The sequence below is a fragment of the Stegodyphus dumicola genome, chromosome 1 (assembly GCF_044657685.1).
Source record: "Stegodyphus dumicola isolate Sdum_Otavi_A_Nest chromosome 1, ASM4465768v1".
Lineage (NCBI taxonomy): Eukaryota > Metazoa > Arthropoda > Arachnida > Araneae > Eresidae > Stegodyphus > Stegodyphus dumicola.
The window spans coordinates 280,212,430-280,356,608 of NC_140768.1; the positions used below are offsets into that span (position 1 = coordinate 280,212,430).

At 34.3% G+C, this 144,179-nt stretch overlaps 2 protein-coding genes across 3 annotated transcripts in view; one reads left to right on the forward strand and one right to left on the reverse strand.

Moving 5' to 3' along the window:
* Positions 1-54,314: 54,314 nt before the first annotated feature.
* Positions 54,315-112,231, reverse strand: LOC118197359 (uncharacterized). 2 transcript variants are annotated; one of them, XM_085807655.1, is made up of 4 exons: positions 112,112-112,231; positions 110,368-110,597; positions 70,842-70,983; positions 54,315-54,882 (listed from the first exon to the last, which is right to left on the reverse strand). In XM_085807655.1, exons 1-4 carry the CDS (start codon positions 112,180-112,182, stop codon positions 54,393-54,395), a joined length of 933 nt encoding a protein of 310 aa, XP_085663781.1. In that variant the 5' UTR covers positions 112,183-112,231; the 3' UTR covers positions 54,315-54,392. The 2 variants fall into 2 exon arrangements, with proteins under 2 accessions (XP_085663781.1, XP_035224750.1); XM_035368859.2 differs by lacking the exons at positions 110,368-110,597; positions 112,112-112,231 and adding an exon at positions 78,965-79,296.
* A 31,643-nt stretch (positions 112,232-143,874) lies between these two features.
* Positions 143,875-144,179, forward strand: part of LOC118197360 (U14-lycotoxin-Ls1a-like) — a 10,609-nt gene continuing 10,304 nt past the window's right edge. The window contains exon 1 of the mRNA XM_035368860.2: positions 143,875-144,012. Coding sequence (XP_035224751.1) covers positions 143,970-144,012 — 43 coding nt within the window. The 5' untranslated portion in view covers positions 143,875-143,969. The remainder of the gene's footprint in view (positions 144,013-144,179) is intronic.

The window sequence follows — 144,179 nt, forward strand, 5'->3', positions numbered from 1 at the left end:
CTAAAACTCCACTACAGATCTATAGAGAAAATGTTTTTCCAAACCTAAGAGTCGCACTTCAAATACTACTTACTATTTCATTATCAAATGCTAGCTATGAACGTTCTTCAGCAAATTAAAATACATTTTCACGTATTTATAATCAACGATGTGACAAGATCCCCTAAGCCATCTAGCACTTTTAAGTGTGGAAGGAGAAAAATTTGAAAGAATCGACTTTAATGAAGTAAATGATAAATTTTCTTTTTAAGACTTTGATGAAGTAAATGATAAATCGGTGAAAGGTATGCTTTTCAAGAGGGTTTGTAGTTCTGAATCCCGGTGTTGTTCATCCGCAAGGGCAGCAAAGTTTATTCGCGAAGGAACAGCTTGTTGTTCAATACGAGACAAGGTGTCTGCAACAATATTCTGCGAACCCTCAATATAACGGATATCTTTTGAAAATTGCCCTATGAAGTCTAGGTGTCTCATTTGACGAGGAGAAGCTTTATCCGAACGCTGTTGAAAAGCATAGGTTAAAGGTTTGTGATCTATAAAGATCATGAAAACGCGTTCCTCTAGCATATGTCGAAAATATTTGACAGCTTCATAAATTCCTAATAATTCGCGATCGTGAGTGCTGTATCTGGTTTGTGCTGGTGAGAGTTTTTTTAGAAAAATATGAAAGTGGTCTCCATAATTCTTGATCTTTCTGTTGTAAAACTGCTCCTATAGCTGTTGTTGATGCGTCAACGTGTAGAGACATTAGGTTATTTTTGGGAAGCAGAAGATATAAAAAATATGCAACGCCTTCGCCGGGAATCGAACCGCGGACCTCTGGAGTACGGGCCCAGCGTGCAGAACCACTACACCACGAAGGCACGCTAGGAAAGCGGGAGAAATACCTTATAAACGTAGAGTGATAATAGTTTAGATGCGGAAGGATACTGCAAATTTGTTGCCGAAATTAAATCATTTTTGCATTTTTGGAACGCTTCGCTAGCTTTTGTGGTCCAGGTTATAACACGTTTACCGTTTTTCTTGCTTCCAACCAAAAACGAATTTAGAGGAGCTTGCATGGTCGCTACATGAGGTAAGAAACGTTGATAAAAATTGAGCAAACCAAGATTCTTAAGTCCTTCACTGAAGATGGTACGGGTATATCGCGGATAGCGGTGACTATCTGGAAGGGGTCGAACGCCATCAGCGGAAATTTCATGACCAAGAAAGGATACTTTTGGTTGTCCAAAAACGCATTTGGAAGGATTAAGACCAACACCGTACCTTTGAAAATGTTTTCAAAAACTTTTCTCAAATGTGGTAGGTGTTCTTGCTCTGAAGAGGAGGCGATTAAGACGTCATCAATATAAATTACACAAAAGTCGAGGCTGATTAACACCTGATTCATGAAGCGTTGGAACGTTTGAGCAGCATTGCATAAGCCGAAAGTCATGACCGGAAACTCAAATGGTCCAAAAGGCTTAATAACCGCAGTTTTTGGAATATCAGCTGGGTTAACGGGCAGTTGGTGATACGCCCGCTCAAGATCAAGGGTTGTAAAGATAGCTTTTCCCTCTGAAACTTGCATACAGTGTTGAATGTGAGGGACTGGGTAACGATCAGGAATTGTAGCTGCATTTAACCGACGATAATGGCCACACGGGCGCCAGTTACTATTTCGTTTCCGAATTAGATGGGGCCCATGAACTTTTTGAAGGACGGCAAATTCCCTGTTCCATCATGTATTGAAATTCCTCTTTGGCGGCTTTAAGCTTGTCCGGAGGTAAGCGTCTTGGTTTAGCTGCAATTGGAAGTCCGGTAGTTTCTATATAATGTAGTGCATCGTGCTTGGGTTCGAAAATACCTATAACTGGGCGCATGTTTGTAGGGAATTTTCTGAGGAGTTGATGCCATGGGGAGTTACCCGAAATCAGTTTAATGCTCAAATCTTGACTATTGCGAATTACTCCCGGATAAGTTAAGTTGGTTGTGGAATCTATCAAACGGTGATTCTTAAGATCGACAAGCAGAAAATTTTTGAAAAACTTCAGCGCCACTAATAGGACTTAAAACAGTAGCAATAATGAATGGCCATTGGATGTTGCGGCGCAATCCTAAATCAACAGATATCAGGCGTTCATCAAAAGTTTTAATAGGAGTTCCATTTGCTACATAAAGTTGTAACTTGGTAAGGCGCTTTTGTTCGTGAAAATGTGGTGGAATGACAGAAACATCAGCCCCAGTGTCTACAAGAAACCTTAAGCCCGAATTCTTTTCGATGGCGAAAAGGCGTGCAAAATTCCGGCCGCTGTCGTTCACAACTTCGAGCAACGGCCCTTTTCGTTTTCCTGGTCGTTATAACGACACGATGGGCGGCATTTGTTTGCCTTGTTTCCAAATTTGTGGTGGTAAAAACAAATACCCGGGTTATGAATACCCGGCTTTCATAACGTTTCCTCAGTGGGCTACGATGTGTATTTCGACAACGTGATGAGGAGCGGTTGTGCTGAAAAGGTTCAGCTTGATGGCTACTAACTGAGCATCCATTTGAGCCTGTAACGCCACAATAGGAGGAGCCTGTACTGCGTTTATTTGCGCTGGAATGGCCAGCTCGTGAATTTTATCAGCGATTTCGGGAAGATTTTTAAGTGGCTTCCTACTGGCCGCTAAAATGGTTTGCATGTTAGATGGGAGTCTATTCATCCATATTGTTCTAAGAATGTTATCCGTTAGGTTTCCGGCGGCTAGACATTTTACATTTTAGACATCGATTGAGAAGGTCTCATATCACCCAACCGTAAATCGTGCAACAACTGCTTGATTCTGTCTCGGATTCTTCATAAACAGAAATTAATTTTTTTAAAGATTTGTATTTGTCCGTTGCGGTGAATTCAAAATTATTTCACGAGCTGATTGCAGTACTTCCGATTCTCCGATCGCTGTATAAAATTGAGTTTCGTCGGCAGTAATGTGACTCATCTGCGCATCCAATTGAATGAACCATAACGATGGGTCTCGGCGACCAAAAGGTGGTGGTTTGTCACTCGCGAAAATTGTGAAGCAACATCGTTGTCAACCACTTTAGATCAATCAAATATGCACAATAAATAATATGTATAGAAAAATAATCAATATGTATTGTGTAAAATAATCAATATATAGTGACACAGTTTCTTGGTACTTGAAATCAGAGAAATTGGCGGCTCAAATACAGTAGACGATACATATATCCGCTGAAGTTATGACAGAAATATGTTGACTCACCGGAATGCGGCACAACGCTTGAAATGACAGGTGAAATGTTTTACTTGCATCTCATCACACTGGATAACTTACTGCTGCTCAGAATTTTCACATATAAACTCCATATTCGTGCAACATTGGAGGTTGCTATTCGTAATAAATACGTGTCACCAATTATGGTAGTACAATTTTTTTAGACAGATCGTTAAATAATTATAACAATTGAATAGAATAAATATTATTTTGTTTTTGGTTGCTATGGGTTACCAGACTGGCAGAGTTGAGTTGTAGTAGGCAAGTTGCCACATATCTATTTATCTATAACTTACATTAAACTTTAATTGTTTAAAAACTGTACTTTTTAAAAACACTTATATAAATATGTAAAATAAATAACACCTTTTTAACTAATTCTAGATCATCGTATGTCTGATTTTTCCGCCGACACAGACGCATTTCCGAATCCAAGGCTAGTGCAGTTAGGTAGTGACTAATCTTAATATATTTTTGAGTATTTTGTGGCAGATTCAGCATTTTTTTTATTATTTGCATTATTTTCTTATTACGAATATATTCTATACATTATATTAGTGAAAGTTTTTTCTTGTGTGTGTGGGGGAGGGGCGCCAAAAAGGTATTTTGCCCCGGGCACCAGTTATGCTTGCTACGCCACTGGTGCAATTTTAGAAGCAAGCTATGATTGGTTAATATTAGTTTTAGTTGCGTCTTTCAAGCAGTGTTATGTAACGTCGAAAGATCTCGAATTTGGGAGAATAGATGAATTTAGGGAGAGAGCACCAAATTTAGAATGTTAATTTTGAGATCGACAATTATTTTTTAAAGCAGCCATCCTATTTTGTTATATAGATTTCGCAAGTGAATTTAAGATCATACAACATTTGATATATATATATATATATATACATAAAGAAACATGATAACAGGCTAAAAATTAAAAGCAAAATTTTTATACCCGTCTAGCGCTATAGCTGCAGGATTGAAGTAAAGTAACTTAAAGTATCTAAAGTTAAAAGTAAACTGCAGTCAAAGCAAGGCAATTCATCAACAATATTAATAATTGAAACCGTGTAGGGTTTAGCACAATATCTAAAGAAATCAAAATTAAAATAAGAATCCATACTAATACAAACTCAAAAAATAAAAATGCTTTAACTGCGTGTTGTGAAGCTTTAATGCCTTTTGCTCTGATGAGTTCTGAATTGGAGTTTCAGTAAAAGGAGATTAATTTTTATATTTTTATTATCTTATAGTCTTTCCCTTTTGCAGTTTCCTTTTTTTCCCCTTTCCACCCGTACGATAAACCAACGAAACACTTGATAAATATTAAAAGCGGAAAGCAGAAGAGAAATAAAATTGCATAAAAAGAAAACAAAAATACAGACGGAGGAAAACAGTCCCCAAGAGCTGCTAAATTTAATGTTCTTTTGATGACGTTATTCTTCTTATTTCAGAATATGGAATTAATATTTAGAGATATATTATTTATTCAACAAACCTTTTATGGGCCATAAAATTTTAAGTTTTACTTTATATTATTATGATTACTATAATCAAAAGACCGTAATTACGCAATCTGGAAACTTTACCTCCCTGAAAGTTAGTTTTTTTTACTTTAAATAATATTTTCAGTTATTATTTGAGTGAACTGAACGTCATACTTGTTTTTCATATGAATTACCGTTTTCGGAAGCTCATTGCCGTTTGTGAAGGGCGGATATTAATTACAACTGTAAATTCGAGAACAATCATCCATGAACATGCCATGAATGCGTAAGTTTTATGCATATACTAGTTCTGTTTTATTATTTGTTAAATTAAAGTAAATCAAAACCTGCTGAAAATTTAAAATTTTCCCAAGACTTAAGTAAATTACATTATTAAACTTCATATGGCATCACTGTAATTGACAAGGAATTACTTATAGGTATTATGTTTATTAAGGTACTTTCTGCTTCCTTTGCGCATGTCTTTGGGATGTAACTTGAAGCACAGTCGACGCGGACGGGACGTCCCGAGTTCGAGGGTATTGCATATTTTTCATGTTCCCGCATCGATATAACCTAATGACGTTAAGCCAAAGCTGAAACTGTATTCTCTGAAACTGCCATGCTCAAATTAAATGTCTAGCAGAAGATGTGTATTATAATTTTTTTATCACTCGCATCAAGTACTTTTAATGCTTCTGCCGAAACCATACTCCGGTTAATATATCTTGATAATCGCATTGAAATGTATGTGGCAGTAAGCTTAGTCATCTGACCAATGGGCATTATGAGTCATCTGGGATTTTTAGCTGCGTAAGCGATGATATCGATCAACTACATAACCTTACTCAGTGGACATTACCCGGCATGTGTCCCTAATGGTTATTAGTGGAGTAATTGTATCATCTTCGTGTATCTATTCCGTGAAGCTCGAATGGCAAATGATATATAAAGATGATAACCAAGATAAATGAAAAAAATTACGCAAGTTACAAACTAAAACTAATGGTAAATAAATAAAACACACAAAAGAACGGCAATGAACCAATAATACAAGCGCGGCGTAGCAATAATTAATGCAGCATAACAAATAAAACATTATTGCATTTTTAAAATGATAAAATATTAAATAAAAAATGCAGAATATGAAAAAAGAAAAGAAAATAATACCACAAAATTTCAAGAAGTGTTGTAACCTTTTTATACCTCCTTATACGAAGTAAAGAATTGCAATCACAAAAAATTTTGGGTGTCATACTTCAACGGAAATATACATTTTGACCGTTCCAGAATCCATTTGGACGATTTTTTTTGGCCTGACCTCTGGATGTACGGACCTTTGGATGTACGGTGAATTGAAACGAACTGAACAATTGAAAAAAAAAAAAAAAAAAAAAAAAAAACACCCCGCCGAGAAACTGAAACTGAAAAAAACCCGAAAAAAATACGTCAAGATAAATTTTTGAATTTCTTCGTAAATTTCGCACCAAATTTGACAAGATTTAATATTTAGGCATAATTTGTGTCGTAGAATCGAAATATGGAAAAAACATTGGCATTTCATTTCAGGAAAAGTTCGATTTTGTGTCAAAATACCTATGCTAGAACAATGCTATTTATAAACCTAATATGTATCCTATGTCTCGCTTTCGAGACATGAAAAACACAATTTGAATTTCGTCAATGGGCCCAGTAGAATGGGAGATATAGAAATGCCCCTTTTTTTGCGCAGTGTATAATAATAACTGGTGTAACCATCCAGAAGTTTGAATGCAAGCATGCAAACATGTATGTATGCATTGTGTCGTACGGATGCTGGAAGTTAGTTTGTGGGTTGGAGTTCTATTCCTGTTGCACTTGGTCGGTCAATACAGGACTGTTAATGCTGGTTGTGGATGATGCAGGAGTTGTCGTCCAATGATGTCCACGCTTGCTCGACTGGAGAAAGGTCTGGTGATCTAGTAGCCAAGGCAATACGTCCACAATCTGTAGAGCATGTTGGGTTACAACAGCGGTGTGAGGGCGAACGTTATCCTATTGGAAAACACCTACTGGAATGCTGGCAGCAGAACAGGTTGAATCAATAGACTGACGTACAAATTTGAAGTTTAGGTGCGTGGGATAACCATGAGAGTGCTCCTGCTGTCATATGGCGTTGCTCCCCAAACCATAACTTCAGGTATAGGTCTATTATTGATCCATAACCATGAAAACGCTGATTAAATTCTTCAGCTATCATGATAGTTCATCAAATTCATAGCATCAAATTCACATTTCCTAAAGAGTAGCATCAAATTCACATTTCCTAAAGACCTATAAACTGAAGACTTTTACTCATTTTCTCAGAATTCATAAGAAGGATAATTTTTTACTGACTGATGTCTTTTACGCTGATGATAATTTAATTTAGGACAAGATTGAGAGCTCTTGCATTCCCTGAAATTACGGCCGGCACTGGATGCATAAAGCCGTCTTTTGTTGTCTATTCTGTGAATAGTTGCCTCACCCACAGCGTTTATGATATCTCTCAGAATAATCAAAAGATTTAACTTTTTGATCATAGTTTTGAAAAGGGACATCAGATGAATCTTCTCTCGCAGAATTGTCTGATTCAGTTCTGTTTTTTAAATCATTCAAAATAACATCTTTAAATTCAGCAGAAGTTTTTTCTGTAATCTCATGGTTACAAAATTCAACACTATTTTTACGAAATCTTAAAGGAGGCTTGGTCAAGAATATTCACACCAGTCATTGTCTAAGATCTATAGCTAGGCGGTGGGTACTACATTCTACGTCAAAGAAAACATACATCCGTCTGCTTCCAATTGAAGTTCAAATTGTTTGGAAGTTGAGTGCTTTTTATCCAATCCTAAAAAGGAAACTATATTGCTCCATTTGTTCAAGTAGTATCCTCTGAAATCTGCTGAAGCTAATTCTGGTCATTGATAATTAAATCTCTTTAATTGTTCGAATGTTGTTATCTTCAATTTTGACGTCTACTGTTTCTACGTACGAATCAACCTGTGCGAGTCGCGCCAGGTACCATCTAATGTCTTTTGGAGTGATTCGAAATTTTTCGGCGCTCAAACGTATACCGTATCTACAACAGTTATTTAACATTTTTATGCTTTTCAATTTTATCCTTTGAGCTGCTTTGAGCTTTTTTATAATGAGGCTGGTTCACGAGCGATTAGTTGACTTATTTCATAAGGAAGAAGTCGCAAAAGATAGGTGACTCATTCTTCTTTTGGTAAGGCGATACGATCGGCTTGTCTTTAAAAAAAGAACCAAATACAAATTTATATCCTCATTCACAATTTCTGAGCTAGATTTCTCAATTCTTTGTTAGGGTTTCTAGCATCGTCCATCCGAATCTTCCCATTTTTCTTAGATTCGGCTTCAGCTTTCAGTTTTTGAAGCTCTACTTGCATTTCATCTTTTCTTCTCTGCTCTTCGATTGCGATTGCTTCTTTTCTCCCGCACTCTTGGACTGCAATTTCTCCTTCCTTACAATTTTTTACTGTGTTTTAATAGTTCTTTCTGAAACTCTTCGTCGTAATCTCAGCCACTGAGAATGGCATTCTTGTAATCTACACTGACTACCAATAAGTATTTGGACACCTGTGATAGAAAAGAAAAACTAACTTTTATTCAAAATCAATAGTTGGTAGAGCCTCCACGAGAGATAGTTACAGCGTGGACCCTCCGGGGCATACTTTCCACAAGTCTTTGTATGACAGATAGTGGTATTTATTTCCACTCGGCTTGGAGAAGACATAGAAGTTCCTTCACCGAATTTGCACTTGTAGTGCACCCCTGAATTCGGCGACGCAACTCGTCCCAGATGTTCTCGATAGGGTTCAGGTCTGGACTCTGGGCAGGCCAGCCCATTCGATGAACTCCATTGGCACCATACCAAACCTTGGTTAACGTCGAAACATGACAACTGGCATTGTCGTCCTGAAAGTAACAGGGGTCCAACCCGTAAAACTGCCACAACGTAGAAAGCACATTGTCATCCAAAATAGTGCAGTAGGCATCGGAGTTGAGCTTACCATGAATGGGGACCAAGGGTCACAGCCCATATCAGGAGAAACACCTCCAGACCATAATTCCATTTCCGCCGAACTTGACTGTTGGCACAATGCATTCTGCAGGAGACGTTCTCCAGGTAGACGCCCGACCCAGACCCTGCCATCCGCACGGTAAAGGGTGAACCTTGATTCGTCACTCCAAAGAATCCGTTTCCACTGATCTACGGTCCAATTTCGATGTGCTTTGCACCACATTAACCGAGCAGCGCGGTTGGACTTTGTGATCAAAGGCTTATGGGCAGCAGCACGACCATGAAAACCGAACAGATGTGCTTCCTTACGAATGGTATTTATTGAAACAATACTCCCGGATGCCTGTTGATACTCCTCGCGGATGAGGGCTATCGGTTGGGTGCGGTTCTTCCGAATTTCTCTGAACAGCACTCGTCGGTCTCTATCTATCAGTTTCGTTGGTCTGCCGACTCGGGGCACATTTAGACAATCACGGCTCACCTTCCACTTCTTAATAACATAGGCCACTGTCCATTTTGGGCACTTCAGAGCGCTAGATATGTCCCTTAAGGATCGGCCACATTTGTGATACCCGATAATTATACCTTTCTCGAAATCAGAGAGCTCCGAACTGCGAGGCATCTTGCATGCGACTAAAACCGATGCTGTTTCCTACACGATATATACCGGCGGAGTCCGTGACATACCTTAGGACCGCAGATATCGTCATTTGCATAGGTGTCCAAATACTTATTGGTAGTCAGTGTATAATTCTGAAATGCAGTTGCGTATCTAAATTTAAATCATCAACTAAAAGTTTTTAAATTTTCCTTAGTATCTTTACCATCTTAGCACCACATTTTGTTCCAAAGTAATTTTAAATAAACTAACTTTCAAATCATAACCAAAATATAAACTGACTATCTGGGTAGTGTATAACACAAAATTCAAAATATATCACTGGCTTATATTCATTTTGTATTCGAAAGCAAAATTCAAAACATCTGAATAGTTTACTTTCATTTTCGCATTTCATATTCTAACATAAAATTAAAAAAAAAAAAAAATCCGAATAGCTTATGTTCATTTCATATTCTATCCTGGGCCTAGCGCCAAAAAGCATACGTGGTATGGTTCGGTTAGGCTTATTTTATGTAGTCAGAAACTCTTCTTAATACTAAATTTATTCTTGCTCAAAGAGAAGCATAATTTTAATAATGTTACGAAATATCAAGCCGCGGTAACATTAGCTTCCCCGCAAAGCAGGTTTAGGGTTGCCAGAAAATGGCAAAAAAAGGCAGGGTTGCCACATTTGGCGACAAAATTGGCGATATGCCAATTTGTCCGAGTTGGTCTTTGACTGCACCGAGTCTCTTAGTGTATCGCGGTTAGTGCATCGTCGAGAGGGTGTGTTGAGTTCCGGGAACGACTGAACCGAGGAGTCGGGAGCTGTACTATAGTGTATCGTCGAGTGCATCACGAGTTGTAGCGTGGAGAGTCTCGAGAGTACGTGGGGTTCCGAGAGACCGAGCAGTGTCGGGAGCTTTACTCTGGTGCTTTGCAGTGAAGCTGTCTCCACCGTTACAGCCCGATTGCCTGAAATGCTGTGCCGCTGATTGTTACAGCTTGTTTACAGTAGTTCTTCGACGAATGTCCCCTTCCCCAGTATTTAGTACCCAAGCGAACTTGGTACTCCTTTTACTGACCCACTCAAGGGATGAAAGACTGAGTCAACCTTGCCCAGCTCAGGGATCGAATTCCGAGCCTATGGTGCTGCTGAGCAACGCGCTAGCCAATTATACCATATACTTATCTCTTAAGCAGTAATAGAAATCCTTTCAATTAACGTTTTTTTCATGTTTCTCATTTAATTACAATAATATTTAGATTGGTATAAAATATACACACTTTCTTAGTTGGAACTGTACCCAACCCTTTTTTTCCATAGAAAATTTATTTTGCGAAACCCGATTTTGCCATACCCGCAATGTATTAGTGACGTGCCCTATGGTTCGGCTATGGTTTACTGTATATGCATATGAGATAAAAATTTTGAATCTATTATAGACGATGATTATGACGATGATGACAATGAGGCTAATTGAAAGGTTACGAAGAATATGCAGTGTTATGGCCGTTTGACACTCTTCTTGCCTCTTGCAATAACCTTCTTGAATACGTGTATAGATAAACTGGCAGTATTCCGCAATTATTAGCATACCTTATCATATCATTGCAGAACAACAGGTGATAAAGAGAAGCATTGCATTGTAACAGATGATGGCAAGATGTTAGCTGTACAGAGACAGGCGTGAGAAGGTAGATTTTTCTGTTCACTTTAAATTAATAACGGTGAGATTATGCTTATTTTTCAGTAGATTTACTTTAAATCAATAGTACTGAATGAATAATCCGAATTCTGAAACCAGAACTGAGTTACAAGATTATCTTACCTTTAGCCCACAGCAGCGTTAGCTCAGCAGGGCTATAAGTCTCGGAACAAGATTTTGCGTTGCATCTCTGAAAAAGGCTAAATCACATTTCAAATTGTTGCCACCAAATATTATCGCCCTGTATTATTTTAAAAGAAATCAAATAAAGGAGAATGTGCATGAATGTAGTATGTTTCTCTTACTGTGAAAAAACAAAGCTACCTAGAACCATCAAATTTGGAATAACGTCGTCCTCCAACCGAATATGGGTACCTGGAAGGCCGAATTTTCAATTTCGAATTTATTTTATTATCTAGTTCACATTTTGTAAAACATTAACAAATTTTTAATTAACAAACTCAACGATTTAGAGTGATCAATGGCAACAATGACGGGTAAAAAACATTTTTATTTCTAGCGCGTGAAACTGTGTATTGGAAATTCCAAAGGTATGCTGTTTTTAACTATTTTGTGATACTGATGTTGAATTGAATTTTATGTGGTTTCAGTGCGAAGGACATGATATTTAATAAATAAAGATAACACACAAAACATAAATAAACGCCTCTTTAAGCGTAATTATAAAATCTGAGAGTTTTCAGATTATATATATATAAATTTATTTTGCAAGGTGGAATTGAAATCATAACCATGAATGAATGACTTTGACATCATTAAAAAATTAGAAGCTTTGGAAGCAAAGAAAATAATTTCATATTAATCTTAATTTCATGCAAAGATCAATTTTCGTTTAAAATTTATTACTTTATTACTCTTGGGTTTCCTTCCTTTCATTCTTAAAATGTTGGAATTTTATTAACAAAAAGCAAAACTCGAATTCTGCCATTGTTTTTGTTAATTTTAACAACTTACTATCCCACCATTACATGAATTAAATTAGGTACATGATATGAAATAACATTAATCTTCTTTCTTTAAATTCTTTAAGCTCACCTTACAAACGTTTTTGGATCGATTCTGTCTTTGAACTCATCAAACACGATATGATCATAATAGAAACTTGCTTCTAACGTGTATACTTAAGCGCTTTATGAAGAGCCACGTCAAACAAGTCGGGGAAACAAGACAGGCTCCTGAATACATATTTAATCACCTTTATTTTTCAGATGTATTATGAAAGTATAGGCCATTGACGTCACCGAGTTGGCGTCAGGGATATGCCTTATGAGTCATAAGGGGATTTTCCACATGGATCGATAGAAAATTTCTGTGGCTTCCTTTGTTAAGCTCATATTTCGATTATGTTTTAGAACTCATTTTTTCTTCTCTCTAATTTTAATATTTTATTAGTTAGAACTCTTATTTCCCGCTGATATATATCAATCTTTCACCTGGCAACCACTTTCTAAGATGAACACTTCTGAAAATGATCATTACTACTGACAGCATAATCTAACATCGGTAATTAGTATTACCTCTCTAAGATGACCACTTTCACAGAAGATCAAATCCTCTGGAACTTTAGTTTATTGTCATAGAGACAGTTAACTGTAATATAATGTTCCCATGAATATCTAAATTTCTTTATTTAAAAAAAAAATATTAGCTGAGATTTAATTTAACTGTTGTTCTAATTGAAGAAATCTATCTGTTACTCAAAATTTCGGTGGAACAGAATACTTATGCAAATAAATATTTCATAATTACTAAAGTACATTTACTTTTAGAATTTTATTGCCCATAGTTTATGCAAGTTTCTAAATTGATATATACTATATAAAAATCTAAAATTAGCGAAAAAAAAGCAGTTCTTATTTGCCGTAGATTTTGAATAGAAATGTATCGATTTCAAGCGCGATCAGACACAGATCTCTCTTTTTCAGTAGCAAAATATTTCCTAATTTTTAGACTGGTTTTAATTTCTTTTCTCAAAGCTTAGAGGGAGCTTGTAGAAAATTTATTTTATAGTCATGTCATATGTTGCCAAATTAAAAAAAAATCTGATCTTTAAAATGAATAAAACTATTTATTCATTTATTTTCCAACGGTTACAGTGTATGATTGCGAACTTCTGAGAAACTAAATATAAATTAATAATATACTTGAAGTAATTTGTAGAGACATTAGGATGTTTTTGGAGGCCGGAGAGGTGAAAAATTAGCAATCGCCTTCGCCGGGAATAGAACCACGGACTTTTGAAATACCGGATCATTGTGCTGACCACTACACCACAAACGCACGCTAGGAAGGCGGGAGAAATACCTTATAAAATTATTACGTATTTTTGGCAGTACTATTACTGAAAAAACTAGGCACATAAAACGAGTAATTTTATGCATTTCATTAAAAAACTCAACGATTTCAAAGCGAGCAATGGCAACACTGTACGAAACAAAAAACCATTTTTATGTCCAGCGCTCGAGACTCTGTATCGCGAACGAAAAGATATGCTCATTTTAAAAGTAATTTGCGATGTTGCTGTTGAACTGAATTTTATAGTTCGAGTAACGTAGAACATGATATTTAATAAACAAAGGTAACATACAAAACGTTAAAGAAACGCCTCTTTGGACGTAATTTAAAATCTGAAATTTTTCAGATTTATTTATTTATTTATTTACTTTTTAAACCAGGAGAATATGCATTGTCCCCACCAGGACTCGAACCCTGGACCTCTCGAATACGCGTCAAGTATGTTTCCAATTACAGAACGAAGAGGCAAACAGAAAGGAGAAAGAAAATAACCTAATAATGTGTTCACTCAAAATTTAAGCACATTTCCCTGCGACCCTTTACACTTCCAAGTGCAAAAAAATATACTTCTGTCAAGAAAAATAACAATATCACGAGGATTCAGTACCTCAAGTCAGGGTTCATTCACACGCAATAAACACCTGTGAGTCTGTGGTATTCAGAAATATCAGAAAACATCACCAGATATGTATATGAGAGATTTATGACTGACAGGTCATACAATGTTTTGAGGTTAAACAAACAAAGCTAATGCTTCTTTCGCAGGTATCAACTGTAAAACGGCTATTTGTCTGTTCTTATCTCTCTCTCTAAGTTAGTTTTCTCGAGTATGTATCGTGGGCGCTCCGGCTTTTGTTCTACACTTAAGATGTGGGCATAGAGCTTCTTCGTTGTTACGAAGGGTGAAGATGCGCGCTTTTAAATATCACACGCGAAATTTTTACGTGGGTGGCAGCATAATTAAAAGTACCATTCTATTGTTCTAGAGTTGAATCTGTAAAACAAGATGTATGAGATTGAATCTTTGTCAGCTTTGAGGGGAATGCCAAGAACCTTGCAAAACATGTAATGTAAGTGGATATGTAATCTGTCTCATAGGTAATGGCTATAAAGAAACTCACAGGAGTTAAACTGAAACCAAACATAATACAAGTTGAAATTTTCGTTGATTTTACGTTAGCATTTGGCAGGTTTTATAGATGGCTATGTAGGGAATCTCATGCATTTACGTTCGTGAATTTACAAAAATTTTTGCCGCATGCGCTCCTTTCAGTATTGCTAGACGATCATTCACCTTTCCCTCCTTTCCCAAAAAAAAAAAAAAAAAAAAAAAAAAAAAAAAAATCGACATATATTTATTGAAATTTAGATTATTTTTTGTCATTTACAAATTAAACAAGAAAAGTGTTCAAAATATTGATCAATATCAAAACTTGAAAAAAAATAGTTTTTACTTCCTCGTACGAAGGGAAAAAATATAGTAAATACAGTAATCGCCAAAAACATTTTTTGACATAAATATACATTTTGACCGATCCGAAGCCATTGAATGATCCCCCCCGTAAAGGTTGTACGTACGGACAGAATAAAGGACTTTTTTTCCAAAACGGATTGCAAAATGGATTTAAAGTAAATTCAAAAGGGATTTTTTTCATGACGTATGTACGAACGTATGTATCTCACATAAAAATAAACTCAAATAAATAAAAAAAATTCTAAAAGGTTTCAGGTTTTACATTACACCCAAAGAAGCGTTTTTTTAACGTTTCGTGGGTTACCTTTATTTATGAAATATCATGTTCTTCGCACCTAAACCATAAAATTCAGTTCAAGAGCAATATCGCGAAACAGTTTTAAATTGAGCATACCTTTAGAATTTCCGATACACAGTCTCGCGCGCTGGAGAACAAAATGTTTCTTTTCCTTACAGTGTTGCCATCTCTCGCTTTGTAATCCTCGAGTTCGTTAATAAAAAATTCGTTAAAGTTTTACAAAATATGAAATAAATAATAAAAAAAATTCCAAATTGGGCTTTCAGATGTTCATATCGGGTGGAAACGTACGTCATTCAAAATTGGATGGCTCTATGTACCGTTGTTTTATCACAGTGAGAGAGACAAACATACCTTTATGCAGGTTCTTCTTTATTTAATTTTTTAAAATATAATGCAGGGTGATAATATTTGGTGGCAACAATTTAGAAAGTGATTCGCCGTTTATAGTGAACCAACGCAAAATGCCAAAACGAAATGAATAGCCCTTCTGAGCAAATTGCCCCTTTGGGCTAAAAAGTTTAAAAGGTTGTTTAAATGTATGACTAAAAGACGTTATCTCAATCAAATTGAGGAGAGGTATTAATTAAGGAATTTAATACTATTGCAATGAAAAAAGCATCGAAAATTATTTTTAAAACACCCAAGGAAATCGTTGACAAGGGCTTTTCTGAAATTGTTTTAGGACTTTCATTGACGTCTGGCAACAATCCTTATTTCATGGCTTGGAATGTTTTAACAGTCTTCATGCGATACAAAAATGTTATAATATTCCATCTAATGTTTTCACTAATGTTATTGTAATTTTAATTTGAAAACTGCTTTTAATATTTATCGAATAAATCAGATTTATTGTAACGAGAAATGTATTTAGTAACATGTTTTTCTTCTGCACGTCTCTTTATTGAAAAGACAAAATATTTTTATTATTCTGAAAGACCTACTATGTTGATACTATTTACAGCTAAGTAATGTCTTTCTGCGAAAAGAAGCGATAAACATCATTCTAAAAGCTATTATCCGTTTGTTGATGTCATTAGCCAGCTTTTAACAGATTAATAAATGAAAGCCATTTTAGTGTCGTTTAAAATGTTATAAGAGACAACCCCTCAACTCATAGCAATAAATTTTAACTCAGTAATACACGGCGGTTCTGATGTTATTTTATTTTAGCAATACTCGTTCTTCACATGGAAAGAAAGATAAAATTATTTCCTTACGAAATACGAATAGGAAAAGTCAGAGAAGTACCAAGGTAAAAAATCGTTAATCCTGAAAAGTAATAAAGCATCCATTGAGAAAAACCTTTTTAACTTACAGTGATTTAGATGGCATATCGTAACTTCTGTGCTGTCCTTAAAGCTACAGATCCTTGAAATTCTATTAGTTTGGTTTTTTTCGGCAAAGCATTCGAGGGCTCTCTGCCTAAGAGAAGGGATGCCTTCGCGGAGGACTTTCTAAGGAAAAGTGGCTCGTATACACGTTACACATTTGGAAAGCCACGAAAACACCCATGCAGCCAGCCAGTTCGCAAGATTCGAGCCTCGGACTGAACAACCAGCGTTCAGCGACTTTACCGCTCGGCCGCTGGTGAACTCGAAATTATATTAGTGCCCCAATACAATTCTTTTTACGTATGTCCCGTGATTTGTATTTAGTTACATACAGTACCAATAACATTACGGTAGCTAAAATATTATTTTTACTTTTTAGCGCATTTAAGTAAAAACTGTTTAACTTACTTTTTTCCCCATATATCATAATTTATACTTTTTTAGACAGAAAATGGCGAAGAAATAACAAACAAGATCAATACCTTTGAATGTAGGAATGTTATTGCTTATCAGGGTATGAAATCAGCGTTATTATGAGCGTAGTAACGAACTACGTGACATCACTCTTCTTTCATGGCCTTCCGATTTATCGGATGGCGTAAGATTACATTCAGTGCACTAAATATGTGTTTGATTAAGAAACTGAAACTAATCATCCCTTCAATTCATAGGGAAACTAGCAACGAAGGATTAAAACCTTAAAGCATTCCTTAGTGGTTTTCATGTCATTCCTAATTAGTGATTTTGAAACTGTATCGTATCGAGGATCCCCTAAAACTTTAATTTTCTTTTGTAAATGTCCTAACACTATAATTTTTTTGTAAGGAATGCCTAAAACTGCTGTTTTCTTTCGTGGAATCTTTAAAATTATAAATTTTTCAGAAATCATGAAAATGTGGTGTGTGGTGTGCAAAATATAAAATATGGAACAAGTTATTACACTTAGAACCAATTGGCAATAGACCTTTAAATTGATAAACCCAGTTTCAAAGATACACCTTGCGTCACTCTACAGCATGTTACGAAACTATTTCCCAGCAATTTCTCTGCCCTGCGACATCTTTAGCCCAGTCCCTACTCGGGATTAAAACACAGACTTTCCGGCCTATAAATAGGACCCCAGTTAGTACGCATCACCCTTAATCGATTGCTGCTGATTGAATAAACCATGTGTCCCCCTGCGACTTCTTTCTGGATTGTTACACGCACACACATATATATATATAGTATTTTGAGTGCTTGCAGTCTTAAATGGCTAAATGGAATGGTAGGAAGAAGATGTTGATACAAACCAAGTTCAGCTAATTACCATCTTTATTACTTGGCACATTAGAATCATTCTTCGTAGACGATATACTTTTGATCATAAGCAATTACAATATTTTCATATACACTGGTTTTAAAGTTATGACGTAGGCAATTTTAGACAGCAAAGTAGCGCGGAGGTGTTGGTAGAGCAGAAGTTAGGAAAAGAAAGATAACGTAGTTATTTGTCGAGCAAATCTTCATACCTAGTAGATGCAGAAAGTGCCAAAGGTAATGACAAAGGTGTGATTGGTTTATTTTAGATTTTTATGTAACATGGAATTTGGGAGAACAGATGAATTTGGGGGGGGGGAACACTAAATTTAGAATAGTTAATTTTGAGGTTGCTAATTATTTCTCAGAGCTGCCATTGTATTTTGTTAGATCTTACATATATATACACTCGTTAGCAAAATTAAGGAAATTTGCACATTATGTAAAATTTCTGAAAAACTAATGGACAGATTTTAATGAAATTTGGTATGAATATACAGTTATAACAGAGAAAGAGACGCACATTTAAAAGTCACTTATGTACACATGATTATCAAAATAGCTCAGAGTGAAAAAATGTCCAAATCCACGTCGTGGTATCGAACTGAAAATGTATCTAATATGGTCCCCTGTCAGAACCAGAGAGGTTATTGGACGATATACTGGACAGGAGACGGTATGCTGGACAGGAGGTAGTTGCGAATTTCGTGTGGCAGCCGATCTCACTCTAGCAGCAAAGCAATTTCAACTACGGAATGATTCTTAGAAAAGGATGGCGAGATGAAACTGTCCTTCCATGAGCGTGATGGGTTACTGTCAGGCGATCTGGCTGGCCAATCTATGCAGCGAATATCCTCATTTCCAAGTAATCGTCGAGCTGAGGCCCCATGTCGACGAGCGTTGTCGTCCATTAACGGGAACTAAAGGACCAACTGCGCTCCTGAAAAGTCGAACATAGGGCTCTAAGATCTCCTCACTGTACCTCATAGCAGTCAGGGAGCCTTTTTCAAACACATGCAGGGGTGTGCTGCCGTCCATCCTAATGCTTGCTCAAACTATTACACCTCTACCAACGTATGATCTTTTCCCTTGATAAAGGAGGGATGGTATCGTGTTCCAGGCTCTCTTCAAATACAGGTACGCAGAGAAACAATGTCCAGGCTGAATCTCGACTCTTCTAGAGAAAGTACAGTGTTCCACTAAAGTCTGGTCCAAGGCGCATGTTGCCTGCATTATGTTAAATGCACTCTCTTGTGTAGTGCTGTGAGCAGGACGTAAACAACCGGTCTTCTAACATACGGCCCTATCAAGAAGCCTTCAGGCAAATATAGACCGTGAAACTGAGGTGCCAGTGGCAGTATATAACTCAGGTGAGAGCTGTGAAGCTGTAGCAGTCACGTGTCGCCGCGCAGAAATGTCAAATTCATATGTTCATGGCTCCTCATTTTACCTGATACCTTATAAAATTTACCCAACTCTTGTGAGAAACACGGCGAATGTAGTAAAGGAGCACAAGCACACAAATCGCCGAAAAACCCTCGTGCGCTTATATGCCCTCCATAATCACAGCTCTGCAGACACGTACATGTACGCTTACATATTCGACTCTGAATATTTGCATAATTACTTTTCCTAAAAATACGCATAAATTGCAAATTCTCTTAATTTTGCACATGAGTGTATATATATGAATTAATAAATAAGAAATGATAAAAAAACATGGAAAATATACCAATGTTGAGTACGCTGTATGCGGAAAATAGAAAAAAATCGTAATTTCATAATCATAATAATTTTTATTTTGAGTCATAATTTCAACGCTACTCAAATATACTCACCTTTTATATTTTATTTTTGGTAGCAACAACAATAGAAGTAAAAAATATTATTTAATAAATTATTTTAGATGATTACTTTTCGCGATCCAAGTGGTATTAAAAAATTATGTCTAATTGAGATTTTAATTTGCGGAACCCCTAAAGGAATTGCTTGGAACCCCAAGGCTTCGTGAAGCACAGTTTAATGACCACTGTTTTAGATTCATTTTATCACTGAGGTCTAACAAGCCCGAAAAGACTGCCATATTACCATTCTGTTCAAGCCTCTGAAACTTGAGATAAAAAAATTAGAGGTTGTTCATTGACTTCAATCAAAAGTAAAAACTTGCCATAAGTCGGCTCCCACCGTACGAAAAAGCTGTTTTGCAAGATTAATTTCCCAGCTTTTGATCGTAACGACCGCTTTAACGATCCTCATATCCCAATCAAGAAGAGTGGAGATGATTTAATGCTCAAAATTCCATCACCCTATTACAACTAAATGAGAAAGCAAGAAAAGGTCACTAGGTGAAAAATGCTCGCAAGGGTTGTGAGAGCTTGCGTTCGGGATTCTCGCTAGGAACGAAAATTAGAAAGGAAGAATGAGCACCACAGGGCGCTTCACATTTTTGCAGCTCTGTCTTCAGCGCTTACCAATTAATTTCTGGCGACCACCCAGGTTTTTGTATCACATTCAGCGGAATAAATGTATACTTTTATTGAATCCCGCAGTTGTTTGATAGCTGGTGAGCGCAGATATTTAGTTTCGCTTTCGTAATCTGTACAAATATTTGTAGTTCTGCTTGTAATAATCATACATTGATCCAGACCAGCGGTCGTCAACCCTTAGAACTTCACGGACCACTACATATATAATTTTATATTCGGCGGACCACTAATATGAATTAAAAAAAAAAGGTAAATGCATTTATACAGCAATAATCAGCAAACCACACATATTTCGCTCACACTAAAAAATTACATGAAAAGTACAAAAATCATACCTTCTTCTACAGAAAGCTTCACATTTCCATATCACTGAAAAGGAACTTCACCAAAAGCTGAACAAACCGGCAAACGCAAAAGCAATATCAATAAACTGATAGTGTTATGCCGCAAATTTTTAATCATTGTAAAGATAATAATCATCGCTTACTCAGCAATGGCGCCATAGATAAACAGTCAGACAAAACAAAAACGGAAACTTCCAGTGATGCAATTATAAACAAGAATGCAGATGGTTCTCATAGGAATCCATCAAATTGGCTACTGACACGAAGAAAAACTGTCTCATTAACGACTACAATAGCATATGTTTGTAATTCAAAAAGAAAGAGTATTCCAGTTCGTGCTATTATTGATAACAGCAGCATACCCATGGATCCAACTCTCACTTTCAAATATCTCTAGATACACCTACAAAAGTAGCTAAATTCAAAAGGAATTTCGCTAAGTAGTAGCTAAAATTTAAAAAAGAGTATAGTCCATATTCTATAACAAGTGTTGTTACTCGTCATTTTTTAAACTGAACTTCATAAAAATATAAATTATGTTCCAATTTTTCTGAGGACCATCAAAAAGTCTTTACGGACCACCGGTTGGCGACCGCTGATCCAAACCACAGCTTGGTTTAGTTTTGTTGCTTTTTCAACAACCGGAAGGAAGCGGATATGTTTATTGCTTTCAGTTCAAGGATTTAGGATTCTTGCATAACAGAAAGTGCAGTGAACCCTTTGTTAATGATCACCTACTGTTTCAGATGACATTGATCTTGTGCGGAGGTGGCCATTTTAAAGATGTTGTTTATCGATGATGTTCCAGTATCGATGTTTATTTTTGCTTTTAGAATAAACGATCATTTCAAAAAGTTGTCGTCTTAGGAAAAGATTTGCTACGAAAGCCTTCACTATATTGCCACTTGAACTCATTTTCATTGTTCTAGGAGTTATCTTTTTTCAAGTTTTCAGAAGTAATTCCCTTCCTCTTCAGGGTTTCTATAAATAGCAGACTGTGAGGCTGTGAGCCTCCATACTTCACATTACTTGGCATGAATTAAATATTTTCTTTTAAATGCTTATTCAGTGACAGAGATTTTAAAGATATTATTTTTAATCAGAGAGTTTCCTTTTAGGTTCTAGGCATCATTTAAATTTTTAACTGGACTGTTGCAGAAGCAAAACATCGATATAATGCATCGATATAAAAGATACTATGTGCTATCGATTCAAAATGTTTGCAATCCATATAGTAGGAAACTCATGAAATTAGAATTCCCGTCTCGGAAAGGTACAGAAATAGATGATTTTTAGGGTAATTCAAATTTTAGAGTTCTCTATTTCATAGGGAAAGATGTATGATACGTTCACAGTATGAAGACAAATGATGAAACAATAAAGTTAAAATGGGCTAAAACTACGTAATGTCTAATGGGGGGAAACACGCTTGGAAAAGTAGTAACCCATTTCAGAAGCTAAAAATTTAATTCGTTTAGAGCTATCATATTTGCCGTAAACTTTAAATACGGCATAAAAATTAGAGACAAATGCAAATTATTTTACTGACATTACGCTTCAAACTGATTTTCAAACTGTGTTTGTTCTACAGAACCGTGCAATTTATAGAAATTTTTTTAGCGGTTCCGCTAATCATAAAAAATATTAGAAACGATTTTTGAACATTACTGAGCCGTAAAACATAATCTCTAAGAAAGTTAATTAAATTGTTTCTATTGTTAGATCTAAAAATTTAATCTGTAATTGTTAAATCTAAAATAATAGGAAGTAGATCAGTTTTTACAATATACTCAAACCTGTATTTGTGCGGTCCTTTCTTGTGCGATTTTTTATTTGTGCGATTTTTTCTTTTGGATGCGGTATATGAAAACTTCAATCAAATTGGAACACAACTGATGCAGTTATAAATAAAAACAAAATAAATAATCAATACAAAAAAAGGAGCTTCAATCTTGCATATCTGGCTACCGAGAGCATATTTCACAAGTGCACATCAGCGTAGCCACTGAGGGAGGGGTTTCGAAAATGGACCAATGAGCTGCTATTGCTCTTGTGACGTTAAATCTTCGTGCATGTGAGCGTATGTTGTTTACGTTTTAATTTGCATTTGTATTGCAGTTATAAATATATGGCGTAATAGTAGAAAATCTCGTAGTGCTTTCGTTTTCTGAATTTGATTAATCGCTGACATTTCACTTTCGCAATTTTTATCACGCATTAATATTAGGTTTGATGTTCACGGCATATTATGTAGATTAAGAGAATTCAAGTGTATATTTTTTTTAATTGAGCTGAGAATGACTGAAAGTGTTACAATGAATCTAGTGTTTATTTCAGTGCTTGCATTCTTTTAATTTTTAAAGTGTAAGATTCAGAACACATATGATCTGATTATATCCATTGTTAACATTAAAATTATATGATTGAATTATATAATGAATAAATTGAATATACTCGTTGTAAATACGATAAATTCAATCTGTTTGATGAGTATTTATAGCGTAGACAGTACATTTCAGAGTGAGTTTCTATTTACATATATAATTGGTATAAATATTTTTCTCATACGCATAGTTTGATGTAAAGATTGCATTTGGGCTCAGATGTTTATCACATATTTCTTTCTTCATTTTATTTACCACTTATTAAGTAATATTTCACATCGATATTTTTGCGAAGTATCCAACTTATTTCAACCAGGTAGTGAATCTTCATAATTTCCCATATTTGATCTAACTTCGCAATGAAAAGTTTCAGAATCAATTGACGGTGCTTTAATTATTTTGTACAGAAAATTGCATGGCAGAATATTTTCAATTATCTTGCTTAAATCTTAAAGCATGCGAAAGATCATATGACATGACAGAAATATTACTGGATGCTTATTGGTCCATCCTAGAAGCCACTCCCTCGGTGGCTACACAAATGTGCACTTGTGAAATAAGCCTACCGAGACCTATACAAGCGTCTGTTTACAACAGCCGTCGCCAAAACTGATCATCGGACTATATGGTAATTGAAAAAAACTCAACTCTACTTTTTATAGCTACTTTGAGAAGTTTTGTGCAATTTTTTTATGCGATCCCTATCCACCACACAAAAACCGGTTTGAGTGTACAATGAAATGATGATTTTATTTCAATTTACAATCAAAGTGCATGGAACACTGATTACATGTTCAACTTTTTTTTTTTCTTGTTTTTACATTTACTTTTCAGAAAATGGTAGGGCTCCAAGAAAAAAATTGTAGTTTTATAGATACTCTGAGTTACCCAAATTAAACTTATTTCACTTTACCAACAAAATTTAGTTTTAGGCAATAAATAAGTCTGAATGCCTAAATTTCGTAAAATTCAAACCTACACGATTCAGGGGCCAACTGTACGACATTTGTACATGGAGAAATTGAGAAAAAAAATCCGATCAGTTTTCTGATGTATAATTTTAATTCTTTATATTTTCAATTAATTTTTAAAATTACTTTTAGTATTTTTGTAACTTTAAAAAAATCCTTCCAAAATTTTCTTTAAACATAAATATTTCAGCAATCAAATTAATTAAATTACTTAATTAATGCAGACATTTCACTTTTTAAACTTATTTATATTTTTTAAAATTTGCAATTAAATTGAATTATCTATTTTATAAATATTTACAATGCAGCTTTTTAACTAATTGATTAGTTTAACTTAGTTTAATATTAACAAATATACTAAATATATTTATTTATTTTTAATATTTAAGCTGAGGAAATGAAACATTTTGCTGTAAAAATGAACTATGAAAAATACTCTATTTCTTTTCAAGTATAGCCCATCTTATCGAACTCACTTGTCTCCAACTTTGGAACCCGAGATTCACAAATAACAATTGACAATGAATATATAAATATATTTTCTTTTTCCCATTAACCGGATGTATATTAAAATAATAACTGAAGTACTCAATCTAACTATATTTGAATACCAAAGACAGGGAAGGCGAAAGGACGCACTGAAACCTGGTTCTTCAAGTATTCGACATAGCATAGGAAGAATTTTCCCATGCGACTATCATTCTCAAACGAGTTTGAACGACGAGGAGTTATTTTTCTTTCATTCTTCAATGAGATTTTCGTTATTTTTTATTAATCTCTTTTGCCGCTAGAAGCATATAATCTAATTATCGATGCAATTTATTTCTTCAATTTTTTTTTTTTTTTTTTTTCTTTTCCATTCCCTGCTTCTGTTTTATTTTTAAGGTATCTTTTCTGTTACAAACTAGTCAACAACCGATACCTGTCTGAAGCCGAATTCCTTATTGGGGAGAGAGAGAGAAAAAGAGAAAAAAAAAAAAAAAAGGCTGGTGCGCCATGTTGATGGGGCTTAAATCGGTGCTTTTTTTAGCCCAAAGGGGCGTCAGCACAGAAGGGCTGTTAGTCACGAAACGGCATTTTGCGTCGAATCGCTAAAAGCGTTCAATCACCCTTTAAATTGCTGCCATCAAATATTATCGCCCCGTATTATATTTAAAGAAGCTCGAATTTAGAATTTCGGATTTGTTTTTATTATCTGTTTTGTAAAACTTTAACGAATTTTTGAGTAAAAAGCTTAACTTTATAAACTTTAACAACTTTTGTAAAACTTTAACAAATTTTTGATTAAAAAACTCAAGAATTTCATAGCGAGCAGTGGCAACATTGTACGGAATAAAACTAATTTTATCTCTAGCGTGCGAGACTGTCAATCGGAAATTCTAAAGATATGCTGCTTTTAAATATTTTTAGCCCAAATGCTCTCGAAACGTGTATGTATATGTAAATGGAAAAAAAAAAAAAAAAAAAAAAAAAAAAAAACCCCTTTCGGCGCGATGTAAAATCTGAAAGCTTTCAAGTTTCCCCTTCCCTTTACATTCATTTCTCAGTGAATAGATAAATGAACGTAAGAGTGATTCTTATTTGAATCAAATTATTAATGAAATAGGAAGAAATACAGTTTGGAAGATAAGCATAATAGAGGGAATTTACCAGCATTCGTACAACAAAAGTTTAATAATCCGGCCCATTAGGGACTTAAATGGTGACAGGTTACCAAACATACCGAACTATTTGACTAAATAATAATGTAGTATGTAGCAAAACGTACTTTTTCGCGTTGTTGGACATACTAAAGAATGAAAAACGGTAATTCTGTAAACACAATTAAGGATTTATTTTTATTAAAATCTGTGCTTTTAAAATCATCAACATTTTCAGTGTATGAATTTTTTTCAAATCGAGCTATTCACCTGTTGCATAAATCCCGATTCTTTATAAAACAAATCCTTATATAGAATATGAATATACGTTTCTCTAGCACTACATTTTTTCAATTTTTTTTCGGCGACTTCCATAAATAAATTTAATGCTTCATCAGCTTTATGCCAAGTGATTTAGCCGAATTTCTTTCTTTATTGTCGCTTTGCATTTTTTTTTCTTTTCTTCTTTTTTTACTTCCTTATACGGAGGAAGTATTATAATCGCGGAAAATTTCTGTAATAAAATTTTGACGGAAATATCCATTCTAACCATTCCCGAATCCCTTTTGACTATTTTTTACGTGGCATTTGTATGTACGGACAGATTAAAGACATATTTATTCCAAAACAGGTTACAAAACGATTTTTTTTAAAAAAATTTATTACGTGCTCAGCCACTAGGCACTACACTGAAAAGGAAGGATGACCCATGGCAAACTTTTAAGGGAAAGTAGCCCGTATCCACGTTACATATGGGCAACACCACGGAAATTCCCATGCAACCAAGACTTTCGCCGGGATTCCATGTTTCAAGGGTACACTTTACACCATTTTCATCACTCTGCAGCATGTTACATCAATCTTTCCCTACAATTTCTCTGCATTGCGAAATCTTTAGAATCGCAGCGCAGTATTAAAACAAAAACCTTCCGAGCTAATAAATACGACAGTTACCCCACACAACGAGGGACTCCAATTAAGACCTTTTACCTCATGGAGGCCCCTATGGAGGCATTATTTTCTTGAGCCCGAACACGTCGAGTAAAATACTCCATAATCTCGATGAATAGTGATAGTTGGGGTTGGATGCACTACTTCTTCGCCTGCTTGCACTGTCAAGTAAAGTAACGTCGGTTCGCTATGCTTCTTTTTCTATTATCTAAAATGTAAACTGCGCATATTGTGGGGCTGTTGTTGTTGTTTTGTCCAAGGCGTCAGTGCAGAGGAGTCAAATAGGGCCAAAAGTATCCAGAATAGTTGCAGCAACATCAATAATTTTCGAAGAATAGAGGAGTTTGTGCGAGGGAGCTATATCAATACTGAAGAACTTGGCCAAAGTAGCAGGACAGTCGAAGAGATGGTTTGGCTGTTTAGCATCCCCAGTGTTGTACCATTCTAAGCAAAAATGTATCGTTGAAGAATTTTTCGTGTTCAAAATAAAAATGGTTTTTTAATGATGAAGACAGTTGTGACTTTCGTTCCAGTCAGATCTACGCAGCAGTTGTCGGCCATATATAGAAAGTAACTGGCTTTCGTCTTCTCTAGTCAGCTCCATACTAAATTCTATCAACGTACCACGACTGCGAACCTCTAAATTATAACACACACACATTCAGGGGCATCGTTTTAGGGCATGCGGTAGTGGAGACATAATGGTTTGGGCAGGCATTGCATTGGAAGGCTGCACTACTCTGCATGTGTTTGACAAAGACTCCTTAACTGCTACAAGATATAGAAAGATCTTAGAATCCTATATTCGAATTTACAGAAGAGCAGTTGGTCCTGGGTTCCTGTTAATGGACGATAACGCTCGTTCCCATAGGGCTCAGCTGGTCGACGATTATCTGGAAACTGAGGATATTCGCCGCAGGAATTGGCCAGCCAGATCACCTGACTTTAACCCTATCACGATCTTGGGAAGGCAACTTTATCTCACCATCCCCCTCCGAGAACCATCCAGTAACTGAAAATTACCTTGCGGCAGGAGTGAGAACGACAGCCACAGGAAATCCGCAACTACCTACTGCCCAATATACCATTATGCTGCGCAACCTATAGCACTTTGCATGGATTAGCAAGTCAGATCTTCTTATCTTAACACTATAGAGCATGTCTGAGACGCTCTTGGGACAGATATTTCATCTCGCCATCCCCTTCCGAAAACCATCTCGGAGTTGAAAGTTGCCTTGCTGCCGGAGTGGCACCGACTACCACAGAAAATACTTAAGTGCTTCCTATCCAGTATGCCGTCACCAATGGCGTCGTCTTAGGGCATGAGATGCATGCGGCTGGTGCCTACAAATTAGCAAAACAAAAGGAATTATTATTTTAAATTATTTTAAATACATTACTGAATCATCGGTTTTACTTAGAGTCAAGAAATTTAAAGCAAAATTCACTGTTCGCTATCGTGTCTTTTCTAATTTTTCCTCTGCATGTTGTGCGAAAACCAGCATTATTAACGAAACAGTGTATTTTACAAAAGACAAAGGAAAAACATTTTCCCTTTTTCCCTACTCGCAACAAGAAAGCGTATTCGAATTTTTCCTAAATGCATGCGGTACTTAATGGCATTCAGAGTTGGAGGAAATAAGTGTGCGTTGTTTAGCTCCGCGTTTTGGTGCAATTATTACGTTTCACGCATTATTATTACGCAAAGGCGTGTATTCTGCTTCGAAGTGTTGCACTGAACTGTACATTTATTTATTTTAAAATTGCATTTGTTTTATTCCTTGGCTTCTTTCAAATTTTCGTACGATAATGTAGCAGTTTCAAATTGGCGAAGCAATTTTTATGCGGCCAGCGAATACATTTCCCTTAAATTAATTAGCATTATTGTGACAAGAATTTGAAGAAAAGATTTTGATGGTTTGGTGTCCAACTTTACATTCTTTTCAGTACAAAAAGGAGCTAATTCTCAATAAAATCTAGACATAGAGTTAATTAATTGATCCTGTGATATAAATCTTATACAAGATTTGAAGATACAAATTACTTTTATTAGTACTTGTCGACAGATAAATATTCTCAGTTAAGAATTTTTGCTGTAAAAATAATCTCTCTTTTCGAAGTACATTTACGTTTGAACATTCGGAATGCATTTACATCCCCCCCTCGTAGTTGAAAATTAGTAAATCTACGAAACGAACCAGATTGCTGATGAGTATTTACAATTTGTGAAGGAGATATTTTCTTGATATTTTCCTTGAAAATTACAGACTTTACGAAAGTCTGTAAAAGGTTTGTAGCTGATAAGAAACAAATTTATAATTATTTACATAAAAGTATTGTTTTTTCTGTATGCCTCATAGAAAAATCTAATAAATAACAGAAAGAATAAATGTCCGTGTTTGGTATACTTCTTTTTAAATGTGAATTAAAAGTTAGTTATTCAAAACAACTTTAATATATAAGAATTATTTGAATAAATATCAATCTGAAAAATCTCAATATTTTGCTGTCAGTAAGTTCTAATTACAAACTGTGACCAAGAGAAATTTCTTGCAGATAACAGCTGTTAGATTTCAGACAGAAAAGAAGTATAAATTTAAAGTTTTTTACATCAGTTTTATATGCATGTTTCGAAGAAAAATTGCAATGACAAATTTTTGTTTTGGTGACAAAGTCCAAAGAGATAATTTGCGAAAAAGGACAATGAATTTCGTTTTGACATTTCGCGTTGATTCACTATAAATGTCGGTTCACTTTTCAAATTGTAGCCACCAAATATTATCGCCCTGTGTTATATTTAAAGAAATTAAATAATGAAGAACATGCATAAATGTAGGATGTTTCTCGCATTGTGATTAAACAACGGTACCTAGAGCCATCCAAATTTGAATAACATAATTCTACTGCGAATATGGGCATCTGGAAGCCCAGATTTGAAATCTGGAATTTGTTTTACTATCGATTTCATATTTTGTAAAAGTTTAACGAATTTTTGATTAACAAACTCAAGGATTTCAAAGCGAACAATGGCAATGTTGTACAGAAAAAGCATTTTTATCTCCAGCGCGAGAGACTGTGTATCGGAAATTCTAAAGATATGCTCATTTTAAAATTATTTTACGACACTGCTGTTGAACTGAATTTTGAATGCTGAAGAACATGATATTGAATAAATAAAGGTAACACACAAAATGCTAAAATAACGCCCCTTTGGACGTAATTTAAAATCTGAAATCTTTCAGACCTTTTTTTAAAAAATTGAAGTCTGTCGGCTACTTTCGATCGTGTTCGCATGCAATTTGAGTTTGAGAGACCTGTGATAATGTATTAAACTTGAATTATTAAACAAAGCAACTTTTTTTTTGTTTTGTTTTTATTTGAAGCATGAATAAAAATGAAAGGGACGGGCTTTTAAAAGGCTTTCTTCTAAAAAGCGAAAATTACTTAAAAATAATATAACGTAAAGAGAATGTGTATATAAATATCAAAACAAGAAGCTCACTCAAATGTACGTAATAATAAACTTCAGAAAACTAAAAAAAAAAAAATTATGAATACAATTGTTTAACTACCTTTTAATTTTAAAATGACGAAAAATGCACGATGCATTTGAGTTTTCAAATCCCAAATATTTTTGAAAATTCGTGAGGTCTCCTGATGCGAATGTCTTATTCCCATAAAAATTGTTTTTGCCATTTATTCCACGTTCTTCAGAATATCATAGTAATTTTATAAATCTCCCTAAATAAAAAAATTATACATTCATGCAGAATCTCCATTATTTAATTTCTTTAAATATAATACAGGGAGGTAACATTTGGTGGCGACAATTTTAAAAGTGAAACAACGTTTATCCTGAATCGACGCAAAATGCGAAAACAAAATTAATAGTCCTTTAGGGCAAATTGCCTCTTTGGACTAAAAAGAAAAAAGAATGACTCCATTATGACAAAAATTAATGTTGGTATTTAATTTCAAAATTTTCAATTTTTGATGTCAATTTCAACTTACCTCGAGGAATTGGTTAATTAAGTTAGAAGAATTAGAGGAAATAAGTTCAAATGAAGTGCAGCAAAAAGTGTGCATAATTCGGTGATGCAAGAAGTCATGTGGTATCCACATTAGATTCTTATATTTATAGCACTTAATTATAATTAATAATCAACGTTAATGATTAATAAGAGAAATAATGAGTGAAACATCACTGAAATGTGAAATTACTTTGAAAGGGAGGGTATACCGTATCGCTTTTTTTTTTTTTTGTAATTTTCCATATTTCATGGATTTACTTTGCAAACTGATTTCAATAAAATGTAAGGAACATATATACATATAATAGGGTACATGAAGCTTAAACCATTTTATAAAAAGAAAGTTTTGCTTCGGAAATAAAGATGTTTGAGTTATTATAACAGATGACGAAAAGGTTATAAATTCATTACTTCATTAAAAAAAAAAAAAAAAAAGGGGGGGGGGATTGTGTTTTACTGTTTTTCATATGACTTTAAATATAAAAATTTGATAGAAAACAAAGTATTCTACCCATGCGGGAGTCTTACTTAAATTTAAATAAATTTTCATGCCATACAGAAAGATTTGAAGAAAGAGCATTATCACGACGCAAAAAGAATGAGTTTTTTGCAGTGTTGTGGCTCCATCTAGTGTTTTCTTGTGGAACTTTTAAATGTTGTATAGTAATATTGATGTAGCTCATTATTAACGTTGCACGTCCTCTCAAACTATGTATTCAAAAATTTAAATTATCGCGGGAAGATTCAAATTGAGTTATTATTTTCTCAGTGCCTATTACATTACTGTTTATTTATGCATGTACATATTTAACACTAAATTGGTATTCCTGTTCAAAAAAATGAAATATAGTAACTAAGCATATTAAAACCTAGAACTGCATGTATTTTAGTTTCGAACTTGTAACGTTGAAAAAGTAATATGGATCTTGTGCATTGTGCTTCACTTCGGGGGAGGAGGGGGTAAAAAAGCCTCCTCTAAGTAAGAGCATTTTTCTTTGCATTTTCTTTGCTTGCTATAATAAAACTTTTAATAAAAAAGCAAGGAACAAAGTTAAATTTAATACAAATTTACAAATAATTTTTTAAATTTTTAATTTTTCTAAATTTAGATTAATAAAAATACATTTTTTAAGACTGTAATCTGGTATCTAATATAATTTTCCTTTACTATTAATGCACGATACTAACTTTTTTGGGGGGGGATCCTATTTTTTGTGGAGGGGGTAATAAACTACTTTTAACTAATTTTCGTTCCAAAAATAATAGTCACTGCTTACAACATCAGAGAGTAAAGCGAATAAAATTTTTAACAGAAAGTTAGAAAATGCTAAATTATCAGATTTAGTTAACCAAAAGTTGTCATAAGTTTCTTGGGTTTTTAATTTATCCTTGTTGTTGATAAAACTCATATTTTATTTACTAAGGAAGGGGCCATTCTTGAAAACCTCTTCAAGGTGGCATGCATATGTTTCCAAACAAAACTGTTTAGGCCAATAGAGGTCAATGCCAAGCTTGCCCTTTTTTTTTTTTTTTTTTTTTGTTATTGTATCTTTGAATAGATTTCCAAATTATATTTATATTATGTAAATAAATACGAAATCAATTCGAGTTCAAAAATAATAATACACGTACTTTTTTTTTGTATCGCATATGTTAGCTCATTACGTATCTTTTATAATTAGGGTAGTAATTTTATAGCGGAGAGAAGTAAAAGCAAGTAGCAGTGTGATTGCCACAGCTTTTTGGATATGCTTATGAAGTATTATTATTATTAACTGTATTTAAACAAAATTTATTATCTAAATTTATACAATTATTATTTTACACTTTATTTCATAAACTTCTATTCATTAAGATAATATTTATATCAAAGAAAGTAAGAAAGCGAAATGTTTTAAGTAAAATGTTAACAAAATGTTATATACCAGTGGTTAATCTCACGACACATTCTATCATAAGATTTTTAACCACTGTGATGTGAAAACTGTGATGTCACTCAACAGAAGGGAGGTAATGAAAGTTATGCGAAATTTTCACGGCCTAGGATATATATATCAATTTCGCGTTCGAGGATTTATGTTAACATTTTCCATTTATGTTAACATTTTCCGTATAGCAGAAGCCGAGCAATGACCAATAACATAAATAACAATGTGTAGCAAAATAAAAATTACATAATGCTCGTTTAAATTGAAATTTACTTTTATAAACCAATCAGATTCTAAAAACACATTCAACACTGTTGTTTTATCAAAATTACCTTTAATTGCACAGTGTCATCATACATCATTACATTATACATTGCCGATACACAAATTTTCTTCATTAAGTGTCCATTAAAAAAGTTTTCGGGCACTGACAGCCAACGAAAGGCGAAGGAGAATTCGTAATCGAATATTTTTTATATTTTTGGAATCCTGGAAAATTTAAATTAATTTAAATTCTGGTTTGGAGTTTGTAATAACCTTATTTTACAGTGTATTTGTGCTCAAATTCGAACAAAAATAACATAAAAGTTTTTAAAACATATTCTAACAATTATAAAGAGAAATTCAGAAGTATAGGAAATATCCTAAATTCATGCATTTATTCAACATTCGAGGAAAATTATAATATTTTCATAATTGTAGAAAATCCCTCCCCCACACCAAAATTAATGCAGAAAATTGATGCCGCGATACAGTTATTGCTCTGTTTATAATGTAAAAATACATGATTTATTTCTAATACACTGCATAATAAATAATCGTTTTTAAATATGTGCTTTCAGCTTATCGAATTAACATACAGGACTATTTTTGTTGTCATCTGCAGAATTTTTAAGTGAAAGGATTCTATACTTTTGAAATCTAACTCTTTATACGATCTCAGTAAAAAAAAATTGCACTTATTTTAGTAATTCTTTGCCAGATATATGTAATATATACAGACAGAACTATCCTATAATGATTAAAATAATGTTGCAAATATTAATAAATTTCTTAATTTTCTATATTATAAATTATACCGGTTATTCAAAATATGTAATTGTGTGTTTTAACAGCAGCGCGAAGGGTTTCTCAATCAATTGCAGCAATAGGACTTGCTATGCTTGCTTTCAGTTCAGGCGTAGTCCGGATGCTTCCTTCATAGATATCATTTTTCAGGAATTCCCACAACCAGAAGTCGCAGGGATTAAAGCTACAGAATGAGGAGACCAAGCAGTGGGAAAACTTTCCAGAATTAACCAATCACCCCCAACGTGGGCATAAAGCAACAACTTGACGAGAACATATAATAGGAACAATATAATTAAATCGCTTTTAAATTAAAAAAAAAGCCCAATTTACCAATGGGTTAGAGTACATTAAAGGGCTTGTATTATTATGAAGTTGTTGTTTTATTTATAGTAACCCGAGTAGTTAAATCTTATGGAAACCCTATTATGACGAAATCGATTGCATGATTACGGTAAATTTTGAATTATGGGAAAAGATATGTAAGGGCTTGTGGTGTGTGTTGGTTAGGAAGTACGTTGCTTGTTTTGTGGTTTAAGCGGTAAAATGGCTGAATGTGGTAAGATTTATTTGAAGTTTCTGTACGATATGGAAAGAAAGGGGAAAAGAGCATTAATTGACTGGTGTGTAAATGAAGGTTTACTTAGCACCCTTTATTAAGTGTCCTGTTTGCAGGAAGGATATGCGATATAATCGAACGTCGGACGATAACGGCGCTACGGAGGATATTTTTCACTCTTATTTTGTGAATTTATGGGGCAACGCCAGTGTACAGATTCTAGCTCAGATAATTTTAGGAAGTTTTTGGATGCTGTTAAGGAAAATTGTTTGACTGAAGACACATTAATTCGTAAATAAGTGGATATTTCTTTTGTGTAGTGCAAAGATGAATTTCCTTTTTTATGTTATTTCATTGTGTGATTTAAAATGTAGTTTATTGAGATTATGTATTTTTTGTTGGCTTCTCCTTTGACGACTTTTTAAGTGAATATACTTCGATGTACATGGACAAAGGGAGAGCGTAATGCTTAGTTTGTGCAATTCTCTGATGTTTTTTTAAGTGAAAATAGGTCGATGGGTATATGGATAAAGGAAGTGCGCAATGCCAAGTTTGCGCAATTCTTTGATGCTTTTTTTAAGTGAAAATAGATCGATGTGTACATGGATGCCGAGTTTGTGCAATTCTTTGTCTTGTTATTTTGTCTTTGTGAAGCGGAGATTTTATGCGCACAAAATCGCCGCTACGCAAGCCAAAATAACAAGTCAAAGGATTGCAAGAACTCGGTATCTATGTACCGCCAAAAATCGCCAATTTTTGCCAAGGGGGCGCACGTAAATATATTTTTACCTACCAATGTATAAAAATGAAAAAAGTGAGCTCACCGTTCCGGTAATAGAATGGTTTATATACAGTTAGTCAATAAAGTCTGCGTACATCAAGAAAAGTAATATCAAATCCGAATTTTAAGGTGCGAAAAGGGTAGTTTCTCAAAGTTTTATTTTTTAAATATTTAGTTTCAATAAGGGACTTTGAAATTATTTAACTGTAATATTTTCATATCTAATAATTTATGCACACTAATTTTTAAAAGATAAGTGGCCAGAAATCAAAGCCAATAAAGTTTGCGTACAACGCGAAGGAGGCGGGGGATTTCTTATCTAACTTTTAAACTTCAAACTTGAGAATGCAAAGAAGGTTACACTTTCAAGGTCATTGACTTCCGAAGCAAATTTCACGTTGATTGGAAGCTGTTATTTCTATTTTCTTTGACAAAAATGACAACCAATAAAGAAATTCCTTTAGTTCCGAGACAACTAATTATCAAATTGAGAGATGAAGGTAAAACTCTTCGTTATATTGGTAAAACCATTGGAAAACCATTTTCTAGTGTGCAAAGAGTTATTCAAAACTATCTTGACACTGGTAGTCTTGCTGTAAAACCAAGATGTGGGAGACCGAAGAAGCTAACGCAGAGAGAAGAAAGAAAAATTCTTTTACGGATTAAACAAAATCCTAAACTTTCTGCTGCAAGCATTGCAAAAGACATTTTTTTAACTACCAACAAGGAAATTTCTCCTGAAACTGTACGAAAAGTGCTGCGAAAGTCCGATTATCATGGACGCAATCCTAGGTCTATCATACATTTCCGAGACAAATAGAAAGAAAAGAATTGCTTTTGCCAAAACATATTTAAACTCTTCGCAGGACTTCTGGAACAATGTAATTTGGTCAGATGAAAGTAAATTTACAATATTTAAAGTTAATGGCCACCCTATTGTATGGAGAAAACCAGGAACAGAACTGAATCTGAGAAATTTAAATCCAACTGTCAAACATGGAGTTGGCGGTGTGATGGTATGGGGGTGTATGTCGTCGAAAGGAGTTGGAAATTTTCACATTATTGATAAAGTCATGGATAAGTATGTTTATCTGGATATTCTGAAGAAAAATCTACGAGACAGTGCCCGAAATTTAAACCTTTCTAATACCTTCATTTTCCAAGAAGACAACGACCCGAAACATACAGCTAACATTGTGAAGGAACATCTCCTCTATCACACTCCAATACAGTTGGCGTACTCTTCCACAGTCACCAGACCTCATCCCAATCGACATTTATGGGCAAAATTGGAGAAACGAATTCGAAACACACAATATTACGTCGTCGAATGAGCTAATTAGTAAATTGCAGGACGAATGGGCGAAATTTACGTCGGATGACACTGAAAAACTAGTTCAGTCAATGCCTAGACGTCTGCAAGCTGTTTTGAAGAATAAAGGATATCCTACAAAGTATTGAAGTAATGTAAAAAAACTTATATTTTGCTTTTTTTTTTTTTTTTTTTTTGAAAGTGTACGCAGACTTATTGGAAGGAATTTCTTAGTTCTTTCGACAAAATATATTTTTGAAAAAATGTAAAAAGTATTACACTGATATTATTTACTTTTTATTTAAGCTTAAAATTTTAGCTAATAGAAGAAAAAAATGCAATGATTAAAATACATTTTCTATGCTTTAAGTGTTTTTTTAATTCAATATTTAGTCTGTAAGCAGACTTTTGTGACTAACTGTATATATGTTTGGTGCGGCCGATTGCAACCAAAAAGGGAGCTGCAAAACTAAACATTATAGCAGTCCCGTACACAAAATTTCAAAGCTCTGTAGCTGCTCATTTTTCAGTTATGCGAGGCATATTCACGTATTTACAGACGTCAAGGGAAAAAAAAAAAAAAAAAAAAAAAAAAAACAACTTTTCTTCATCCTTTTAACATCTATTTTACAATTCGTTTTGGAAAAAACGAATCCTTTATTCTGTCCGTATGTACAGATGTCACGCAAAAACATCATTCAAATATTTTCGAGAGCGGTCAAATGGATATTTTCGTTGAAATATGATACTCGAAGTTTTTCGAGAAAAAGGTAAAAATTTTGAATCTCTAATCTTTTTCAGTTGTAAGACACGAATGTTCCAGCTCTAGAAATAACGATTTTATTTTCCTTTTGAACATAAATTTCAAGAAAACATTGATAGGAGTCAACAAAGTTTGAAGACGCCTGTTTTAAATGAAAGCAAATAGTATATCAGCTAGCTGTAGCTGTTTTATTCAAAAAATATTCAGCCAATAAACATTAATGGTAAAACAATTACGTACTGAGTATATTGCTTTTTTTATTGTATGATTAACAAAAATCATAAAAGACTTCAATAAAGTAAATAATAATTAATTTCTCATTCATTAAAAATTGTCTATACTTTGGTATTATTGTAACCACCTTGGCGATTTTTTGAAAAAAAGAATGGTAGTTTCAAACCGGAGAAAGTTATTTATTTCATATCATACACGTTTATTAGGTACACTGTGGGAAAAAAAAAAAAAAAAAAAAAAAAAAAAAATCCTTAAAGTTTTACAAAATATGAAATCGATTATAAAACCAATTCCAAATTTCAAATTTGGGCTTTCAGATGCCCATATTCGGAGTAGGTTTACGTCATTCAAAATTGGATGCCTCTAGGACCGTTGTTTTATCACAGCGCGAGAAACATATATACATTTATGCGTATTCTTCATTACTTAATTTCTTCAAATATAATATAGGGCGATGGTATTTGGCGGCAACGATTTGAAAAGTGATACAGCCTTTTAAAATTTTCAACACAAAATCTAAAAACGGAATCAATAGACCTTCAGGAACTCTATAGTTCTCCCGTGCTACTGGGCCGATTGACTAAATTCATCTTGCGTTTTTCATGTCTCGAAAGCGACTTAGCATTTGTATTAGATTTACATATAACTTTATAGGTATTTTGACACAAAATCAAACTTTTTTTGAAATGGCATGCCAAATTTTTCCCATATTTCGATTCTACGATTCAAATAATGCCAAACTGCCAAGTTTTGCAAAAATGGAACGACTAGTTTTTAAAAAATTAGCTTTCAGAATTTTACATCCTCAATGTTAATTGAACTTGATATATATTTATTAATATCTCTTTTTTATTAAACTTACCTGATTCCTTCTTCCGGAATTCGAAATTTAGGCTTGATCCAAATATAATTCGCACATATTTTATGATATTTTTAAAATTTGTATTTTAAAATATTTTTTTATAAATGTTTCGAAATTTTTTTTTTATTATAAACTATAACATTTTTAACAGCGTCTTAAAGCAGATAAATTTCTAGGCACACATGAAAAAAGTTCAGAGTTTTTTATTCAAAACTTTCTAAGATATACATGAATTTACATACTGGAGGGTTTTGAAATTTGGCATTGTTCTTTGAGCGATAATAACGTCAAATGTGGTTTACGCACTTTGTTAAAATTATTTGATAGCATGAATGAAGCCTTTTTTCCGCTCGTCTACAATGAGAAAAAGAAAAGGAAAATAGGTTGCTATAAATTAAAAAGTTCGCCAAGTAAATTATTCTTGGCGAAAACTCAAAAAATACGCCAAGATAAATTTTTAAATTTTTCTGTAAATTTCCAATCAAATTTTACAAAATTTAATATTTAGATATAAATTGGGTCTTAAAATTGATATATGAAAAAACAGTTGCATGTGTTTTCAGAAAAAAGTCCGATTTTATGATAAAATACCTATGTTAGAATGAAGCTGTATATCAATCTAATATATATCCCAAATCGCGCTTTTCAGACATGAAAAACGCAATTTGAATTTCATCAATGGGGCAGTAGAACGGGAGATATAGAACTGTCCCCTTTTTTTGGCGTAGTATACGGCAAGGGAAGGCAGGGTTGCCACATTTGGCGAGAAATCGTCCTCTAGTATTTTGTTTTAAGTATCGAAACACACTGTATTTGCAAGTATTGTCAGGACAGCTCCAAAACACTTTTTACAGTCGTCGATGACCTACTATTAATACGCTGACACGATCAGCGACACAGCCTTCCGGTTATCACGGTGGAGACAGCTTCACTGCACAGCACCAGAGTAAAGCTCCCGACTCTGCTCGGTCGTTCTCGGAACTCCACGTACTCTCGAGACTCTCCACGCTACAACTCGCGATGCACTAGACGACACACAGAGCACACCTCCCGACTCTTCGGTTCAGTCTTTCCCGGAGCTCAACACACTCTCTCGACGATGCACTAACCACGATACACGAAGATACTCCTTTGGTGCACTCGACGACCCACTACCAGCCGCGGCTGTCAACTCGATTGACTCGTTAGACGAGACTAACTCGCACTCCAGACGAGGCACACATACTCGATACTAATTGACTGCGGACCAGCAGGGTTTATATAGCTTTCGGCTTGTGTTCGAGAACATTCTGGGCTAAACCGGTAAGAATTCGTTCCAGAAGGTCCTCGATCAGTCCATGGCATATCGCCAATTTTGTCGCCAAACAGGAGATTTCTCGCCAAATGTGCCAACCCACCTTCCCTTGCCATTTATGGCAACCCTAAAACTGCTTTGCGAGGAAGCCATCTCACCACGCCTGTACATTTCGTAACAATATTTTAATTTTAGTTCGATATTTATCCTCGGAAAGAATTTATGAAACTACTTACAAGTGTTATCTCCCGCATGTAATTATTGCAGTCTACCACAGTCTTATCAGCCAATTTTTAACTCTTCCAAGCAAAATTTAACACTTGTTAATTCTTTATTCCAGCAACATATAAATATGACTGCTACAGTAAATGGCAGATAACTATTCTCGAACCAGTTATCGCATAGAATGCCAACGTATTCATTAAATTTTTTCGCCTTGTTGCAGAAAGGCTATTTTACAAAATACATCATCAAATGCGAATTCGAACATTTCACAGAACTATCTTCGCTTGCAAGCAAAAAAAAAAAAAAAAAAAAAAAAAAAAAAAAAAAAAAAAAAACCGCAATTTGTTTTTTGAGCTTTTAATACAAACAAAAGAGCATGTATGAAAATGGGGACATTGCTTACTTGAACTTAAAGTTGTCGATCTGTTGTCTGTACTTACAGTTATCGGTTTAACTTAGAGTTTACCTGAAGAATTGTTATCCGCATGGTTGCCAAAATTTGGCGACTTCTGCCAAAGTGGTTGCGTTAATACCAAAGTACCAAATTTATCTCCTTTAGTTTTTTATGTTGATTCCCATTCAGTTCTCAATGCTTTCAGAATTCTAACATCTCAGATTTTAACGTTTTACTACAATTTTTTCAACAGAAGACGCTACGTTCTTTTTCCTTTTGCACTGCCCATTAATTTCTTTATAAATATAATTGTTGTTTCTCTAAACTTTGAAAAATTGATTATTTCTGAAGTTATGGTACTTTGTCATTCCTTTCCGCGTGTTTTTGTGGTGTAAATAGAACGCAAATCCAGTCAGCAACCGGAAAGTCCGGAGTTCGAATCCCGGACAGGACACTATAATTTTTCACGCCTTCTGCTCTGCAATAAAAAATGCCTAATGGACTCTACAGCGTTTTTGAGTATTCTTAAAAGATTATGCTGATTATTTCTGAAGAGATGTGTGACCGCCTTCGAAACTGTCAGAGTTCTATCCAAAATGAAGTTGCTTTTTTTGCCTAATTTTAAATTCTACAGTGGCGTATTTCTCTTTAATTTAGATAATTTAAAGTAATTTAAATATTCTAGGAAATATATCACAAGCAAAATATTTATCATTCGAAAAATAGCAAAACTCTGCAGAAGCAGGATCCAGGATTCTCTGAAAAATAAATCTGCCAAGCGATGTGCTAAAGGAAAACACTGAAATGACATATTATGGTAAAATACATCGAAAGACCATCAAATATTATTTTATCCAATTATATACTTTTTTTTGACATCATTTATTCTCTTCAAACTTGAAAAAAATAATAAAATAAATGCTTGCATTATTGGACGAAGAAAAACATTCCAACATTTTTTAAATAAAAAAGTATATTGCACTTTAGTTTACTTTTTTCTAGCAAAGCGTAGTAAACTGGGTATAAAAAAGAATGCTTCGAGAGACAAAAGCAGCCATTAGGAACATCCGGAACAAATAAAATGGGGGAAGGTATAAAAGGAAAAAAAAAAGGGGGGGGGAGAGAAAGAAAAAGACACGCAAAAGTTTTAAAAGTGCTAAAGCGCTCTTTCTTCTCTTTTAGATCATGACCCGCCAGGTGTCGCTTCTCTGTCCACTTTGCCATGGTTGAAAAGTTTGGGGACTGCCCATATATTGAAAACTATTGTAAATACTCCATTTAATATAAGATTTAAACCAATTTAGCAATTTATAGGAAAGAAAACCAATCTTGAATTCATTTACTACAGTTCTTCCGTGTTAGATATGGTACCGGCAAAGTATAAAAAGACGGCATTCTCTAGAATGCCTAGGCATTTTATAGATTACCTGGCGTTTCTAGACAAAGTATGAAATGTGAGAATTATTTTATAGTTTACCTAGGCATTGCATATAATACCTAAGCATTCTGTAGAATAAGAAGTTCTCTTTAGGTAAAGTATGAAAAAATGGTCATGACGACCGGTATTGTTCAAAAGACGTACATTCTTCAGAAATACAAATGTTATTTTGAAAAAATAATGAAAGACTGCCATTAAAAATTTTGCATTTAAAATACATTAAGAAAACAGGAAGTTCTACAAAACAAAAATTTATGTCTTCTAAAATAAATTTTAAAAATCTCAAAGCTTTCAGATTTTATATTACGCCCAAAAAGGTGTTTTTTCTTAAAGTTTTGTGTATTATCTTTATTTATTAAATATCATATTCTTCGCACTTCAACCATATAAAATTCAATTCAACAGAAATATCCCAAAATATTTAAAAACAACATATCTTTAGAATTTCCGTTAGATAGTCTAACGCGCTGGACATAAAAGTGTTTTTTTAATTTTTTCTTTACAGTGTTGCCATTGCTCGCTTTGAAATCGTTGAGTTTGTTAATCAAAAATTCTTTAAAGTTTTACAAAATATGAAAGAGATTATAAAACAAATTCGAAATTTAAAATTCGGGCTTTCCCAAGTTCGGGTGGAGAATTACGTTATTCAAAATTAGATGGGTCTAGGTACCGCCGTTTTTTCACGATGCTAGAAACATGAATACATTCATGCATAGCCTTCCTTATTTAATTTCTTTAAATATAATACAAGGCAACATTTGTTGGCAACAATTTAAAAAAGTGATACGCCGTTTATAGTGAACTGATGGAAAATGCAGTTTTGAGACTAATAGCCCTTCTGGCCTAACGTTTCTTTGGGCTACTTAACCCGATTGCTGAAAATAGGTTAATGGTAGCCTTGAATGACATTTTGAATTCACTTCATTACCTTTTTTTTCACACAAAGACATTTCATATTTCAGCACTTGATTTTACACATACACTTGACGAATCCTTGGCCACTTCCATTGGACTGAGCATTTGCAATTGACCAGAGAGGAATTTCCTGGTCAGGAATAACTTCAATTGAAGTTCTAAGCAAGTTCTTGCACACAAGAGCAAGCAACACAAAATGAGCTCTGAGCTCCTAAATAAGTGTTTCAAAATTCCTTCAGAAGTTCCAAGTCGGTAGAAACTATCCTTCGTCATACTCATTACAGCTGTCATGCATAAATTAATATACTCTTCCTAGACACTATATATAATATGGAGACATACTTTGCCAGTTTTCGGCGTTGCATAAAATGCCTAGGTATTCTAAAAACCCCGGATTTCATACTTTGTGGGTAACAGATATACAAGTTCAACGATATTCTACGGTATTCAACGATAATCAAGTTCAACGGTAACAGATATTGAGTTAAATGGTTGTTGCCCAAAGCTTCGTGTAAATAAATTGGAATTTGTGTCTAGCAACAAAATAGAGATTTTTGGATTTTTAAAACCCTTTAAAAAAGAACTCACTCTTTTATATTTTGCGTCTAAGCATATTATATGCGAAGTAACGTGCTTCCAGACAGACAATTTAAACATAAATATTTGTTTTAACGAAATTCAAAATTATTCCCACATAAAATTCCAGCGAGGGTAACTATTTCGATATACTTTAAAGAAGTCACTTTTATAAAACATAACACACCTATATTAACATGTATTAGTCAAATTAACGTAGGCGCTAAATGTAACTGATGTTATTTTTATTTATGCATATATCATGTACATACATATACGCACATATTCAGTGAATCTTCTTCCAGCGACATTCTCTCAAGAATGACCACCGAAAATGGCTATTACTTCTGAAAACATAAAACAATATTAATATTGATAATTAAAATAGCAGTTAGAAAGCGGTAGTTTCAGCATTTTCTGGAACTGCCGCTTTCTAACTGGCAGAGACCATTAAATGCCATACAGTCGACATCCCATGTACTGGGGTAATACCAGGAAGGATGCTCATGCTTAAGTGGATTGAAAAGTACTGAAAACAAAAATAACCCGTATCATAATTGTCAACAAACACTATTCAAATTTGCCCTACATTTTCAAGCAGTTAGACAGGAGAAAAGTTCTATTTGTTATTTGAGTTAAAACAGTATTAAAAAAAAGGAACACACCAGAAATAACAGAAAAATAAACATAACCAGAAATAAAGAAACTAAGCTGTAAGTGGCATTAAAGAACAATACTTATTACAACACAATCTGAGCTATGCCCGTTGAATTCAAACTTTACGCAAAAAAATCAGTTACATTTTTATTTCCGGGAGAGAGACCAGAGCCATCTGAAAGAAATTTTTTGAGGTCATTGCGGATTTTACTCCCACATAAATCCTTTCTTCGTATCTTCGGTTCACAATGGAGGGGGAAAAAAAGGTTCTTTAAGGCTCCGTGCAGACGGAGGTATAAATGTCATAGAAGCATAGTCATAAGGCATAAAATGCGAAAGATCCGTTCACATCTGCAAGACAGGGTCTAAGACGGAACCAATTAAAGAAGCTAACTTTGCGCATGCATGAATGTGCACATTCACGCATGCGCTGTAGACATGTCTGTCAGACAGAAAGCTGTAGTTCGTGCGTTTGCTGTGATTGGTCGACTCTTATACCAAGTCGGCAGAAGGCTGAAAATTTCGAACTTTATGCCCAAACCCCTAAACGAGTTTTTGTGACGTAGCAAGGTCTGGTTACCTAGCAACGAAGCTCGGCTTAAACCATTTATAACATTTATACCAACATCTGAACGCAGCCTAAATTTACGAGTAGAAGTGATATTAGCGTTGGAGTGCTCAGAGTCAAGGTTCAACTTTCATCAAGACTGCTTGATTATAACTAAATATTGTATGGTCCGAATAATCACTTATGACGAGGAATTACTTAAACGAAATATAAGGACATCTATAAAATTTAACAAATGGGGATAAGCTGATGGCATGAGGTTACTGCTAAAAGTTCTTTAAGCACAAATCAAAGCACACGTGTTACACAAGCAATTGGAACAATTTAGGCAACATTCACAATACATTAATACAGGAGCAATAAGAAATGGTACAAAATTTGTATGGTGCAAGAAATAAAATTAATTAGTTATAAATTGCTGCTTTAAGAAGATGGCCATTGGCGGCTTCACATAATTATGAGAATCGTAATCATAATTGTGATGATGCTATTGTTTGAATTTCCTAGATTCAAATAGAAATTGTGTGCCAGGTGACGGAAGTATGCACGAAGCTATGCTATGACCTATTCTTCATGGATTACATTATTCCTGACAAACCATGGACAGTAGGCGATTTGTCTGAGGACGTAATTCTGCACAGTCTGAAGCTGTTTCCGGTTCGTTTGGCAAGAGTATACCCAAACAGGGCAGGCATAACTAAGCGTGGGGCACAATATGGTTTTATAAATGTATAACTTGTTGGTTAGAGATAAAACGCCGTTCCGGGCAATTAAGGAGAGCAATTTAGCTTTACGGGCCCAGAACTTCTGGATAATCGTTTCATAGTAAAATAGTTCTGGATAATCGTAAAATTTCAAAAAATATCTCTTCTGCCGCTGGTTAAATGGAGCCATTGAAACAAGCGAAGTACTTTATTCCCACACTAATTACAGCAGTATGCATGCGGATGCACTTTCGTTATAAATATAAAAATATTTGTTTCATTGGCGGGCACTTAACTGAGTTAGGCTTGGCCACTACTAAGTCGTGGCGCCACTTCATTGCGGAAACATCTAATAGGTGGGCCACCTGTGAAGGATCGGACACCTACTCTTTCTTTAATTCGAAGAGTTCGGATGACAATGCTAAGGAAGCTCTCCAGTAGTGTAAAACGACCTAGAAATAATTTTTCAAAAAGCAAATTAATTGACAACGGTTTGAAGTCTTAGAATTTTGAAAGGAATGAAACATGTTATTCATCTCTCGTTAATCCGGTTTGATGTTTTGAACACTTACCCCTTGACAAGTTCTCTTCGAAACATTAAATACGGTTGAATTTTTTTTTAATTTTGATTAATCTGTTTATTCATTTTTTTCATGTATTTTAATTTTTCATTATTACTTTAATTTTAAGACTTTCACCAAAGTTTTTACCATCTTTGCATGCCATACCTTTCGACCTATCTAAATTTCCATTTCACTTTAAAGACTTTAAATATTACCTCCCTTCCCCATAACCTTTTCATTAGCTAGGATAATCTTAATTTTTACTATTTTTGAACTTAACCGGCTTTTTTTGCAATCCTTGGTCGTAGTCATACACTTCCAACCACAAAAGTGTTTTACATGACGAAAATATTTATGTTTTGGCAATATCAAATTAAAAAAAATAATTTTGGACGAACAACGAAATCTAACTTTCAATGCGATCTCCCGATTCCTATATAATTTGTCCTGATTAATACTCGTTATGAAAAAATAAAAATACAAGAGGTTTGATTCCCGACGACAAACATTGACCGGGTTATTTAATTTCAAAATTCTCAATTTTTGCTGACATTTTCAATTTGCGTTGAGGAATCGGGTAATTAAGTTAGAATAATTAGAAATAAGTTTAAATGAAGTGCACGAAAAAAATATATAATTTAACCCTTTCCGGCACGCTACCTTTTAAAGTCGGAGTTTTGATTAAAAAAAAAAAAAAAAAGGTAGGCAGTCTAATTAAGCCTAGAGGAATACACAAGTAAAATTTCGTGAAGATAGCACTTATCGTTTTAATTCTGTGGGTGTGCCCAAAATGGCGCACGGATTGAATAGAGCTTCGAAAAAAGTACTGAAACAAGCATTGTTGTCAATGAACTGACCGATGAGATGCGGAGAAACAAAGAATACAGATTCTCAGTCGTCCTAGATTATCGGTGAGCCCGGTCTGGGTACACCTAGGGTTCGCCGTTTGATTTTAGGCAAGATTTCAAGGTAAAAACTTAAAACTAATATAGAATAAGGAGATTAGCATACAGCCAAAAAATAACATGGAAATTTCTTTTCAAACAATTCCTTTTATACCTTAAAACAAATCTGGAAGATTTCTTTGAATAATGAGAGTCTTAAAAAACTAAACATGGCTAGAATATATGGACTGTTTTGTGTTGAGCTGCTACCTACTATAAATAAAGAAGGTTCAGAGTAACCTATAGTAGCCTATAAATCCTTTTTCATTCAATTTTTCTGTGCGTACAGAAGGAAATTTTTAGGTGTGTCCAGACCGGACACACTGTGCCGCAAAGGTTTAATAGGCTGTAATAAGGCATCGTGATGTTCACATTATATTTTTCAAGTTCTGGTTTTACTTTTAGGAATCAGCTTAAATTTTCCTACTTCCTTACATATCTGAGCGAGAAAATGAGTATATTTTATTGTAGGGTAAATTTTGCATTACTTTATTAAATAATGCATTACAGGGAGTAATTTAGTGTACAGTATGCTTTATTATTCGGCTTATTATTATCAGAGTACTTTATTGTGAGTTAAAATAATACGTTGAATAAAGATTATTCGCAGTGCTGAGCTAAGAAGAATCAGCGTATTATTCATAAATTTGCAAGACTATTTTCGAATGTTAAAATACAGAATCTTCTTTTTTCAGCTGCAGAAGTGCAAATGAATTTATAAATACAACATTGTTTCTTGCTGACTTGGCACTTCCAATAATGTCTCATTATGCCAAATTTATAAAATCACCCAATTTGTATATGTTACGCGATTTTCCTCCAGAGTCTGTTCGCACATTTTTAGACGATTTTGCTTTGCCATATAAAAAAATATCGCCTTCTTGGAAAATTTTTTTAACTGCAGCTATATTTTTGATAGTATAAGTTATCGTCTTCTATTTAACAATTTTATTTTCATGCAAAATGGTGCTTTTAAAGAAGCTCTTTCCGAAGAAAATTATTTGTAATTAATTATTAAAAAATGCTGTGAAAGCCATAGTTTTTCGGTATCTAAAGCGACGAGAGATAATATTGTTACGTTATGTACAGTCGCCGTAAAATGGCTTCCCCGCAAAGCAGTTTTAAGGTTGCCATAAAATAGCAAAGGAAGGCAGGGTTGCCACATTTGGCGAAAAAATTGGCGATATGCCATGGACGGATGGAGAACCTTCTGGAACGAATTCTTACCGGTTTAACCCAGAATGTTCTCGAACACAATCCGAAAGCTATATAAATCCTGCTGGTCCGCAGTATGTGTGTGTCTCTCATATAGTTAGTCCGTGCGGAGACGATCGAGTTGACAGCCAGCCAGCGAGTGCATCGAAAAGTCTCTTAGTATATCGCGATTAGTGCATCGTCGAGAGAGTGTGTTAAACTCCGGGAACGACTGAACCGAAGAGTCGGGAGCTGTGCCATCGCGAGTTGTAGCGTGGAGAGTCTCAAGAGTACGTGGAGTTCCGAGAACGACCGAGCAGGGTTGGGAGCTGTACTCTGGTGCTTTGCAGTGAAGCTGTCTCGACTGTTATAGCCTGATAGTGTGAAGGCTGTGTCACTGATTGTTCCAGCGAGTGTATAGTAGATCTTCGACGACTGTAAAAGTGTTTTGGAGCTGTCCTGATTAATATTGGTAAATAAAGTGTGTTTCGATACTTCATCAAGTGTCGTCGTTATTCACTCCAAATCTACGAACCCCGTACGAACGTGAAGGAAGAAAATAACGTAACAACTGATGTCAGAAAATAACGCAACAATACTGTCAATAAGAAAGGAAGAAAAAAAAAAAAAAAAAAAAAAAAAAACGTCGAAGTTTGGCTTCAAGGAGAAAAATTGTTTAAAATGCATATCCAAGGATAAAACGGAATGCTGCAAAGGGTAAGAACTTAAATATTAAAAGCAAATCTTCGAAGTTAAAGGACAGTTGCATAATCATTAAAGTGCTCAGTGTCAACAGGAAATAAAGTGATCAATGCTGATTTCAATCTTGAAAAGAGGAAAAAACGTAATGTGCATCGTCATTCTCCACGACATATCGCCAAAAACAGAACGCGTTGCAGAATTTTCTGAGAAATACTTTTTCGGAAACAAATGAAAAAATGTTGTCACACTCGATGAATCTTGGTATATTTAAATGACAGCAATAAAAAGAGATCCATTTATTATCATTAAAGAGAAGAAAAAAAATTAGAGCATGTTTAAAAGAATCTAAAGAAAGTTCTTCAAAGGGATTTATAATTGTTGCTGGTTTTTTATATAACGACAAATAAATTTAAAGAGAGTGCAGAAAACTATTAAGGTCAACTCTCCGTATTACCAGGAACATATTTTATACCCAATTTTCAAATGAGAAATACTTTCTGTTTACTCACAGTGCCATTAATCGATTGAAATGCATCAAGGGCCGTTCAACCGGTATAGTGGTTAGCGTTGTTGACTGCCATGCCAAAGGGTCCGGGTTCGAATCCCAGAGAAGGCATGGATGTTTGTAAGTGTTTAGTGTCGCTGCAGCATGGCGGCACTCTAAATATCTCTAAAAGTCCTCTCGTGTGGTTTAGTGGAAGGGGAGGGAGACCCTGGGAACCGTACCCACCCCATCAAAATTGGGAAACTGAGCTACATCGCACTGTCACCTAGTGTTCAAGGCTGTTGCCAACGAGAGGCGTAATCTTGCGCTCCTTGCCACCAGGAATTTCATGGGCTTGGGCTGATGTTACTGACAGACAAATGAGCATAAGTAACAACAACAACATTGCATCAAGACAAAGCAATAAGCCGCACGTCAATACCCGCTGTTAATTTCCCGTAAAAAATGTAACAAGAAACGTGTATGAAAGCCATAACCTTCACTCATATCCCTACTAAATCTCCTGATGTTATGATCCACGGATTTTTGCGTTTTTGGACTTTTAAAAAGCGGATTGTCCAGACGTCAACCAACCTTCCTTGGACTTTGGAAACCCGTTCAAGATGAATGGGATAAAATCTGCTACTAAAAAGGCTTTGTCTTGGAAATTACGGTGTGTAAACATAGTGAAGAATAAGGGTTATCAAATGGAACATTTAAAAAACAAAAATTTTAGAATATATTTGTAAATACAATGAATTTCGTTTAAAAAAATGTGCCAACAGCCTTAGTATTTTATGTAGTATTCGTCGTTATCCGAGGTTTCAGGCATCCCGCGGTAAGCCCCAGAATAATTAATTACTCGCGGATAGAGTACAGCAAATTAGGTGATAGCCAGCTGTTCCGCTATGAGGTATAAGCTTTTATTCCTGTCATACGTCCGAACCTCGTCTGGGTCAAAGCACATCACGGTATCTTAGGTAATGAACTAGCGGATCAACAAGCCAAAGCGGCAGCTCAAGCAGTAGAACGTCCTATGTTTATCCTCTTCATTCTTCTTATGTTAAAAAATTTACATGGAAAATTCTTTTGACAAAGTGGCAACAAGAATGGATTTCTGGTACAACTGTTCGAAGAGCATAAATTTATTCCTAAAGTCTCATCAAAATTATATTCAATCTCTTCTTCAGTTACCTGGTTTGCCACTGGACATGGCCCTTTCAAGAGCTACCTTCATCGCTTTGGAATAAGCTCATAATCATTGTGAGTGTGGAAACATTGCCGATCCCGATCATATCGTTTTCAATTGTACATATTATGCGCAAGATCTTCTAAAAGCTTCATCCGAACAATTTTGGCCACAGTGGTTCAATAATTTAATAAAATATAAAGCAAGCCTCAGCCAACTAGACAAAATAATTTCACACTGCAGCTCTTCAACACTTACTGTTTCCCATAGCCAGATGTAGAATCTATTCTTCTCCTTAATGTTCAATGTTTTTTATTTTTAACTATTTAACAATAGCATTGTACTTTACTTTTTTAAAAAATATTATTATTATTCTAATTTTTAACATCAGAGTTCTGTAACTTTGCTAGATATGTTAAAATAGCTCCTCTTTTCTATTAGTTCCTTTATGAAAATTTTGTCAAAATATGTTTATTCACAAATCATGTACTCTTTGGTTCTGGTGTATATGCTAGTTCTTTAAATCAAAACTCTCAAAGTCCAAATTTCCAATAACTATGCCTAACTTTCATATCAATGCTTTTTACATTTTCCCTTCAAGACATAGTTTTCATCCTAAATCATTTTTCTTTTTCTAATCGTACGAAGCACCTACTGCACAAGGCACAATAGTCTTCATAACAAAAACTTTCATTTTCTTATGACTATTGTTCAATTTACCACATCTGATCCACCACCCGGCCCTTCGTTGTGGTGCGCTGATAGTGGTTTCTTCCTTCCGTGGGATGTCATCATCCTGTTTGTTGTCCTACAGGACAGCTTAGGTCAGGAGCCGTCTCGTCGGGTAGAGCTGTCATTTGAGAAAGTACCCATTCTTGCTGCTTCTTGTTTCTATTTGTTTCTACTAAGAGGTGTATTCGGAAACTAAGTACCGTTTTGGAAAAAAAAAAAAAAAAAAAAAAAAAAAAAAAAAATAGTAAAACTATTTTTTTGAATCCAATTTTATTTTTACATGAAAATACATGTCTTAAACTATTTTTCAACATAGTTTCCGCCAATGATCAAACACTTGTCATAGCGGGTGACCAGTTTTTGTATACCATCGTCAAAGAAACTTCCCGCCAGTTTCGATAACCACGACTCCACAGCATTTTTCGTGTCATCGTCAGATCCAAAGCGCTTGCCACCAAGCTCGCGCTTCATGTGCAGGAACAAGTGATAGTCGGACGGCGCCAAATCCGGGCTGTACGGCGGGTGATCGAACTGCTCCCAATGAAACTGTCGAATTAACGATTGAGTGACACCAGCAGTATGCGGCCGAGCATTGTCATGGAGCAACACAATTCCTTTACTGAGCATTCCTCTTCGTTTGTTTTGAATGGCACGCCTTAGTTTTGTTAAAGTCTCACAATATCGTGCCGCATTAATGGTTTCACCTCTGGGAAGAAATTCAGTAGGCAAAACGCCTTTCCTATCCCAGAAGACAGTGCACATGATTTTTTGTGATGGCATTGTCACTTTGAACTTTTGTTTTTTCGGAGAATGAGTGTGCCTCCACTCCATCGATTGTTGTTTCGATTCTGGTGTGAAATGACACACCCAAGTTTCATCACTTGTCACAATTTGGTTTAAAAAGTTTTCTCCCTCATCGCTGTATCGCCTGAGAAACGTCAGGGCACTACCAAGTCGCTTTGTTTTGTGAACATCAGTGAGCATTTTTGGAACCCACCGGGAACACAGTTTGCGATCATTCAAGCGGTCAGACACAATTTCGAACAAAACAGTACGTGAAATTTGTGGAAATGCCTCTGAAAGAGTTGTCATTGTGAAGCGTCTGTTCTCATGAATTGCTTCATCAACTTTCCTTACCAAATCATCGGTGACAACAGAAGGCCGACAGCCTCGGCGTGTTTGACCTACATTAAACATTCTTACCCACTTTCTCACCATTCCATCACTTATCGCGTATTCACCGTAAACTTCTGTCACTTGACATAAATTTCAGCCGGTTTAACATTTCTCGCGTTCAAAAATTTAATCACGGCACGAATCTCACAGTCAGCGGGAGAACTAATTGTCTTAAACATTTTGAATGTGCACAGCAAACTGAAAAGACAACATAGAGCAACCAAAATGGCGACAATTGAAAGTCAGTGAACAAGAAAGACTAGTGCGCATGCGCGGAACGCCTACCATAGCGCTGCGACGGCGCTAGAATGAAACGGTTCTTAATTTCCGAATACGCTACGTATATAGATTAAAAAATACAGTTACCCAAATTAGTATGCCAGATGCAAAATCACATTTTACACTTTGTGAATATATATTCATATACCTTACAACTTATTATTCAAATTACATATTACAAATTATATAACACAATCTAAACATTCATAAACAAGGTGAAAGAACAGAGTAGCGAGAAAATACAAAAGACATTCCGATCTGTGTGCTGTTAATATCTCGCTACTAATTAATTTCATATTGCATATTAAAAAGGTTTAAATTATTTACAGTCGTCGTAATACGGAACTAAATGTCGCACAGAATAGTGCGACAAAAGCAAAATACACTAAATTACATCAAATATAGGACCAACGGTCTTGCAAAATACCGTATGGTGTAAAATACTCGCTGTGTAAAAAAGCTATTTGAAAATTCCCGTTTGGCTATTACCTAACGTATAGCAAATTCTAAATATTTCTGAACTAAAACAATATGCGGAGGCACTGCTGCACTATTGTAAGTGACAGGAATATGAGGCATTTCTCTTAAAAGGGCTTCCAATAAGGCATCCTTCCACTTGTGCAGAGTCCTTGCCTGCCATAGTTAATTAAATAAGGCATAAAGTAATAAATGTAATGAATAAAACTTGCGTAAAAGGTTCGATGCATGCAAGACTCCAAATGTATCTCACAGTACTTTTTCTCTCTAATAAGGCTGTTATCACACGTCTATTTGTTTCGGGCGAACAACTGTTTCAAACAATTTTCTGCCTGCCTTACCATAAAGATTTTTTACTTCCATTTTTTCCGCACGATGTTTTTACTTCCTTTCGCGAAAAACTGTAAATTGTTCGTTTTCAATAACCAATTAGCTTTCAAGGATCAAGGAAGTTAAGTTTACGGAGTACTTTAGCTCCACATCATCAGAAATAAAATTAAATTACGTCAAAAGAAGGTTTCGTCAAATAGGGTAAAAATTTAGAAAGCCAAAACTAAAATAATAGCTTTATACCAATTAGCTACCAGCTTCGAATCCCCGTCACCAACCGTAATAGGGAATTCATTCGTAATAGGGAATTAGTTTCCTCTTTACGTGGTAAGACAAAATGATTTGTGGTGATAGACTGTTTTATATCATGGGACAAAGACAAAAAATTGCCCTAAGCAATCGTTCTTCCTAAATGTTTTGAATGTGTGATATGACTTTAAGAATCCCATAGTTGGGATTTTAGGAAACAGCAGCTGGAAATTTTGAAAAGCATCAAAATAGAGCTGCATCTCATTTTAGATAAGCGTTATCTTTATTTTAAAAAAAAATAAGCTGCAGTTAATTTAACCCTGTTCTTACCTGCTGTTTACAGTGTTTCAGCAGTTAATTTTACTTTATTCTTGCCTGCTGCTTACAGTGTTATAGCAGTTAATTTTACTTTATTATCGCATGCTTGTAGATATGGCTGTGTGTTATTTTCAGAAAAATAAGCGTTAACGGGTTGAAAGAGCTCTCCAACGAGTACCTCAAATACTTTTCTAATTTTACACGTAAATAAGTTTCTCTTACATACGCATGCCAGCCCCACTAAATAAGAGGCTCTTAAATATCCCAATAAAAAAGTTCGCGGCCCGTCAACGGCCGATTAGTAAACGTCGCTGAGCACTGATAGTTCGGTCCGAGGTTCGAATCTCGGCGAACGGGCTGGCTGCATGGGCGTTTTCGTGGTTTTCCCAATATGTAACGTATCAGCCGGTTTCCCTTAGAAAGCCCTCCACAAAGGCATCGCTTCTCTTAGACAGATAGCTCTCGAGTGCTTTGCTATAATTAAATTAAACCAAACCCCCCCTAAAAAAGTTACCTTTAAGTGATGAGACTGAAAATACTTTTCGTGGAATCCACAACAGGAAATAATGAATAGAAACTTTTCGTCGAAACGTTTTTAGCTATTCTGGAAGATTTGCGCGGAACTAACGACAAGGCTCTATATTGGCTTTCCCTGAAACAGTATACATCACACACACACAAACAATTTCCAACAAAAAGAAACTCTCTAAACAGTCCTCTCCATATATTAATAAAATTTGTCAAAAATGATAGTGCTATAACATAAACAAGTAGCAAAATTGGTTTTTATTATCTTTTAAACTTTCTCAGAAGTTCCAAAAGACGTCGGCAACCCATTGTGCCAAATTACGGAAGAATTGTCTCTGTTTCACAGTCCTCTTCTGCTTTTGTTACGATTTCTAGCACTTCTCTTTTAATCTTATTCTGGTACTTCCTTGGCAATGCTTTGGCTGTTTCACAGATACTGGCAAAGAAGAGGTCTAAATCGTTCGGTTCTTTACCCGTAAAGGTTATAATTTTATTTTGTGGCTCTAAATCTCTGGATGGTCTGGAAATTTCTCGGCTCTGTAGTAGTTCCAGGTGCTTTTGCTCGTACGATTTGTCCACAGTGTTTTCCACATGGCTGATAATAGGCTGGATGTCATTGTCGCTAGAATGACGTTTTCGTTTGTTTGTCCGCTGAGGAGAAGCTGGTGGTTCTTCAATCGGAGGATTTTCGGAGATACAATCACTTGCACTCAGTTCTTCTTCAAAATCGGTTGTCACTTCCGATTTGATAATCACATCGTCTATTGCTTCGAAGCAATCACTGTAAATAGTGATTTCCTCACTGTTCCTAGAAGAAAAAGAACACGAAAATGTAATGGAAAATACTTTATGTAAATGAAACGTAATGATGGATCCTTACAAGAAAAGAATGTAACATAATAACGCAATCCCTTCTTTTCCTACTAATCGTACAGCTTGAAAACGAGGAGAGGAAAAATACGCGGTATATACGGTTTCTAAGGAGATGGCTTCATCTTAATTTTTAATGTACGGCAGATTCAATGCGAAGGTCAACAACAAAACAGTGTTGCCCGTAACAATAATTTTACGGCTTATAATTTTATTTCTAAAAGTGTGATGAATATCGCGGCCACACAAAAAGTCGTGGCGGGCCGCGGGTTGGCTACTGTTGATATTGATATAGTGTATAGCGGACAGTCGCGGGCTTACAAGAATAGCGTACGGGGTTAAGAACCCCTGACTTAGATGATAAACATAGAGCATTTAAAAGAATACATAAAGACACATATTATTATATTATGTATTGGAAAGGATTTATCAATTTCAACAATACTCTTTTTATTTACACAACACCAATTTGCATACATTTTATACTATTACCATATATCAAATGTTTCTAAATCATACCCTTAAAAAACTAAGAGGGCAAAATACGTAAGGGGGAGAAATATGCGACTAAATAGGACTATGTAAATTATGTAATTTTACAAATAAAAAAAATAACGTTGTTAATTAGTTACGTATAAAATAATATACGCTAGTTACACAATTAAGTTAAAAAATTCTATATAAAATTTACGTATCTTTATAAAGAACAAAAAATAATACAGTTTTTAACAAATTATACATAAAATAGCTTAAATTAGTTTAACAATAAAATTTAAAAAGATTTTATGCCAGAAATAGAATAAATTACGTTAGAAGTATCTTTTATGACGCCCAGACGATGCAGTGGTTAGAAGAGCTACTGCGGCATAGAAGTCGCTACCGCCCCCCCAGTAGGCTCTGGATATTTGTAAATGTATAGTGTCTTTGCGGCATGCGGGCACTCGAATATGACGAGACGAAAGTCCTCTCGAGAAGTTGGTGGTACGGCAAGAGGGATGAGAGACCCTCTGACACATTCCCCTGGGGTGCTCTGCATCGAAATTGGAAGCGGAACTGAGCGAAGTCGTACGGTCACCTGCATGGTGTTCTTACGACAGGCGCAATGTCGCTCTTCTTGCCACAATGAATTTCGTGGGCTTGTTCTGATGTTACTGTCAAACAACACATCACAGCAACACATCTTTTGTTAATCAAACTAATGGCAGGGATGTTGATAAAAATTACCGGTTGGGTTATATTGTATGATTTGAATAGATTATTAAAACAAAAATGGATATCAATTTCACCGCTTATCTACAGCTGATAATCAGGTTGTGGTCCGCAAATAGATCACACGTATGTGGCAGTATACTGAACTGATATATCATTTTAAATTAAACTCAGTATACATTGGCGTCCATCAAGGTGCTATCACCGTTGACGTATAAGGGTTATTGGTGGTCAATAAACTTACTGGTGCAGGATAGAAGAATAAAGTTAGATCTATAATTAAAATTGAGATGTATCCATTCTCGTTAAGGACGACCTGCTTGCCAACACGTTTTTTGTCATTTGTGTTCAACCCAAAAGTCAATGGTTTGGTATCGTGCAGTAAATTTAGAAAGACATTTAAATTAATTTTGAGCAAACTCAGCCTTTCGTAGCTGTTGAGATTACTTGCGACTTACAGATTGAGAGCTCAGTTCATGACAGCTGTATGAGTCGGTGATGCACATTTAGGCAAGTATTTTAGTTAAAATTAAGTCGACCTGTTAAGACCTCATTTGTGACTATCAGTGCTGTTGCCGATGACCTACAGTTTGAGGACTAAGGGTGAGCTGAGTTGAGATCAACCAGTGGGTCCATGGTCTGAGACAATATACTGCATTTAGATAAGCTTTAAAATTAAAATTAAACTGAACAGCACTAATGCGCATTAAAGTTACTGGTGATACAAAAAACGTATCAGTTTTTTAAGCATTGCGAGCGGTGGCATGAGCAGTCACTAGTGGCTGAGAAGTCGATGGCCACTAGGGATCAGCTCATATGGGGCAGTACCATTAAATTTAGAAAGATGTTTAAATAAAATTAAGTTGGAGCTCCGGCTGGCCGTTAATGCTTTTGTTTACAGATGACCTACGGCTTTAGGGTCGCTTAGTAGTAATCTCTGGGTTATCGATGGGGAGGCAGTGCAGCAGATTTGGATATGTTTGAAAAGGAAGTACAGTAAATGTTAAAGCTTACGGCCACCAATGACTTACAGGTTGACAGTCACTTTAGACCAGGGATGGCAAACGCAAGGCACATGACAGGTATTTAGGTGGCACGCCACAGGTACATTGCGAAAAAAAAAAAAAAAAAAAAAAAAAAAAGGCGGGGGAACAGTTTTGTAGCTCCCGCTCTACTGTGTCGATTGACGAAATTCAAATTGCGTTTTTCATGTCTCGAAAGCGCGACTTAAGATATATATATATATTAGGTTTATATATAGCATTATTCTATCATACGTATTCTCACACAAAATCGGACTTTTCTGAAATAACATATACATTTTTTTCCACATTTCGATTCTACGACTCAAATTATGCTTCGATATTTAATTTTGTCATTTTTGGTGAGAAATTTAAAAATGTATCTTGGCGGATTTTTTTCAGTTTGCGCCAAGAATAATTCACTTGGCGGAATTTTTTATTTATAGCAACCTACTTACTTTCCTTATTTATCATTGATGCACGAAAGGAAAAAAGGCCCATCGCTCATTTTTTCAAAGAATTTTAACAAAGTGCGTAAACCACATTTTCGTTATTATCGATTATATTAAATACGCCAAATTTCAAAACGCGCCAAAATGTAAATTCACGTATATCCTAAGAAATTTGGAATAAAAAAAAACTCTACTTTTCTGCTGATATGCTTAGAAATACATTTACTTTAAGATGATGTAAAAATACAAAACTTTTTTCGAAAAATTTATAAAAAATATTTAAAACTACAAATTTTTAAATTAAATAATAAAAAATGTACGAATTATATTTGGATTAAGCCTAAATTTCGCATTATGGAAGAAGGAATCAAGAAAGTTTAATAAAAAAGAGATATTTATTAAATATATGTGCAATGTTCCCTCACCACTTCACGCTTCATGTTTTGCGGCTTCAGTGCTTCGCGGGTTTTTCCAAAATATTCTTCAAAAAACAAAAATGAAAAAATACAACCATGTAGGCAGCCACTTTGTGGAAAGGAGCGTTGTTTCATGTTGATGCGCGCGCGAGAAGGATCCCTGCATGTCAAACAAAGAGATGAGTTGACTCAGAGTACATACCACGGGCTCTCATAGAGGCCATAAATTCTAGCTGGAAGAAATTATGCCCGAACGTGGTACACGACTATCCAGGCTTCACTCCTGAAGAAGTTCATCACTCAGCGGTGGAAAAGGCGGTGAGGCTGGCTCATATCATAAGGAATGGAGGATTTGTCGACATTACAAAAGAAGACATCAGCGCCCTTGTAGAGACATTAGGCATATTTTTGGAAGCAGAAAAGATGAAAAATAGCAAACGCCTTCGCCGGGAATCGAACCACGGACCTCTGCATAGCGGCCCAGCGTGCAGAACCACTACACCACGAAGGCACGCCAAGAAGGTGGGAGAAATACCTTACATACTCACCCTTTTAAAGGGCGACTGGGGTTTTTAGGGGACCCAATCGCCAAATCCTGGGTGCGGAGAATCGTCAACCAACACCCTTTTAGTTCGGGCGCCACTGTTGAGACATTAGATATTTTGTTGGAAGCAGGCAAGATGAAAAATGAGCAATGCCTTCGCCGGGAGTCGGGACCTCTGGAATACCGGCCCAGTGTGCAGAACCACTACACCACGAAGACACGCCAAGAAGGTGGGAGAAATACCTTACACTCTTATCGATTGCCACTCGGACCCACTAACCGATGAAGACCTCCCTGAGATGACAAAGTCTGCAAGTGAGGAAGAAAACGAAGAATAAGACGAAGAAGAAACTGAAAAGCGTGGCTTTAATCTGGAGAATCTGCAACAATTGTGCAACATGGCAAGAAAGATGCAATAATTTGCACAAAGCATTGACGACAATATGGTTCGAGCTGTCGAGTTCAGCAATCGCGTTGACGCGCAATGTCCTTGACTATCGCAATGTCCTTGTACAGAGGAATTTTGAATCCAGAATACAGACGAATTTGCCATCTCAAGAAAAAACAAAAACAACAACTGCCCATCACCATGTTTCTCTCCAAGCTAAAGACCCCGGCTCTACCGTCAGCGCCTCCAACAGAAGGGTCTCCGAGTGAGCCTAAGGCTTCTACGAGTCAAGTGAGAGCCTCGCCTCCACCACCAGCGCAAGACTCTTCGCCTCTCTCAGGAAGCAATGTTGATTAATGTTTATTACTGTATAAGGTTTTGCAATTAACCTTATTAATTAGCACTGACACGTTTAAGTAAATACGTATACTGTTGTAATTTTTGTCTTAAATGTGTGAAGTATAAATACTGTTTACATATTTAAAACATTCTTGTACTCGCATACACGAAAATTCCTAGGAGCAAATCCTACTTCGCGGTTTTTCAGCTTTCGCTGAAGGTTCTGGTCCCCATTAACCACGAAAAACGAGGGATCACTGTATATCAAATTCAATTAATATTCAGAAGCTAAAATTTTGAGAGCTAATTTTGAAAACACTGCTAGTGCGACTTTTACAAAATTTGGCAGTTTGGCATAATTTGAGTCATAGAATCGGAAATACGGAGAAAAACTGGCATGTCATTTCAGATAAAGTCCGATTTTGTGTCAGAATACCTATATTACAACAATACTGTATATGAATTTAACATATCTCCTAAGTCGTGCTTTCGAGAGATTAAAAATGCAAGCTGAATTTCGTCAATCGGCCCAGTAGAACGGGATATATATATATATATCTGTCTCTTTTTTAGTCCAAAGGGGGTGTAACAGCTTTAAATAGTATTAAAATCTTGTAGTTTAAATAATTTAAATAGATGAACATTAAGGTATTTGTGAATGAATGGCAATATTTGAAACCAGACTCGAGTGCCACGTGCGACTCTCGCACGAAGAATGTAATTTATTTTTTAAATGTTAGAATTCTTTCTTCTTCTTGTTTTGTATGTCGCCATTTGAGTGCTAAATAAAGTTTTTTCTGTGTTCCATCATTGGAGTTGCTTCATATTGCCAAAGAAGTATCACAGGGGTTTGTCCCTGACTATTGTTTCCGTTTTGCGCTGGTTCACTATAAATGTCCGTTTCACTTTTCAAACTGTTGCCACCAAATTAGAGTCCTGCATTATATTTGAAGAAATTAAATAAAAAATCTGTATAATCTGCATATAATCTGCATGTATATTTCTCGCATTGTGATAATATACCCATCGAATTGATAGATTCGATGGCTCTATCAATCGAATTTTGAATGACGTAATTTTACTGCGAATATGGGTATGTGAAAGTCCAAATTTGAAATTTGGAATTTATTTTATTACCGATTTCATATTTTGTAAAACTTTAGCGAACTTTTGATTAACGAACTCAGGAATTTCAAAGCAAGGAATGGCAACGTTTAAAGAAAAAAACATTTTTATCTCAAGCGCGCGAGACTCTGTATCTGAAATTCTAAAGATATTCTCAGTTTAAAACTACACTGGTTATCATAAATTAAGGAAAAATCACAAAAATAGCGATAACTCCCTCAAAAATAAGCCAAACCGTGTAAAATTGGAATATGTTGTCAAATAAGAGTAGCAGTGGCGTAGCGAGAGGGGGGCAAGGGGGTGCATGATGCCCCGGGCGCCGCTCGTACAGGGGCGCCAAATGGTCTCCAAACAAGATTTTCCGGAAAATTTCTATTTTTATTTTGATCGATTTCTGGCAAATATATTTAAAATTAATAACTATTGTAATATAATTAATTATTTTCTTGATTTGTGTGATAAAATGTGTAATAAAATGTTTGCAGTACATCAACCAAAACGTTCTTTCTGATCACTTTATTTCTCCAAAGTAGAGATATATATTTAAACGAAATGCACGTATATCTCCCGCTTTTTATTTTAAAACGATAACACGACCTTGTCCCGAATTTCTCAAATATATCCAGTTTCCAAAATCCAATTCCATAATCTGGAAATGACATTTTTTGAGATTCGTAACGCTTCCGCTACAATGGATTGCGTTTGACTCTCCTATAAACGGCTGATGGCCTTCCTGGCTACCAATTCAACTAAGCCATCTTCCTGAGACGTTGTATATTAACTTCTACGAAGCATTTAACGCATGTGAATTGTTTTTAATCTTCTATTACAAAAGGAATACTGCAGGTCGTTCCTTACTCCTTATCTAAAACACATAGTTTTCGACGTCACAGACTAAATTTGCATATTCCCAACTTTGTAAACGTTATAATTTTCCTTTATAATCTCTTCTATTTTCTTTTGTTCAAAAATGTTATCGATTATATGGTTATTTCATACCGAACCCACAATATCCCCTAATTGTTTTGAGCAGTGAATGTGACTGCATGACGTTACTCCGCAGTAGAAAAGAAACAGAACCTAAAACTCCACTACATATCTATAGAGAATATGTTTTTCCAAACCTAAGAGTCGCACTTTAAATACTACTTACTATGAACGTTCGTTCAGCAAATTAAAATAAATTTTCACATATTTACAATCAAAGGTGGGACAAGATCTCCTAAGTCATCTAGCATTTTTAAGTGTGGAAAGAGAAAAATTTGGAAGGATCGACTTTGATGAAGTAAATGATAAATTTGCTTCATCCAAGGTAAGAAAAATGTATACACAATAATTAATTTTATTCATGTATTATATTATTATTAATAAATATAAGAGCGCGACCAAGTCGAGGTGCACGTGATTGAAGCGAGATGAGGACAAATTAAAATTTTTAAGTTGGTTGGTAGTGTGTCTGACAATTTTAGATCTTTGGCACTCCAAGCATGAACGTATCCAGTTGGCTATGTCCTTTTGCATGCTAGGCCATACGAAACGTTTCTATATAAGTTTCCTTGAAGCCTTGATGCCAGGATGTGACAGACGATGTAACTGACTAAAAATGGCATGGCGAAACCCGGAGGAACAGTCGACCCGGAGGGAAGTCGAAATCTTGAATCCTGAACATCACAATAAAGTGATTTTCCAGGTGACAGCTGCATAGGCTGCAAGTTGAGATTAGTGGAAGATTTTCTTTTCAAGAGGGTTTGTAGTTCTGAATTCCGGTGTTGTTCATCCGCAAGGGCAGCAAAGTTTATTGGCGAAGGAACGGCTAGTTCTTCAATACGAGACAAGATGTCTGCTACAATATTCTGCGAACCCGCAATATAACAGATATCTTTTGAAAATTGCCCTATGAAGTCTAGGTGTCTCATTTGACGAGGAGAAGCTTTATCCGAACGCTGTTGAAAAGTATAGATTAAGGGTTCGTGATCTGTGAAGATCATGAAAACGCGTCCCTATAGCATATGCCTATAGCATATAATATTTCACAGCTTCATAATTTCCTAATAATTCGCGATCGTAAGTGCTGTATCTGGTTTGTACTAGTAAGAGTTTTTTAGAAAAATATGAAAGGGGTTTCCATAATTCTTGACCTTTCTGTTTTAAAACTGCTCCTATACCTGTCGTTGATGCGTCAACGTGTAGAGATATTAAGTTATTTTTTGGAAGCAGAAGAGATGAAAAATATGCAACGCCTTCGCCGGGAATCGAAACGCGGACCTCTGGAGTACTGGCCCAGAGTGCAGAACCACTACACCACGAAGGCACGCTAGGAAAGCGGAAGAAATACCTTATATACTCCCCTTTTTAAAGGGCGACTGGGGTTTTTAGGGGACGCAATCGCCAAATCCTGGGTGTGGAGAATCCTCATTCAACACCCCTTTTATTTCGGGCGCCACTGTAGAGACATTAGGATATTTGGAAGCAAGAGAGATTGAAAAAATAGCAATCGCCTTCGCCGGGAATCGAACCGCGGACCTCTGGAGTACCGGCCCAGCGTGCAAAACCACTACACCACGAAAGCACGCTAGGAAAGCGGGAGAAATACCTTATAAACGTAGAGTGATAACGGTTTAGATGCGGAAGGATACTGCAAATTTGTTGCCGAAATTAAATCATTTTTGCATTTTTGGAACGCTTCGCGAGATTCTGCGGTCCAGGTTATAACACGTTTATCGTTTTTCTTGATTCCAACCAAAAAAGAATTTAGAGGTGCTTGTATGGTTGTTGCATGAGGTAAGAAACGTCGATAAAATTTGAGCATAACAAGAAATCTTCTTAAGTCGTTAGTCCTTCACTGTAGATGGTTCGGGCATATCGCGGATAGTGGTGACTCTATCTGGAAGGGGTCGAACGCCATCAGAGGAAATTTCATGACCAAGAAAGCATACTCTTGGTTGGCCAAAAACGCATTTGGATGAATTAAGACTGACACCGTACCTTTGAAAACGTTCAAAAACTGTTCTCAAATGTGAAAGGTGTTCTTGCTCTGAAGAGGAGGCGATTAAGACGTCATCAAAATAAGGTACACAAAAGTCGAGGCCGTTTAACACCTGGTTCATGAAGCGTTGGAACGTTTGAGCAGCATTGCATAAGCCGAAATCATGACCGGAAACTCAAATAGTCCAAAAGGCGTAATAACCGCAGTTTTTGGAATATCAGTTGGCTTATCGGGCACTTGGTGATACGCCTGCTCAAGATCAATGGTTGTAAAAATAGCTTTTCACTCGAAAACTTGCATACAGTCTTGAATGTGAGGGACTGGGTAACGACCAGGAATTGTAGCTGCATTTAACCAGCGATAATCGCCACTTACCATTTCGTTTTCGAACTAGATGGAGCGGATTTACGCAGGAACTTTTTGAAGGACGGCAAATTCCCTGTTCCATCACGTATTGAAATTCCTCTTTGGCGGCTTTAAGCTTGTCCAGAGGTAAGCGTCTTGGTTTAGCGTCAATCGGAGGTCCGGTAGTTTCAATATAATGTAATACATTCTGCTTGGGTTCGGAAATACCCATAACTGGGCGCGTGTTTGTAGGGAATTCTCTGAGAAGTTGATGTCGTGGGTAGTTACCGGAAATCAGTTTAATGCTCAAATCTTGACTATTGCGAATTACTCCCGGATAAGTTAAGTTGGTTGTGGAATCTATCAAACGGCGATTCTTAAGATCGGCAAGAAAAGAAAATTTTTGAAAAAAATCTGCGCCAATAATAGGACTTGAAACAGTAGCAATCATGAATGGCCATTGGAAGTTGAGGTGCAATTCTAAATCAACAGATATCAGGCGTTCACCAAAAGTTTGAATAGGAGTTCCATTTGCTACATAAAGTTGTAACTTGGTAAGGCGCTTTTGTTCGTGAAAACGTGGTGGAACGACAGAAACATCAAAAGACAAGAACTACAAGAAACCTTAAGCCCGAATTCTTTTCGATGAGAAAAAGGCGTGCAAAATTCCAGCCGCTGTCGTTCACAACTTCGAGCAACAGCCCTTCTCGTTTCCCTGGTCGTTATAACGACACGGTGGGCGGTATTTGTTTGCCTTGTTTCGAAATTTGTGGTGGTAAAAACAAATACTCGGAGGAGGGCTTTGATAACGTTTCCTCAGTTGGCTACGGCGTGTATTTCGACCACGTGATGTGGAGCGGTTGCGCTGAAAAGGTTCAGCTTGGATGACTACTAACTGAGCAACCTGTTTGAACAAATCATCAATATAAGCTTGTAACGCCACAATACCTGGACCAGGAGCCTGCATTACGTGTATTTACGCTGGAATGGCCATCTCGTGAATTTTATCAGCGATTTCGGGAAGATTTTTAAGTGGCTCGCTACTGGCCGCTAAAATGGTTTGCATGTTAGATGGGAGTCTATTCATCCATAATGTTTTAAGAATGTTATCCGTTAGTTTACCGGCGACTAAATCTGACATTTTAGACAGCAAGTGAGAAGGCCTCATATCACCCAACCGTAAATCATGCAACAGCTGCTCGATTTTAACTGTCTCGGATTCTTCATAAACAGAAATTAATTTTTTTGTATTTGTTCGTCGTCGGTGGATTCAAAATTATTTCATGAGCTGATTGCAGTACCTCTGATTCTAACGCGGCTATCACTGTATAAAATTGAGTTTCGTCGGCAGTAATGTGACTCAACTGCGCATCCAATTGAATGAACCATAAACGATGGGTCTCGGCGAGAAAAAAGCGGTGGCTTAACTGCCACTCGCGCCAATTGCGAAGCAGCATCGTTGTCAACCACTTTAGATCAATCAAATATGCACAATAATAATATGTATAGAATATGCACAATAATAATATGTATAGAATATGCACAATAATAATATGTATAGAATATGCACAATAATAATATGTATAGAATATGCACAATAATAATATGTATAGAATATGCACAATAATAATATGTATAGAATATGCACAATAATAATATGTATAGAATATGCACAATAATAATATGTATAGAATATGCACAATAATAATATGTATAGAATATGCACAATAATAATATGTATAGAATATGCACAATAATAATATGTATAGAAAAATAATCAATATGTATATAGTGACACAGTTTCTTGGTATTTGAAATCAGAGATATTGGAGGCTCAAATGCAGCAGACGATATATATATCCGCTGAAATTATGACAGAAATATGTTGACTCACCGGAATGCGGTAAAAAGCTTGAAATGACAGGTGGATGTCTTACTTCATCTCATCACACTGGATAACTTACTGTTGCTCAGAATGTAAACATATAAACTCCATATTCGTGCAACATTGAAGGTTGCTATTCGTAATAAATACGTGTCACCAATTATGGTAGTACAATTTTTTGAGACAAATCGTTAAACAATTATAACAATTGAATGGAATAAACATCATTTTTGTTTTTGGTTGCTATGGTTTATCAGACTGGCAGAGTTGAGTTGTAGTAGGCAAGTTGCCACATATCTATTTATCTATAATGTATATTAAACTTTTAATTGTTTAAAAACTGTACTTTTTAAAAACACTTATATAAATATGTAAAATAAATAACACCTTTTTAACTAATTCTAGATCATCGTATGTCAGATTTTTCCGCCGACACAGATGCATTTCCGAATCCAAGGCTAGTGCAGTTAGGTAGTGACTAATCTTAATATATTTTTGAGTATTTTATGGCAGATTCAGCATTTTATTATTATTTGCATTATTTTCTTATTACGAATATATTCTATACACTATATTACTGAAAGTTTTTTTGTGGGGGGCGCCAAAACGTTATTTTGCCCCGGGCTCCAGTTATGCTTGCTACGCCACTGAAGAGTAGTTGAGTAAAACTGCGAGATGCAAATTAGTGGCGCTGCTTTCGGAATACGTCATCTGCGAGGAGCATAAAAGTCCATGTTTGAGAGCAAGCCCACATATTTCACTGTGACAGTGACATCAGAAATATGAGATAGCCAATTCGTAACAATAACCTCCAGGCATCATTTGCCTGCAGAACTGCGATGCAGAGCCATTGGGAGGCTAGAGGCAGGACAAAGTCAAACAGAAGTGGCCAGATGACTAAATGTGAGTCCTTCTATGGTTCATAGACTTTGGAGGCAATTTCCAACCACAGATTTGGCATCTAGGAGGTTCAGCCAAGGACACCCAACTGCTACGACGAACGCCGATGACCGATATTTGACATTATGTGCACGCATGAATAGAACCGCTACTCCGACTCTTCTTAGATCTTCCCTTGCTGCAGCCACCGGAAGGTTCATGTCAACGTCAACTGTGCGTAGAAGGCTTCACGAAGGTGGTCTGTATGCGAGGCGACCAGCCATTTGTGTGCCGCTCACGTCACGCCATAGGAGGAACCGTTTTCAGTGGGCACGAGAACATGTCCACTGGACGCCTGATCAATGGAGGGCGGTTCTCTTTGGATGAGTTCAGGTTTACTCTAGAAAGCGATAGTAGACGTTATTTGATATGGAGAGAACCTAGAACCCGTTATCATCCGTCAAACATCCGTGAAAGAGATGCATACGGAAGGGGCAGTGTCTGTATTTGGGGTGGCATCTCTTTGGGTTGACGCACAGACCTCCATGTCTTTCCAAGGGGAATCGTGAATGCTCAGATTTATAGAGATGACATCCTCGATGTTTATGTGCGCCCATATGCCGGGGCGACAGGTGATGTTTTCCTGTTACAGGACGACAACGCAAGACCACATAGGGCTCGTATCGTAGATGATTATCTTCAACAGGAAACGATTATGCGCATGGAGTGGCCAGCTCGATCCTACCGAGCACGTTTGGGATGCTTTAGGGAGACATCTAGCTGCTCTAAATCCGCCCCCTCAGACCCTTGTCGCGCTTGCAACTGCTTTGCAAGAGCAATGGCTCTCGCTTCCTATGCAACTGATAGACCGCATAATTGAAAGCATCACACATCGCTGTATGTGCTGTATTGCTTCTAGAGGCGATCATATTCCATATTGAAGGTACTTTTCCTATAACAAAGTGCCACCTTCGATTTGTTCATTTTATACATGTGCTAATTTCTATACTACCATATTTGTCAGGTAATTTCTTTTTATGTTATTTGATACCTTACTATGTATTGTATATTGTGGGTAAGTTTCATTAAATTCTACATGTAACTTTTCCAGTAATCGTGAATTTTGTGATTTTTCCTTAATTTATGATAACCAGTGTATGTTGCGATATTGCTCTTGAACTGAATTTTATGGTTAAAGTGAGAAGAACGTGATATTTAATAAATAAAGGTAACAGACTCAACAGCTGAAACTTCTAGTTATTTTTCTGAAGTTACGCGGTAAATAAATTTTTGAAATATAGTTTAATCTGTTAATGATACTCAAAACTATTCACATATTCTGAAGCTGCTGCACTGATATGGCCGTTCTAAGGCGTCCTTGAGCTTCAGTATTACATATTATTTTTGCAGCAATTCCTTCAGCGGTGGGTGGCTACCGGCGTTCAAAAGGCATAATTTAAAAAGGAAAATAATTTAAAAAGGTAAATTTAATGATGCGTTTAGGAGGCTTAGTAAAAAATAAATAACAAAAATCCTTATAATGTAAAAACGTAAATAAATGCACTCAAAGCCTTATTCTCAACGCAAAAAGCACAACCTAAACAAAGAAAGGTGATGTACATATTGGCTTTTCCGGCTGCCCACTTCGAGCGCGCTCCACCACATCCTTACTCTCGGGTGGCGAACATTTATTAGCATCTCCTTGAGCGCGCACCACCACCACCTCTTCCCTCTAGTTTACTCTTTCTCCTCACACACACAACCCTGCAATGCCCTACATCGATGCCCGATGACACAATGTACCTGCCACGTTATATTATAGCTGCAAACATCATTTTATAAATAATTAAATACTGTAAATATGAGTTTTCATAAAATAAAATAGTCTACGTTTTTCTAAATAAGCTAGAATTTTTCAAAGGACGAACAGCTAAAGTTCAATGGAAATTTTACATTTACAACGTAAAGCAATTTTATTCTTTTATGAACTTTATAAGTTACTTGTGGTCTACGGGGACGGCATGAAACTCTTGCTGCACAATTTTTGCTCCAATCTAGTTAGGGCATTTATATGAAAACTTTTGACGGCACGCGGTATTGATTACATAGGTACCAATCAAAATAACTTTTCAAGAAAGAGATCAGAAAGAGATTTCAAAATTCCAAACACTTCTCCAACTTTATAGAAAATTCATTAATAACACGAATCCAACAGACACATTTGAATGAATCATTTTCGCATTTCAAATGGGACGGCTGATAAATGATCTTAATGAATTACAATTAAAGTACAATATTAGATGGAAACGCTTTACGAGAAAATGAAATGAAAATTTTCGAATTCACTTTTCAGATGCGCTGCTGATTAAACGTTGATCTAAATTGAGCTCATTTATTAAAACATCCTTCATCTTGAACGAACGGTCAGAAAATGTGTATTCCTTGTGAAATTTACAAATTATCAGCTATGGATGAGCATATTACGCAGCTTCGTACACTTTGTTTTTTTTTTCAAAGATAAATATGAAAAAATACTTTGAGGTTTAACAGACGGGTTAGAGTTAGACGGCAAAAAATTGCTTGTATCTGTTCTTAAAGCGACTGCTTTGAAATTTCTACACGAAAAAATGGAACCCCAAACCCGCTTATAAGTACGTTAATTGATCGATTTCCGAGATAACGTAAAAAGAATATGTTAAAACGTAAAAAGAATATGTATGTATAATATAATGAATAATTTTTTGCAATTATAAGGCGTCATTCTTTTTCTTCCGTAAAAAATCGCCAAACTGCGCCAAGATGTAAATACTCAAGTTAACTCTTAATTAATATCTAGCTATCAAATTAGTACGAAAAATACAGATCTAAATGCGTATCCATTTTATTAATTTAATAATATGCTAAAATATATATATATACTATAAATATAAAAATATATAAGGTGAATATGAATTTTACCTTTTTGGTATTCAAACGTGAATTTCAATCATAGAAAATTCGAGAAAAATTAAAATAAATAAATAAAAATAAAAAATAAAAATATTTGAAAGGTTTCAGATTTTAACGGCAGCACAAAAGGTTTTGTTAGGATTTTTTACCCTCTCGCTGAGCTCGCAGTCTGTTACTCTGCATAAAACATTCACTCTTCATAAAACATTTTTTTTTCTTTTTAGCTTTATTATTAAACATAATTTCCTTCGCACTTACGGCACAATGCGATGGTAAAATTACAAAAAAAATTTTAAAGCAGTATAGCAATATACGTTTAGAATTCTCCATGCAGCGTTAAGCATTGGCATGCACTTTTTTTTTTTTTTTTTTTTCAGACTTTTCTCAGTCGATCATATCAATGCTCAGCTTAAAATTTTTTGGTTCCTTTATTATTTATGGTTTACTTTGTTTATTAAATATCCCGTCCTTGGCGCTTACGCCACGTAAAATTCGATTCAACAGGAAAATGACAAAATATTTTAAAACAACGTATCTTTAGAATTTCTGATAGACAGTCTCGAGAGCTGGAGACAAAAATGTTTTATCTTATTCCGTACAGTGTTGCCATGGCTCGCTTTAAAATCAGTCAGTTTAATAATAAAAAATTTGTTAAAGTTATACAAAATATGAAATAGATAATAAAACAAATTCGAAATTCAAAATAGGGGCTTCCAGGTCAACATGTTTGGGTGGAGGATTATGTTATTCAGAATTTAATGGCTCAAGGTCCTGTTGTTTTTTCGCAATGAGAGAAACATGCACACATTCATGCAAATTCCTCACTATTTAATTTGTTTAAATACAATACGGGGCGGTAATATTTGATGAGAACGATTTGAAAAGTGGTACAACACAGTTAAACGTTTCGCGCAAAATGCCGTTTCGAAACTAATATCCCATTTGAGAATCCCTTCAGGGTTAAAAGAACTTTTTGATTCATAAATTACAGATATGTTCATTATCAGTTCAGCCATTATTAGTGGCATTATTAGTATTATTATTTCATTATCAGTGAAATTAGAACATTCCCATACTTAGATCACTAAAATGTAATACTATTTCAGAAATGTCTCGAACTTGCTTCTTATGAAATATTATTCATTCACTGTAAAGTTAGTTATAAATTTAAGTTAATCCTTTAATTAAATTATTCGTTCAGCCTTTTTAAACATTTAGTTAAAATCAAAATTAATAAAATGTTCCCAGTTTACATAACTGAAAACTGACACACTAATCTTACGGCGTCTACCATTCACTAAGCTTAGCTCTTAATTTAATTTTCATTTTCAACTGTATTTTATTTTTACACTGCTCACCTTTTGGGTTTCAAGTATGGCTTCACAAATTCCATTATCTTTTCGTATCGCCACGGCTTCATATTATTCCTATTCTTGCGTATGGAAAGAGCTTGTCTGTAGCAGTCTCTCGCATTTTTCCATTCTCTTTTCAATTCAGCACCTAAAAGATAATTTAGATATCAATATATATGATTTTTAGTTATGGTATAAGAATGTATGATGAGGAAAAAAATATAGTACTTGAATATCATCCCTGCTTTTGATAACTCTGAAAGCCGTTAAGAATCCTTCCAAAAAGATCGGATTTAATTTTTTTCCCCTTTTTTCTCTCCTCTTAATGTTCCTTTATAGAGGCGGATGTCTTTTTTCTTTTTTTAAATTTCAACTTTAAACTAATTACAGCAAACGCGTATCTTCATTGCATCAACTTTTTTTTTTATAATGACCCACTCACAGCTTTGAAGTTATCAGCATAATGTATGATCGTCACCCACCAGCGGCCGAGCAGGAAAAGCCGCTGAACACTGGTAGTTCAAGTCTTGGTGAAGGGGCAGGTAGCATCGGCGTTTTCGTGGTTTTCCCCATGTGTTACGCATGGAGGTAGGAAGTAAGATGGAGTCGCCCTAAACAAGTTTCTCCGTACCCTGCTCTGAAGCACCGGCGATCCCTACGTGGTGACCAAAACATTGGGTCATTTACCATTGAGTTCTATAGGATTTGACGCGTTCGGGTGTAAATATTTTGTAATTACGTCACAAATATACATATAAATGTATATATTTTCTTTTTCTACAACACTTCAGAGTCCTAAGTATGTGAAAACAACATATTTTTAAACAACATTTCATTCTGAACGGAATTAAATGCTATACTTTTCACAGGACAGTTTTCTCAGAATGGTTTAATTTGAATGAAATATTTTCACAAGTTTTCGTTAATTACATTAGAAAAAAAATTAAGGTAATTCGATTTTATTTGGTTAAAGTACAAAAATTAAGATCAAAGTTTATTGTATTTTTAATTAAAATTATGCATTATTTCTTTTCTATTTATAGAGCTTCTTCCTAAAATACTTCCTTAAATACGACATGATTTTTTGGCATCTTTTAAATCGAAAAATGGAAGTCAAATTATAATTAATGCTCTGTTCGGTTCATTTTAAATTAGAGAATTATTAGGAATTAGCGAAATACTTTAAATAGTACTTGACTTTCTCTGAACATTTCTGAAAGGGTATAAAATAAGTTTTTTTTTTTTGAAGTATTATTTAAAACTTGTAACTGAGTTATTATAAAATGTAAGGGGAATAATTCTTTTAATTATACTTATCAGATTTTTTTTTTACCCTTCATTTCAACAATACATATTCCAAAACTCTTTATTACGTTCTTAAGTGCGCATCTCATAGCATTTGCGTTACAATACCTTTTAACAGATTGCTTTCCAATACGAACAATTCTTGCTTAAATAGTTTTATAACGTATTTGTCAACAGGATTTCAATTTATGTTTACAATTCAATATTAAGGTTATTATATATTTATATAACAATTATAATCATTATAAATTAGATACATTTAATCATTAGATTTCTTCACAGTACTTTCACATTTGTTTATAAGTGAATAAATTCTTCATTTCAAATACATTTATAAATAATTTAATGAATATTTGAGTACTTTGTCAAAGGCAGATACATGCTTTTTGCAAGCACATGCATAAATACCCATACATATTTCCTATTTATCATTTCCGGCATGTGCAAATCTTTAATTTCTGTGCATTCACTATATTTTTCGTGTAAAGTAATTTACACTAATTTAGCATACACCCGAAAGTTTTACATAAAAAATATATATGAATATAATTTGAATGAAAATTATAAGTATTATTTTTAATACCCACTTAAAGGTCAGTTTTTCTTCAAAATTACTCCACGATGGCATCTCTCTCTTTAGGCAGATAGCCCTTGCATGCGTTACTCTATTTAATAAAAACTTAATCTGACCTATGAGCCTAATTACAAATATTTTAACATACATAATTTTATATTTACATTTAGCCATCAAGTTTCAAACTTTTCAAATCTTCTAGAAAATAAATTTTGGCAGATCTCTTTTAGCAATTTTCTTAAAATCTATATTTTTGTAGTGCAACAGCTTAGAATTTTATAAAACAAATTCATAATCGAAATCGCTGTTTTTAGTTATCGAAAAATAACCAAGATGTGATTTTTGCGTAAATGTCAGTAAACTATACAAATTGCTATTATCCATTACACTATGAATATTTCTTTCATGCGAGAGTGTCCCTTTTTCGATTTCTATGGAACTGTTGTGTGTCGAAATACTATCAGAATCTTGTCAAGCGAACTTCTGAATGTAAACAAAGAACACCCCGTCTGGTGACCCAAGCTTCAAAGCATTGCTTCACTTCTAGCGCGGAATGGCCCCTCCTCCCTTTCCTACCTCCATGGTGTTACGACAGAAAATTAAGAACTAAAGTTGTCTACCAGACCTACGTAGGTTCAGATAATCAATACGTATAGGAATTGAGAAAAAAGGATAAACTGACTTATCTGGGTAATATAAAGATAGCCATCAGAGAATATTAAAGCCGGTGATTGGTGTAGAAGCAGGAAAACGAACGGGGGTTAATTCACTTATGAATACTTTTATTTTTAAAATAGACAGAACAAAAGTTTTACATCGCTGGGTGCAAGTCATTAAAATAATTAAAAATCCTTTGAAGCTCCCATTCTCAAAATTGTAAAAATATACAAAGTGATCACAAAGTCCCGTTACCCTGTATGTATTGCATAAATGTTTATGAATTGTTGTTTCTTATTGTTGCAGGTGCTGATATACATCTAAATCATTGCTGAGTCCACTTATACCATGGAGGAACGGATCGTAATGAGCACGTGAGCTGAAGAATGACTCCACCCCCATATTAGAAAATCAGTGAGACATATTGAGCATGATTTCGTTGTAGTTGTCCTCTGCCATGATCCCTCATTAATACAGTGCGGCAATTTATGAATTAATGGACACGCGATAGGGGGTAACAATGATCACTCCGTAGTTTAAGACTTTTGCCAGAGCACTTTTATTAAACATGTTTAAAATCTGAAGACAATTTCTAATAAGGTTACTTGATTTTTGCTAGTTCACTGCTGTTCTCTTTGAACATATTTATGAAACATTAATCAGCTTCACAACATCATGTGTAACGTGGTTACGAGTCAGTCTTCCATAAAATGTCCTCCACAGGCATCCCTTCCTTTTTGTGTAGTACCTAATGCCGGAGCACGTAATAAGTGAAAAATATTTTTTGATCGTCTGGTGTTAAAACCCTCTGACTGCTCGATTTGTGAACCGAAATCGCTTCAAAAATTGTGTATTTTTTTTTACATATTTTAAATCTATATATATTTGAGAAATGAAAAATGCAGTTTTTGTTCCTAGAAAATATTTTTTATATAGATTTTTATCATGAGAAACTAAGTTGGCAGAAAAACCAATTTCAGATGCTATCACCAAAAAAAAAAAAAAAAAAAAAAAAAAAAAAAAAAATCTTTTTTTTAAAATAAATTTCAGTCGAATTACAGTTAATTTCTATTTATTGTATAATATAAAAAAGTAAAATGTATAAAATTTAAAAAATACAAAGCGCTGAGGAAAGAATACTTTAGAAATGCAGTTTAGTATGATAGAGTTCAAAACAGGGTTGAAGGCAAAGTCCAACTTCACAGTCTTTGCACCAGATTCAATAAATCTAATTAATAATTAATCTAATTATTAATCTAATCAATAATTCAATAATTTAATTAAATAATCAAGATAATCGCTGAACGTTTTCTAGCAGCCATTTCTGTAAGAAAAAAGCGGCAAAAAGTGAAGTTTGAGCGGAAATACCACGTGCCTTCAAATGCCGCCATTTAGTGAACAACTAAACGATATCTGTTGGCCAAAACGTAAACTAAACGTCTAATACTGTATATAATTTATTTCAATGGTTAAACGGAGAAAAAAAGGGATGCGCTCCTCAATAAAGGAAAAAAAACACATGCCCGCGGAAATCGCGGAATGAGCAGCCAGAGGGTTAAATTTTAGCTAACTCATTTTGTCTTTTTAGCCTTATTGTTAACCAACATTTTCTTCGCACTTACGCCATGTAACAGCATTCACCAGCAAAATTATAAAAATTTTAAAAGCAGCAGGTGTATAGCATTCCCGATAAAATGTTAAGTGTTGGCATACATTTGTCTATTTTTTTCAGTCTTTTCTCAGTTTAGCATATCAATGTACAGTTTTCTTAGTAAGACAGCTTTCAAAACTTCTGTTTCTCATTTTATTATTAACATTTTGTATGTTAACTTTATTTATTAAATATTCTGTTCTTCGTACTCACGCCACATAAAATTCAGTTGGATAGCAAAACCACAAAATATTTAAAAACAGCGTATCTTTAGAATTTCCGATAGACTCTCGCGCGCTGAAGATTGTAATGTTTTAATCCGTACAGTGTTGCCACTGCTCACTTTCAAATCGTTGAGTTTGTTAAAAATTCATTAATGTTTTACAAAACATAAAATTTGAAATTCAAAATTCGGGCTACTAGGTACTCATATTCGGGTGGAGGGCTATGTTATTCAAAATTCGATGGCCGTTGTTTTTTCACGTTGCGTGAAACATAGATACATTCATGCAGACTCTTCATTATTTAATTTCTTTAAAAGTAATGCAGGGCGATAATATTTTGTGGCAACAATCTGAAGAGTGATTCAGACATTTAAAGTAATACCCCGCCTAATCCCGTTTCGAGACTAATAGCCTGTTCGAGCTAACGCCTTCAAGGCTAGAAAACTGTTTCGCTGATCTGCTGAGGTAGAAAATTTATTGCATCATTAAAAGCAGCCAATAAATTTTGGCAGTGTGTCAGGGAGTACCGGTTAATAGACATGTACCGAATAAATAAATAATTCTAAATGAAATTTTTGACCATCTTGTTTGCTACACTTTTTCTGCTTTTAGATTTTGAATCTTATAGAATTGTTTGTTTGGTCATCATGGTTTTTCTTACATAAGCAAATACCAGTTTTCTCGCATTTAATAGCATATTTGTTTTCTAGCTTCCTTTCTTTCACAAAGCTGAACAGTTCTGCTGATGAAAAGTGACTGTTCCTTTGTAATACACGAAGCATATTATAATACAGCTTAACATATCACTCAGAATGACAAGTTGGCAGTTAAATGATGAAAATGTTTTCACTCCACTTTGGTCATAGCCGAAAGGTGGACATTATATGATCGCCTTATATAAGTAGAAGGACTTGGCTCTGTAACTTTAAAATAGGTACTTCAAGGTTGTACCGACCTCCCTCATTTACGATCATAACGCGTGTCGTCATAACCACACAAAAGAGATTGGATTATTTTACGAAATTAGAGGATTCGGCCACTCGCCGCTGCAATCGTGATCATGGTTAAGAGGTAAGCCAGAAGGGGGGAAGGAATGACCACGAGGTACTTATTCTAAAGTAATACACTATGTAGTATCATATTTAGTGACAATAATTATGATTAGCCTTGCAATCTTATTACTGTATTATCATTTCGCAGAAGGGAAGACATAGTTAATAAATGAACCAATAATTATAAATAAACATTATGTTATGCATTCTTAATTGAAATATAAAACCAATCAGATTCCATAAATGTACAATTTAGATTCATCACATATGACCATTAGATAATTATGGGTATAAAATTCAGAGGTTTTACTATTTTCTAATAAATCCATTTACTTTTTTTGTCAACCACTATCTAAAAAATGGTAAATAAATTCAAAAATAACCCGAGAAAAACTTCTTATATTTCACGAATATGAAGAATATTAATTACAAAATGAAACGACATTTAGGAATCTGGCGGTCTATGAGTGCTGTTGTTAGCAATTTGCGTTTTATGGAAGGAAATATAGATAGGTACAATGTATCTTGGCATTCTAAAGCAAACGTCTTAACCTCTGCATATAAATTGCCCCTTGGAACTACATTTACTTCCCAGCAGGACAACGATTCTAAACACACCTCCGAGATTTATTCAAGAATGGTGCCTCTGTCATGTTAAATAGCAGCTTCATAGCACACCCGAGTCTCCAGATTTAAACCCCATCGAACATTTATGGGAAGAAATCGGCCATGAACTCAAATGTATGATGTTAAGAATAAGGTTGAACTAAAAAGCACCGTTCATGACATTTAGAGCAACATTTCGCTTGAAACTAAGCAAAACAACTCCTGGTTGTCATGCATAACATTTGAGAGAAGTCAACAAAGACCGAGAGAGAGCCTACCGACCCTTAAATATAACTTGGTTAACATGCAAAAGATCTTTCATAAACTGTATATACCGTTCGGAAAAAAAAAAATTTTTCCCTCATTACTGGCATTATTTTTTCCTTTAAATTTATTATTTATTATCTTGATATTTTTTCTTTATCATAGTGGCATTTTTTATAGTCGCTTATTAGTGGCATAATTAACGCCTTAACATAGGCACAAAATCTTCTACAAGACTTGTTTCTAATAAAATTTAAAACAACCAAGAAATATTTACCTCTCCCCCAATTTCAAATTAAAAATTGTTTCTTTGTTTACAAAAGTTTGTAAACGGAATAAACTACCGGCATATTTCGATATTCTACCGTTCTTTTGATCGATGCCATTTCGCGAACCCACATTTGCTCATTAGGTATCTCGTACTGAAACTTTATTAAATAATTGCTTAAAAATTATGAAATTTCAAAAAAATACTTAAAAAAAAAAAAAAAAAAATCTCCACTCTTAAAAGCCGACCATTTCAAAAATTCACGAAATATTTCACACTTTTTTACTAATACTAAATTGTTACTGTCAATAATTATATACAATTGCCTCAAATTAAAAGAAGTGTTGTGCGGCTATCATTTTAAACCAAAAACTGAAAACCAAATCTTGGACCAAGCATATCAAATGTCGAAATTGCCAAAACTAAGCACGTTGCATGAAATAGTTTACATGATACATGATTATTTATACATTATAACAGAATATATGATTATTTTAAATATAAAAGATGGATTTTTGAAGAAAATTAAAACATTCGAATATGAGGAAGGTTTTTAAGAACTACAATACATATTAGTATATGTATTAGTATGGATATCCTGTTAATCCTATTAAAACTCTTATTTTAAATCAAAAGCCTGAAATGATTAGTCAGTGAAAAATATATGTCGAGTGCTAAAAACAGGCCTCATACCTCAATTCGGCCCACCAACGGCTAAGCGTTAAAAGCCGTTATGGAAGAATGTAAACTGAACGAGCGTGTGAGGACGAGATTTGGAAAAATAAATAAACAGAATGTAATTGAAAAAAGAAAATTCTTGAATAGCTATGCAACAAAAATTAAGAGGATTGTGAATGAAAACAAGGCTATCATAGGAATAGGACATTAAATATTTTAGTTTTTCTTTTGTTTACGAGTTTCTGTGTTGGGTGAGTGAGTTATGTGTCCGATTATGCTTATGATTTTCCTTATTTTGTATTGAGTTTATTTTTAAAGATACACAATGTGTGTTAATCTGATTTATCTGTATTTTAATCTTTTGTTTTTATCTTTTAACTGTTTTTTTGTTTGTTTGCGTCGGGTGTGCTGCGTTAACCATGAGGCCGATTATGATCGGCCAGGAGGGTTGCAGCATACTCGTAAACCAAATTGCAACGTATTAGCCACGAAACTTAGTAAAATTAGATAACTAGTAGATTTAATTCTGACATAAAAACATCAATTTATAAATCATAACAAATCTAAATTTTATGAAAAATTCATTCGCACCGTTTTATGTATTACGCATGTTTTTTAGCAACTTCCCAACTAAGCTATCTTTACAGACTTATGAAGGAAGGGGAAGGCTTTCAGACGCAGGATACGTTTATTTTTTTAAACCATCAAGTCATATGGAACGCGGTGCCCCTTCCGATCGCAGCGACTTAAACCTGTCTCCGCTCAGTAGTACATCGCTTACAAGTTAGTTCTGAAAGTATATTTTCGCCCCGAGTACAGCTGTGCGAAAATGAACTGCAGGCATACTTACTACTCCGGTTCAGTCTGGCAGCTATGGTTTCCCAGCAAACAGCTTTCTTCATGTTGTCTCTATAATCTTCAGCATCCGTTGCATATATACATGGATAATTCTGAATTTCTAGAATTAGATCTTCCATAAGGAACCTTTTTAAGGCGCAGTTACAACATCGTATTTTTATGAGTCACGAAACGCCGAGCGTCAAAAGCAGCATAACGTAGGAGACAAAAAAAAAACGGCCTTCGCTCTTCCGCCAGGCATATCGGCAAAGCGCATGCGCGTTTGCATCGCGGAACGGGACTACATAGCTGAGACGGGGGGAAGGTTATCGCGCGAGAATACAGTGCGATCGATTCACATCGCCCGCCCTGCCTTTGTTGTTTTCGGAAGGTTGTAAATGGCATGTTGTCAAGATTCGAATCTCACCCGTCACGTGGCGCCCTCTGCTTGGTGGGTAACTAAGGATATTAATATATAGCGAGAGTACTTATTCGTATATTATGAACAAACAGTTTTGTAGCAAGTATCGTTACGCAGAACGGGTAGCTATTATTTTTATTCTAGGATGTTTGGAAACTTGTACCATACTTTGAATAAATTTCTTTTCCAAATTTATGTTTTATTCTATTATTATTCTACAGCAGGGTTCAGTTTTTTAAAATTTGAGTTCCGGAGCCTATGGATGGCTGTTAAAAATAACGAACGGTAATAAATAAAACAACAAATAATTATTGATTAAAAACAAACAATTAAAAGACGCAAATAAATATATATATATAAATTTATGATCATTAGAGAAATAATAAACTAAATTAAACTAATTCGTCATAAAAATAACATGAAATAAAAAAATGATAGATACTAAATTAATGATAACGCATTGTACGCGGTAATGATAGGGAAAAACAAGTTTCGAACCCGTTTCGTTCTTTGTGCCCGTGTGAAATTACTGTTTCCATAGTTTGACTTCTCTTTCTTGGGATAGGTAGAGCCCATAATTATTCTTTTTTTCTGAAGAAATTACATTTCGAAACGAGAAATTTTTTTTTTTTTCCCTTCAGTGTTTAAAGGTTTTCCACGTACTTTGATCTCCCGCAGGAAAGTGAAGTTGCGTTTTTAGTAGTTAGTGTCAATTCATGTGTTTATATCGCGATTCAGTTGCAAAGAACTCTCAGAATTTTCATCTTACGTGAAGCTTTGGTACACTTGGACTGAAATACTGATTTCGTTCAAAAATTAAGCTGTTCCAATGCGGATTCCGGTGTCATTTATTTATTCCGCCATTAGACACTACACGGAAAGAGCGGCATGCCCTGTGGAAGACTTTTTAAAGGAAACTGCATCGCATCCAAGTTGCGCATGGGGGGGGGGCGGAAACAACGAAAGCGCCCATGCAGCCGGATGCCGATCCTCGGACCGAACTACCAGCGTTCAACGGCTTTTACCGCTCGGCCGCCGGTAGGCGATTCCGGTTGGTTGCGGTTCAGTTTCAGCACTATTCTACAGAAAAATATGCTTGTGAAGAAGGGGATCCTATCTCATTCTTTTGTAATGCACTAAGATGTGAAATCGAAAACAATTTGTGCACCTAGGATCACCGTATTTTAAAAAAACCTAACCCAGAATATTTTGTGAAAATTTAAAAGCCTTAATTTTTTTGAGTTAACGCTACAGATGAAATGCTGATTTAAAGAAATAAACAGCAAAGAACTCGATTAACCAAAATACTGTGAAAAGTAGACTGATATGTCGTGCATTTAACACAGTTAAGGCGTTTGAGTACACTATCCTCTATTTAGCATAGTTTTATTAAAGAATCATTAGTTAGAATAACTATTAGTTAGAAATCTTTATTTAAGAATTTAGAGAGTTTGCTTAACTCAGATAGAACACAAACAGAATACAAATCAAAGTTAACAGTCTTTATAAAGATTTAAATCGAGGTGTTGAACAAAAAAAAAAAAAAAAAAAAAAAAAAAACTTACAAGATGCTCATTTATAAGTTTTAAATAGCTTCAGGCTTACCTATTAGGCGATATTATCGGAAGTATATTCCATGAAAGAAGGTAACATGTCGGGAAAAAAAAATGAAACACAAATACAGTGCAAGTACAAAATCTTTTTAAGATTTCTGCATCTAAAAAAAACATACGTAGAATTCTCTGTCGCCAATATATCGTTTGTTTTTGACGCTGCCAGTTTCGTTATGCAAAAGTGACATTAATTTTATTCTAACATAGACCGCGTTCTTTAGTACGTCTATTATGAAGCTGTACTGATGAAATTACACACATGGGTCTAAAAATTTACCTGATTTTATTGTAAAATATATGCATGCCAGTAAAAATATACAGTGGCTCATGAAAGTGTTCGTACACTTACGAGTTTCAGTGAAATATTGCTTTATTCATTAATAAAAATTAATATTTTAGAATGAAATTTTTTAAATAATATCTATACATTTTTCTTAGCAAAATTACATTAATTATTTTATGAATGTATTAAAACTTTTTTTGGAAAATCAATAATAAAAAAGTAACAGAAAATTTACTTCACAAAAGTCTTTTTACGCTTTAGAGAAATCTGCATATATTAGTGAATATTGTAGTATTTCTGGCAGTTAGTATTTTGTACTACATCCTGCAGTATTTCGTGATAGATTTCAAACATGTAGGCATAGAGTTCACCAATTTTTTTATAATATCTGCATCAATGTTCCTCAATTCTTCCATCATTACAGTTTTTAGTTCGGTTTTCGTTTTAATGTTGTGTCTTCGTACTCTAACCTCTCATTCTCTCCAAATGTGTTCTGTCGGGTTTAAATCTGGTTACTGTCATAGTGTTTTCAGAACTTGTAGACAATTATAGACACCCAAAAGGGGAATGTTAAGGACTGTGTACTTAGGATCATTATCCTGATAAACATAAAGTTGTTTCCAGTGTCCAAATTTTGGGTAGATAATTTTAAATTACCTTTTAAAATATTTAAATAAAGAGCATGGGTAATTGTGTCACCAATAAATACTAAATTATTTAATCCTGATGCTGACATGCACCCTCACACAAGAACACCTCCAACGCCATGCTTTACTGGTCGAACCAAAGTCTTGGAGATTAAGCTCCCTTTTTTTTTTCTCTCTATACAATTATACGCCCCATCGGAACCCAAAATGTTAAATTTGCTTTCATCTGCAAATAAGATATGATTCCAATACTTCGGGCTTTTTTACCATTGATTTTGAGAAGAAAGGCCTAAGCTTTCTGTTTTTTGGGCTTCGAAAAATTTTTCTTCGACCAGAGCGCCTATGTAATCCAACTGATCTGAGTACTCGCCGAACAGTTTTAAGTGAAATTAAAGTAGAACATTTTTCAGAAAATTTTTTAGAAATCTTTACAACATTCAAATGGGGCTTTTCACAGATTTTCTAACTACAAATCTCTGATCACGTCGAGTCCTCTTTGCCGGACAACCTCTTTTTACTTAATTTCGGATCCGATTCCCTTCTTTAAGCATTTTATCACATACTGCACTACAGAATGGGATAAATTTACTAATTTAGCGATATCCTAATAGAATTTCTATCCTTTTAATAAAAAATTGATCAGATGTTCGAATGCTGTTTGTTGTTTCCTTATGACTGTGATCCATTTTTAAATATTAAATAAAATATAACGAAGTAAGCAAGCAAATAATACAAACATTTTTTTAAATGTCAGTAAAATGCAAAAATAAAAAAGTGGTAGACGGGAAATTTATTTATGAAATTTTACGAAACTCTTTCTGTGTACGATCACATTCGTGGCGTGCTTCATCAATGTCTCTTTAAATTTTCAATTTTAGAAAAAGAAAATAATATTTAAAATTAAAAAGTTTGGTTTTATTCAAAATTACATAGAGATGATATGAAAAAATATTGGGATTTATATTCGAATTCAATTCCGGGTTACAGCGCTTTTCCTGCAAGTTCTTAAAGTGTGCGAACACTTTTGTGAGACACTGTAAGTAAGACTAAGTTGGCATTGTTCTTCAGTAAACTAATAATTTCTTCTTCTTGAATTGTTATTGAAGCATTAAATGTTCTTTTTATCAATTATTAATCTACAGAAGTTAAATATTAATATAATTTATATCTATATTAATATGTTATTAATAAAAGTTAAAGAGGGTGATTACACATTTTTAGAACGATTTCGGAACAGTTAAATTAATATTGAAAAATATTAAGATTATTTTTTTTAATATTTGATCTGATAAACTTTTTTTCTGGTATATAAATCTGCATCGTGATTTCCATGATAGAAGGACGTTTCGCAAAATTTCCAGAAATATTGCTTTCTATTTTTCTGCCACTATTTTCCAGAGTTCGTCAATCGTGGTGGGTTTGGGCTTAGAAAGAGCTCTTTCAATAAACCAAAGGCACAATAGTCCATAGATGAAACGTCTGGAGACTTCGCAGGAATACTTTGAAAAAGTATGTATGCAATACTTGTATCAGTTTTTATTTTTTTAAGGAATGCAATAGTACTTTTCGAAGTATAACTTATTGGTTTATCTTCACTAAGCCATTGGAATAAAGAAATGGAGTTTCTTCTGTAAATATCGGACGTAAAACTTTCTCCTGGTACGTTAAATTGATAAACATGTGCTTCATCAAGGACCATAATATATTTTCATTTATTCCCTATTAAATAGTTTTCATGCAGGGTATAGGCAAATTGTTTTGTGTTGAGCCACATGCCTCGACAAAAGCTGGTGAACATTCTCGACAAAAGCTGGTGGCCGGGTGTTATAAGGATGCTAGAGGATTTTTTTTTTTTTTTTTTTTTTTGTTAATTACGATAATAATGCAAATATTCATAATTTCTCTAGCTAACACGTTTAAGTTTTTTCTCTGTGCGACATCGACAAAAACAGGTCATTGTACCTATATTGACCTACCTGAAAGGGGAGTAAACCTACAATAGGGACCTGACCTACAAAAGGAGAGTAAAAAATCTATAATACGTAGTTTTGTTTTGTAACAGGAGTGACGTGGATTCTGCCAAAAGAGACAAAACGCTCTGATTTTGTCAATATTTAAAAGTTACGTCACTATTATTCTCCTGTGACTACGAAGTATAATCAGGTAATCCTTTCGTTTAGTGCGAGAGATAGCATAGAATACATTAAACAAAATTTTCTGATTTTGTTGACATATAAAAGTTACGACACTATTATATTCATGTGACTGTAAAGTACTGTCAGGCAATAGTTTTGCTTGGTATGAAAGATAACACGGAATACATTAAACAAACACCACTGTCAAAATGCTTCCCTTTTAATAGCAGTTTTAACTTGTTTATTCTGAGTTAACACCCTTCTTCACTTGGAGATTTATTTAATTTAACTAACAGCTAATCTTTAGTTAAAGAAACTTTCCTTTCAGTCTCGTTTTCACCCACGTTTTCTTGCCAGAATGTTAATAAGCTAGAGCGCATGTATTCAAATAAGGTAGAAAGAAGTGCCGTCTAAGGGCAAGTTTTGGAAGGTGATTTCAGATAGTTAGACAGAGCGTGTTATGCCTGTTCGAACGCGACGTCGCTATTTTTGAATTACTAGCGATTAGATTACTTTGGCATTGAAGTGCTTCTAGCCATTAAGCTCGCTTTCCGCAGACTTCTACGAGTCAGAGTCTTTCTGCGCGTTAAATTATCGTATGAACCGTTAGGCTAAATTTACTACATTTAAAGTTCATCGTTACCTGTTTTGAGTTAAGCCAAGAATGCTGACTTTGTATAAACCCAAGTGGGGTCGTGTGTGCAATTATAGTTGTAGAGACATTAGGAATTTTTGGAACCTTCGGGAATTGAACCGCGGACCTCTGGAATACGCGCCCAGTGTGCAGACCACCCCACCACGAAGGCATGCCGAGAAGGCGAGAGAAATACCTTATATACTCCCCCTTTTAAAGGGCGACTGAGGTTTTAGGAGATCCTATCGCCAAATCCTGGGTACGGAGAATCATCATCCAACACCCTCTTAGTTCGGGCGCCCCTGTGGAGACATTAGGATTTTTTGAAAGCTGGAAAGATGAAAAATATGCAACGCCTTCGCCGGGAATTGAACCGCGGACCTCTGGAATACGCGCCCAGTGTACAGACCACCACACCATGAAGGCATGCCAAGAAGGCAAAGAAAGCATTTTATACTCCTCACTGCGGTTACAGTAACATGACAATGATCTTTAAATCTCGAGAGATTTGCTAGTCGTTCTTGTTAAAATGAATCACATTTACTAATAATACAGCAGAAAACTTTCATATGCCTCATTTCATGTAATGCACCACTGGTATTGATGGCTTCATGTTCTTGTGTAGTAATACTGCTTTAAGGCTCATTTTAGACAAATCTATAAACAGCCTCCATTCCCCAGGAATATGTTGATAAAGCTGTAGAGACTATCAAGATTTTCGAAGCCAGAAAATATAACAAATCAATTTTTTTCTCACATAACACTTGAATCCCGGATCTTTCACTTGCTAACTGGACGTGCGAACTACTTACATCCCGAACGCATGTACAGGGAATGGGATAATTCGTTTTAGTCTTTTCTTGCTGTTGCTTGAAGGCTGACTAGGGAGAGAAACGATACCCAGTCTAGAAACTGAACCCGTTAATGAGTGTAATCATCACATTTGATCGAGCATTACTCTATACATTGTTATATTTTTTGCAGAGCCAGGAAATGTGAACAATAAACAATGCCGCAAGCAGAATTTGAACCACAGACCTTCCACTTTCTAGATAAATATGCTACGAGATTTACGCCTTGACAACATGGATTTACGCCATAGGATAAAGTACTAATTCTTCACAACCTAAGTATTCCCATTAAACCATCTATATATTTTTGCTGATTTACTACTTCTGTGTTTTCGTTTAGTCACTTCGATTTGCATCAAGATTTCCACATTTAATAGTGTTAATTATAGAGCAGTTACAGAACACAATTCAAACAGCGGATGCATTTCTTTCAAAGGGATGGGGATCGAAAGCCCCGAAAAAACGATTTTTAAGGAGTGGTTAGTAAATTATCCAAGCATCTGTCAGTTATTAATCAATACTAAAAGCTACTTAATCAAAATACTTGAAATACGCAATGTGCTAGACTACATTAACTTTTACCACGAGTAATGGAGACCTATAATTGGAAACTTAAGTCTAGAATTCGGTCCCTTGGTCCCTCCCATCTCCAAAGAGAACCGATTCCGGTACATCTTCATTTAGCAGATGGTGTTGCCGAACATCATCCATTTCCGCAGATCCTCTAATGGTCATTTTATGCAGCGCCTTGCGAAATGGACACCTTTCGATCGCTATCATTACCTTCCTTCTCCAACAACGGAAGATCGAAAAAGGATACACTTTGGCATACCGAGGGAAAGGGATGTTTTTTGTTGAGGTAAGCGGTGTGAGTCAACCGGGGGGGAGGAGGAAGAGTCTGAATAGTCTTTCTCTTACCGATTAACTTTACGTTGTGACTTTCTTAAATATCAGTTGCGACGTTGATGGCTGAGAAGTTTTCGTAGTGATGAATAGTAGCATTTGTACCGTAATTGCTAAGCATGTCCGTGCTTTGGGTTTCAACTTCTTTTTTGTTGGTGAGCAAGATTAAAAATTTGTCCAACAACGTTCAGTTGATACAGTATTGCGATTTAGGAGGTAGGTATTAAATGAAAAGTACTTTTTAAACGTATTTTTTAAAGGTAGTGACTATCCCCCAAATGGCTCCTATTTTTTAAAATTTTAAACAATATAGGTATTTAAATCGTTGAAAATCATAAGAAAATTTCAAACACAAATTAATGAAATGGAAAAGCAAAGAATATTATTATAAATAATTATTATTGGATGGAAGAGGTACCGGCTGCAGCAAAAAGGATTTAATCAGATTTAAACAGTAATTAACTATGAAAAGTTTAGAAAAGGACATGCACTTTGTCTTTTAAAAACAAAATATCTGATACTAATTACTTTCTACGTATGATTGTGCGAATAGGAAAACATTAAAAAATGATAAAAAAATTAAAATGTAAAAATTATTCATAATTAAACAAAAATAACATAATTATGTTAATAACCTAATAGTGTTACGTTATTATGACGAATCATATAATATCTAATATAGGTACATAAAAATAACGAATTAATATAATTATGCGATACTGTTTGTGTCAAATGATGTCATATATTATTTTCTTTTTTTTTTCCATGTTAGTTGATCTTTTAGGAGGTGTTAAGGTCGAGAGGCGATTTTTCAAAAATGGTTTTAGTAAGGTTTAAGGATTTCTAAGAAACTTATTATTAAATTTGAACTACGTTGTAGAGCCAAAGGAGATGTTAAAATATTGTTCATCGAGATGAAAGTTCGTTCAGTTTTGTGTCTCATTCACTCTTGCGTCAGCCAGTGACCACTGGTTATTTAAGCATCACTGAATTTGAACACAATTTAAATTAAAAAAAAAAAAAAAAAAAAAAAAAAAAAACCCTGAAAGTTTTCGGATTTTAAATTACGTTCAAAAAGGCATTTTTTTTAACGTTTTGTGTGTTACCTTTATTTATTAAATATCATGTTCTTTGCACTTAAACCATAAAAATTCAGTTCAAGAGCAATGTCGCAAAATAGTTTTAAGTTGAGCATATCTTTAGAATTTCTGATAAGCAATCTCGCTCGCTGGAGATAAAAATGCCTTTTTCTGTACAACGTTGCCATTGCTCGCTTTGAAATCCTTAAGTTTGTTAATAAAAAAATTCGTTAAAGATTCACAAAATATGAAATAGATAATAAAAAAAATTCCAAATTTCAAATTTGGGCTTCCACATGCCCATATTCGTAGGATGATTACGTCATTCAAAATTCGATGGCTCTATGTACCGTTGTTTTATCGCAATGCGAGAAATATACATACCTTCATGCAGATTCTTCATTATTTGATTTTTTTAAATATAATGCAAGATTCTAATACTTGGTGGCATTTTGCGTTGGTTCATAGTGAACCAACGCAAAATGCCAAAACGAAATTAAACGCTCTTCTGGGCAAATTGTTCCTTTGCGCTAATAATTTAGAAATAACTTCCTTATTAGAATTTTTGATGTAAAATTAAACAACAGGACTTCATGGCCTTGCCTTGTACTAAAGTATTTGACACTGACAATAAATATACTGGAAAACAAAACTGCATTTTCTAGCAGCTATTTAAACTTCAGATTGTATATAATGCGTCTGACCGATTCTTAAATGAAACCAGACGAGATCTTAATTCTCAGAACGAGAAAGACTACCTAAGTCAAAACATCAGCTATGACCACAAGGCAAGTATTGAATTGGCAATAAAGTAATTTTGGTTTGCACAAATAGATAGTATTGTGTTCGTTTTATTATTCTTCTATCAATCTTATATTTTTTTTTCTCTTTTGAGATTTGGCAGCCGACATTTTTAGGTTGCTATAGAAACAAATTCTGTATCTTTTGATTTAAAACTGTTAGTTTACAGCCAGTTTTAACATGTGGGGCAAAAATGAACATTTTCGACATGTTTCAGATTTAGATAGTTGTTTATTTTATCTTCCTAAAGGAAGGAATGCGACTGAGGTTCACAGAGAGATATGTGAAGTTTATAGTATGGTACAACTCCAATTAACTGAACTTCGACTATCCGAATCGCTGATTATCCGATTCGCTTTCAGAATTTAAGAAGAACTGAAGAAGTTAAAAAAAAGAAGCACAAGAAAAGGGGAGGGAAGAGATAGAGGAGAAAATGAGGATGACATGTCAATTGAGGAATTACGAAACATTCTTTTGAAAATTCCTCGATATTCAGAAGTTAGTGCTGAGAATACAGCAAAATGGATAGTATGTGATGCATCAGACCCTGTGTTTCAAATTCTAAATGATGATAAACTCATTGAAAGTGTGAGAAAAGAAAGCGTCGAGGAAGAAAATGACCTTACTGTCGAAGTTGAAGCAGACACGGCATCATCAGCTAGTGCAGCGTTTGCCGTCCTTGAAAGTGCATTGAATGTGGATGCAGCGTCAGCCCGAGTGTGACCACATGCAACTTCCCACTGTCAAGCGGATGTGCGACTTGGCTGCCCGAAAACGGATGAAGACAATCAAACAGCTTACTTTGACCGAGATGTTCAGCAAGCGATGACTTTCAGCACTTGTAAGTTACTGTACAGTATGCTATATAACATGTACGTAAAAGTGTTGCTTTTTCATTTTAATTAATTAAAACCTCTTTTTGTTTGAAAATAGTTTTCTTCTACCATTTTCAACATACAGTAATTAATTCAAGTATACGGAGACCCTTTCTTGGGAAAAAATCCAATTATCCGAATGAAGTCCGCACCCTATTGATTCGGATAATTGGAGCTCTACTATATTGATTGCTTAACAAAACGCGTATGCCAGAACTGAATTTAAAAAGTTCTTTCTGAAGATATTTCACTTTAAGTATGACCAACGTTCTGGTCTTCCTTCTGAAGTTTATGATGCCAAAATTAAAGTTATAATCGAATCGAATTGTCATATAACTGTGCGAGACATTGTAAAAAAGTTTAAGTGTATCTCAAAATGCATCACAAATAACAACTGAAGATCACATAAAATGTCCTGGCCTCGATATTTACAATAGGTTCCTCATGAATTGAAAGAAATTCACGTAATGCAATTAATCCTTTTTTAAAATGCATTATCACTGGTAATGTAAAATGGATTGTTTACAATAACATTAATCAAAAAAGATCATGGTCCAAGCATGATGAATCATATCGAAACTGAACTGCATTCGAAAAAGATCATGCTCAGTCAGTCTGGTGGGATTACAAAGGTGATGTGTATTTTGAGCTGCTTCTATGCATCCAAACAATCCACTCAGATATTTACTGCTAACACTTTATGAAATTACAGAAAGCAGTCAAACAGAAAAGGCCACAGTCGGTAAATCGCAAAGGAAACGTTTAATCCCACAAAAATGCTAGACCTCACACAAATTTAACAACACTTACGAAATTATTTACGAGCTTAGTTGGGAAGTGATGTCGCATCCCCCATACAGCCCTGATCTTACACCATCGGATTATAATTTATTTCGAAGCTTGCAACACTTCTTAAATGGCAAAAATTTCAATAATAACAAAGACCTCAATATCACAGTTGATTGAAGTTTTTGCTGATAAAGGGCAGAAGTTCTATAAGCACGGAATCATGAAGTTATAAGGTATTTCTCCCACTTTCCTAGCGTGCCTTCGTGGTGTAAAGGTAGCACGCTGGGCCGGTATTCCAGAGGTCCGTGGTTCGATTCCCGGCGAAGGCGGTTGCATATTTTTCATCTTTTCTGCTTCCAATTAACCTAATGACTCTACAAAATTACTAGAAAGATGGCAAAAGATCACCCAATAGAATAGACAATATTTGACTGATTAAAAAGTTTATTTCCTGTGTATAAAAAATTAAGTTTTACTTCACGCTAAGAAACCGAAATTACTCTTTAGTCAACCCACTATTTTCCTTGCAATCAATTAAAAAGCAAACAAAAAGACCAAGGACTCGCAAATTAGAGACAAACTGGCCAAAGGGTTGTAGCGAGCTTCCTAACCTCCCCACTGATTTTAACCTATTATAATTTATGATCCAAAATTAATATTATCCTTCCGGTTTTCGCAGTTGAAGCAAACTCCATTGATGGAACACAGCAATGACTTTATTTAACACTTTATAATTTCCTAAGATGAAAAGTACATTCAAAATGGCGACATGCAAATAAAAATAGAAAACGCCTTCTAATTATTTAAAAGTAAAATTAATTACTTTCTTCGTACGAGAACCGCATGCGGCTCTCTAGCCTGCGTTTCATGTATTTCCAGTAACATATACAGAAGAACTCCAGTTATCCGAAACACTTGGGACCGGACTCCATTCGGATAATCAAAAATTCGGATAATTGGATTTTTCTCGAAGAAAGGGAATACTCTCACTTTAATTAATTACTGTATATACTCTATGTTCAAAATGGGAGGGAAAAAAACAATTTTTAAAGTAAAAGATTTTCGATGGTTTTACCGAACCACCATCCTCAGCTGCAAAACCGCAAATGAACAAGATAGGAAATAATGATTAGATAAGATAAGAAAACCTGGACAAGAATAAGCAAGTGGCGCCATCTGTTTGTGAAACCAGAACTAAAGTATAATTTCTTTAAAGGCCAAAGGCAAATTTGGATTGGAATTAGGATCGTTAACTAGAACAGAAAGATTTTTATGAATGTGAAATGCCTCTAGAAAATCCAGTTCTCCAATGGAAGATGTTTTTTGAATAATTTTGGCAGCAGAAAAATTGAAAGTGTGATTTTCGGACCAATAATGTTGAGGAACAGAAGACTTCTGTGTTTCCTTTTTTCTAACATATGCCTCATGTTCCTTGACGCGAAATTTTAAGGATCTCTTAGTTTGGCCAATGTAAATTAAACCACATTGGCAAGGAATCCTATAAATACCCCAGGAATTCGCAACAGATGCGAATGTTTTAAGTTGCTTGAAATGATTTGCGAAGATTTGAACACAGTTTTTATTTTTGACAAGTCCGAAGGTGAAGGATCTTTAGGGATCGGATTATATGGTCCTTCGTTTAAGAGTTTAGTGACACCATCGATGTAAGTGTTCTTATCCATGACGACTATCTGGCCACCTTTGTCGGCCTTTGAAAAGATAATATCCGGGTTAGAATGAATTTCGCGCATTGTAGCTCTGTCTCTCGCAATTAGATTTGGTTTCAAAGGTTTATTATTGAATTTCACATTATGAGCGATAAGATGCTTAATCATTTTTTTCTGTGAATCTGAAACTTTACTGAACTTGAAAGCTTTTTCGATAGGAGCCAAAATCTTTCGAATCGAGGGTTTACAGGTTTGTGAGAAGTTAAAATTATATTTTAGAATTCTCTCTTGTTCTTCTGAAAGACTAACATTAGAAATATTAACTATTGGCTTGATGTTTACAATGGGAAGTTTTTTGAACTACTTGAACTGGAAGACTGTAAAAGAAGTTTTTCGAATTTAACTGCAAGGGTCTTTTTATGACGGTTAACTGCATTCTCCGTTCTAGACCAAGACTTTTGTTCAAGGGCAGTGAAGTTTGGATATGATTTAGCGAGTTCCAGATGAAGCTTATAGAGTTCATGTTCAATTTTGGACAATTGTTGACGTGTATCCCTTATGACGGACCGAAGTAAGCAAGCTTGCAATTTAACATAATTCTTGAAACGCGACTCGAAGGTTTTTGATTAGATTTGATTTGAATAAAATTGGGCATCAATTTTTTACATTTACATTTAAGTAAAAAGTCAAGTTGATTCAGGAATTTTTGCCGTTTCAGGCGTAATTTAGTGAAACGATTAACGGATGAAGGCATGCTAAACAATGCAAAAAATCAAACTAAATTAACTAAGCAATAATAAAGCACACACAAAACAGCAGAAAAATCCCTCACTGAAATGAATAGGAAACAAAACGTTTGTAAGCAAAATGCATGAAATCAGACAAGCAAAGCACAATATCCAAATTTACAAAACATAAACAAAATTTGAAAATTGCAAAAAAGTACTTACCGAAACTCATGCAATCACAAAATGGCGGCCACACCACGTGCAAAAAATAAGCCTGTTTGAGGCTTCTATAATTAAGACACAATAACACGCCGAATAAATAGTAATTCAGAAGTCAAACAACAAAAATCAGCGTTATATTTACAAAATTTTCACAGGACTAGTTTCGATGGTTTTACCGAACCACCGAAATTAAAGGCCGAAGGCAAATTTGGATTGGAATTAGGATCGTTAACTAGAACAGAAAGATTTTTATAAATGTGAAATGCCTCTAGAAAATCCAGTTCTCCAATGGAAGATGTTTTTTGAATAATTTTGGCAGCAGAAAAATGTAAAGTGTGATTTTCGGACCAACAATGTTGAGCAACAGAAGACTTCTGTGTTTCCTTTTTTCTAACATATGCCTCATGTTCCTTGACGCGAAATTTTAAGGCTCTCTTAGTTTGGCCAATGTAAATTAAACCACACTGGCAAGGAATCCTATAAATACCCCAGGAATTCGTATACCATTCGTAATACCTCAGGAATCTTTATGATGTTTGCTTTAAAAGGCATTTTCTCCGGTTCTAGGAAAAAAGCCCACAGGAGAAAAAGTCCACAAGAAGAATGCTCACAGGTATAAATGCTCACAGGAAAAAAAAGCCCACACAGAAATATGCCCACACAGAAAAAAGCTCACATAAAAAATGCTTCTTAGAAATATGCTTACACGGAAAAAGCTCACATAGAAATATGCTCAAGTGGAAATAAGCCCACTGATAAATAATTCACGTAGAAATATCCTTACATTAACCAATCAATAATTAATATAATTAAACATGGCACACCTACTTTAATTTTTAAAGAAAAATTATTTAAAATACCAAAACATGTATGATACATATTTCAAAAACTGTATAACTTATGTGTAGATTCAGTTGCTATACAAAATTAACAAATGGGCCGTTTTGAATTAAGAAAAGGAGAGGAGGAAGGAAGTAAAAATGAAACAGAAAATATATAGTGAAAAATTATTATAATTTTCATTGTTAAAAAAATAAAATAATATTAAATATAAGTTACACATTTTATAATATAAGCATTTAAAAGAATAAGCAAGTAGACATGATTATTTTATTTAATTTATGTAAAATATTTAATAAGCTAATAACAACCGTTGACAGGCTAAATCTTTTTTCAGTTCGTCAAATAAAAACCACATACTGGGTCATACCGTCAAACAATTTATGATTTTAGGAGATTTTTTGAAGACTGCTTCAGAATGTTCAATTGAGAGGTATCATCAAAGTGCCTAAATATTTTAATTTTATTAGCAGCAGAAAATACTAGAAATATCTCAGCGGCAGGGTAAAAACTATATAAGAGTAGAGAGATCATCTGCTCTCAGTAGCTGTTGTTGTTAACTGTTAGCTCAGCGTAAGTTTCGAGTCCTATCGCCGCTTCGCTCTTTAGCTTCGCTTTGCATTGCGTTGTGTTTAACGTTCTTAGTAGTTTGAAGCGCCACTACTGATTGTACTCTGTGATACTGTGAAGATTTATAGGAGCATTTTTGCGGAAAGTTCCAGAACTCTGAAGTATTTCTTTTGATAAAATAAATTTTATCAATCTATCATCGGAGCTGTGTGCATTCAATCTATTAGAAACCCGTATGCACGCAACAATACTCATATTTGAAACTATGTTTATTAATGAAGAATATTTAATAATGAATATGTGTGTTTCTTTATTCTTTGTTCATTCAAATACTCAGTGCAGAGGAGACACTGAATGTGGTTCCCTCTGGTGTGGTAATTCAAGGTATTACCCCACTGACAAAAATTTTTTGACGTCGACCTTTATATTTTCACTTTTACCTGGAAAATGACAAGTTGAAGACACGAAAAGGAAAGTAATCATTTTGAGAAGATTTTAAAAGTTAGAACAAAAAAAGAAAGAGTCAATTGTCAAGTTTTTCTGTTAACAAATTTTCGGTGTTTCGAGATTACTGTAACCCTTCCAAGTGGCTCTAGCGACTAAGTGACCCACGGGCTAGTATTTAAGAAAATAATTAAGAACATTTGACCCACTTCTCAAAGAGGTTCGCCATCGTTGCACTAGGGCTACTTGCCTAAGAGAAAGGACGACTTCGTGTAGGACTTTCTAAGAAAGACTGGCTTGTATTCATGTCACACATGGAGAAAATCGCGAAAACGCCCATGCAGCCAACCCGTTCTTCGGAATTCTAACCTTCGTCGAACTACCAGTATTCAGCAACTTTACCGCTCGGTCGCTGGTGGGCTTCAGTGTTTAACGGTCTTACCATCTCGGTCGATGATGTGCTGAGGAAAAAATGCTTTGTGTGCTTATATGTTAACAGTACATGCTAAACATGTAATACTCTCCCCCTTCCTGAAATTTTAATGATTTTATAGTGTATTAAAAATAAGAATTTAAATTTATGCTTTTCGTAAAAATTGTAAACTGTAAATAAAATTTGGTTATCAAAAATTTTATTTTTTTCTATCTTGTTCAAAATGGCCACTCAAAACGCAAACATTAATTATCTTGTCAAAACTAACGATATGCAGAACACATGCAACTTTGCATACTTTGCTTTTGCAATTGCAGCTGCTTTTAGAATCTAATGCAGATGTTATTCGCTTATCTGTCATCCCATCATGTCTCCGAAAAATACTTATTTCACTTTTCCGCTAAACGATTTATCCTTATCGCCAAAGTTATTTTACGCCTTTTTTACACTTTTTATGCTGATTGTCCCCCAGGATATAATGCGTCGAAAATTTCAGTGATAATATATTCAAGTGACAGTCTGCAGATATTTTTCAAGCTTCCTTAGTTCTTTTAAAATTTTGTAACCGTAACTTATTCAGTCATGATGTTATACCAGTATCATTATACATTTTCGACTGATGTTGGAATTCCCGTAAATGATCTCCTGATGAGCCCTGATCGTTTAATGTCCAAAGACAAAGAAAGAGTTCTAGAAAAACACTTTCTAAGGCTCTAACTTTATTGAAGTTATATGTTAAGTTTTTCATTCTTGGTTTCAGAGCGCATTAAGCTCCAAATGCGATATGGAAATTTCTGTTCCGTGGAAGTTAAAGCTTCTCTGGTCTAGAAGAAAGAAAATGGCGATATTTTCCTAAAGCGATTATAACCTTTTTTAGTTCTTTTTAGGAATTTATTATTTTTTATGGTATTAAAGGAGAACAGATTTGTCTTAATGTTTTATTGTTTTGCTAGTCTTTGTAAATGCTCTAAATTTGAGTTTGGTATTACATCGACTACGGTAAAAGCATAAATTTTGCTCATGAGCTAAGTACTTATCATTTTACGAAAATTCCTTATTTTCCTCAAAAGTACTTAAAGATGGTTAAGCTGGTATTAAAAAAAATTAAATAGCATCGCAAATTTTTAGTTTTAGAGCAGAGAATTTTCAAAAATCTCATTTTCAATCACAACCCACAATCAGAATTTTATGAGTACTAAAAATGTTCTCGATTTGTTAATGATGTTTAATATTTTTCTGCAATAATACTTTTCATATGTTTTCATTTATTCGCTTAAAGAACATACATGCTTATAATATATAGCTAATATAAATAATATTTTAAAAATACAGATATTTATAAAATATATCTCATATCTAACATAGCTAAATCTGTATAAATGATCTCATAAAACTGTTATATTAAAATTCCGGTTTTAATCATGTTTAAACTGATACTTTCATTTTAAAGAATGCAATTCAAATGCAGGTTTTTACATCATTTAATATCGTTTGATTATTTATAACTTTTTTCTGATTTTATGATAGTTTTAGTTAATCTATATATCTGCTTTATTTCTAAAATTGTTGCCACTCCTCGTTTTCATGTCTTAGAGTTTGTTAATAAAAATTTTCCTAGTTTTGCAATGAAATAAAAATAGCATTGTCAAACATTAAATACATTATTCGCTATATAAAAAATTCGTGGGAAGCCATTTCGACTATTTTTATCTTAGTACAACATTGATCAGCTAAGATATTTATTAAACACTAATTTTCGCAGTCATTTGTCCGAGTGGCAACAGTGTCGCGCGTTGGAGATGAAAATGCTTTATTTCGAAAAGCGTTGCTATTGCTCGCTTTTCAAGTCGTAGAGTAGGGCCCACCAGCGGCCGAGCGGTAAGGTCGCTGAACACTAGTAGTTCGGTCCGAGGTTCGAATCCCGCGAACGGGCTGGATGCATGGGCGTTTTCGTGGTTTTCCCCATGTGTAACGTGTATACGAGCCAGTTTCCCTTAGAAAGTCCTCCACGAAGGCATCCCTCCTCTTAGGCAGATAGCCCTCGAGGCTTTGCCATACTCACACACACACAAATCATAGAGTAATTGTTAACATTTTCTTCAAAAAATTTTTATTAAAAAAAATCACGAGTTAAAAATCTTTTTCAGGTTTAAATGATTTTGTTTTCAAAACCATTTAATAATATTCATAAAAAGCAATATCTACTTTTATGTAAAAAAGGAACTAAAAAGTAATATTTACTTAAAAAGTAATATTTACATAAAAGTAATATTTTCTAACTAGTTTACCTTCTGAATGATTTTTTTATTTTAATTTCATTAATAAAAAAATTATGCAGAAGGTACCGAGTCCCCTTAAGAAAGAAGGAACCGATCATCCCCGACGAAGGAATCAAGAGTAAGCTTCTTGCAAAGAAATACTCAGTCATCAAAGTAAAGCAATTCATTAAATAAATTGGTGGAACAATTAAATTAGGTTTCTAGTTTGTTTTATGAAAATTTTACTTCCATCTCCTGAAAGAAAAGCTGTTTACTATTTGAATTACGTTATGAACATCTCAGTGAACGTTACGAAATACAGACAACAAAGGAAATCACTAAAATGTTTCAAGTGCCAAATTACGGACGTTCCCAACACTTATGATTCAATAAGCTACGACGAATCAAATGTGAATTAAGCCAAAATTAATTACGATGCGGACCTTATAAAATAGACAGACCAACCTATTATTTCACCAGGTTGGCTTGTCTGTTTATGTATATATGTGTGTGTGTGTGTGTGTGTGTAAAACTAACAAACTGAAATTGAAACAAACAGCATGCAGATAAATTGTGGGAAAAGAAATCAAGAAACAAGCCCTAAAATTAGTTTTATTTATTACATGCTCCGCCAGCCAAAAAGCTATAATAAGGTACTGCATGGCCAGCTCACCCTCAGAGCGGTTTTGGATGTTCAACCTCCTTCCCCACTCCTCGGAGAGGACTGGCACTAATAGCCAAACAGACACACCAGTCGTTAATTTGCTATGTGCCAGTCTCTCGGGCTGCCCGTCGCAGAGGCATATTACCCAGCTTACCCGGGACGCTACCCCCCGGGCTACTAGAGCAGCTCCGCTCTAGACCACCGAGCCGGTCAATAAGTGACCTTTCCGGGGCCTCCAGAACCACTAGGTTCATATATTTTATACCCCCGTGGCCGAGACTGCCTAGGTACAGATCCTAGCCAGTTGCTTTGCAGAGTTCTCTACGTCGACGGGGAAAAAGCTCTAAATTTAGCCAAGCTTAACGAAGAAGACTTTCCAGCCTTCACTTCAAGAAAAAAGAAATCAGAAAAATCACATATGAAACGAAGAAAATATGGCAACATACCGAAAGGAAAAGAAGGGCCGATGCTCATCTCACAATTGCTTGGAGAAAAGGTATGCTTTCCTAAGTTAAGTAGTAGAGACTTTAAAATAGCCAACACAGGCAACAGAAGTTCGATCTGGTCATTCAAGTAAAATGGTCAAAGCCTTTGAAGAAATGTTAAATTAGAATGAAGAAATAGTAGTAGTAGAAATTAACCCCCAACCAAACGAGAAGTAGAAATTAACCCCCAACCAAAACACTACAAAAGCAGAAGAGTACAAGATTTGAATTTGGAAGGGTGACTTGCTGGAACGGCCGGGCGGGGATACTTTTCTATTGTTTATTATGCTCTCTTTACAGGATCTGAGCATAAGAAGTAATTAGTTGAAACATATTATTTCTGGGCGTACTCGCCAGAGTGACCTTCGTATTTGCAAACATTCATTCCTTCCGATCTTTCACTCTTCCACATCTTTGGCACAAAAATAATTTTTTACATTTATTGCTTATTCAGAGCCAACGTCTTAGGTCAATATTTCCAAAATTCGGGTAGGAGTTTTCATTAATTACAAGCTCATTGCACACACCCATGTTCCATGCTTCAGAATCAGTTCTGCGTGATTTGACAAAGAGTGTTAACGTTCACTTTGTGAATGAATGATATATGAAATCTGCAATATTTCTCTTGTGTTTTTGCTCAGTTTCTCTATTTTTCTTGAGTTACTTTCATTTTAGCCCAAAGGAGCAGTTTGTACAGAAGGGGTATTATTTTCGTTTTGGCATTTTGCGTCGGTTCACTATAAATGTCGGTTCACTTTTCAAATTGTTGCCACCAAATATTAGAGCTCTGCATTATATTTAAAGACATTAAATAATGAAGAATATGCATGAATGTATGTATTTTTTTCTCACTGTGAAAAAATAACGGTACCTAGAGATATCAAATTTTGAATAACGTAGTCCTCCATTCGAATATATGGACATCTGGAAGTCCAAATTTGGAATTTGTTTAATTATCTAGTTCATATTTTGTCAAACATTAAAGAATTTTTAATTAACAAACTCAACGATTTAAAAGCGAGCAATGGTAACACTGTACGGGGAAAAAAAAACTAATATCCAGCGCGCGAGACTATGTATGGGAAATTCTAAAGATATGCTCCTTTAAATGTTTTGTGCTATTGCTGTAGAACTGAATTTAAGGTTTAAGTGCGAAGAAGTTTATATATATTTTATTTAATAAGTAAATGTAACCAAAAATAGTTTAAAAAAACGCCCCTTTGTGCGTAATATAAAATCTGAAGGCCTTCAGATTTTTATTTATGACTTCTTTTTTCCGTACTCTTGTAAATCCCAATAAATTGTCAGTTGTTTCCTGCTCATTCTGGAATAATTATTTGAAGATATCTCCACGAACTCGTAGCTTGCAACAATATCAAGTAAGAATAATGAACATAACGCGAGAAAAATAAATAATAGGCTAATATCAATAATGCTGATAAAAACTGCTCACTTGCATACAATTACTCTTATTTTTCGTGACTGATTTGTTTAATCTTCAGGCTATCTGTTAATTTAGTGCTGCCACAAGTACCCAAACAAGTAAAAAATCCTAAGGAGCAGTGCACACAGAAACTTGCAATAACTAAAATGTTAGTTACCTGTAACTGTCATGAACACGAGTTATTTTCCTTTGAAGGTTCATTAAGAAACTATACCTCTCTGTACGCAGGTAGCTCTTACGTGCTTTGCCTTATCTGTCTAAAGAAAACTGTGGTTACAACGCCAAATAAAAGTAATTAAAATCATAGCTGTTTCTGATGAAACTGCTCCGAATTTCTAGTAACGAGTCAAATTAAAAGTAACTAAAAATCACGTTATCTTTGCTGTCATAAATTATGTCCTGGAACATCACATTTATAACTTGAAAAACAGAAAAATATAAAATTATAGGATATAAGAACATAATGTGTAAAATTCGAAATATAATTAGCTTAATTTATCTTATATATAAATTTCCCACATTGGTAACATTGGCGGATAATCGATTACTTGAAATAAACCATCATCGATTTTAACAGTACTCAGAAATGGAGTTTAAAACGACTGACAATTTATTGCGCATTTCATTTAAAGCGTCGCTTTGTATCGAAGTTATCATTCATCGTGGATGTTAAATTCGCATTTTATCTTAAATTCGCTTCTTCAAAATATTCTCTAAAGATGAGACACCACAATATCAAGTTATTAACCTCTCGATCTCCGATTCATTCACTATCGATATACATTTCCAATTCACAAGCAAGGAATTTCTATTCTATATCGATTTATGGATTCGTTTTAAACGGATGGCAAAGGAATATCGGTAAAAGCCTGGGACAACTCAGCTTAATATATTTGTCGATCTTAGCTCAATAATAAAGTTAAGTACGCCGAATTTATGTTGAAAAATGTCGCACGCTATCTATCGCTTCGCCGCCTTTTCTTTAAACTAGGGTTAAGAATGCGAAGAACATTTATATGAAACAATGTTAATATTGGATTTAATACTGTTGCCAATATAGAATAAATTAATTTGTTTTAATTTATTATAAATGTTTATTGGTAAATTACGCTTTCAAATTTGTATTCAGAACGTAATACATTTTAAATGTTTTCGTTTCTTGATAAATCGCTAAAATAATTTTGCATTCGCATCAAAAATTGAAATTGTAAATCCATTTTTATACAACTGTCAGAATTAAATAAATGAAAGACTGAAAACCCTTGTAATTATATTTTCTGTTTCCATTACTCAGCTTCGCTATCGTTTTGAAATACGATGTTTCCGGTAGATTTTATTTGCCTTAAATAGTTATTTCTCAACAAATCACAAATGCCAACCAGATAAATATGATTTGAAGACCATGAATTTGGATTTTAATTGGTTAACTGTGACCGGAAATAAGCATTTCGTACAATTTGAAAGATTATTATACCAGCGGTTCTCAACCTTTTAACTAAAACGTACCATGTAAACAAAAGTTGAAAAACTTTAGTATCAGCACTACATTTTACAACGATTACTTTTCAACATCTCAGTAGAAATATTAAAAAAACTATATTATACCATTTGCACAACCTATTGGCTGTTTGTATTAAATATGCGCAAATAAAAAATTGGTTACAATTTTAATTATCAAAATTTAAGTTATAATACTTTAATTCAAAAATTTAGTGTAAAATTTGGGCATGTTTTAGAGATATCAATACCTTTATGTCTGGTCTTATTTCACTTCGTTTTAGCCGTAAATTAGCATACACTTTTAATTTTGTTCTGTATTTATTTTTCATATAAAAGTTTAATAGCTTTATTTAAAATGCCTTTAATTTCTACTGAAAAAAATAATAAATTATTTTTTCGGTTCAGCCAAATGTTGACAAGTGTGTTGTTTTTTAAATCTTCAGTTAGAGTTCGATCACAGGAATTTTCTATCAGTTGTTCTTTTTCTTCACAAGATAAAACTTCCGGTACATTTGTGCAAAATGGATTTCTAATCTATTTTCTTTTTCATAATCCTTGGAAAAATACACTGAAATTATAAATGAAAAACAATGATTTTTAATGTCAGAAGCTAAATCCTCTTTTATTTTCAAATTACTTTCGGTTAGAAAACTTTCTAAAAGGGGTAAAATGCTTAAAATATTATTACACAATTCTTTGTTGATTAGCGCGAGATTTTAATCATTGCATTTATTTTACCTCTAATGGTAAAGAAATTAACACTATGCCCTTGTAATCCTAAATTTAATTCATTTATCTTTCCAAAAATATCAGCTAAATATGATAACATCAAACATAATTATTATATTACAAAATGTCAGCAAACATAATTTACTTTTTCAAATATTTTTGCATTTGAAGTTTTGAATCACAGAGGAAAATTTGAATTTCTGATCTAAGTTCAGAAAGACGGTTTAAAACTTTTCCTTTGGATAATCACTGTAACGTCTGAACACCCGTGTTGGATGTCAGGTGTGGTGTATTTAATTATGGCAAAGCACACTAGGGCTATCTGCCTAAGGGGAGGGATGCCTTCGTGGAGGACGTTCTGAGAGAAACTGGCTCGTATACACGTTACACATGGGGAAAACCATAAAAACAGCCATGCAGCCAGCCCGTTCGCGGGATTCGAACCTCTGACCGAACTACCAGTGTTCAGCGACTTTACCGCTCGGCCGCTGGTGGGCTCTGTGTTGGATGAAAGGAAACAGAACAGTTGTCTTTTAAATATTTATTTTAAAAACTTAATGAGAATTTCTTGACTAAGTAAAATAATCAAACCATTACAGCCGTAATACAAAACAATAGCCGCTGGATGCGGCAACGACGCGGGTCGCGTCTTCTTTCAAGTCTTTCACTGCATAAAATCACACACAAAAGGCGCTCTCTTTCGTTTTGCTAAACGTCTTGTCGGAAATGCCTAAGAATGGGGTAATTTACGACGTCCCTTGTGTCCGGAAACTACACCAGGGTATTTCCGCAACAGCTTTCCTCAAAGTTCTAACTGACAATTAGTCTCTGGACAAAACAGGAAGTTCTCATTAAGCAATGTGTGTCAGAGGTGTGCATATTGTTACACCAGCTTACTTCGGAATATAACAAAAGCATTTCATGTTCACTGCGCATCTCTTGGCATAATATCGTAAATATTATTGAATTTGAAGCTCGGTTTTAATAAAATTAGCAGTTTTTACAGCTTGATTCAAAACGATTTTTCATGTTTTCGGGAATTGTTCTGGCTGGCTACTAAAGTTTCACGATGAACGGAGTAGTGAGTAGATTTAGTTTCAGTTGCGACTTTCTTTATTTTTAGAAATAAGACCAGAATGTTTTCTTGTTAAAGCCCGAGCTCCGTCACTGCATACGGCAATGCACTTATTCCAAGGAATATCATTCTCAAACATAAAATTGTCAATTACTTTGAAAATTTCGTTTACAGTTGCTCTGTCGTGAAGAGATTCACAAATAAATAGTTTTCGGCAATTCGTTTATCTTCTTCGAAACGTATGTAAACCAATAATAAAAGAAAGTATCAGTACTTTCATCCAGTTGCAATGCACAATACTCATTATCTTTAGTTTTTTGAAGAAGTGTCTCTTTTATAGAATTTGCCATTTCATGAATTCGTCGACTTACTGTATCATTTGATAACCTAATATTATTAAGTTCATAAGCCACTTTTTTGTTGAATACTACTAAAACGATATCTTTAGCTGCTGGTAATTTAAGGTTTTCTCCAATAGTGAGAGCCTGCGCAAGTTTTGGCAAATTCTAGGCTTTCTAGGTAACGAGCTTCCAAAGCTTTTTCACTTGAAGTAATAAAACCTTTCATTACTTGTATATTATTTTTGAACTCGGATAATTTCCTCTTAAAATATTCTTCAGATTGAAATATTCTTCATCTTGAATCTCAGCATGTCAATCCTTTAAACTGGCATGCTTAGATTCAAGATGGCTTTTAAGAAAATGTTTTTCATACTTTGATTGGTAAGAGTTTATCGTAAAGAGCACATTGAGGTTGAGGGTCCATTTCATTTCTATTACAAGTAAACCCAAATGATAAATAAGTTTCATTATATTTTTTAGAAACAAATTTTCCATTAATCTTAGTGCTAGTATATAGGCCTGGGTCTGTAAATCATCATTTTTCCGATTTGTCAGTCCTATCCATTTTTTCTTTTGAAAATCTGGGTTTGTTTTATTATTTTTTTCACAAATATTGAAATGCACCATATATTGCGAGTTGTTCAAAAATAAATGACGATATTCTCAAATCACGCAGTAAAGTAAAAAATACATAACTATGAACAACAAGAAGCAACTATGAACGGCTGTTTACATTGAACAAATATCAGATGGCATAAATTTGCGAGTATTAGAGAAAAAACTTAAACAGTATGTTGGGGTAGTTAATAGTTAAAAAATATTTTGTTTCTTTGTGTACCACCAGTGGTACGTGTACCACTGGTTGAGAATTGCTGATCCATACTATTAAAATCTGCGTGCGTTTGTCTATTTGTGGCATCATCTCCTCTGGAACGGCGGGGAGTTGAGTTTGAGTTTGAGTGGAGTTGAGATGAGTTTGATTCCAAAAATTCGTGGGAAGCTATTTCGAACATTCTCATCTTCTTACGACTTTAATCAACCGAAATATTAATTATAATTTTCGTTCTCATCTTTCCGAGCGGCAACAGTATCGCGCGCTGGAGATAAAAATCTGCTTTATTTCGAAAAGTGTTGCCACTACTCGCTTTCAAATCGTTTAAATCATAGGGTTTATTAACAAAAAAAATTGTAACTTTTGCAAAATGTGAAATAAAAATAGCATTGTAAAAACATTAAAACATATTATTAGTCCAAAGGGGAAATTTGCCCAGAAGGACTATTAATTTCGTTTTGGCATTTTCCGCTTATTCACTGCAAGCGTTTTTTCTTTTTAGTCCAAAGGGATTTGAATCCCGAAGGACTATTAGTTTCGTTTTGGCATTTTGCGTCGAACTCATAAATGTCGGTTCACTTTTCAAACTGTTGCCACAAAATGTTAGAGTCCTGCATTATATTTGAAGAAATTAAATAATGAAAAATCTGCATAAATGTATGTATATTTCTCGTATTGTGATAAAACAACGGTACATAGAGTCATCGAATTTTGAATGACGTAATCCTCCAACGAATATGAGCATGTGGAAGACCAAATTTGAAATTTGTTTTATGATCGATTTCCTATTTTTTAAAACTTTGACGAATTTTTGATTAACAAACTCAAGGATTTCAAAGCGAGCAATGGCAACGTTGTGCAGAAAAAACATTTTTATCTCCAGCGCGTGAGTCTCGTATCGGAAATTCTAAAGATATGCTCGTTTTAAAACTATTTTGCGATATTGCTGTTGCACTGGATCTTATGGTTTAAGTGCGAGGAACATGATATTTAATAAAGAAAGGAAACACACAAAATGTTAAAAAACGCCCCTTTGGACGTAATTTAAAATCTGAAACATTTCAGATTTTTTTTTTTTTTCAAATTGTTGCCACCAAATATTATCGCCCTGTATTATATTTAAAGAAATCAAATAAGGAAGAATTTGCATAAATGTAGGTATGTTTCTGGCCTTGTGATAAAAAAAACTGTACCTGCAGCCATCCAATTTTGAATAACGTAATCCTCCTGCGAATATGGGCATCTGGAAGCCCAAATTTGAAATTTGTTTTATTATCGGTTTCATATTTTGTAAAACTTTAACGAATTTTCGATTAACAAACTCAAGAATTTCAAAGCGAGCATTGGCAACGTTGTACAGAAAAAACATTTTTATCACCAGGGCGTGAGACTGTGTATCCGAAATTCTAAAGATATGGGATATTGCTCTTGAACTGAATTGCTCATTTTAAAATTATTTTGCGATATTGCTCTTGAACTGAATTTTACGGTTTAAGTGCGAAAAACATGATATTTAATAAATAAAGGTAACACACAAAATGTTAAATAAACGCCTCTTTGGCCGTAATTTAAAATATGAAACCTTTAAGATATTTTCTTTTTTTATATATTTTTTACTTCCTTGTTTATTATATAAGTTCATATTCTGACGTTGAAGAAGGCACGCGATTGCATGTGACGTCATTGTATGTCCAAAATTTTTCGTTAATGTGAGCATTTTAAACAAATAGCTGTTGTTGGCAACATTTTTGTTTCGGGTTAGGATAACTGACACGATATGTAATTGCGAAGTTAATTCTTTTATTAATATTGAGAAAAATATTACATTAAATTTAAATCATGAAGTCATACACATTAACCTGAAGTGTCAAAAGTTTTTGCTTTCTGGTTTGACAACAAAAAATTATTTACGAATTGGTTATTGGTTGGAAAGAATGATCTGATTTTGTTTATACTGAAATGATTTATGCATTTTCTTTTCAGGTATATATAAGTTTTAATTGTCCATAATTATACTGTACAGGTGTTCTTAAGTATAAATTTAGTTTTGCCCGCAGCCTGGTCATCTGGCGGGCTTGCCCGCTAGCTTTAGCATAATCTTCGATAAATCTCTTTTAATAAAAATAGTACATCGAATTACGAAATGTAATTTCGGTATAGAATCGATAAACTTCAATGCGTCCTTAGAAACAACGGTGCTACTTTGGTAGACGGTTGCACGGATTTTTGGCGATTTACATTGGCGCAATTGTTGGCGCGGTTTTTATAGTCGTCAGCCATCTTGAAAAATGCTGTTTTTTTTTACGTATTTTATGCATAGTAAAGTATTCGAAACTTTAAAAAAATAAATATTTTTTTTTTGTTGAAAACGCTGTTTTTTTTTTTTTTTTAAGATGGCTGGCAAATGCAAATAAATACATTTACTAAGAGTATAAAAAAAAAAAAAAAAAAAAAAAAAAAAAAAAATGAGGCCCACCAGCGGCCGAGCGGTAAAGGCCCTGAACGCTGGTAGTTCGGTCCGAGGTTCGAATCCCGCGAACGGGCTGGCTGCATGGGCGTTTTCGTGGTTTTCTCCATGTGTAACGTGTATACGAGCCAGTTTCCCTTAGAAAGTCCTCCACGAAGGCATCCCTCCCCTTAGGCAGATAGCCCTCGTGTGCTTTGCCATAATTAAATACACCACACACACCACCTAAGAGTATAAAATGCTAAAGTAAGGTTAAATTATTACCCTCATATAATAGAATAAAAATTCCGCTATAAAACATTGCGCCAACACTTAATTAGATTAAAATATTACTTTATATATCGAATTAAATTATGAATATCGAATTAAAAACATCATACCAACGTTTAAAAGAATTAAAATATTAGTTAAATTCAAATACTTTAAAATAAGTTGTATAGGATATAATTATTTAACATTAAAACATATGTGGCAATAAATATCTCAGGAATTTTTGAAAACAGTGTATTAATTTTTTAATAAAAATTGAATAATACAATTATAAAATAAAAATATGTACTTACATTTTTTTAAGTATTTTACCTGTCGTATTTTGATAAGTACCACAAAAAAAAAAAAAAAAAAAATTCTAACGATCTTCATCTGTGATCTACATCTCTCGCACTTCATTGAAGAAGCAATTAGCGAGGTTTCCTCCAAAAATTTAAAATAAATTTCCTCTGATCCTTGTAACAATTTATAAATAAATCTTTGATTAGGAAAGCCAGGTTGGCCAAAATAAGGTCTCAAAGGGCAATTTTTTGATTCCGATTCCAATAATTCTTGGTAATTACCAATAACAACATTCATCTTGGAAACGGACATATCCATTCGCTTTGAAATCTGAGGAATTCAAAGAGATAAATAATAAAATTTTAAAATGGCGCGGTAACGCACAAATATTCAGTAACCAATCAGGGAGCTGATTACATCACGCATAGAATTAAAATTATTTAAATAATCCTTTATAATAAATCATTTTTTTAAAAAATGCAAAATTAAATTGTATTTTAATATTTAACAGCCATAAATAATGTTTAAAACATTAGATTAAATTTATAGATATTAAAACTAATTACTTTTAAAGTAAGGTGACGTCATTGGTTACATAATCCACAACATAAAAATTAATAAAATATCATAAACAATCAAATTTTTATTTCAAATATAAATACAAAATTAAATTGTTTTTTTAATATTTAGAAGCCATAAATAATATTTAAAACACGGAATTTATGCATAATAAAATGTATTATTTTTTAAATAAAATGACAACAAAGTATCGGTTACCATAAATAACTCATCCAGCAATGGGTTTACCATAAGTCGTATTACTCGCCAAAAGAAAAGTCGCCAAAATCCGTGCAACCGTCTACCAAAGTAGCTATCTTTATTAATTATAATAAAGCTACAAATGTTAATAAAAATTTCAAATTGATGTACTATAAATTAAATGTATAATAAATTACATCAATCAGGTATATTATTGAAAATAAATTAAAGTTTTAAGTTGCTAAAATTATACTTATTGCTTTTGCCCAGTTTTTTTAAGCAATAAAAGCTGATTAATTTTCGAAGAGGAACTAAGGTTAGGTTAGGTTAACTGATTAAGGCAAAGCAACTCGAGGGCTATCTGCCTATAGGAAGAGATGTCTTCACGGAAGACTTTTTAAGAGAAAGTGGCTCGTATCCAGGATGCACATGAGAAAAACCACGAAAATCAACCATGCAGTCAGCCCTTTCTCCGAGATTCGATTGCGAGTCGAACTACCAGATTGCAGTCACTTTACCTCTCGGCCGCTAGTGCGCCTGAGAAATTAAAGATTCTGTGCTTGGTTGATTGATGATACTTTGAAAAATAGCTATATATGAGCAATATAAACTACAGATGTCTATATTTCGCTCAGTAGTATTGCCTTAGGGATAATAAATGAATGGTAGCCAACGACTTCATATAACAGGTAGACGGCTCAGCCCACAGAGAATTCGTCTGCTAGGGTGTCTCCAACATATACCACGTGACTAATGCTCTTGGAGAGTGATAGTTTAGGCTATTCATCGCCAGTTTGGCCCGCTTTTGATATGGCAGGTAGTGCTTTTTATTTCCGTCTGCTAGCAGTCAGCAGACAACGGCCTCGAATTAGGTTGTTCGATATTTTACAATTATATTTAGATATAACTTAACCCCTTTTTTCCTGAATATTTTATCTATATTTTTAATAATCGCTTTAAATTATTTGCACCATTGTTTAAGATGTTTAGGTTAAATAATTTTAGGAAGAAAATCTAAAATAAATAATAAAAAATTGAGATTATATACTGACTGTTGACTTTCAGCTGGAACTATAAACTATTACTGCCCAAACTTAACATAGTTTATGATACAAAAAGATAAATTATACTGAATTAATTAATTAAAATTATGTTTACTTAAATATATGAAAGTAAAATATTAAAGAAAAATATTTTACTTTCATATATTTAAGTAAACATAATTTTAATTAATTTAAAGTCAGAAATAGTTTTTGGAAGAATTTCATTTACTTTTGACCTCTCGGTGTTACCTAACAGTACTTGCATTATGGAAATGTACAATAGTAAAGAATTTTTTATTTTTAAAAAGATATCTTTATTAAGTAATTGATTATGCCCATTTTATTCAGTTACTTGCATATTAAAGTGCTTATAAATTCAGCAATGTCCAGAAAATAATTTAATGCAAACTTGGAAGCTACTGCCTTAACTGTACATTAAATTTAGTAAGATTTCATATTTTGCAGATCAGCTGTAAAATGTACATTTCCAAAATAAAATTTTCTTTCTGAATTATAAATTCAAACATGACAATAAATGTTCTATTTTATTCCTGTATCCCAATTAAATAAACACATTATGAAAATGTGCATTTAAATATAGTGTTTACTATAAAGTAAGAGGCTTAATTACAAATAAACACGCAAAAATTAAGTAAAACAAAAGTATACTACTTTCTATGAACACCAATCTTTTAAACGCGAGCAGGACGCAGGTTTTGAATAAAAAGTTTTTGCTCTTCACCAGCTGCAAAGGATCCAACTTGCATCTGATGAAGAAATAAAGCTTTTCGTTTGGAAAGCATGTCCTGCTCATATTTAAAAGTTTGGTGTTCATACAAAGTAGTATATTTTTATTTTAAGTGGATCAATGCTTTATTTTTTTAAATTATTTTTTCTAAAGTATACTAAGTACTACTACTAAGTAAGTAATACTTTCTAAAGTATCTAAGTAAGAACAAGTACTAAAAATCACCTATTCAAAATGGTAGTCAAGTATATTCCGAATTTCCTATTTTTGATATGTGAATAAGTAATGAGCTTTTTAAAACAAAAACACACAATTTGGCCAAAATATAGAAACTAGTTACTGTTATATACTACATGAATAACTTTATGAAATACAATAATGCAATATAATATGAAATACAATAATAATAACCTCTTTTTTCCTGAATATTTTATCTATATTTTTAATAATCGCTTTAAATTATTTGCCCCCTATATATGGCTCTGATATGAAAAATTTGACTTATCAAACTTTATTTATTATTATTATTATTATTATTATTTTTGGAGATGGTATAAATTTAAAAAAAAAATAGCTTGTCGAACCATTGAATCTTTTGGACTTTCGCTTGTAAACTTTTTTTTGTAAGTGAGAAGGGAAATTAAATAACGTTGGAACTGCTGTGGCCTTTAACCAGGTGCCTCCAAACTTTGTTCTATCAAAGCAGTCTGATGTAAAATGTTTCGAACATAACTTTGAATACTTGGTTACTCTAAAGTTTTCCCGCCGCAGTTGTACTTCCCATTGTTTTTGCCTTTCTGGATCTTTAGGGAAACTATAAATGGGAAAAAAAAAAAAAAAAAAAAAAAAAAAAAAAAAAAACTTAGTTGTACTAAAGTAGCAAATGAAGTATTAAATTACACACATATATGTATGCCAGGTCATACAGGTATACTGCAGAAGAATGGTAATTTTTCAGAATCATTTAAGAATTCTTTAAGTACATGCTGAAAAATATCATGAAATTTCAAAAGTGTAATAATTTTTCATTGGAAAGAAATGTAAATATACCTACAATTAGAGTCAAAACAATAATATAATTGTTTGTATATGACGGGTGGCATTTTTCCCCTTAGCCTTTTATTACATGAGAATTCTTATTTCGTGATTCTGTATTGGAATGGAAATCAAAGGGTCCTTTTGGACCACCTTAAAGTTCTCTTAAAATTATTTTACAATAGTACGTACATTCAAAAACACAATTTGTAATACATCACCTTACAGGTCAAAAGGTGCCTTCTGGAGAAAAGAGGGTCAAGTGAAATTTAAAAGAAAATGAGTCGCTTTCAAATTAGATTGTTAATGATGGGAAAAAATTTATGCTCAACGCAAAGTTGAAAAAAGTTACTTTGATTTTGCCATCAACAATTCTTCCTTCATAAAAATCTATTAACAAAATTATATTTCACTGCATGTAGGTTAAACTTCTAAAATGAGCTACACCTCTCTTTTCTTGAGATTATATTACTGGACCAAAATAATGCAATCTTAATTACTGATTTCCACACTCATGTGTATGTCATGGGGGGATCAATACTTCTTATTAACTATAACAAATATTTTATATTGAATATGTATCAAACGGTAACAAACTTCAACTCAGTATTTATTATTAGGATCAAAACGATATTACAGTTAAAAATTCTCTCACTCTCCTTTTTTTTTTTAATACTATTTAAAATATGATAAGTTTTTCACATCACATTTTTTCAATTACAATAAATTTCTAACAGCATCGTAGATGAGACAGAATTATAATTCAGATTATTTTTATTTGAATTGATTTTATAGAAAATAATGATAAAGCATTGAGCTTTATAAAAGTAATCTGATTTTTAAAATAATGCTGTTTAACTGTTTATGATTAATGTTGCATGAATCAATATCTTCAGCTTTTTTTTAACAAAGTAAACATATCGCACAGTCTTTTCTCAATAATTTAATGCTAATAATAACATTTTTCTTTTTTTATCGCAGGCAGTAATTGTTTATGAAATCAAAACGCGTACGACTTGGCGAAAAACGGTTAACGCCAATTGGCGCAGTTTTCTATTTCAACGGAATACACGGAAAAAACATATAAAATTCAATTATTTGTAAAGGGTGATTCCAGTAAATAGTATCGCAGTATTTAATACATTTTGATGCTAATAATACATGCTGAAAATGTCATATACGGCGGCAATTTTCTTATACAATATGGCTGAAACTTTCCAACCAATTCAACAGAGATAGTAAAATGACAAAAATACTGAAAATAAAATAATAAATCATGCAGTTTTAACTTACCTATGAAAGGTTACAAGTCCTCCTTTCACGAAACTTTCTTTACATCCGTAGGCGCTGCAGCGAACAACCATTTTTACTTAAATTTTATGTGACCAAGCAGAGCAGCAGTCTTTCGTCCCATAGAAAGCAATGTAAAGTATTTCCGGACTTTCGGAATTCGCGCAGCAGTCACGTGACACTAATGTTGGAACCGGTTGAAGGTTGCAAAACGCTCTCTACCAGTACATTATCTCGTTGGTTGGAACCGGTTGAAGGTTGCAATACGCTCTCTACCAGTATATTATCTCGTTGATGGTAGCATAGCGCAAGTTAACGGCCAAGAAAATTTCCAAAGATTTCACTAAGAATGGTTCTAACGCCTAAATGTAAATGTCTCTTTCCGCATCATTTCTTAAAAGGACATTTTTTTAATTTACACTTTGTGCTTTTCAAAAAAAAAAAAAAAAAAAAAAAAAAAAAAAAAAGGAAACCTTCAAAATTTAAAATTTTACTTTTTTATTTTTATACTTCAAATTTTTTCATTTTAATTTCGATCGCAGACAAAGCGTACGAAATACCTATAATAAAATAATTATGCCTTTGTTTTTTATAATAAAAAAAGTATTATTTCTTTGGTTTTATTAAAATTACTATTTTTAAAGTATTAAATAATGGATGATGTTGGAAAATATTTGATTACCATTAAGGTACTTTTCCGTTTTGCCGGCGCAAGCGATAAAGTCGCTAGTAATGGTACAACCGTTGCCAAACGAAATAACCTCGCTGGTAACCTTTTACTTTAACTTTTACATTTTCAAAACAAGTCGCAGCCATTTCTCATCAGATTGGTTGTTTCTTTCAATACTGGCATACAATTACATAGAATTTTTACCAGATAGTTCAGTTTTATGCTATTCCTAAGAATTGAAATAATTCCTGCATTTAAACTTGTATTCCAATTTAAGATTTAACTTGAAATTAATTACCGAGAGAATTAGATTTTTGTAGCGTAGTTTACGTGAGATCACTTGGGGTCACGTGATATGAATAGGCGAATCAGGATGTTGTACGATGAAAGCATAGTAAATTCTTATATTAATGCTTTTTACAAATTTATTGTTTTTATTTAGTGTTTTTTTTTTTTTTTTTTTTTTTTTTAAATTTTAAACGGTATTAAAATGTTTATACCTTCAAAAAAAAATTCTTAGAACTAACATTTGTCAGTATTTTTTATGTGTATACGATGTGTTTTCGCCAATAAAGTCTGCTTGGCAAGATTTGTGCCGGCGAAACGGATAAGTACCAAATTTAATAACTTATAGTCACAGCCTCATAACGTAATGAAAAACCTATGACGTCACATTACGTACAACACTCACTGTCTGTACGTACTGTGTATTACGTACGTAGTACTGCGCATTTCTTACGTACTGCGTACTTCTCTAGTTTCAGAAAGCTCTCTAATATATTATCAACATTGGGGATATCCGCTGACAGCTCAGAGATTTGCAAAAAATTAACTCTGTATCCAATACAAACATTTTTAATAATTTATTGAAATTTACATCGTTTCCTTTTTTGGTAATATGAATTTGCATGATTTCATAATACCAATTTTTACTTTTTTTACGAAGTAAAGCAAGTATTGTAATAGCAATAAATCTCGGGTATCATATTTCGACGAAAATATCCATTTTGATCACTCTCGAATCCATATCTGAATTTTTTTTCTTTTTTTGCATGACGTGCGGACAGAATAAAGGACCCCCTTTTTTTTTTCTAAAACGAATTGTAAAATAGATTTAAAAGGGATTCAGAAGAGAATATTTCGCTATGTCTGTCTGTATGTATGTATGTGCGTAGGTATGTATATATCTCGCACAACTCAAAAATGATTAGTCGCAGAACGTTGCAATTTTGTATATGGTACTGCTGTAATATGTACTTGTGCACCACCCTCTTTCGTTGCAAATGGCTGCACGATACTTATATATACACATGTTAGAGAGTCTCCGTGTTTCTTTTGATAGCATGCAACGTGGACTCTACGTAGAAGACGAAGTAGCGGATGCTCTCTATGGCTTTGAAAAATAAGTACTGCAGAAGAAGGTTTAAAATAACTTTTTTATTTAAACTAAATTAAAACAGATGCTTCGGGCTCACAAATCACCACCACTTTGGCTAACTACACTCATGTCCATAAATTAAGGATAATTCGGAGTCACGCTGAAATCGAACTCTAAAATAAATATATCACCTGTAAAATCACTACATACATCTTCAAGAATCATATGCAAATTTCAGGAAGTAACCAGATGACACCGATGGTACGTCACAATGATAAGAGTGTGAGAGAGTGATATATAAGGAATACAGGCAAAGAAGTAAAATTGTTCGCAGGCGCTTTATAAGCATTTCAGTGCAATAACCGAATAGTAATGACACAAAGGACGCATTTGGATGATTTTTTACGTGGTAGAATTATCGGCCGTCTGAAATGTGGGCGTACCCAACTGGAAGTATCAGACGAACTTGGAATTGCCCAGAGTGTCATCTCCAGGCTTTGGCAACGATTCCAAGATGATGGTAATGTGAGTAGACGTTACAGCACAGGTCGCCCAGAGTTACAACGCCGAATGAGGACCGGTATTAGGCAGTTACTGCCAAAAGAAACAGGCGGAGCACAACCTCAGACCTGTCTCGTCAGCTCTCTTCAGCCACTGGTACGACAATTTCAAGGCAGACCGCGTACAGACGCTTAGGGCAGATTGGTCTATATGCTCGTAGACCTGTCAGATGCGTTCCACTTACTGCAACTCACTGTCGCCTGCGGTTAGCCTGGAGTAGAGAGCATGCATTGTGGACACCGCAACAGTGGGCTTGTGTGATGTTTTCCGACGAGTCCAGGTTTAGCTTGCAGTCTGATTCTCGCCGGACTTTCATATGGAGGGTTTCAGGTACCCGTTACCACCAAGAAAACATCATTGAACGACACCGTTACGGTGGTGCAGGAGTGCTTGTTTGGGATGGAATTATTCTGGGTTCCAGAACTGACCTGCATGTTCAAATTGGAACCATGACAAGCCAAATCTATCGGAACGTCATTCTGGAACAACATGTACGTTTGTTTCGGGGCGCCATGGGCGCACAATTTGTGTTTATGGATGACAATGCCCGTCCTCACCGTGCAAACATCGTAAGCGAATGCCTTCAATCGGAGGGTGTCACCCGTATGGACTGGCCAGCATTCTCACTGTAATTGAATCCAGTAGAGCACGTGTGGGACATGCTTGGCCGACGAGTTGCAGCCCGTCAACCTCCTCCTACATGTTTACCGGAACTTTGGAGAGCATTGCTTTTTGAGTGGTGTAATATCCCCCAAGATCAGATCGATAATTTGATACTCAGCATGCCTAGGCGTTGTACGGACTGTATTGCATCGTCTGGGAGACATACAATGTATTAACAATCATACCAACCATGTAATATTTTTTTTTTTTTTTTTTTGTAAATAGGTTTTTTTTTTTTTTTTTTTTTTTTTTTTTTTTTTTTTTTTTTGTAATTTGCTCCAGGGTGAAGAAATCGTTAATTTTTTTAATAATGTCAAACATATAGCATCTTGTTTTGCTCTTTACCTTTTGTTTAATAAATAAGCTTTACAAATAAGTCAAATTTGTTTTGCTTCTAACTCTTCCTTTGTCTGATTTTGCATTATCCTTAATTTATGGACATGAGTGTATATTAACAGAAAATAAGAATGTAAAATGTGTATTAAATTAAGACAGCTAACGACTGGCTGCTTAGTTTAATTAAAAGATAAATTGGCTGCACATAGCAAAGCCGAGGCCTAGAAATATCACTATAAACTGAAAGATGTCTAACACCGACTAGAGAGCTAATTTCAAACACGCAGCATAAACTCGGAGATAACTCCGCTAATACTCCTCCCGAACTTTTGAAACGCAGCTTAAATACTGCTTCCGAGCACATTTAGATTTTGCATACGACGTCATTAAAATTTACGTTGGTGGGAGAAGAGAGGGGTGGCAGACCCCCCAGATCCCCCCAGGGTGCTCTGCCTCAAAATTGGGGGTGGAAAATAGAAGTCCAACCTGTATTCTATTCGTAGAAGGCTCTGGAAACCACTGTTCCACATAATATAGACAAGAAAACAACAGTATATATATATATATAGTATATAAAAATTTATTTATTAAAGAAATATTGATTATATTATCTCCTAAGATTACTTTTAGTAGATTTATCTTAAAAGAGTGAATCCATAGTTAGTAAGTTCAATTTCGAAAAATGTTTTAAAGTAACTTGAATGTAAATTGTTAAAAATGTTTAACAGGGACTTGAATTAAATCATGAACAAGAAAATTTCAATTGTAAAAAGAAATAACTTAAAAGCAAGTAATTAAATTAAATACAAGTAATCATTGCCATTGATCGGAAATTAGTTGACTTTTGAAGGGGAACAAACCAACTCCCGTTCAACGAACAATAATTAAGAAATAAATACGAAGGTGTTTCGTCCTTTACTCGAGCACTAAGGCGACGCCAAACCGGCAGTTCAAGCTACGCCAAACATTTCCGTGAATAGAAGGGATTAAGAACCAATGCAGAGAAACAAAGAACTCATTCCGATTAAGCATTTTAGCTAATTCAATTTTGAGTGAAAAGCAATTTCTGCAGTAAAATTGATATCGCTCGAGTAATTGTCCCCTCACATCCTCGTGTTTATGTACTTTAATTCAAACCTATTTGTAAAAATTAAAAATTGGAAATTAGTATTATGAAATAGAATTCAAAGTAATTGAAATAAACATTAGAAAATTACAAAATATATGAAATATAATGCAATCTTTGCAAAAACAAATCAAAGAATAAAAAATAAAAATTTAAATTTAAAAATATATATAATAAGAAAAGGGAATGTACATGAAGATATAAAGGGCAAAGTGTTCTCCCTCTTCCCACTAGAAAGTTTACTTGCAACAGCTTGCCTATCTCCATTTCCAGCGAACAAGAATCTACAAGAGATTTTCAAAGTTCTTTACTTTCGCATCCCCGTAAGACAGACAGCCCTGGTGTAGCCTGTAGACTTCCTAAATCTGTATTTCTAAGTTACTGTTGGAAGTGAGAAATCTTAAGAACTGATAAGCGAATAATCGCTTGAGTTCGTGTGATAGGAAACAACAAGATAGAAGGGTAAACTAGTCCTTTATTAATTCAACTAAAGTTGAACAAAACTCCGTCTTGGAGTGTACAATAAAACCAAAACTTGGGCTTTGAACTTAAGAGACTAAGAATAATACTAAACTAATCTAAACTAAAGAGGTATAGCCGAAGCTATCAAGATTCTACCAGAGTTGGCCCCTTAACATTAATAGACTGCGAAGTTATCAAGGGCCTAAAGTACGGCCGAGCGTAATAATAGCTTACGAGAGTGTAGCCTAAAAAGGCGGACGCGTGCAGACAGAAACCTGGTGACTCTCTCTTTAAGACCGAAGGACTTCGCGGTTAAATGCTATGAGCAAATGCTATGAGATGCGCACTTAAGAACGTAATAAAGAGTTTTGGATTATGTATTCTTGAAATGAAGGGTAAAAAAAAATCTGATAAGTATAATTAAAAGAATTATTCCCCTTACATTTTATAATAACTCAGTTACAAGTTTTAAATAATACTTAAAAAAAAAAAAAAAAAAAAAAAAAAACTTATTTTATTCCCTTTCAGAAATGTTCAGAGAAAGTCAAATACTATTTAAAGTATTTCGCTAATTCCTAATAATTCTCTAATTTAAAATGAACCGAATAGAGCATTAATTATAAATTGACGTACATTTTTCGATTTAAAAGAAGCCAAAAAATCATGTCATATTTAAGAAAGTATTTTAGGAAGAAGCTCTATAAATAGAAAAGAAATAATGCATAATTTTAATATTAATAATACAATAAACTTTGATCTTAATTTTTGTACCTTAACCGAATAAAATCGAATTACCTTAATTTTTTTTTTCTAATGTAATTAACGAAAACTTGTGAAAATATTTCATTCAAATTAAACCATTCTGAGAAAACTGTCCTGTGAAAAGAATAGCATTTAATTCCGTTCAGAATGAAATGTTGTTTAAAAATATGTTGTTTTCACATACTTAGGACTCTGAAGGAAAATATATACATTTATATGTATAGTATTTATGACGTAATTACAAAATATTTACATCCGAACGCGTCAAATCCCATTGAACTCAATGGTAAATGACCCAATGTTTTGGTCACCACGTAGGGAACGCCGGTGCTTCAGAGCAGGGTACGGGAGAAACTTGTTTAGGGCCACTCCATCTTACTTCCTACCTCCATAGTATCTACAGTAAACTCTCGATCGATCAATAAAGTAGTTTCAAAATATTTCGTCAATGCACTCGTAAAAAACATCTTCAAATCTTCTGGATTAATAGTTCGATGAATATGTACAGATGCTAGAATAAATCTTACAAATAAGCGATAATAAATTAATAAATCAGTCAAATTAAAAATCTAAGCCTGAATGACTTTTCAATCCACTGTTTCTTATTTACAATATAATGGATATGTAATTCTCTTCTTTTTAAAATATAATGGTCTTTACGTAACGAAACATGTATTTATTTTTAAATGAAGATAAAAAATCCATTAAAATGCATATAAAATATATTAATATTTTTATATGAATTTTGCTGTAATGAAGATATCAGTTTTAAGAGAAATTTCAAGAAAGCGCAAATCCGAAGGGCATGTAAACAGTGCATATTGTAATGAAGTTTTAAAGAACTCTCGCCATTTTTGAACGAACAACAAACTTTATTAGTCAAAACTTACAGAATAACTGAATAACGTGTTTTAAGCGCGCGCATCGTCTGCGGATATTCTTTGCGGATAATCGTCTGCGGTAATTCATATTTCTTAGTGGAATTATGTTGGTAGCGTAGCAACGCAAATACGTTACAGTCTTAAGAATTTAAGACGGAATTTAAGACTTAAAAAGAATACGTCAATAAACTATTATATTCAAAAACCATTTCATGACTACAATGCTATAAACTAAAATTTATCATGCATGGAAGCAAGCGTTCATTGACAAATAAAATTTAAAAACTCGAAAGTAGATCGAAGTCTTCCAGCATATTAAATTCCGCGATAATTAAACACATGTTTATTAAACATTTAGATTATAATAACATCTCCGTTAAACCTATTAAACCTTCATAAAATTTAAGGTTTGGAGCTCAAAAAAATAACCATTCGGAACTAATTAAGCTGTTTCTAAGTAATATTAAGAATTAATTAATAGTTCATTAGTTCAAAATAATCTAATACGAAGGCAGAGGAGGGGTGTCAGATGATAATAAACTCTAGCAACGCGTTATTTTCTATTTTTTTCTCTAACGTCTTTCTTTATAAAGAATATTTTTCTGCTACCTCTTCGTGACCAAGTTTAATCCATCAATTTCTTCCCCATCACCAATATCTTCAGGGAAAAGATTGAGTATTTTTTTCTATACAAGGCGCGAGCGAGTATATTGGTAGTTTAAAGGGAGAGAAAACTGTATAAACGGAGCGTTTTACTGCTTGCGTTTTAGGGCATGGAATTGTGAAGGTATTTTGCAAAACGGGTCTATAAAGCTGTTAAAGATTTTTTTCTTTTTTAAACCTTGGGGTTTTTTGCTCATATATTAGCAATACCAACATGTTGATGAAATATTTTCCCCAATCCTTCATCTTGCGTTTTGTTGTTTTTGTTACTATGGTGATGATACCATTCCGATGGTCTATTATCTGAGTGAAGAGAAGTGTGAATTGGATCTTGGGTTAGGATATAAACGGAGATTCAAACTGATCTCTGAAGAGTTTTTCAGTAATAGATTAGAGATGAAATGGTTGTTTCGGTAACGAATTCCATTTTTTGTTTTATTTATTTATTTATACTTTGGTATCGCTTTCGCGTGGTTATTCGAAGATGATTAGGAATGAATAGAAAGATATATGAAGGTTGTAATGATTATTTTATCACATTTTAAGCAAACTTTATATGATGCTAGTGTACAATCCCCCCCCCAGATGAACGGGTTTTTCAAGTAAACAACTAATTCGTAAATAAATTTTTTGTTACCAAAGGAGCGTTTTCAGAGTTTTTAATTAATATCTCGCCACAACCGGCAACAATCAAAAATTAATATCTCGCTCAAACCGCAATAATTAATTCGTAAATAAATTTTTTTTGTCAATATAGAGTTTTCAAAGTTTTTAATTACTATCTCCGCTGATTAAAATCGTACGAAGATGAGAATGATCGAAATGGCTTTCCACGAATTTTTGGAATTCGGGGGTATATCCCTCGAAACTCAACTGCCCACCCTTCCGGAGATGATGATGTTAGAATAGCGGGCAGGCCCTCCAGATGAGCGGGCTGTGGCCAAAACAAAATTTCTAAGTTCTATGTACAACTGAAAAGAATGCATAAAAACATTTCAATGTGAATAAAATCAGCTTATTCCTTCCAAGCAACATTCCCGGGGACTCTGCAACTCTGCAAAGCTACTGGCTAGGATCTGTACCTAGGCAGGCTCGGCCACGGGGTATACAAATCATGAACCTAGTAGTTCTGGAGGCTACGGACAGGTGACTTATTGGCCGACGTGGGGTCTGGCAAGTCTTAGACTAGGCTATAGTAACCCGGGGTGGCGTCCCGGGGACGGTGAGTAATGTCTCTCTGCGACGGGCACCCCGAGTGGCTGGCAGGTGGCAAATCATAGTCAACGACTGGTGTCGCAAAAGCGATGCGTCTTTCTCTTCAAGGTGCGAGAGCAGAGGTTAAACCTCTATGCCTGGTTCTAAGGGACGAAGAAGCGTACAGTGCAGTTAAGTCTCGCGGTGTGAGGAATGCCCAAATTGTTGTGTCCAAGCAACAACCTATTCGTAAATAATTTTTTTGTTGCCAAACCAGGAAAAAAAAAAAAAAAAAAAAACTTTAGACATTTCAAGTATGCGTATGACGTCAGGATTTAAATTTAATGTAATATAACAACTTTTTCTCAGTACGAACAAAAGAATTAACGTGATAATAACATACCGTAACCTGAAACAAAAAAGTTGCCAACAACAGCTATTAATTTAAAATGCTGATATTAACGAAAAATGTTCGATATACAATGACGTCCCATGCAATCGCGTGCTTTCTTCGGTGTCAGAATTTAATTTTACCTTATACCTTTAGCGAGCGAGATTGTTGCTTATCGGAAAAATGAGTGCGAAAATTCGCGTTTTCAGAGTTTATAACTAATATTTCGGCTGAATAAAATCGCGCGAAGAAGAGAATAGTCGAAATGGTTTCTCACGCAGTTCTGAAATCCGTACGTACCTGCCTTGAAACCCCACTCCCCGCCGTTCCAGAGGAGATGAAGCCACAGACAGACGTACGCAGATTTTATTAGTATAGATCAGAGATTCTCAACCGGAGGTACGCGTACCACAGGTGGTACGCTAGAGAGAAGTAGGTGGTACGTAAAGTATTTTTTGACTATTAAATACTCCAAGATCCTGTTTAAATTTTTTCTCTAATACTCGTCAATTTACGCGAGTAATTAGACAGTGCGGGAGCGGCTGTAATTTGTGAAGAATAAAGGGTAATTAAACCCTTCCTTTATTTGTCATCTCTTCTACAGTAACTTAGGACATAGTTTTCAGTAAGTTCACTATTCTACTCAGGACACCTACATGTTTGCCAAACAGATAAGAAGATAAAGTAGTCTTGATAAACTCAGATCATGAATGTCTCTTATTACAAACAAAATGGTTTACGAACAAATTACCTGAGCAAGAAGCGTCAAGCGTCAAAGCGTCAAAGCGATGATGTCTGGATTTATGAACATTGAAGTAAGCAACAAATAGGTTTTAGCGATGCTTGAGGCAACCTTTAACACAGAATTACTATTCAGGCTGTTCTGTAAACATAATTTTAATATTATCCTTTCCTTAACTCTCATTAACAAAGAATGGTAGCAAGTGATTTATACAGTGATGTAAGAAATTAAGAGAATTTTCATATTTTATCTACGGTCTCCAGAACTACTGGACAGATGTTGATAAAATTTGGTGTGAACATAGGTTGATATAATACAAACAAAATAAACATTCAACAGTTATAATAGACACACATGTTCGTGTGTAATATTCATGGGAGTCTGAAGGTCTGAAACAGCGATTGCAGAAGACACAAAAGAAATGGGTTAATAGGGAGTATGGTCCCTTCTTACAGCCATACAGGCATCGCAGCGTGATGTCATACTGGAAATAAGACAGTTTAAAAGTGCCTGTGGCAATTCGTCCCACTCATTCAGCAACGCTGTTTTCAGTTCCTGGATAGTTCTTGGAGGGGGCTGCGAGTTGCAATTGCCCTACCCAGAGCGTCCCAGACATGCTCTATAGGGTTGAGGTCTGGAGCCATGGCTGGCCAATCCATCCGGCGAATATCCTCACTCTCGAGAAATTCGTCGACCAGAAGAGCACTATGTGGCCTCGCGTTATCGTCCTCGGGCCTACTGTCTTCTACTCGGGGCCTACTGCCACCCGTAAAAAGCTAAAATAGGGCTCCAAGACCTCATCCCTATATTTCACACCAGTCACAGAGCCCCTGTCAAAGACACGTGGAGGTGTGCGGCCATTCAGCATGATACCTGCCCAGACCATTATACCGCCACTGCCATAATTGTTGATTTCGCGAACATTGGAAGGTAGGTATCGGCCCCCTGACTCTCTCTATATGAAAGTACGGTGAGAATCGGTGTTTAGGCTAAAACGGGACTCTTCGGTGAAAAACGGTCGCCCTCGGGACGCAAACACCCGGTCTTCTGGCAAATAATCCTCTTTCATTCAGTCTTTTGGAAACAGTCACCCTTGTTACACGGGTTCCTGTGGCTGCATACAAGTGCAGAGAGAGCTGAGAAGCTGTAGCTCCTCTAATACGCTTCGCTAAAATGGGCAAATAGCGATCTTCTCTGGCCTTCGTGGCTCTTGGACGACCTTGCTCAGGCTTTCTCTTGACGGATCCAGTATCCTGAAACTGTTTCCTTAGGTTACACACGACGCTGGGCATTAAATTAATCTCTCTGCATATCTGAACTTTCGACTGGCCTGCCTACAATTCGCCACCTCATTCAATGATCTAAACGTTGGTGGTTACTCATTTTTACTGTTCCGATGTCAATTTAACGGATTGCTGCAAGATAACACCAAGAAATTCGCCGAGGTGTGCTAGCGAACGCAGTTGGTCTTACCCTCCATGCGCTTATAAAGCCTGTTTATCTGCTGGCTCGGCTTACACACACGTGTGCGCTTACGTATTTGCTGTACAAGATTTGCATTTTTATGTAGAAGCAGAGATTTTTCCTCCAGTTCAGTTCTTTTCATGCAATTCGATAAAATATGCAAATTCTTTTAAGTTATTTCACCAGTGTACTATCGTGAATTCGATCTAGAGAAAATTATGGCCAGATTGTGTTGCGGGCAGAAATTTTGAAGGATTTTGTGTTTTTTAGGCAAAACCTTGTCTTGGAAATTCACAATAAAGATGCAAAGCAGTTACTAAAGTCCGTAAGAAAGGAGCTCGGTAAGAAAAAAGTAGAAAGAACTTCAGAAGTAGCGACATATTTTGGTGGTTTTCCCCATGTGTAACGTGTATACGAGTCAATTTCCCTCAGAAAGTCCCATCCCTTCCCTTAGGCAGATAGCCCTTGAGTGCTCTGCTATAATCAAATACACACACACCTTCGGAAGAAGGATAGCGCAGAAAAAATACAGAAAGATTAGAAGAAGAATGTAAGTGTTTTATTTTTTAATGTATCATGTATCCCTTACTTAATAATTAAAATTTGTATTTTAAACTTCTCAAGTATGTTTTCTTTTAATATATCGGTAATATTTACCGAATTACGAAAAATATCGGTAACTTGGGAATCTTTCTAAAACAGTGGCGCGAAAATCACGAACTTGCACCCGATAAATAACTTTTACCTTTTCATCTGTAAGTAGTTGCCAAATTGCGCCAATGTGTTTGCGTTAATACGTAAGTACTCTTAATTTGTTTTTGTTTCTAATGATACTTATTCTTCTGTTATTCATAGTGTGTATTTTATATTTGACCCCTGGTTTAATTTACATAACCAAATAAACTAACTCTGAACACAAGTAAATTGTTAGTGTCTGATATACACCGACGAAACAAAACATTATGATCCTCCACACATTTTTCAATGAACTCATCTGGATGACGTTGAGGGCACGTGATTTAGTGGGAATGGTACTTAACTGCTGCTAGAGAAGGTAAGGAATCATTCTTGCACTTACTTTTGCGAGTGATGGGAAAAGCTGCTGATCTAAGCGAATTTGATAGAAGGTAGATTGTAATGGCCCCAAGACTCGGAACGAGTATCTCCGAAACTGCACAACTGGTAGGTTGTTCACGATCTGGCGTTGTTAGTATTTACGCAAAGTGGATGTATGACTAAAATATATGGTACTTTTCCGTTTCGCCGGCGCAAATCTCGCCAAGCAGACTTTATTGGCGACAACACACAGTATGCACATAAAAAATGTTAACAAATGTTAGGTCTAAGAATTTTTTATTTTAGAGGCATAAATATTTTAATATCGTTTAAAGTTTTGTAAAAATTCAATAAATAAAGACAATGAATTTGTAAAAAGACATTAATTTAAGAATTTACTATGCTTTCATGGTTCAACATCCTGATTCGCCGGTTCATATCACGTGACCCCAAGTGATCTCATCACACGTAAACCACGCTACAAAAATCTAATTCTCCCAGTAATTATCTACATTAATTTCAAGTTAAATCTTAATTTGGAATACAAGTTTAAATGAAAGAATTATTTCAATTCGTACGAACAGCTTACTCAAATTATGTAAAACCTCAGTGCTTTACTTCGCTAGTGCATTCTCATTAGAATTCATGAATTTAACCCTTGACTTTTCTATATTTTCGGCTTCGGGTAAGTGGTTGATTGCATCCTAATTGACTTAATTACCGCGAATGGCATAAAATTGAACTATCTGGTAAAAATTCTACGTAATTGTATGCCAGTATTGAAAGAAAGTCGCGACTTGTTTTGAAAATGAGGCGTAAAAGGTTACCATGGACAATATTCCGTTTGGCATCAGTTGTACCATTATTAGCGACTTTATCGCCTGGGCCGGCAAAACGGAAAAGTACCAAATATATGACTGAAGAACAAACAGATCCATGAGTAGTAATTCTTGGCTTGATCAATCAAGAACTTTCAAGTACTTCAGCAAAAAGTTTTGCAATCTCAAATTCTGATTGGGTAAGCAAATTGTTACGTAGTATCGGTTCAATGAAATTAATTTCCCACAGCAAAGAAATATAGCTATTTTCCAGACTGTATCTGAATGAATTTCCATATTATTCATTAATTTATCCCGTTGATCAGAACGATATTCTATAACTAGAAAAGAAAGACTTTTCAGGCGATCTTTACGATAATTCCAACTTAAACGAGCATAAATGTAAAAAAAAAAAAAAAAAAAAAAAAAAGCATTCTAATAACGTTAATTACATTACCTAAATTTCAGATTTAATATTAATACCTGCAATTATATCGAGAACAAAGTTTTATAAGCTATTTATTAAAAATAATTCATTAAATAAATAAGGCTGGCGGTAATTCTTTGGCTTAAATCTGAATACCCAGAAAGAGGCATCTGGCAACGAATTCTTTCACGGCACTTTTCTCTAAATACTATCAAGTTCTCCGATAAAAACGATTCGCGGAATCCTCCATCTGAGCCGCTTCCCTTGAGATTTCCAATGAACACTGTCATGTGCGAAATATGGGATATAAAAAAAATATTATATCAATATAAGTGGGAGGTAGAAACATTTCTATAACTACTTCTTGTCCTTATCGGTAATCCATAAAAGAAAAGGACTCGAGCACCTTTTCCCTTATTTGTTTCCATTTCCAGCTGCGACCGTAACGGTCCGCCGATATTTTAAGTTAAATGGTAGGAAGAGATCTTGTATTTGTGAGGGGAAAGGAGAGCAAAGGGTTTAAAGACGACGATATAAAAGAGAAATATTTTAAAAGGGGAATGGGTTTTAGTTGCCATCAGTATGTAGTAGGATGAAAAAGACGAAAAATATGGAATGTGTAAAATAATGGATGATAGTGGTTGAACCGAGACCAATCTCTGCACATTCATTTTATTTTAAGAAACAGAGCTAATAAATTTATGACACGGAACTCCTTTGCCTTGCTCTGGATGAAAAGGAGTTCTATAGGGTAATTCATCAAAGGAACATCCAGTTTTGAAGTAAGTTAAGTAACATAAGTTACTTTGCGATTAATGCATTTATGATACTTTTTAGAAAGTTTGCAAATTAAGCTCGAATTAATACTGAAGTAAAAGCGTTTGTTAAGGTTTTTTAGCTCTCGCTCAACTCGCAGTCTACCAGGCTGCTGATACACTCACGTCTACTAACCTTTTTTTTTTTGTTTTTTTTTTGTTTGTCATTTTAGCTTTATTATTAAGCTTAATTTTCTTCGCACTTACGCCATGTAAAATTAAACACCAAAATTACAAAAATTTTAAAAGCACCATAGCAAATATACGTTTAGAATTCCCGATGCAGCGTTAAGTATTGGCATACATTTCCCTGTTTTGATATGCCGTGTATTTAACACCGTTAAGGCGTTTGAGTACACTATCCTCTATTTAGCACAGTTTTATTAAAGAATCATAAATTAAAATAACTATGAAATCTGTTTAATAAGTCAGAGAGTTTGCTTAAACAGAAAACAAATAGAATACAAATCAAAGTTAACACTCTTTACAAACGTTTAAATCGAAGGGCTCAAATATAAAAGACCTTACAAAAGACTCATTTATAAGTTTTAAATAGCGTTAGGCTTACCTATTAGGCAATATTATCAGGAGTGAATTCCATAAACGAAGGTAACATGTTGAACAGAATGAAGCACAAATACATTTGCACAAAATCCTTTTAAGACTTCTGCATCTAAAATAAACATAGGTAGAATCCTCTCTTGCCAATATATCGTTTGGTGATCGTTTGTTTTTGATGTTGCCCAGTTTCATTATGTAAAAGTGACACTAATTTATTCTAAAAGTTTTTTTTTCGGGTCATCATATCAGTGTTCTCTTTTCTAAGATGGCTTTAGAAAACTGTTTTTCGCTTTTTACTATAAACATTTTGTGTGTTTACGATATTTATTAAATATCGCATTCTTGTCGTCTTCGTCACACAAAATTTGATTTAATATCAAGATCACAAAATATTTAGAAACAGGATTATGTTTAGGATTTCCGATAGACTGTCTCGCGCTGAAGATAAAAATATTTTATTCGGTGGAGTGTTGCCACTGCTCGCCTTCAAATCGTTGAGTTTGTTACTCAAAAATTTATACAAAATATTTATACAAAAGTTTTACAAACTATAAAATACGAAACTCGGGCACATAAACAGTTGGAGGACTACGTTATTCAAAATTTGATGGCTCTAGATACCGTTATTTTTTTCACAGTGCAAGAAACATACATACAGTCATGCAGATTCTTCCTTATTTTAATTTCTTTACAAGTAATACAGGGAGATAATACTTGGTGACAATAATTTGAAAACTGTATTTGTGCTCCGATTTAACGCATTTAAATGCTCTGATGCAAAATGCCATTCTGGACTAACATTCCTTTTGGGCTAAAATGTTTTAGGAGAAAGCATTAAAAGTATATATACATATATATTTATATACTTTTTTTAAAAAATTCTTCTTAATGCATTTTATGACATTACAACTGCAAAAGTTCTATAATCTGGCAAGTTCAAGATTTCATCGATGCTGGATAATTAAATATGTTAGGTTATAAGATTTAAACTGTATCACGCGCAAAAGGATTTTTTTTCGTATTATTGAATATATTGAGGAAAGAATAAAAATTACATATAATAATTTTGAAAGCTTATTTATTATTAGTAAATAAATTTTCTTATAGCTTATTTATATAAGTTTTGCTTTGAAGTCATTGATATTTTCAGTGCATTAAGTCTTTCCAAGTAAAGTTCCAATATTTACATATTTCTTAAATTAGACTCTCCCCTACAAAAAAAAAAAAAAAAAAAAAAAAAAAAAAAAAAAAAAAAAAAAAAACCACCCGCAGAATATGAATATTAATTATTTCTGCAATTTTGTAAGTTTTTGCAAGTTTCACTTTAAGTGAAAGCTTAGTTGAACCTTTCCCTTCATCACTCTCCATTCCTTCTGCTGCCTGAAATCACATTGAATTTTCACTTACCTCTCCCACTTATATCACTTCCAATCTATTCAAAATTTCGTTTTCTTAAAGCATGACTAATGGATTTTTCCAAGAAACACTTTCAATTGTTTTACGAACTCAATATTTCGTCTCTGAATCCTTAATATTTTCTTCATCTTCGGTGGATATGTGCTTAATGGGGTTTAATAACAATTTTCCTCAATTTGTTTCATTTCCCTGCCAGAATGCCAATTTGCAGTTCGCGTGATATTCAAATTAGGTAGAAAGAAAGAAGATTTTCTTAAAGGAAGGTTTTCGAGGGAGAAATCAGAGCATGTTCTGACTGCTTGAATTCCACGTTGCTAACTTTGATTCTCTAGCGATTAGAATTCTGCGGTGTTGAGTTGAAGTCGTTAGGCTATAAATTAAATTATAACTTAAATTTCATCATCTTTAGTTTATCCATTAACTTTGATTGAATTGAAGTCGAAAGTGTTGGCTTCGTAAACATGAGTTGATGCCGTCTGTTAAACTTTATTCAGATAAATAAAAGGGTCCTTTAAGCCTTTCTCTATCTCTGTGGTACTTACAAGACACAGCGATTATTCGCCACTTGTCTTTCAGAGTTTGGCTCTAGTTTATGCTAAGAAGAGCAAACTCTGAAAACTAATATGTTTCCAAGCAAAACTATTAAAATAGCATCTTTTATACTAAGCTGAACTTAGAAATCTTTGACGCTGCTATCAGAGTTTTGGAAATTTTGTCCAAACACATCTCTATAGAGTTACATTTAAAGCTTTGAATAACTCCTTGTTCAATAGGTTAAACTTATATCATCGAATTTATAATGAATTTTTCAAAAATGTTTCTACTTTATTCCTTTATCAACAATTTTATCAAATTTTAAAAATATTCTGAATAATACACGAAACAACTGCCGACCTTTTCAGACCTTAGTAGCGCTATCTTATGGCAAAAATACCGCTGAAGTGGATATCGGATTACTGGGCTTGCCGAATCACTGGAAGCCGGACAATCAGACATTTGTTGTATCTCATTATCATCTTATAACGAACTCAACGTAAAACTGCTACATTAATATATGTCCGACTTCAAGACTTTAATTACTCTAACCATATATGAAACTAACAGTTTTATTATTACTTAATTCTTCCACTAACCTTTAGAAAACCTCTTAACCTTTAGAAAAAGTCTTCGTTAACCTATATGCTGAAAATACCGAAACGGCGGTCCCGGTCAATTACCCGTCCTGTCCGTTTCCTCCCCTCCCTGTTCATTACCTCACAAAGAGGAGTAACGATTTCAAATGGCATCCTTTCTACTTTCTAACAAAGAAGTTTCTGCAATGAAACAAAGAAGTCTGCAATGAACTGCAATGCATGCAATGCAATCTGTCTGCAATGCAATCTGCAATGAACTGATACAATTCATTTTTGGAAACTGCACCTGCTACTGCATACCTTAAGGGGAGAGGAAAAAAACAACATTGCAATCTCGGTCATTTCGGGCGGCTGTGATCGTTTGAATGAAAGGCCGTCGGCGTTTTGGTCTTCAAAGGATTAATGCATAAATACTTTAGTTATTTCATATGCAAATTATATATAACTGTTTTATTTAATTGCTAGGCTGTTACATATATTTTTTCGTATAAAAAAGCGCTCGATGTTTTATATTCATTAATTATATTCATTATTTTTAGCAAATTTTTCTAAATTAATTAACAGCTGAAAAATAATAAAATATTCTGCTCATGGATTTTTAAATTTTCACAATGTCAAATGTTATTCAAAATATATTGTTCTTCAAGGGAGTTTAGTAACTTATTTCTTATTTTATTCTTCATCCTTGGAAATATTTCGGTTTCTGATGAATAATGAAGAAAGCGTAAAACAGCTCCATCCTTAGATTAGGAAATATTTGCTGGTACTCTTCTGTTATCGGAACCGGATTCCGAAAAGTATGTATGTATGCGCTTGTGTATGTATGTATATGCGTTTATGTTTTTGTGCATACACATACATACATATGTACATATATAAATCCACATCCATCCATCCAACTATGCATACATATAAATAAATATTTGAATTCGAGCTCAATAGCGGAAGAGTAGCCGGGAATTTTTTCCCTTTTCTTCAGTGCTTCTGCAGAGATATGATAGTATTTCTCCTTAGATGCAGTTCTGTATCGAGATCTTTCTAACTGTTTTCTTCAATACGATTTGGAAACTTCAAAATAAATGACATTATAGTGAAAAGACAGTCTGACTTACTTATATCGCAATTCAACATTGGTGAATTTTAAAACTGAATTCAATTGAAAACTCTGGATTAAGAACTCAATATATGGACCAAGTATTTAAACAACGTCTTTTTTTTTTTTTTTTTTTTGAATTTTTTGTCGTCTATATTCATTTTTGAAATTCTTTTACTCTCACTCATAGGTATACAGGGTGTTTCAGCAAATCGTTTACAAACTTTCAGGAGAGATAGAGTACACCTAAATGATAGAAAATCATACAGCATTGCATGGTCGAAAAGGCTTTCCTGGCGTGGTAGGAAGAGAACAAAACACAAGAAAGGAAGAACATAAACAGGGTGAGGAAACTTATTTATGTTTCGTACAGCAGAAATCAAGAAATAAGAACAAAATTAGACAATGATCGTCATCAAAGAAGGTGTCCGAAATTACGATCCCGAACCACGATGAAGGCCTCACACCTCCAGCTTATGGAAGATCTGCATCACGCATGGAAGACCGCATGAAAGATGCATGACGCACGGTTCCTGCATCATGGTCCGAGTCGCAATTTCAAACACCTTCTTCAATGACAATCGTTGTCTGTTTTTGTTTTTATTTCTTCGTTTCTGCTGTACTAAGCATAATAAACATCCTTTATTGCAGTTTTCATGTCCTTCCTTTCTTGTAATTTGTGTCGTCACTACCGCGCCAGGAAAGCATTTCCGACCATGCATTGCTATATGATTTTCCGTCGTCTGGTGTACTCTGTCTCTCCCGGAAGTTTGTAACCGATTTGCTGAAACATCCTGTATACCAGGGTTTCTTAAACTGTGGGTCGCGACTCCCAAGAGGCAATCGGGAGGCTCGCAGTTCGAATTCCGGCGAAAGCATAGCTGATTTCACGTGTCTCTTGAACCGAAACATATAATAGACGCTGCAGTGCCCCCGAACTAAAATGTGGTGGAATACTTCGTCATCACCAGAATTGGGTTCTCGTATCCCCAGTCACTATTTTAAGTGGAGGAGAATGTAAGGTAATTTCTGTCCTCTCGCCGCTTGCCTTTGTGGTGTAATTATCCGGCTAGTAGCCGGAAGGTACAGCGTTCAAATTCCGACGAAAGCATTGTACATTTTTCACGTTTCCTGCTTCGACAAAATTAATGACTTACAAACTGATGATCAGAGTACATTTTCACGAGAAAAGCAGAGAAAGAAAAAACAGAAAATAATATGCCTTTTTAAGACATTAATTCTGCATTTAAAGTTTCATTTATGAAACTTATTATTAAACGACTCAAACAGCTTAAAATGGATCTTTTGAACTTTTTTATTTTTATAAAATTGTATAAAGAAATTATATATACTTGCAAATACAAAATAGCGATTAAAGTTTTATTTCCATAACAATCATTGTTTTTAAACTATTGTTGCGTGCGTACGGGTTCGTTGTCGATTGAATCCACAAGTTCGATAAAAGGTTAATAAAAATTTATTCATATCAAAAGAAATATAACAGAAAGCTGGAATTTTCTTCAGAGATATTCGTACAAGTGTTCGTGATATCACGCATTAATAATCAGTAGTTATATTTCCAACTACTAAAAAAGTTAGAATACAACGCAATGCAAAGAGAAAGAGAAAGCTAATTCAAATATCTCAGTTCGCGCGGAACTAAACAAATCGCAATAACAGTAACTAAGCAACTGAGCTCAGATATTCTCTCCCTGGCTTTTGATTGCTTTCAATCGACCGCGCGAGATAGTTCTGTCATTTTCTGCTGCTCGAGATTTCTCGAAACCAATAAGAGGATGTAATTACGACTACAGCTAACACAGTAGTCAATTACATTTATTCAATTTCAGTACAAATTAAAGAGATACTCATTAATTAAATGTTAAATGCACGTGCTCATATATTTTTACTTTTTCGGCATAGCTTTCTCTTAATATTTGTTTCGTGCTGCATTGCAAAGGGAAATACAAAAGTTTTAATTACAACTCTACTTAAAATATCTAATAAAATACAAAATACTTAAACGCTAATAAAACGAACGTTTCATAAGTGGAATTGAAAAGCAAACGATGAAAATTAATACTACAGTTTATATGCAGAAAATTTTACAAAAAATGGCTAATTATTATTGAAAGCATTAAAACCTCATCGTTATACACCGTAAATAATCCAAGTTTCCCTTTTCAGGTATTCTCTTCAGGAGTGCCATCAACGTCATATGAACATAAAAAAATATCAGATCTCGTCATAAAGTAGAAAAACTTCATTTGGAACATACTAAAAATTTGTTTCATAATTTGTAACAGCTCTTAATTTCTACCATTGTGATAGTTTATCAACTTTTAAAGAAATTTTAGTGCCACAGAAATTTTAAATACCATAATTCTCTCAACCTAGTGACTTCTGCAAATCTGCCGATTCGAAGTCGAGAGCTTCAAAACAACAGAATATGGATTTCATAGCTTTCAAGATTCTCACTTAAATTGGGATGGAATTTAATCATTCACTTATATACTTTACCTAATATCCGAATCCAGTTCTTCATAAAAATGAATTACTCTGATTGAAAGTTAATTAATTTGCTCCAAACTTATTAACGTATAATTATTAAATCTAATTTTTTCCCCAAATAACTCCTTGTAGCTCTGCCTGAGTTTTCCGGCTTAAATTTACCATTTCGTCAGTATTCTAAATTATTAAAAATAATCGCTTGCCATAATAATCATAAAAATAATATCGAATTCTTATTACGCTCAAATACGATCTTTGGAAATTACATGCACGAAGAAAATATTCAAAGATTTCCAAGAAACTCTACATTCTACCGACGCTGTTCGCACATTTTTTACACAATTTTGCTCTGCTGTTTAAAAAACAAATCTGAAAGGTTTCAGATTTTAAATTACGTCCAAAGGGGTGTTTTTTTAACGTACTGTACGTTACCTTTATTTATTAAATATCACGTTCTTTGCACTTAAACCATAAAATTCAGTTCAGTAGCAATATCACAAAATAATTTTAAAATGAGCATATCTTTAGAATTTCCGATACACAGTTCCGAGACCGCTGGAGATAAAAAGGGTCACCTCCTCTTCGTTAAAGTTTTACAAAATATGAAGCCGATGATAAACCGAATTCTAAATTTCAAATTTGGTCTTCCACATGCCCATATTCGTAGGAGGATTACGTCATTCAAAATTCGATGGTTCTATGTACCGTTGTTTTATCGCAATGCGAGAAACATACCTACATTTATGCAGATTTTTCATTATTTAATTTCTTTAAATATAACGCAAAGCGATAATACTTTGTGGTAACAGTTTGAAAAGTGATCGCAAAATCTCAAACCGAAAACAATAGTCCTTCAAGGACGTTTTCACTGCAGTTGTATTTTTGAAAGTATTAATTATCGACTGCTACTTGGCACTTTTGTTTTCAGGCAAAATGACGCTTCTAAAAAAGCAATGGGTAGAATATGTTTGTGTTCTTTCCGAAGAAAATTATTCGTGTCTAGTTATTAAGAAACGTTGTGAACGCCATGATAGTTCGATATCTGAAGCTACGATAGTTGTCACTACGATAATGTTGTCAATAAGGGGGGAAAATTAGCTTCAAAATTTGTTCTAAATACTTATCCAAGTGAAAAACGGAATGTTTCGAATGTTGCAAAAGTAAGATCTTTGATTTTTAATGTTAAAAAAAATTCCGCCAAGTCAATAGACAGTTGCAAAATCATTAAAATGCCCAGAGTCAACTGTAAACAAAGTGATGAATACTTATTTGAAGCTTAAAAGAGACGAGAAAACATAATGTGCATCGTATTTCTCCACGACATATTGCTGCAGAACTCTTCTTGAGAAACTTTTATCTGGACAAAAATGGAAAAATTTCAGAATAGACGAATCTTGGGTGTACTTATATGAAAGTAATAAAAATAGATCCATTTATTATGATGAAAGAGGAGAAAAAAACTTAAAACACGGTTCAAGGAATCTAACGAAAGGTTTTCTAATGAATCTATGATTGTTGCTGGTTTTTCATATAACAGTAAATTAAAAATGAAGAGAGCGAAGAAAAGTGTTCAAATCAATTCCACATATTATCAAAAACATATTTTATATCCAATTTTCAAATATGTAATACTTTCTCTTTTGCACACAGTGTTATCAGTCACTAGAGCGGCATGAGGACAAAACAAGCAGCGATGCGTCAAAATCTACTGTTAATTTACTGAAAAAAAATCTGATGTGTACACCACATGACTTCCTTGTACGGAATATTAAATTATACGAATTTTTTCTTTTCTTGCATTTCATTTAACTTATTAGATTGAATTAAACCTACTTCGCCGACAGCGCATAAACCACAATAGAATAAATGTTTTCACTTTTATTCACTTTGTTTACCATAGCGACACTCTAGCGCTAGGTTTACTTAACAGTATTATATTTCGTTCATATTATAACTCAGAATGCACAAAATTTATATCATTTAAAGAATTATCTAATCCTTGCCACATGTTCTATTCAAATACTATAACAAAGCTAGAACGATGTATAAAAGAAATTAAGCAAACAAAACGAAAAAGAAACAGTTTTTCACAGACGATTGAGTATTTCTCATTCAATTAATTCAGTTTTCACTTCGCGACAAGGCAAAAATACATAAAAACTCAAAATATTTGTATTAAAAATTACGAAGTAAATCTTAAATACTTATTTCCTCGAAAAAATTCCAGAAAGGATTAAGCATGATATAATTCGCAATAATAAATGAAGGCGTTATTTTTGTGTTGCGAAGCTTAGTCTCTCTAGATTGGCAACAAATCTACAATTTTGCTGTTTCAAATGTAAACAAATATGTCCGCCAAGTTATTTAAAACTTAACCGCACTTAAACAGCTTTTAAATTGTTGATAATTGTACAAATATTGCTTCCAGAATTACGAAAGGCATAAAAACTTTAACCGGAAAATAAAAACAACATAATTCAATCATTTTTAAAGCAAAAAATGTACAATTTACAAACATATAAGAGTAAAGAAACTGAGATCACTGAGCCGGGTAACAGAGTGGATATATTTATAAATATATTTATATACGTTTGGCGCGGCCGATTAAAACCAAAATACGAGATGCACATCTACATGTTATAGTAGTCTTATATACAAAATTTCAACGTTCTGAGGCTCCTTGTTTTTTGAGTTATGCGAGATACATACGTACGCACGCAAGTACGTACATACGTTCGTACGCACGCACGTACGTACATACGTTCGTACAGCCGCCACGAAAAATTCTCTTCAAAATTCATTTTAAAGCAGTTTTTTAGTTTTTTTGGAGGAAAAGAGTCTTTTATTCTGTCCTTACGTATAGATATCACTCAAAAACATCGTTAAATTGCATTCGAAAGCGGTCAAAGTGGATATTTTCGTTGAAATATGCTGCCTGAAGCTTTTCGCGATTACAATACTTCCTTTTTACTTCGTACAAGGAAGTAAAAACTGGAAGAAGAAACGGGTATCAAGGTCATATTCCTACTAAATCTCCTGATCTATCATCAATGTATTTTTCCTCTTATGGAATTTTAAAAAGCAGGTTGTGCAGACGTCGACCTACAACCTCCTGAGGCTTCGAATTTGACTTCGAAAGACTTCTGAGACTTTGTAATTTTTAAGCCAATATTTGGCTTGGAAATTACGGTGTATAAAGATAAGGGTTATTAAATAGAGCATTTAAATAACTATAATGAAAATCGATAAAAAATGTGCGATTAAAAATCCTCTGTTTATTAAACTAAAATATATCAGCAAAAATTTACGTGTTTGCTTAAACTATATGAGAAGTATGTAAGAACTAGCTGCCTAAGGGAAGGTATGTCTCTATGGAGTGTTTCCTAAAGCAAAACTGCGCAGCAAACCAAAAACAGGAAAAACCACTAGAGCACCCATACAGTCAATTCGTTTAACGGGATTTGATCTTGGTTCGAACTACAATTACTTTGAGCGGACCTTATTTGTTTACAGGCACATCTATGTTAAAAAACATACTGTTTCTTTAAGATATGTACAGTGTTGCCAGAAATTTTTCAACTAAAGTAGCAGGAGAATATTCGAAAAGGCGCAAAAAGTAGCACATAACGTCAGAGATCAGGTGATTTTGGTGACATCAGAGTTACGTATATTCATATAACCTCTGACGCCATCACAAATTCAGTGTCATTGGTTCCGTAAGTTTTGGACTGTAATTCGATTCTTAGTTGTTTTAATTAGGTATCTTAGTTTTGACGAAAATTTTAAAACTATATTGCTAGTTATCCATTGTTTAAGCATTCATTTTTTAAAGTAATTCTCCGTTTGAATTTAGCTTTTTATTTTTAAATTAATTTTTAATTAATTTTTCTTCATGTCCATTTATTAAGTACTCCTTCACGTTTGGGTTGTTAGCGCTTTTGTGCTAATATATTTGAGTTGGCAGTTAATTTATTTAATTAATTATTTTTTGCTTTATTTTAATTATTAATAATAAATACTTTTCAATGAATTTTCCGTTCTGCTTGCTTGACGTATTTAACTTCATCAAATTCTGATTTCTAACAAAATCTCCATTCTTCCATCGTTAAGTTTCTGTTGTTAATTAGAAAATCATTTTGTTTCGATTTTTAAGTCATATCAATTGTTTAGTTCAGTATTATAATCAGGAGAATGAATTTCAATTCATTCACTGTTGGAGTATCCAATATATGGCGCTCAAGCTACAAGTTGTCAAGAAGTTATCATCCTCACAAAATTGGGGGAAAACTGACTTAGAAACAAAATTTATAAAGCAATAAAATCATTAATATAAGTAGTAAGGTTAATAATTCTGTTATACACTCTTTTGCAAAACTCTTCTTTTTATTACTACTGTTTTGACGAAATTCTCCTATCTATAAATACAATCCTTGTTCCATGAGTCCAAAGAAAAACTTTTAATATGCTGATAATTTTCTTGGTTTGTTTTCCTCATTTTTTCTACCTTGTACGAAGTAAATAAAGTATTCTAATCGCGAAAATTTTTGGCTATCATATTTCAAAAAAAAAAAAAAAAAAAAAAAAAAAAAAAAATATCGATTTTGACTTCTATCGAATGCGGTCAAAATGGATATGTTTGCGTATCATCTGTACGTAAAGACAGAATAAAGGACTCTTTTTTCCAAAACGGGCTGCAAAAAGGATATAAAATGTGCTCAAAAGAGTATTTTTCTTGACGTCTGTACGTAGGAATGTACATTTGTATGTATCTCGCATAACTCAAAAATGATTAGCATTAGAACGTTGAAATTTTGTATATAGGACTGCTACAACATGCAGTTATGCATCTGTCTTTTTTGTTGCTATCGGCAGCATCAGAAGTACATATATGTACCAGCTCTTTTACTCGGTTCCGTAGGCTCAGTTTTTATTTTATTCTTATATGTTGGTAAATTGTACCTATTTTGCTTTGAAAATGATTGAATTATGTTGCCGGTTAAGGTTTTTATGCCTTTACTTAATTTGCATGTAATAGTTGTAGAATTATCAGCAATTTAAAAGTTGTTAAAAGTTGTTTAAGTACGACTAAGTCTAATTTTTTTTTTTACCATAGCAGCCATATATGTTTACATTTGAAACTTAGCAGAATAGTGAGTTTAGTTATTTTCTGCACCTTCAGTGTTTTTTTTGCCGAGTGGGACCAAAAGTAAACTTTCAGTTGCACCAAAAAATGTGTCTTCCTGCGCGCTGGCCGAATTGCTTTTGCGTAGAAAGTCTAATTTTAATCGTAAAAATTGCTTTTAAAATTGTTTTAACTGTATTTTGTGTTTTATGTTTTTCTATATTTTTCAATTTTTAATGAAGATATTTTGAGGTTTATGTATATTTGCCTTGCCACCAAGTGAAAACTGAATTAAACGAATGGGAAATCTATCTCTATTGAAATTCGGGGAAATAAGTTTGAATGAAATGCAGAAAAAAAAAAAAAAAAAAAAAAAAAAAAAAAAAAAAGGCGTATAATTTAGTATTCCGTGTAAGGAAGTCATGTGGTGTGCATAATCAGATTTTCTTTTATTTTAAATATCTGAGCTAATATATGTAATGAGTGGTGAGGGTACAAAGTAAACTAAGCAGATTTCTTTTTTTTTTCCCCTAATGACAACTTCATTTGAAGTATGGAGTCTAAGAATTCGAAATACATTCTCTTTCGATATCTGGCTTTGGTCTAGGTGTGCATTGTTTATTAGCAAATTTGAAAGAATAAACAAAGCAGTTATCCAAACACATAAAAATACCAACTGTTTGCCCCTACTTTATGATTTCAGGATTTCTATTTAAGCCAAAATAAATTTATTTATTTATTTATTATAAAGTTTATATTGTAAATTTTAGTAAATACATTCCTTTAACATATAAGGGCTTTACGGTATATTAAAAATTTTTGAAGTTGCAAGAAGTAGCTCAAGGAAACAAGTAGCAAAGCAGCAAACAAGTAGCAAAAGAGCAAACATTTCTCAAAATCGCAGATACGTAAGTTTTAGTCACATAGGTTTTTGTCAAAAGTAGCAAATTTGCGAAAAGCACGATCTGGCCACACTGGGTATGTACGATTTAAAGGAAAATTATACAATTTATTTCAGGAATCCATAGTTTATGACAAGATTCGAGGCCTAAAATATTTTACAGTTTATGAAGCATGGATTAGGAAAGAATATAATACAACGCTATTATCATTTTTGTGAAGGAAAATCAAGAGGATGAGCTCTAAAGATTTTTGAATGGGATGATCCAACCTAACAGAATACCGACTAATTACTTCCGAAAACTCACAGTTTCCTCTCTTTTCCGCAGTTTGCTAGTTTTCTTATGCATTTAGTTTCTTGTATCTAATTCTCCAAAGAAGAAGATAATATATAAAGAACCTTTTATTCACCCCACTTTCTCCTGTTATGAGCAACGACGAGTACCACTCACTGGTTGCTGAAAATCTGCTTCGAGCAGCTGCTTTCGACGTAACCCGCTTCCGTAATGCTGACAGGAATGAAACGCGCCCGTCAAGGGCTTGCTCGAGAGAGGGGGAGGAATGGAAAAAATTTATCCAAAAGAACGAAAAATAGAATAATAATAATAAATAAAAAAAATCCCTGAAGAAGAACCGGTGGAAAGTTGCCAAGTAGCGAAAACGAAACAAGCAGATCGGATGGTGGTACATTATAGCAAGAGGGAGGGGGGACCAATTTTTTGGTGGTAGTAGTGCCGTAACAAAACCGCACGTCGGGGAGGGTGATGAAGATGGGGGGTGAGCCCACCAAAGTGGGCCGTCAAAATGATGGATTCGGTTTCCCACTGCTGCAATCACTTCGCGGGCTACAAGGCTGTCGGCGGAGCAGATTGCGCAACCTGGGCTTCATTAATAAACTGACGAAAACTCTCCTTCGTGCCCCGCCCCCCTCTTATAAGCAATCTCGTCTCCCCCTCCCACCCCAGCGTTCCTCTACCGGTGGTGCACTTCGCTGTTTTATTTGGGCACATGGAGGTTGCTAGAATGGGAAATGGGGTTTTTATCTGTAGGTAAGGCGTAAAAATTTTTTTCTCCATTCAGTCGCCAAATTGTTGGGTTGGTGCGACGAGGTAGCCTTAACAGTTCCAGACACAGCGAGCGAATTTCGGAATGTGCTGCATTTCAATAAAACTTAAAAGAAAATTTTCATCCAATTTTTTTTTTCTTTTTCTTTTTATAAGTATTATTATTGCATAAATGTAAGCGTAAGTATTTGTTTTCGTGCTAAACCTCGCAGAGCTTTTTTTAAAATTGCATCCACAAAAGGTGCTAAAAATCTCTTTTTCTGTACTGTATCAGCTATCCGAGTTTCTAGTTATTGTGTAAACGTAATAACTATAGTTTGAGTTACATTTTTTACATATGGGGGGTAGCCATATGAATGGCATAAAGCATATTCAGAAATAAATTTCCTCAAAGCGAGCAGGACTGAAGGTACTAAAAGGTTATCTTATAAACAATGGAAAAAAATTGCTGTAATTAGAATTATGAAAATATAATTGTATCAAAATTTATACTTGATGAGTGTTATAATGAAGAAATTTTATAATAATAAAATATTATGGGTATCATCCAAAATTAATTAATGATGCAAATTACCATGTGTGCTCAATTAGCACGTGATCTTAAAGTTAATATTGCTCTGTATAGAATGCAATACCCTGATTTTAAAATTATGATAAAAGTTATCTTCTTTTAATCTATTACTAGCAACTTAGAAACACAGTTGTACTTACTCCTTGCTTGTATAGTTCCAATAACTAATATATCACACTTTCACATGTGATTACTTTATTACTATTTTTTAAGAGCTATTAAATTATTTATCATGATTATGTAAAATATTTCCAAAGAGACAAAATAAATTCCACCATGATTTTTTAAAATCCATCAAAGCTCTATTCACGGCCAAATTACACACAATCATGAGACACATGTTTGTCCTTAACAATCATGCTTGATACACTGTCGGCGAAGTATTGAACAAGGAAAAATCACTGCTACTGATCTTTCTTGAATCTATGCTGATTATTTTATAAGGCCCACCAGCGGCCGAGCGGGGTAAAGTTGCTGAACACTGGTATTTCGGTCTGAGACCTTGAATCCCGTTGAATGGGCATTTCCGTGATTTTTCCCATGTCTATCGTGTATACGAGCCAGTTTCGCTTAGTCCTCCACGAAGACATACCTCCCCTTAGACAGACACCGCTCGTTTGCTTTGCCATAATAAAATAAATCAAAATCAAAACATGACGAAAGCATTCGAACTTTTGCCTATTTAATTTTAAGAGCCTCCCAGACGGTAAAGTGGTTAGGGCAGCCGACTGCGATACCGGAAGGCCCGGATTCGAATCCTGGAGAAGCCATGGATGCAAATTGTCTGTCCCCTCATAGGCGATCACGGTGGCCACCTATTAGGTGCCTCCATGATAAAATGGCCACCACTTCTGGCCTTGCGAGTGGCCAATGCTGAAAAAAAGCAAGTGCCTACCATTCGATTAAAAAAAAAGTGTTCTTTAGATGACAGCACAATTAGGTTGCTTGAATCAAATATATTATTTTAAAATTTCTAATGACACATTGCAAGATCATTGAACATAAAATTAAAAACAAAACAAAGACGAAAAAGTTGAAATCTGTATATCTATAAACTCAGAGTGTTCCTCGACACCCAGTAGTACTCTGAAATCGAAATACAAGGAAGGGCAGAGCATTTGCGGAGATGTGGCAAGTCCGCATCTTCCATTAAGATTACCGAATTTTTGCCAGAGCTATAGATCATTCTGCTGTACAAGAAGTTGCATGGAGTACGCCATAGGGACGTAGATCCCATATTAAAGAGTTTAGCTGCCTAAGATCATCCTAATAAAACTTGAAATTAAATTCCAAATATTGCTTCCATTCACACAGGAAATAGATTCTTCTCGAGACCCAAAACTAGTCGACTGAACAAGATCGTCTAGTTTTGGGTTCTAGAACTGAAATTAAGAGACCGTTTCTGTAATCCTCCCTGTGTGTAACATGAATACGAGTCAATTTCCCTTCGGATGTCCTCGACGAAGACATTTCTTTATTAGAAAAATAATCATTGTATGTTTTGCCATAATTAATTAACCCACTTCGTTCTTTTTCTTGTAAAATTATGTGTAATTTTTTAATGAAATCCTTAATAAAATTATGTAATTTTCATGTAAAACTAGGAATAAGGAAAAGTATTTAATTTTTATAGCATTGGGGTTAAGACACATAACTATCGAAATAAAAAAATAAATTATTTGTGTCGAATAGTTCTGTGGAAACTGAGTATTTTTTAGGTTCCAAAGTTCTCCAGCAATAATTAGATCCTTCTAAAAATAAAAGGACCTTCTTTTTGTTTGGTTTTTTTTTAAGTATACCTGGCTAAGCAAGTCCTCCTCAAAAGCATCTGTACTCTTAGGCAGATAGCCTCGAGGTCTTCTCGTACCACCACCGGTTGAGAATCGCTGATCTAATCATTTCAAAGTCATGTGTTTGTCTGGTAATGGTTTGTAAGTATTCAAAGTGGTTTTTTAAAAATTTTTTCAATCGTAAATAAAACACTTTTTATGTCTTCACTCAAGTTCAGATACACTTTTTTAAACTTGTAGTGGATGACACTTCATGTTAATACAGTTTTCTCACATATTATAGTCAATTCTTACTTATTTATTCCTGTTTATCAGAACTAATGATATGCGGTTTTTATTTAAATGGTCATTATTCATTATTTTTTAACAATAAATAATGACCGTTTATTAGGAATTCTCACGTGCTGCAAAAATTAATTTTATAACAACTTATAGTACATGACTGTGATAAATGGGACTGTAATATTTAACAAAAATAAGTGGCAACAGTAAGACAGAGTTCTAAAGACTTTTAAAGTGTATGGAATTAAATAATTGTGTTTTTTATAGAGTTGGATATCTCATTATGTAGCGAAAATTCTTCCCATATTTCTATGTTAACGTGATAATAATATACGTTTAAAATATAACCCTTTAAAAATGTCCCTTGCTTCATAAACGAAGAATGCTAAAAGAAAACTACAACACAACGCAAGCGACGATTAGAGAAAGGAAAACATAAGCGAAAAAAAAAAAAAAAAAAAAAAAAAAATTCATACGGAAACCTCTTCGCAGCAGGTCAAGCATATATCGCCTTGAGTCCTGTGAAATTATTAGATGGAATATTAATTGAAGAACTGGACTGCTCGAAGCTCACTGGAAAGGTTCCTAGCAATAATGAAGGATTACAAGAGATGGATAGAATGAGAAATTATAGGCCACCGTCAGCTTCAGGAATTAGAAACGAAAAAATGTTAATAATGTTAATAAAAATTAACTAAAATAAAATTTTTCTTTGTTGACCTAAGTAGGAATTGACTTTAAAACAAAATTATTTATATACTTGTTTCGGTATGCATTAGCTTAACTGTTCGGTTAGGCAAGTACTGGCAAAAATTTACGATTTACATGCATCCAGTTTACAGAACAGACATCTTCTGCTTTTAGACATTTATATTTTATTTTTCTTAGTAACCTTTATTCTATTCTTTGATAGCTGAAATGAAGTCGACATACGTCATAGAAATGTCCTGAAATTATGAACACTTGAGAACAGGAAACAATAAAGTTTTTTCTTTAAATATTCGAGCAGATGTCGGCAACGAAACACTTGCTGAAGGGATCTGGTTGCCTAAGTGAGTAAAAATAACGAAATCTTTAAAGTTATGATTTGAAATAATAATTTGCTTTAGTAGATTTATTTTATTGTTATTCCTAATTAGTATTTATTAGTTTTCATTTCATTTTGTAGGATATGAGAATCAAATTTAGTCTTATAAAATGTTAATTTTAATAAAATGAT

Coding starts and splice junctions, on each gene's coding strand:
- LOC118197359 (XM_085807655.1), bottom strand. CDS start 112,182: ATGGTTGTTCGCTGCAGCGCCTACGGATGTAAAGAAAGTTTCGTGAAA. Junction 110,598..112,111: donor GGACTTGTAACCTTTCATAG/GTAAGTTAAAAC, acceptor TCCCATTTATAG/TTTCCCTAAAGATCCAGAAA. Junction 54,883..70,841: donor CCATACTTGAAACCCAAAAG/GTGAGCAGTGTA, acceptor TTTTTCTTCTAG/GAACAGTGAGGAAATCACTA.